At 41.2% G+C, this 144,179-nt stretch overlaps 1 protein-coding gene across 1 annotated transcript; it reads right to left on the bottom strand.

The window, feature by feature from the left end:
- Nucleotides 1-35,861: 35,861 nt before the first annotated feature.
- Nucleotides 35,862-96,185, bottom strand: LOC124554900 (molybdenum cofactor biosynthesis protein 1-like). Its single transcript, XM_047128589.1, has 7 exons — nt 96,057-96,185; nt 94,682-94,902; nt 90,267-90,522; nt 76,384-76,608; nt 67,031-67,176; nt 58,232-58,317; nt 35,862-35,917 (listed from the first exon to the last, which is right to left on the bottom strand). Exons 1-7 carry the CDS (start codon nt 96,183-96,185, stop codon nt 35,862-35,864), a joined length of 1,119 nt encoding a protein of 372 aa, XP_046984545.1.
- Between the last annotated feature and the right edge of the window lie 47,994 nt (nt 96,186-144,179).

Consider the following 144,179-nt stretch of genomic DNA (forward strand, 5'->3'; position numbering starts at 1 on the left):
CAGTATTAAATTCTGATGCACCAGTACAGGTTTACTGTAGCCATTGTATCTTCACATTGATCATGAAACACAGAAATTGCATTGGGATTGAATACGAAAGGGATAATGCCGACTTAAGTACCAGAAGAGCGAATCTTCTAAGAGTTTGTGCTTTGAGCGGCTCCTGGGGAACAAGTATTAGATTCCGATGTACCAGTGCAGGTTTACTGTAACCCTTGGACCTGCACATTGACCATGAAACACAGAAATTTCAACGGGATTGAATACAAAATGGAGAATGCTGACATTAGTACAAGATGAGGGAATTTTCGAAGGGTTTGTGGTTTGAGCTCCTCCTAAGAGACCAGTATTACATTCCGATGAACCAGTGCAGGTTTATTGTATCACTTGGACCTTCACATTGACCATGAAACACAGATATCGCATCGGGATTGAATAAAAACGCACATTGCCAGCTTGAGTACAATAAGAGTGAATGTTCTAAAAGTTTGTGCTTTGAGCGGCACCTGGGAGACCAGTATTAGATTCCGATGCACCAGTACAGGTTCACTGTACCCCTTAGATCTTCTTATTGACCATGAAAAAAAGAAATTGCATGGGGACCAATACAAAAGATACAATGTCGACTTAAGTACAAGAAGAGTGAATCTTATAAGAGTTTGCGCTTTGAGCGGCTCCTGGGAGACCAGTATTAGATTCCGATGCACCAGCGTAGGTTTACTGTATCCGTTCGACGTTCACATTGACCGTGAAACACAAATATTGCATCGAGATTGAATACAAACGGGACAATGCCGACATTAGTACAAGAAGAGTGAATTTTCTGAGAAGTTGTTTGTTGAGGAGCTCCAGGGAGACCAGTATTAGATTCCGATGCACCAGTGCTAGTTTACTATATCCCTTGGAGCTTCACATTGCCCATGAAACACATAATTTGCATCCGGATTGAATACAAAAGGGATAATGCCGATTTATGTACAAGAAGAGTGAATCTTCTAAGAGTTTGAGCTTTGAGCGGCTCCTGGGTGTCCAGTATTAGTTTCCGATGCACCTGTGCTGGTTTACTGTATCCCTTGGATCTTCACATTGACCATGAAACACAGAAATTGCTCGGGATTGAATACAAGAGGGACAACGCCGACTTAAGAACAAGAAGAGTGAATCTTCGAATGGTTTGTGCTTTCAGCCGCTCCTGGGAGACCAGTATTGGATTCCGATGCACCAGTGAGGGTTTACTGTATCCCTTGGACCTACACATTGACCATGAAACACAAAAATTGCATCAGTATTCAATACAAAAGGGACTGCCGTCTTAAGTACATGAAGAGGTAATCATCTAAGAGATTGTGCTTTGAGCGCCTCCTCGCAGACCAGTATTAGATTCCGATGCACCAGTGCAGTTTTACTGTATCCCTTCGACCTTCACATTGACCATGAAACACATAATTTGCATCCGGATTGAATACAAAAGGGATAATGCCGATTTATGTACAAGAAGAGTGAATCTTCTAAGAGTTTGAGCTTTGAGCGGCTCCTGGGTGTCCAGTATTAGTTTCCGATGCACCTGTGCTGGTTTACTGTATCCCTTGGACCTTCACATTGACCATGAAACACAGAAATTGCATCGGGAGTGAATACAAAAGTGTCAATTACGACATACGTACAAGAAGAGTGAATTTTCTAAGGGTTTGTGCTTTGAGCGGCTCCTGGGAGACCAGTATTAGATTCCGATGTACCAGTGCAGGTTTACTGTATCCCCTGGACCTTCAATTTGACCATGAAACACAGAAATTGCATCGGGATTGAATACAAAATATACAATGCAACTGAAGTACAGGAAGAGTGAATTTTCTAAGAGTTTGTGCTTTGAGCGGCTCCTCAGGGACCAGTGTTCGATTCCGATGCACCAGTGCGCGTTTACTGTATCCCCTGGACCATCAATTTGACCATGAAACACAGAAATTGCATCGGTATTGAATACAAAATACACTATGCCAACTTAAATACAAGATGAGTGAATTTTCTAAGAGTTTGTGCTTTGAGCGGCTCCTCAGAGACCTGTGTTGGTTTCCGATGCACCAGTGCAGGTTTACTGTATCCCTTGGACCTTCACATTCACCATCAAACACAGAAATTGCATCATGATTTAATACATAACGGACAATACCGTCTGAAGTACAAGAAGAGTGAATCTTTCAGGATGGCTGAGCTCTGAGCGGCTCCTGGGTGTCCAGTATTAGATTCCGATGCACCTGTGCAGGAGTTACTGTATCCCTTGGACTTTCACTTTACCTTGAAACACAGTAATTCCTCGCGATTGAATTCAAGAGGGACAATGCCGACGTAAGAACAAGAAGAGTGAATCTTCGACGGGGTGTTGCTTTGAGCGGCTCCTGGGAGACCAGTATTAGATTCCGATGCCCCAGTGCAGGTTTACTGTATCCCTTGGACCTTCACATTGACCATGAAACACAGAAATTGCATCGGGATGAATACAATAGGGACTGCCGACTTAAGTACAAGAAGAGTGAATTTTCTAAGGGTTTGTGGGTTGAGCAGCTCCTGGGAGACCAGTATTAGATTCCGGTGCACCAATGCAGATTTACTGAATCCCTTGGACCTTCAACTTGACCATGAGACACAGAAATTCCATCGGGATATAATACAAACTACACAATGCCCACTTAAGTACAAAGAAAGTGAATTTTCTAAGAGTTTGTGCTTTGAGCGGCTCCGCATGGACCTGTGTTCGATTCCGATGCACCAGTGCAGGTTTACTGTATCCCTTGGACTTTCACATTCACCATGAAACACAGAAATTGCATCATGATTTAATACATAAGGGACAATACCGTCTGAAGTACAATAAGAGTAAATCTTTCAGGATGTTTGAGCTTTGAGCGGCTCCTGGGTGTCCAGTAATAGATTCCGATGCACCTGTGCAGGAGTTACTGTATCCCTTGGACTTTCACGTTGACCATGAAACACAGTAATTCCTCGCGATTGAATTCAAGAGGGGCAATGCCGACGTAAGAACAAGAAGAGTGAATCTTCGACGGGGTTGTGCTTTGAGCGGCTCCTGGGAGACCAGTATTAGATTCCGATGCCCCAGTGCAGGTTTACTGTTTCCCTTGGACCTTCACATTGACCATGAAACACAGAAATTATTCGGGATTGAATACAAGACGGACAATGCTGACCTAAATACAAGAAGAGTGAATCTTCGACAAGTTTGTGCTTTGAGCGGTTCCTGGGAGACCAGTTTAAGATTCCGATGCACCAGTGCAGGTTTACTGTATCCCTTGGACCTTCCCATTGACCATGAAACTCAGAAATTGCATCGGGATTGAATACAAAAGGGACTGCCGACTTTAGTACAAGAAGAGTTAATCTTCTATGAGTTTGTGCTTTGAGCGGCTCCTGGGAGACCTGAATTAGATTCCGATGCACCAGTGCAGGTTTACTGTATCCCTTCGAAGTTCACATTGACCAGGAAACACAGAAATTGCATCGGGATGGAATACATAAGAGACAATGCCGACTGAAGTACAAGAAGAGTGAAACTTTCAAGAGTTTGAGAATTGAGCGGCTCCTGGGAGTCCAGTATTAGATTCCGATGCACCTGTGCAGGTTTACTGTATCCCTTGGACCTTCACATTGACCATGAAACACAGAAATTACTCGGGATTGAATACAAGTCGGACAATGCTGACTTAAGTACAAGAAGAGTGAATCTTCGACGGGTTTGTGCTTTGAGCGGTTCCTGGTAGACCACTTTAAGATTCCGATGCACCAGTGCATGTTTACTGTATCCCTTGGACCTTCCCATTGACCATGAAAATCAGAAATTGCATCGGGATTGAATACAAGAGGGACTGAAGACTTTAGTACAAGAGGAGTGAATCTTCTAAGAGTTTGTGCTTTGAGTGGCTCCTGGGAGACCGGTATTAGATTCCGATGCACCAGTACAGGTTTACTGTATCCCTTGGACCTTCACATTGACAATTTAACACAGAAATTGCATGGGGACCAATACGAAAGATACAATGTCGACTTAAGTACAAGAAGAGTGAATCTTCCCTGAGTTAGTGTTTTGAGCGGCTCCTGGGAGACCAGTATTAAATTCTGATGCACCAGTACAGGTTTACTGTAGCCATTGTATCTTCACATTGATCATGAAACACAGAAATTGCATTGGGATTGAATACGAAAGGGATAATGCCGACTTAAGTACCAGAAGAGCGAATCTTCTAAGAGTTTGTGCTTTGAGCGGCTCCTGGGGAACAAGTATTAGATTCCGATGTACCAGTGCAGGTTTACTGTAACCCTTGGACCTGCACATTGACCATGAAACACAGAAATTTCAACGGGATTGAATACAAAATGGAGAATGCTGACATTAGTACAAGATGAGGGAATTTTCGAAGGGTTTGTGGTTTGAGCTCCTCCTAAGAGACCAGTATTACATTCCGATGAACCAGTGCAGGTTTATTGTATCACTTGGACCTTCACATTGACCATGAAACACAGATATCGCATCGGGATTGAATAAAAACGCACATTGCCAGCTTGAGTACAATAAGAGTGAATGTTCTAAAAGTTTGTGCTTTGAGCGGCACCTGGGAGACCAGTATTAGATTCCGATGCACCAGTACAGGTTCACTGTACCCCTTAGATCTTCTTATTGACCATGAAACACAGAAATTGAATGGGGACCAATACAAAAGATACAATGTCGACTTAAGTACAAGAAGAGTGAATCTTATAAGAGTTTGTGATTTGAGCGGCTCCTGGGAGACCAGTATTAGATTCCGATGCACCAGCGTAGGTTTACTGTATCCGTTCGACGTTCACATTGACCGTGAAACACAGAAATTGCATCGAGATTGAATACAAACGGGACAATGCCGACTTTAGTACAAGAAGAGTGAATTTTCTGAGAAGTTGTTTGTTGAGGAGCTCCAGGGAGACCAGTATTAGATTTCGATGCAACAGTGCAGGTTTACTGTATCCACTGGACCTTCAATTTGACCAAGAAACACAGAAATTGCATCGGGATTGAATACAAAATATACAATGCCAACTTAAGTACTGGAAGAATGAATTTTCTAAGAGTTTGTGCTTTGAGCGGCTCCTCAGAGACCAGTGTTCGATTCCGATGCACCAGTGCAGATTTACTGTATCCCTTGGACCTTCACATTGACCTTGAAACACAGAAATTGCATCGGGATGGAATACATAAGGGACAATGCCGACTGAAGTACAGGAAGACTGTATCATTCAAGAGATTGAGCTTTGAGCAGCTCCTGGGTGTCCAGTAACAGATTCTGATGCACCTGCGCAGGTTTACTGTATCCCTTGGACCTTAACATTGACCATGAAACACAGAAATTGCTCGGGATTGAATACAAGAGGGACAATGACGACTTAAGTAGAAGAAGAGTGAATCTTCGACGGGTTTGTGTTTGAGCGGCTCCTGGGAGACCAGTATTAGATTTCGATGGACCAGTGCAGGTTTACTGTATCCCTTGGATCTTCACATTGACCATGAAACTCAGAAATTGCATTGGGATTGAAGACAAAAGGGACTGCCGACTTAAGTACAAGAAGAGTTAATCTTTCAAGAGTTTGTGCTTTGAGCGGCTATTGGGAGATTAGTATTAGATTCCGATGAACCAGTACAGGTTTAATGTACCCCTTCGACCTTCACATTGACCATGAAACACAGATATTGCATCGGGATTGAATACAAATGGGACAATGCCGCCTAAAGTACAAGAAGAGTTAATCTTCTAAGGATTTGTGCTTTGAGCGGCTCCTTGGAGACCAGTATTAGATTCTGATGCACCAGTGCAGGTTTACTGTATCCCTTGGACCATCACATTGACGATGAAACACAGAAAATTCATCGGGATTAAATACAAAATGGAGAATGCTGACATAAGTACAAGATGAGAGAATTTTCTAAGAGTCTGTGGTTTGAGCTGCTCCTGGGAGACCAGTATTAGATCCCGATGAACCAGTGCTGGTTTATTGTATCTCTTGGACATTCACAATGACCATAAAACACAGAAATCGCATCGGGATTGAATACTAAAGGCGCAATGCAGACTTGAGTGCAAGAAGAGTGAATCTTCTAAGGTTTTGTGCTTTGAGCGGCTCCAGGGAGACCAGTATTAGATTCCGATGCACCAGTGCAGTTTTACTGTATCCCTTGGACCTTCACATTGACCAAGACACACAGATATCGCATCGGGATTGAATACAAAATGGAAAATGCCGACTTAATAACAAGAAGTGTGAGTCTCCTAAGAGTTTGTGCGTTGAGCGGCACATGGGAGACCAGTATAAGATTCCGATGCACCAGTGCAGGTTTACTGTATCCCTTGGACCTTCACATTGACCATGAAACACAGACATTGAATGGGGACCAATACAAAAGATACAATGCCGACTTAAGTACAAGAAGAGTGAATCATCTACAAGTTTGTGTTTGAGCGGTTCCTGGGAAACCGGTATTAGATTCCGATGCACTAGTGCAGGTTTACTGTATCTTTTGGACCTTCACGTTGACCATGAAACACAGAAATTGCATCGGGATTGAATATAAAGGCACAATGCCAAACTAAGTACAAGAAGAGTGAACCTTATAGAGTTTCTGGTTTGAGCGGCTCCTGGGAGACCAGTATTACATTCCGATGCAACAGTGCAGGTTTACTGTATCCCTTGGACATTCACATAGACCATGAAACACAGATATTGCATGGGGATCAATACAAAAGATACAATGTCGACTTAAGTACAAGAAGAGTGAATCTTCTAATAGTTTGTGATTTGAGCGGCTCCTCGGAGACCAGTATTAAATTCCAATTCACCAGTGCAGGTTCACTGTATCCCTTGGACTGACACATTCACCATGAAATTAAGAAATCGAATCGGGATAGAACACAAAGGGAACAATGCCGTCTTAAGTACAAGAATAGTGAATCTTCTAAGAGTTTGTGCTTTGAGCGGCTCCTGGGAGACCAGTATAAGATTCCGATGCACCAGTGCAGGTTTACTGTATCCCTCGGACCTTCACATTGACCATGAAACACAGAAATTGCATCGGGATTGAATACAAAAGGGACTGCCGACTTAAGTACAAGAAGAGTTAGTCTTCTAAGAGATTGTGTTTTGAGTTGCCCCTGGGAGACCAGTATTAGATTCCGATGCACCAGAGCATGTTTACTGCATCCCTTGGCCCTTCACATTGACCATGAAACGCAGAAATTGCATTGGGATTAAATACAAAATAAACAATGCCGATTTAAGTACCAGAAGAGCGAATCTTCTAAGAGTTTGTGCTTTGAGCGGCTCCTCAGAGACCTGTGTTCGATTCCGATGCACCAGTGCAGGTTTACTGTATCCCTTGGACCTTCACATTCACCATGAAACACAGAAATTGCATCATGATTTAATACATAAAGGACAATACCGTCTGAAGTACAAGAAGAGTGAATCTTTCAGGATGTTTGAGCTTTGAGCGGCTCCTGGGTGTCCAGTATTAGATTCTGATGCACCTGTCCAGGAGATACTGTATCCCTTGGACTTTCACGTTGACCATGAAACACAGTAATTGCTCGCGATTGAATTCAAGAGGGACAATGCCGACGTAAGTACAAAAAAAGTGAATTTTCTAAGAGTTTGTGCTTTGAGCGGCTCCTCGTAGACCTGTGTTCGATTCCGATGCACCAGTGCAGGTTTACTGTATCCCTTCTTCACATTGACCAGGAAACACAGAATTTGCATTGGGATGGAATACATAAGGGACAATGCCGACTGAAGTACAAGAAGAGTGAATATTTCAAGAGTTTGAGCATTGAGCGGCTCCTGGGAGTCCAGTATTAGATTCCGATGCACCTGTGCAGGTTCACTGTATCCCTTGGACCTTCACATTGGCCATGAAACACAGAAATTGCTGGGGATTGAATACAAGACGGACAATGCTGACTTAAGTACAAGAAGAGTGAATCTTCGACGGGTTTGTGCTTTGAGCGGTTCCTGGGAGATAAGTTTAAGATTCCGATGCACCAATGCAGGTTTACTGTATCCCTTGGACCTTCCCATTGACCATGAAAATCAGAAACTGCATCGGGATTGAATACAAAAGCGACTGCCGACTTTAGTACAAGAGGAGTGAATCTTCTAAGAGTTTGTGCTTTGAACGGCTCCTGGGAGACCAGTATTAGATTCCGATGCACCAGTACAGGTTTACTGTATCCCTTGGACCTTCACATTGACAATGAAACACAGAAATTGCATGGGGACCAATACGAAAGATACAATGTCGACTTAAGTACAAGAAGAGTGAATCTTCCCTGAGTTAGTGTTTTGAGCGGCTCCTGGGAGACCAGTATTGAATTCTGAGGCACCAGTGCTGGTTTACTGTAGCCATTGTATTTTCACATTGATCATGAAACACTGAAATTGAATTGGAATTGAATACGAAAGGGACAATGCCGACGTAAGTACAAGAAAAGTGAATCTTCTAAGAGTTTGTGCTTTTAGCGGCTCCTGGGAGACCAGTAATAGACTCCGATGCACCAGTGCAGGTTTACAGTATCCCTTGGACCTTCACATTGACCATGAAACACAGAAATTGCATCGGGATTGAATACAAAATGGACAATGCCGACATAAGTACAAGATGAGAGAATTTTTTAAAAGTTTGTGGATTGAGCTGCTCCTGCGAGACCAGTATCAGATTCCGATGAACCAGTGCAGGTTTATTGTATTCCTTGTACTTTCCCATTCACCATGAAACACAGAAATCGCATCGTGTTTGAATACTAAAGGCACAATGCCGACTTGAGTACAAGAGTAGTGAATCTTCTAAGGGTTTGTGTTTTGAGCGGCTCCTGGGGGACAAGTATTGGATTCCGATGCACCAGTGCAGGTTTACTGTATCCCTTGGACCTGCACATTGACCATGAAACACAGAAATTTCATCGGGATTGAATACAAAATGGAGAATGCTGACATTAGTACAAGACGAGGGAATTTTCGAAGGGTTTGTGGTTTGAGCTGCTCCTAAGAGACCAGTAATACATTCCGGTGAACCAGTGCAGGTTTATTGTATCACTTGGACCTTCACATTGACCATGAAACACAGAAATTGCATGGGGACCAATACAAAAGATACAATGTCGACTTAAGTACAAGAGGAGTGAATCTTATAAGAGTTTGTGCTTTGAGCGGCTCCTGGGAGACCAGTATTACATTCCGATGCACCAGCGTAGGTTTACTGTATCCGTTCGGCGTTCACATTGACCGTGAAACACAGAAATTGCATCGAGATTGAATACAAACGGGACAATGCCGACTTTAGTATAAGAACTGGGAATTTTCTGAGAAGTTGTTTGTTGAGGAGCTCCAGGGAGACCAGTATTGGATTCCGATGCACCAGTGCTAGTTTACTATATCCCTTGGAGCTTCACATTGCCCATGAAACACAGAAATTGCATCGGGATTGTATACAAGAGGGACAATGCCGACTTAAGTGCCAGAAGAACGAATCTTCTAAGAGTTTGTGCTTTGAGCGGCTCTTCAGAGACCAGTGTTCGATTCTGATGCACCAGTGCGGGTTTACTGTATCCCTTGCACCTTCACATTGACCATGAAGCACAGAAATTGCTCGGGATTGAATACAAGAGGGACTGCCGTCTTAAGTACAAGAAGAGGTAATCATCTAAGAGATTGTGCTTTGAGCGCCTCCTCGCAGACCAGTATTAGATTCCGATGCACCAGTGCAGGTTTACTGTATCCCTTCGACCTTCACATTGACCATGAAACACATAATTTGCATCCGGATTGAATACAAACGGGATAATGCCGATTTATGTACAAGAAGAGTGAATCTTCTAAGAGTTTGAGGTTTGAGCGGCTCCTGGGTGTCCAGTATTAGTTTCCGAACCACCTGTGCTGGTTTACTGTATCCCTTGGACCTTCACATTCACCATGAAACACAGAAATTGCATCATGATTTATTACATAAGGGACAATACCGTCTGAAGTACAAGAAGAGTGAATCTTTCAGGATGTTTGAGCTTTGAGCGGCTCCTGGGTGTCCAGTATTAGATTCCGATGCACCTGTGCAGGAGTTACTGTACCCCTTGGAATTTCACGTTGACCATGAAACACAGTAATTGCTCGCGATTGAATTCAAGATGGACAATGCCGACGTAAGTACAAGAAGAGTGAATCATCGACGGGGTTGTGCTTTGAGCGGCTCCTGGGAGACCAGTATTAGATTCCGATGCCCCAGTGCAGGTTTACTGTATCCCTTGGACCTTCACATTGACCAGGAAACACAGTAATTGCATCGGGATGGAATACATAAGGGACAATGCCGACTGAAGTACAAGAAGAGTGAATCTTTCAAGAGTTTGAGCATTAATTGGCTCCTGGGTGTCAGTATTAGATTCCGATGCACCTGTGCAGGTTTACTGTATCCCTTGGACCTTCACATTGACCATGAAACACAGATATTACTCGGGATTGAATACAAGACGGACAATGCTGACTTAAGTACAAGAAGAATGAATCTTCGACGGGTTTGTGCTTTGAGCGGTTACTGGGAGACCAGTTTAAGATTCCGATGCACCAGTGCAGGTTTACTGTATCCCTTGGACCTTCCCATTGACCATGAAAATCAGAAATTGCATCGGGATTGAATACAACAGGGACTTCCGACTTTAGTACAAGAGGAGTGAATCTTCTAAGAGTTTGTGCTTTGAGCGGCTCCTGGGAGACCAGTATTAGATTACGATGCACCAGTGCAGGTTTACTGTATCCCTCGGACCTTCACATTGACCATGAAACACAGAAATTGCATCGGGATTGAATACAAAAGGGACTGCCGACTTAAGTACAAGAAGAGTTAATCTTCTAAGAGATTGTGTTTTGAGTTGCCCCTGGGAGACCAGTATTATATTCCGATGCACCAGAGCAGGTTTACTGCATCCCTTGGCCCTTCACATTGACCATGAAACGCAGAAATTGCATTGGGATTAAATACAAAATGCACAATGCCGATTTAAGTACCAGAAGAGCGAATCTTCTAAGAGTTTGTGCTTTGAGCGGCTCCTCAGAGACCTGTGTTCGATTCCGATGCACCAGTGCAGGTTTACTGTATCCCTTGGACCTTCACATTCACCATGAAACACAGAAATTGCATCATGATTTAATACATAAAGGACAATACCGTCTGAAGTACAAGAAGAGTGAATCTTTCAGGATGTTTGAGCTTTGAGCGGCTCCTGGGTGTCCAGTATTAGATTCTGATGCACCTGTGCAGGAGTTACTGTATCCCTTGGACTTTCACGTTGACCATGAAACACAGTAATTGCTCGCGATTGAATTCAAGAGGGACAATGCCGACGTAAGTACAAGAAGAGTGAATTTTCTAAGGGTTTGTGGGTTGAGCAGCTCCTGGGAGACCAGTATTAGATTCCGATGCACCATTGCAGGTTTACTGAATCCCTTGGAACTTCAATTTGACCATGAGACACAGAAATTCCATCGGGATATAATACAAATTACACAATGCCCACTTAAGTACAAAAAAAGTGAATTTTCTAAGAGTTTGTGCTTTGAGCGGCTCCTCGTAGAACTGTGTTCGATTCCGATGCACCAGTGCAGGTTTACTGTATCCCTTCTTCACATTGACCAGGAAACACAGAAATTGCATTGGGATGGAATACATAAGGGACAATGCCGACTGAAGTACAAGAAGAGTGAATATTTCAAGAGTTTGAGCATTGAGCGGCTCCTGGGAGTCCAGTATTAGATTCCGATGCACCTGTGCAGGTTCACTGTATCCCTTGGACTTTCACATTGACAATGAAACACAGAAATTGCATGGGGACCAATACGAAAGATACAATGTCGACTTAAGTACGAGAAGAGTGAATCTTCCCTGAGTTAGTGTTTTGAGCGGCTCCTGGGATACCGGTATTAAATTCTGATGCACCAGTGCAGGTTTACTGTAGCCATTGTATCTTCACATTGATCATGAAACACAGAAATTGCATTGGGATTGAATACGAAAGGGACAATGCCGACGTAAGTACAAGAAAAGTGAATCTTCTAAGAGTTTGTGCTTTTAGCGGCTCCTGGGAGACCAGTATTAGATTCCGATGCACCAGTACAGGTTCACTGTACCCCTTAGATCTTCGTATTGAGCATGAAACACAGAAATTGCATGGGGACCAATACAAAAGATACAATGTTGACTTAAGTACAAGAAGAGTGAATCTTATAAGAGTTTGTGCTTTGAGCGGCTCCTGGGAGACCAGTGTTAGATTCCGATGCACCAGCGTAGGTTTACTGTATCCGTTCGACGTTCACATTGACCGTGAAACACAGAAATTGCATCGAGAATGAATACAAACGGGACAATGCCGACTTTAGTACAAGAAGAGTGAATTTTCTGAGAAGTTGAATGTTGAGGAGCTCCAGGGAGACCAGTATTAGATTCCGATGCACCAGTGCTAGTTTACTATATCCCTTGGAGCTTCACATTGCCCATGACACACAGAAATTGCATCGGGATTGAATACAAGAGGGACAATGCCGACTTAAGTACCAGAAGAGCGAATCTTCTAAGAGTTTGTGCTTTGAGCGGCTCTTCGGAGACCAGTGTTCGATTCCGATGCACCAGTGCGGGTTTACTATATCCCTTGGACCTTCACATTGACCATGAAGCACAGAAATTGCTCGGGATTGAATACAAGAGGGACAACGCCGACTTAAGAACAAGAAGAGTGAATCTTCGAATGGTTTGTGCTATGAGCGCCTCCTCGCAGACCATTAGTAGATTCCGATGCACCAGTGCAGGTTTACTGTATCCCTTGGACCTTCACATTGACCATTAAACTCAGAAATTGCATCGGGATTGAATACAAAAGGGACTGCCGACTTTAGTACAAGAAGAGTTTATCTTCTATGAGTTTGTTCTTTGAGCGGCTCCTGGGAGACCTGAATTAGATTCCGATGCACCAGTGCAGGTTTACTGTATCCCTTCGACCATCACATTGACCAGGAAACACAGAAATTGCATCGGGATGGAATACATAAGGGACAATGCCGACTGAAGTACAAGAAGAGTGAATCTTTCAAGAGTTTGAGCATTGAGCGGCTCCTGGGAGTCCAGTATTAGATTCCGATGCACCTGTGCAGGTTTACTGTATCCCTTGGACCTTCACATTGACCATGAAACACAGAAATTGCTCGGGATTGAATACAAGACGGACAATGCTGACTTAAGTACAAGAAGAGTGAATCTTCGACGGGTTTGTGCTTTGAGCGGCTCCTGGTAGACCACTTTAAGATTCCGATGCACCAGTGCAGGTTTACTGTATCCCTTGGACCTTCCCATTGACCATGAAAATCAGAAATTGCATTGGGATTGAATACGAAGGGTACAATGCCGACGTAAGTACAAGAAAAGTGAATCTTCTAAGAGTTTGTGCTTTTAGCGGCTCCTGGGAGACCAGTAATAGACTCCGATGCACCAGTGCAGGTTTACAGTATCCCTTGGACCTTCACATTGACCATGAAACACAGAAATTGCATCGGGATTCAATACAACATGGACAATGCCGACATAAGTACAAGATGAGAGAATTTTTTAAAGGTTTGTGGAGTGAGCTGCTCCTGCGAGACCAGTATCAGATTCCGATGAACCAGTGCAGGTTTATTGTATCCCTTGGACTTTCCCATTGACCATGAAACACAGAAATCGCATCGTGATTGAATACTGAAGGCACAATGCCGACTTGAGTACAAGAGTAGTGAATCGTCTAAGGGTTTGTGTTTTGAGCGGTTCCTGGGGGACAAGTATTAGATTCCGATGCACCAGTGCAGGTTTACTGTATTCCTTGGACCTGCACATTGACCATGAAACACAGATTTTTCTTCGGGATTCAATACAAAATGGAGAATTCTGACATTAGTACAAGATGATTGAATTTTCGGAGGGTTTGTGGTTTGAGCTGCTCCTAAGAGACCAGTATTACATTCCGGTTTACCAGTGGAGGTTTACTGTATCCCCTGGACCTTCAATTTGACCATGAAACACAGACATTGCATCGGGAGTGAATACAAAAGTGTCGATAACGACATACGTACAAGAAGAGTGAATTTTCGAAGGGTTTGTGCTTTGAGCGGCTCCTGGGAGACCAGTATTAGATTCCGGTTCACCAGTGGAGGTTTACTGTATCCCCTGGACCTTCAATTTGACCATGAAACACAGAAATTGCATCGGGATTGAATACAAAATATGCAATGCCAACTTAAGTACAGGAAGAGTGAATTTTCTACGAGTTTGTGCTTTGAGCGGCTCCTCAGAGACCAGTGTTCGATTCCGATGCACCAGTGCAGGTTTACTGAATCCCTTGGACCTTCACATTGACCATGAAACACAGAAATTGCATCGGGATGGAATACATAAGGGACAATGCCGACTGAAGTACAGGAAGAGTGTATCTTTCAAGAGTTTCAGCTTTGAGCGGCTCCTGGGTGTCCAGTAACAGATTCCGATGCACCTGCGCAGGTTTACTGTATCCCTTGGACCTTAACATTGACCATGAAACACAGAAATTGCATCGGGATTGAATGCAAAATGGACAATGCCGACATAAGTACATGATGAGGGAATTTTCTAAGAGTTTGTGGTTTGAGCTGCTCCTGGGAGACCAGTATTAGATTCCGATGCACCAGTGCAGGTTACTGTATCCCTTGGAACTTCACATTGATCATGAAACACAGATATTGCATCGGGATTGAATACAAAAGGCTCAATGCCTACGTAAGTACAAGAAGAGTGAATCTTCAAAGAGGTTGTGCTTTGAGTGGCTCCTGGGAGACCAGTATTAGATTCCGATGAACCAGTGCTGGATTACTGTATCCCTTGAACCTTCACATTACCCATGAAATACAGAAATTTCATCAGGATTGAATACAAAAGTGACAATGCCGACTTAAGTACAAGAAGGGTGAATCTTCTAACAGTTTGTGCTTTGAGCGGCTCCTGGGAGACCAGTATTAGATTCCGATACACCAGTGCAGGTTTACTGTATCCCTTGGACTTTCACATTGACCATGAAATACAGGAATTGCATCGGGATTGAATACAAGAGGGTCAATGCCGACCTAAGTACAGTGAAGAGTTAATCATCTAAGAATTTGTGCTTTGAGCGGCTCCTGGGAGAGCAGTATTAGATTCCGATGCTCCAGTGCAATTTTACTGTATCCCTTGGCCCTTCACATTCACCATGAAACTACAGAAATTGCATCGGGATTGAATACAAAAGGGACTGCCGAGTTAAGTACAAGAAGAGTTAATTATCTAAGAGTTCGTGTTTTGAGTGGCCCCTGAGAGACCAGTATTACATTCCGATGCTCCAGTGCAGGTTCACTGTATCCCTTGGACCTTCACATTGACCGCGAAAAGCAGAAATTGCAACGGGATTGATTACAAAATGCACAATGCCGACTTACGTACAAGAAGAGTAAAACTTCTAAGAGTTTGAGATTTGAGCGGCTCATGGGAGACCAGTATTAGATTCCGATGCACCAGTGCAGGTTTACTGTATCCCTTGGTCCTTCACATTGACCATGAAACACAGATATTGCATCGGGATTGAATTCAAAGAGAACAATGCCGACTTAAGTACAAGATTAGTGAATCACTTCAGAGTTTGTGCTGTGAGCGGCTCCTGGGATACCAGTATTAGATTCTGATACACCTGTGCAGGTTTACTGTATCCCTTGGACCTTCACAATGACCATGAATCACAGAAATTGCATCGGGATTGAATACAAAAGGCACAATGCCGTCTTAAGTACAAGAAGAGTGAATCTTCTTCGTGATTGTGCTTTGAGCGGTTCCTGGGAGACCAGCATTAGATACCGATGCACCAGTGCAGGTTTACTCTATACCTTGGACCCTCAAATTGACCATGAAACACAGAAACCGCATCGGGATTGAATACAAAAGGACAATGGAGACTTAGGTGTAAGAGGAGTTAATCATCTAAGAGTTTGTGCTTTGAGCGGGTCCTGGGAGACCAGTATTAGATTCCGATGCTCCAGTACAGGTTTACTGTATCCCTTGGACCTTCACATTGACCATGAAACACAGAAATTGCATCGGGATTCAATTCAAAAGGGACTGCCGACTTAAGTACAAGTAGAGTTAATCATCTAAGAGGCTGTGTTTTGAGTGGCCCCTGGGAGACCAGTATTAGATTCCGATGCTCCAGTGCAGATTTACTGTATCCCTTGGGCATTCACATTGACAATGAAACACAGATATTGCATTGGGATTGAATACAAAAGGCACAATGCCGACGTAAGTACAAGAAGAGTGAATCTTCTAAGAGTTTGTGCTTTGAGCGGCTCCTGGGAGACCAGTATTAAATTCCGATGCACCAGTGCACGTTTACTGTATCCCTTGGACCTTCAATTTGACTATGATAAACAGAAATTGCATCGGGATTGGATACAAAACACACAATGCCAACTTAAATACAAGATGAGTGAATCTTCGAAGAGTTTGTGCTTTGAGCGTCTCGTGGGAGACCTGTATTAGATTCCGAAGCACCAGTGCACGATTACTGTATCCCTTTGACCTAAACATTGACAATGAAACACAGAAATTGCATCAGGATTGAATACAAAAGGGACAATGCCGACTTAAGTACAAGAAGTTGAATTTTCTAAGTGTTTGTGGTTTGCGCGGGTGCTGGGAGACCAGTATTAGATTCCGATGCACCAATGCAGGTTTACTATATCCCTTGGACCATCACATTGACCATGAAACACAGAAATCGCATCGGGATTGAATAGAAGAGGCACAATGCCGACTTAAGTACAAGAGTGAATCTTCTAAGAGTTTGTGGTTTGAGCGGCTCAAGGCAGGCTAGTATTCGATTCCGACGAACCAGTGCAGGTTTTCTGTATGCCTTGGACATTCTCATTGACCATGCAACATAGAGTTTGCTTCGGGATTGATTACAAAACGCACAATACCGACTTAAGTTCAAGAAGAGTGAATCTTCTAAGAATTTGTGCTTTGAGCGGCTCCTGGGAGACCAGTATTAGATTCCGATGCACCAGTGCTGACTGACTGTATCATTTGGACCTTCGCATTGACCACGAAACACAGAAATTGCATCGGGATTGAATACAAAAGGGACAATGCTGACTTAAGTACAAGAAGAATGATTCTTCTAGGAGTTTGTGCTTTCAGCGGCTCCTGGGAGACCAGTATTAGATTCCGATCCACCAGTGCAGGTTTACTGTATCCCTTGGACCTTAACATTGACCATGAATCACAGATATTGCATGGGGACCAATACAAAAGATACAATGTCGACTTAAGTACAAGAAGAGTGAATCTTCTAGTAGTTTGTGATTTCAGCGGCTCCTGGGAGACCACTATTAAATTCCAATGCACCATTGCAGGTTTACTGTATCCCATGGACCGCCACATTCACCATGAAATTCAGAAATCGAATCGGGATTGAATACAAAAGGAACAATGCCGTCTTAAGTACAAGAATAGTGAATCTTCTAAGACTTTGTGCTTTGAGCGGCTCCTGGGAGACCAGTATTAGATTCTGATGCACCAGTGAAGGTTTACTGTGAACCTCGGACCTTCACATTGACCATGAAACACAGATATTGCATCGGGATTGAATACAAAAGGCACAATGCCATCATAAGTACAAGAAGAGCTAATCTTCTAACAGTTTGTGTTTTGAGCGGCGCCTGGGAGACCAGTATTAGATTCCGATGCTCCAGTGCACGTTTACTGTATCCCTTGGACCTTCACATTGACAATGAAACACAGAAATTGCATCGGGATTGAATTCAAAAGGGATTGCCGACTTAAGTACATGAAGAGTTAATCATCTAAGAGGTTGTGTTTTGAGTGGCCCCTGGGAGACCAGTATTAGATTCCGATGCTCCAGTGGAGGCTTACTGTATCCCTTGGACCTTCACATTGACCTTGAAACGCAGAAATTGCATCGGGATTGAATACAAAAGGGACTGCCGACGTAAGTACAAGAACAGTTAATCATCTAAGAGTTTAGGATTTGGGTGGCACCTGGGAGACCAGTATTAGATTCCGATGCACCAGTGCAGGTTTACTGCATCCCTTGGCCCTTCACATTGACCATGAAACGCAGAAATTGCATCGGCATTAAATACAAAATGCACAATGCCGACTTAAGTACAAGAACAGTGAATCTTCTAAGAGTTTGTGCTTTGAGCTGCTCCTGGGAGACCAGTATTAGGGTCCGATGCACCAGTACAGGTTTACTGTATCCCGTGGTCCTTCACATTGGCCATGAAACACAGATATTGCGTCGAGATTGAATACAAAAGAGACAATGCCAACTTAAGTACAAGAAGTGTGAATCTCTTCAGAGTTTGTGCTTTGAGCGGCTCCTGGGAGACCAGTATTAGATTCCGATGCTCCAGTGCAGGTGTACTGTATCCCTTTGACCTTCGCATTGACCATGAAACGCAGAAATTGCATCGGGATTGAATACAAAATGCACAATGCCGACTTACGTACAAGAAGAGTAAATCTTGTAAGAGTTTGTGCTTTGAGCGGCTCATGGGAGACCAGTATTTGATTCCGATGCACCAGAGCAGGTTTACTGCATCCCTTCAACCTTCACATTGACCATAAAACACAGAAATTGCATCGGGATTGAATTCAAAAGGGACAATAACTACATAAGTACAAGAAGAGTGAATCTTCTAAGGGTTTGTGCATTGAGCGGCTCCTGGGAGACCAGTATTACATTCCGATGTACCAGTGCAGGTGTACTGTATCCCTTGGACCTTCACAATGACCATGAAACACATTAATTGTAACGGCATTGAATACAAAAGGGACTACCGACTTAAGTACAAGAAGAGTTAATCATCTAAGAGTTTGTGCTCTGAGCGGCTCCTGAGAGACCAGGACTTGATTCCGATGCAACAGTGCAGGTTTACTCTATCCCTTGGACCTTCACATTGACCATGAAACACAGAAATTTCGTCGGAATTGCATACAAAATGGACAATGCCGACATAAGTACAAGATGAGAGAATTTTCTAAGAGTTTGTGGTTTGAGCTGCTCCTGGGAGACCAGTATTAGATTCCGATGAACCAGTGCAGGTTTATTGTATCCCTTGGACCTTCACATTGACCATGAAACACAGAAACTGCATCGGGATTGAATACAAAAGGGACAATGCCGACCTAAGTACAATAAGAGTGTTTTTCTAAGAGTTTGTGGTTAGAGCGGCTCGTGGGGGGCCAGTGGTAGATTCCACGGCACCAGTGCAGGTTTACTGTATCCCTTGGACCTTCACATTGACCAAGAAAAACAGAAATTGCATCGGGATTGAATACAAAAGGGACAATGCCGACTTAAGTACAAGAAGAGTGAATCTTCTAATAGTTTGCGATTTGAGCGGCTCCTGGGAGACTAGTATTAAATTCCAATGCACCAGTGAAGGTTTACTGTATCCCTTGGACCGCCACATTCACCATGAAATTCAGAATTCGAATCAGGAATGAATACAAGGGGAACAATGTCGTCTTAAGTTTTAGAAGAGTAAATCTTCTAAGAGTTTGTGATTTGAGCGGCTCCTGGGAGACCAGTATTAGATTCTGATGCACCAGTGCAGGTTTACATTATCCCTTGGCCCCCAACATTGACCATGAAACACAGAAATTGCATCGGGATTATTTCATAAGGCACAATGCCGACTTAAGTACAAGAAGAGTGAATCTTCTAAGTGTTTCTGCTCTGAGCGGCTCCTGGGAGACCAGTATTCGATTCCGTTGCACCAGTGCAGGTTTGCTCTATCGCTTGGACCTTCACATTGACCATGAAACACAGAAATTGCATCGGGATTGGATACAAAAGGGACAATCCCGACTTAAGTACAAGAAGGGTGAATCTTATAAGCGATTGTGCTTTGAGCGGTACCTGGGAGACCAGTATTAGGTTCCGATGCACCAGTGCAGGTTTACTGTACCCCTTGGTCCTTCACATTGACCATGAAACACAGATATTGCATCGGGATTGAATACAAAAAGGACAATGCCGACTTAAGTACAAGAATAGTGAATCACTTCAGAGTTTGTGCATTGAGCGGCTCATGGGATACCAGTATTAGATTCCGATGCACCTGTGCAGAATTACTGTATCCCTTGGACCTTCTCATTGACCATGAAACACAGTAATTGCATCGGGATTGAATACAAAACGGACTACCGACTCAAGTACAAGAAGAGTTAATCATCTAAGAGTTTGTCCTTTGTACGGCTCCTGAGAGACCAGTATTAGATCCGATGCTCCAGTGCAGGTGTACTGTATCCCTTGGACCTTCACATTGGCCATGAAACGCTGAAATCGCATCGGGATTAAATACAAAATGCACAATGCCAACTTACGTACGAGACGAGAAAATCTTCTAAGAGTCTGTGCTTTGAGCGGCTCATGGGAGACCAGTATTAGATTCCGATGCACAAGTGCAGGTTTACTGTATTCCTTGGAATTTCACATTGATCATGAAACACAGAAATTGCATCGGGATTGAATACAAAAGGCACAATGCCTACGTAAGTACAAGAAGAGTGAATCTTTTAAGAGTTTGTGATTTGAGCGGCTCCTGGAAGACCAGTATTAGATTCCGATGCACCAGCGCAGGTTTACTGTTTCCCTTGGACCTTCACATTGACCATGAAACACAGAAATTTCATCGGGATTGAGTACAAAATGGACAATGCCGACATAAGTACAGGATGAGAGAATTTTCCTAGCGTTTGTGGTTTGAGCTGCTCCTGGGAGACCAGTAGTAGATTCCGTTGAACCAGTGCAGGTTTATTGTATCCCTTGACCTTCACATTGACCATGAAACACAGAAATCACATCGGGATTGAATAAAAAACGCACAATGCCGACTTGAGTACAAAAAGAGTGAATCTTCTAAGAGTTGTGCTTTCAGCGGCTCCTGGGAGACCAGTATTAGATTCGGATGCACCAGTACAGGTTTACTGTATCCCTTGGACCTTCACATTGACCATGAAACACACAAATTGCATTCGGACCAATACAAAAGATACAATGTCGACTTAAGTACAAGAAGAGTGAATCTTCTAGTAACTTGTGAATTGAGCGGCTCCTGGGAGACCAGTATTGAAGTCCGATGCACCAGTGCAGGTTTACTGTATTCGTTGGACATCCACATTGACCATGAAACACAGAAATCGAATCGGGATTGAATACAAAGGGAACAATGCTGACTTAAGTAAAAAGAGTGAATCTTCTAAGAATTTGTCCTTTGAGTGGCTCCTGGGAGACCAGTATTAGATTCCGATGCACCAGTGCTGGTTTACTGTATCCCTTGGACCTTTACATTGCCCATGAAACACAGAAATTTCATCAGGATTGAATACAAAAGGGACAATGCCCACTTAAGTACAAGAAGAGTGAATCTTCTAACAGTTTGTGCTTTGAGCGGCTCCTGGGAGACCAGTATTAGATTCCGATACACCAGTGCAGGTTTGCTGTATCCCTTGGACTTTCATATTGACCATGAAATACAGAAATTGCATCGGGATTGAATACAAGAGGGTCATTGCCGACTTAAGTACAAGAAGAGTTAATCATCTAAGTGTTTGTGTTTTGAGTGGCCCCTGGCACACCAGTATTAGATTCCGATGCTCCAGTGCAGGTGTACTGTATCCCTTGGACCTTCACATTGACCATGTCACACAGAAATTGCATTGGGATTGAATACAAAAGGCACAATGCCGACGTAAGTACAAGAAGAGTGAATCTTCTAAGAGTTTGTGCCTTGAGCGTCTCCTGGGAGACCTGTATGAGATTCCGATGCACCAATGCGCGTTTACTGTATCCCTTTGACCTTCACATTGACCACGAAACACAGAAATTGCATCAGGATTGAATACAAAAGGGACAATGTCGACCTAAGTACAAGAAGAGTGATTCATCTAAGAGTTTGTGCTTTGAACGGCACCTGGGGGCCAGTGTGAGATTCCGATGCCCCAGTGTAGGTTTACTGTATCCCTTGGACCTTCACATTGACCATGAAACACAGAAATTGCATCGGGATTGAATACAAACGGCACAATGCCAAATTAAGTACAAGAAGAGTGAATTTTCTAAGAGGTTGTGGGTTGAGCAGCTCCAGGGAGACCAGTATCTGATTCCGATGCACCAGTGCTGGTTTACTGAATCCCTTGGACCTTCACATTGACCATGAAACACAGAAATTGCATCGGGATTGAATACAAGTGGGACAATGCCGACTTAAGTACAAGAAGAGTGAATCTTCTAAGAGTTAGTGCTTTGAGTAGCTCCTGGGAGACAAGTATTAGATTCCAATGCACCAGTGTGGGTTTACTGTATCCCTTGGACCTTAACATTGACCATGAAACATAGAAATTGCATCGGGATTGAATACAAAGGGACAATCCGATCTTAAGTACAAGAAGAGATAATCTTCTAACAGTTTGTGCTCTGAGCGGCTCCTGGGAGTCTAGTGTTAGATTCCGATGCACTAGTGCAGGATTACTGTATCCCTTGGACTTCCACATTGACCATGAAAGACAGATATCGCATCGGGATTGAATACAATAGGCACAATGCCGACTTAAGTACCAGAAGAGCGAATCTTCTAAGATTTTGTGCTTTGAGCAACTCCTGGGATAACAGTATTAGATTCCGATGCACCAGTGCAGGTTTACTGTATCCCTTGGACCTTCACATTGACCCGGAAACACAGAAATTGCATAGACATTGTATCGTCGTCGTCGTCGTCGTCGGCTGATACTCGTATACGAGTTTTCATTTCTCTCCTGAGATTTCCTTTGTCACGGTTCAGGCGTGGAAGTGTCGTTGATGGCTTAGCAATCCAATCCTAGCGTGGAACAGGCGGCCACAGACATTACAGCTGATGGAAGGTGGAGGACGTGGCTGAGCCTGGAGGAGTTTACGTCTCTGGCGTTTGTCATTCTCCATTCTTCGACGTTCCAGCTCAAAGTTTTGAAGAGCATTTGAGGTAACTGAACGCCAGCGACTTCGGTCTTCTGCTATTGTGGACCAGTTACTCGGATCGATGTTCAAGTTTTTCAGATTTTTCTTGTACTGATCCTTATAACGTTTGAGAGGGGCACCTCCTGGCCTTTTACCTGTGCTCACTTCGCTGTACAGCATTTGGCGTGGAAGTCTGTCATTTTTCATCCGCTGGACATGTCCGACCCATCTGAGTTGATGCCCAATGATAAGAGCTTCCATGCTATGCATTTTTGCTCTCTCTAGAACAGCCGTGTTGGATATGAAGTCATCCCATTTTAGGTTCTTGATATATCTTAGCTTCTGTTGGTTGAAGCGTTCTAGTTTCTTCAGATCGCAGCGATACAACGTCCAGGTTTCGCAACCATATAGCAGGGTGGAAATGACTACAGCTTTGTACACCACCAGTTTGGTGTACAGTGTTAGGTCTTTATTCAGGAAGACACGCTTTGTAAGACGACCAAATGCTACATGTGCAGCACGTATTCTATTCTCCACTTCTTTTCCAGATGAGCAGTTGGATGACAGTATGCTTCCCAGGTAGAGGAAATGGTCCACTTGTTCCAGGAGTGTATCATAGATGGATATGCTGAAGTCAGGAACGGAGGAGCCAGGAGTTGGCTGCGCCATCACCTTTGTCTTTGAAATATTGATGGAGAGACCAAATCGTTCGTACGCCCTGCTGAAGGAATCAACTGACAGCTGCAACTCTGCAGGTGAATGAGCTGGAGAGGCATTGTCATCAGCATACTGCAGCTCTGTCACACGAGTGGTATTGGTGAACCTTTTTGAATGGAGTCTGGACTGGTTGAATAATCCTCCATCAAACCTGTACTTTAGTTCTATTCCTGCATTGTTTACGGTTGTCTCATAAAGCATAGCTGCCAGATACAATGCAAATAATGTGGGTGCAAGAACGCATCCTTGTTTAAGCCCACTTGTTATTGGGAATTCACCAGTCATTTCATTCTGGCAGAGGACCTGTCCAGTCATATCAACGTGGAGAGCTTCAATCAGGTCAACAAAATGTTCAGGGCAGCCGAAGCGTTTTAAGACCATCCACATGGCTTCTCTGGGAACTGTATCAAAGGCCTTTTCTAGATCGTAGAAAACAAGTAGTAAAGGCTTTTGCTGTTCTCTGCACTTCTCCTGTAGTTGTCGTGCACAGAAGATCATGTCAATTGTCCCTCTTGAAGGTCGAAACCCGTATTGAGACTCAGGTAGTATAGTCTCTGAAAGTGTCTGGAGGCGATTTAAAAGGATTCTTGCAAAAATTTTTCCAGTGACAGAGAGTAGAGATATTCCCCGGTAGTTACCACAGACGCTTTTGTCGCCCTTTTTGAAGATGGTGACAATTGTGGAGTTCTTCAAGTCAGCTGGTACCTTGCGGGTTTCCCACATTAATATAATAAGTGAGAAGAGTCTAGTTTTTAGAGGCAAGCCGCCACCCTCAATAAGCTCCATCGGGATGCTGTCAGGTCCAGGAGCCTTCCCAGGTTTCACACTCTTGAGTGCCTTGCAAAATTCTTGAAAAGTTGGAGGATCAGCCAGACAGGGTTTTGGAGGGTGCTGTGGGACATTTTTGAGAAAATCTCCAGCGGCAGTAGAAGGGCTGTTTAACAGTGAGCTGAAGTGCTCTTTCCAACGATTTAAGATGTCCTGACTTTCAGTAAGAATGGTGGAGTTGTCAGCAGCTTTAAGTGCTCCTGATGATGAGCGGATAGGTCCATACAGCTCTTTAATACCAGCATAAAAGCCACGCAGGTTCCTTGCATCAGAAAGATTTTGGAGTTCTGTGGCTTTCTGTTGCCACCATTTGTTCTTGATTACTCGTATTTCACTTTGACATTTCTGCTTGAGTTCTAGAAAGTGTGCTTTCTTTTCTGCGCAGGATGGATCTTGAGCAAGGGATAGGTAAGCATCCCGCTTTGCATTGATGATGGCTTGGATTTCTCCGTGGTTGTCATCAAACCAGTCACTTCTTTTCCGTGCACTACAACCAACAACATTCTCAGCAGTTTCTTTGATGATGTTCTTTAATGTGGTCCATTCTTGTTCGACGTCATCTGTGGTTGCTGGAGCTTTGTTAAGTTGTTCGGACAGTATGTCTTGGAAGTGTGAGCGAACATTTTTGTTGTTCAGGTTGCTTATGTTGAATTTTCTGCGTGGTGGGTTTGAAAAGTGGGATCGTGGCTTGCGATACTTTGGTACTCTCAAACGGCTGACTAAAAGTCTATGGTCCGTCCAGCACTCATCGATGTTTAGTGCTGCTTTTGTGATGAGAATGTCTTTCTTGTCACGCTGTCGCGTAATAACGTAGTCTATAAGATGCCAATGTTTGGAGCGTGGGTGCATCCATGTGGTCTTATAGCGGTTACGCAAACGGAATTGGGTATTGGAGATGAAAAGCTCGTGCTCAGCACACAGACCAAGAAGTAGCAACCCATTTGCATTGCAGTTTCCCACCCCTTGTTTACCCATGACATCTCTCCAAAAACGGTTGCCCCTTCCCACTCTGGCATTGAAATCACCAAGTAAAATTAATTTATCTTGAATGGGTATTTTAGAGAGAGTACTGTTCAGTTGGTGGTAGAACTGATTCTTTGTGTCTTCATCACTGTCTAAAGTAGGAGCATATGCAGAGACGAAGGTGATGAATCTGTCTGAACCAATGGGTACTCTAAGAGTCATCAGTCTTTCATTAATTGAGACAGGTGTAAGTCGAAGATCTTTCACTATTTTCGTTTTTACGGCAAATCCTGCACCATGGATGCGTGGTTCTCCTGCATCCTTTCCCTTCCAGAAGATGGTGTACCCTGAACGTACCTCACTAATGTGTCCCTCACCTGAGAGTCTTGTCTCACTCAAGGCAGCAATGTCTATATCTAGACGGGCTAGTTCTTGGGTGATAAGAGCAGTTCTTCTCTCTGGTCTGTAATTGTTCACGTCCAGGAGGGTCCTGACATTCCATGTCCCTATTGTCATAATCATTTCATTCTTCTTTTGTTTACGTCCGCAGTATAAGGAGTGACCTACTGGGTGCGGATTCCCAGCCCGGTTCAAGTGTGACTTCCGATGTTTAGCCCACATTTTCTAGGGCCTTCCCCATTCAGGGTGGGCAGCGGTCATCCTAAATAGGCCTGCCCAGTCGCAGGTGCAGGACCGGATTCCCGAGTAGTCACACGGGTTCTCAGGAAGGCGACCATCACACACCTGCCGCCAGTGTGCAGGTCCAGACTAGTAGCTTCCAGCTTCACTCGGAGCCTGCTACCATCGTCCTTATCCCATCGCCATGGTCTTTAGAGAAAATGACAGGAGAAATTGCCATTTGCGTGAATTTGTTTAAGGTGGATTACAGCTTGCGAGGAAGTGACCCACACACTATGATTCTGGAACAATTCATCACGGCACATATGTATGTGACATGTGACTTCCGGTACCAGAACTGCAACGAACTGCCGCGAGCTCAATGATGGCTGAGCGGCGCCTTTACAGCCAGTTCGTCTGGCATGACCTCTTCCGCCTCCACGATCTTTGAGAACCTGGGATATAAGATTCCTCTTCCGCTCGCTTCGCCGTTGGGTCGGAGGGTAGATAATAGATACTAGAGAGGAAAGTGAAAGACACCCTTGGGCCTCGGAAACCTAATACCGTTGGGGTCGAAGAAACCAAGAGTTGGCCGAGGGGGGCCGGATAGGAAAGGAAACAGGAGAAGCCTGACACAAGTAAGTGGAAGTAATGCCAGGCTTAGCTAAGGGCCCGTGTGGATGCCACCCACATACTCCCAAGACGGGAGCCCCCTGCGGACCGACATTGTATACAAAAAGGACATTTCCGACTAAAGTACAAGAACAGTGAGTTTTCTAAGAGATTGTGGTTTGAGCGGCACCTGCGAGACAAGTATTAGAATCCGATGCACCAGTGCAGGTTTACTGTATCCCTTGGACCTTCACATTGACCATGAAACGCAGAAATCGCATCGGGATTGCATACAAACGGGACAATGCCGACTTAAGTATAAGAAGAGTGAGTTTTCTAAGAGATTGTGGTTTGAGCGGCTCCTGCGAGACCAGTATTAGATTCCGATGCACCAGTGCAGGTTTACTGTATCCCTTCGACCTTCACATTGACCATGAAACACAGAAATCGCATCGGGATTGAATACTAAATGCACAATGCCGACTTAAGTACAAGAAGAGTGAATCTTCTAAGAGTTTGTGGTTTGAGCGGCTCATGGGAGACCAGTATTAGATTCCCATGAACCAGTGCCGGTTTACTGTATCCCTTGGACGATCATATTGACCATGAAACACAGAAATTTCATCGGGATTGAATACAAAATGGACAATGCCGACTGAAGTACAAGATGAGAGAATTTTCTAAGAGTTTGCGGTTTGAGCTGCTCCTGGGAGACCAGTATTAGATTCCGATGCACCAGTGCAGGTTTACTGTATTCCTTGGACCTTCACATTGACCATGAACCACAGAAATTGCATCGGGGTGAATACAAAACTCACAATGCCATCTTAAGTACAAGAAGAGTGGATCTTCGAAGAGTTTGTGATTTGAGCGTCTCCTGGGAGACCAGTATTAGATTCCGATGCACCAGTGCACGTTTACTGCATCCCTTTTGACCTTCACACTGACCATGAAACACAGATATTGCATGGGGATTGAATACAAAAGGGACAATTCCGACTTAAGTATAAGAAGAGTGAGTTTTCTAAGAGATTGTGGTTTGAGCGGCTCCTGCGAGACGAGTATTAGATTCCGATGCACCAGTGCAGGTTTACTGTACCCCTTGGACCTACACATTGACCATGAAACACAGAAATCGCATCGGGATTGAATACTAAAAGCACAATGCCGACGTAAGTACAAGAAGAGTGAATCTTCTAAGAGTTTGTGGTTTGAGCGGCTCATGGGAGACCAGTATTAGATTCCGATGAACCAGTGCAGGTTTACTGTATCCCTTGGAACTTCTCAATGACCATGAAACACAGAAATTGCATCGGCATTGAATACAAATGCACAATGCCAACTTAAGTACAAGAAGAGCGAATCTTCTAAGAGTATGTGCTTTGAGCGGCTCCTGGGACACCAGTATTAGATTCCAATTCACCAGTGCAGGTTGACTGTATCATTTGGACCTTCACATTGACCATGAAACACAGAAATTGCATCGGGATTGAATACAAATAGGACAATGACGACTTAAGTACGAGAAGAATAAATCCCCTAGGAGTTTGGGGTTTCAGCGGCTCCTGGGAGACCAGTATTAGATTCCGGTGCACCAGCGTAGGTTTACTGTATCCCTTGGACCTTCTCATTAACCATGAATCACAGAAATTGCAGCGGCATTGGATACAAAAGGCACAATGACGACTTAAGTACAGGAAGAGTGATCGTCTAAGAGTTTGTGTTTTGAACGGCACCTGGGGGCCAGTATGCGATTCCGATGCACCAGTGCAGGTATACTGTATCCCTTGGACCTTCACATTGACCATGAAACACAGAAATTTCATCGGGATTGAGTACAAAAGGCACAAAGCCAAATTAAGTACAAGAAGAGTGAATCTTATAGAGTTTGTGATATGAGCGGCTCCTAGGAGACCAGTATTAGATTCTGATGACCCAATGCGGGGTTACTGTATCCGTCGGACCTTCACATGGACCATCAAACACAGAAATTGCATCGGGATTGAAAACAAAAACCACAATGCCGACTTAAGTACAAGAAGAGTGAATCTTGTAAGAGTTTGTGCTTTGAGCGATTCCTGGGAGACCAGTATTAGATTCCAATGCACCAGTGAAGGTTTACTGTATCCCTTGGACATTCACATTGACCATGAAACACAGAAATTGCATCGGGATTGAATAGAAAAGGGACTACCAACTTAAGTACAAGAAGAGTTAATCATTTAAGAAATTGATTTGAGCGGCTCCTTGGAGACCAGTATTGGATTCTGATGCTCCAGTGCAGGTGTACTGTATCCCTTGGACCTTCACATTGACCATGAAACGCAGAAAATGGATCGGGATTGAATACCAAATGCACAATGCCGACTTACGTACAAGAAGAGTAAATCTTCTAAGAGTTTGTTATTTGAGCGGCTCATGGGAGACCAGTATTAGATTCCAATGCACCAGTGCAGGTTTACTGTATCCCTTGGAGCTTCACATTGATCATGAAACACCGAAATTGCATCGGGATTGAATACAAAAGGCACAATGCCTACATAAGAACAAGGAGAGTGATTCTTCTAAGAGTTTGTGCTTAGAGCGGCTCCTGGGAGACCAGTAATAGTTTCCGATGCACCAGCGCAGGTTCACTGTATCCCTTCGACCTTCACATTGAAGATGAAACACAGAAATTGCATCGAGATTGAATAGAAACGGGACAAAGCCGACTTAAGTACAAGAAGAGTGAATTTTCTAAGAGGTTGTGGGTTGAGCAGCTCCAGGGAGACCAGTATTACATTCTGATGCACCAGTACTGGTTTACTGTATCCCTTGGACCTTTACATTGCCCATGAAACACAGAAATTGCATCGGGATTGAATACAAATAGGACAATGACGACTTAAGTACGAGAAGAATAAATCCCCTAGGAGTTTGGGGTTTCAGCGGCTCATGGGAGACCAGTAATAGTTTCCGATGCACCAGCGCAGGTTCACTGTATCCCTTCGACCTTCACATTGAAGATGAAACACAGAAATTGCATCGAGATTGAATAGAAACGGGACAAAGCCGACTTAAGTACAAGAAGAGTGAATTTTCTAAGAGTTTGCGGTTTGAGCTGCTCCTGGGAGACCAGTATTAGATTCCGATGCACCAGTGCAGGTTTACTGTATTCCTTGGACCTTCACATTGACCATGAACCACAGAAATTGCATCGGGGTGAATACAAAACTCACAATGCCATCTTAAGTACAAGAAGAGTGGATCTTCGGAGAGTTTGTGATTTGAGCGTCTCCTGGGAGACCAGTATTAGATTCCGATGCACCAGTGCACGTTTACTGCATCCCTTTTGACCTTCACACTGACCATGAAACACAGATATTGCATGGGGATTGAATACAAAAGGGACAATTCCGACTTAAGTATAAGAAGAGTGAGTTTTCTAAGAGATTGTGGTTTGAGCGGCTCCTGCGAGACGAGTATTAGATTCCGATGCACCAGTGCAGGTTTACTGTACCCCTTGGACCTACACATTGACCATGAAACACAGAAATCGCATCGGGATTGAATACTAAATGCACAATGCCGACGTAAGTACAAGAAGAGTGAATCTTCTAAGAGTTTGTGGTTTGAGCGGCTCATGGGAGACCAGTATTAGATTCCGATGAACCAGTGCAGGTTTACTGTATCCCTTGGAACTTCTCAATGACCATGAAACACAGAAATTGCATCGGCATTGAATACAAATGCACAATGCCAACTTAAGTACAAGAAGAGCGAATCTTCTAAGAGTATGTGCTTTGAGCGGCTCCTGGGACACCAGTATTAGATTCCAATTCACCAGTGCAGGTTGACTGTATCATTTGGACCTTCACATTGACCATGAAACACAGAAATTGCATCGGGATTGAATACAAATAGGACAATGACGACTTAAGTACGAGAAGAATAAATCCCCTAGGAGTTTGGGGTTTCAGCGGCTCCTGGGAGACCAGTATTAGATTCCGGTGCACCAGCGCAGGTTTACTGTATCCCTTGGACCTTCTCATTAACCATGAATCACAGAAATTGCAGCGGCATTGGATACAAAAGGCACAATGACGACTTAAGTACAGGAAGAGTGATCGTCTAAGAGTTTGTGTTTTGAACGGCACCTGGGGGCCAGTATGCGATTCCGATGCACCAGTGCAGGTATACTGTATCCCTTGGACCTTCACATTGACCATGAAACACAGAAATTTCATCGGGATTGAGTACAAAAGGCACAAAGCCAAATTAAGTACAAGAAGAGTGAATCTTATAGAGTTTGTGATATGAGCGGCTCCTAGGAGACCAGTATTAGATTCCGATGACCCAATGCAGGTTTACTGTATCCGTCGGACCTTCACATGGACCATCAAACACAGAAATTGCATCGGGATTGAAAACAAAAACCACAATGCCGACTTAAGTACAAGAAGAGTGAATCTTGTAAGAGTTTGTGCTTTGAGCGATTCCTGGGAGACCAGTATTAGATTCCAATGCACCAGTGCAGGTTTACTGTATCCCTTGGACATTCACATTGACCATGAAACACAGAAATTGCATCGGGATTGAATAGAAAAGGGACTACCAACTTAAGTACAAGAAGAGTTAATCATTTAAGAAATTGATTTGAGCGGCTCCTTGGAGGCCAGTATTGGATTCTGATGCTCCAGTGCAGGTGTACTGTATCCCTTGGACCTTCACATTGACCATGAAACGCAGAAAATGGATCGGGATTGAATACCAAATGCACAATGCCGACTTACGTACAAGAAGAGTAAATCTTCTAAGAGTTTGTTATTTGAGCGGCTCATGGGAGACCAGTATTAGATTCCAATGCACCAGTGCAGGTTTACTGTATCCCTTGGAGCTTCACATTGATCATGAAACACCGAAATTGCATCGGGATTGAATACAAAAGGCACAATGCCTACATAAGAACAAGGAGAGTGATTCTTCTAAGAGTTTGTGCTTAGAGCGGCTCCTGGGAGACCAGTAATAGTTTCCGATGCACCAGCGCAGGTTCACTGTATCCCTTCGACCTTCACATTGAAGATGAAACACAGAAATTGCATCGAGATTGAATAGAAACGGGACAAAGCCGACTTAAGTACAAGAAGAGTGAATTTTCTAAGAGGTTGTGGGTTGAGCAGCTCCAGGGAGACCAGTATTACATTCTGATGCACCAGTACTGGTTTACTGTATCCCTTGGACCTTTACATTGCCCATGAAACACAGAAATTTCATCGGGATTGAATACAAAAGGGACAATGCCGACTTAAGTACAAGAATAGTGAATCTTCTAACTGTTTGTGCTTTGAGCGGCTCCTGGGAGACCAGTATTAGATTCTGATTCACCAGTGCAGGTTTACTGTATCCCTTGGACCTTCACATTGACCATGAAACACAGAAATTGCATCGGGATTGAATACAAGAGGGACAATGCCGACTTAAGTACAAGAAGAGTGAATCTTCTAAGAGTTAGTGCTTTGAGCCGCTCTTGGGAGACCAGTATCAAATTCCAATGCAGCAGTGCGGGTTTACTGTATCCCTTGGATCTTCACATTACCATGAAACACAAAAATTGCACCGGGATTGAATACAAAAGGGACTGCCGACTTAAGTACAAGAAGACTTAATCATCTAAGAGTTTGTGTTCTGGGTGGCCCCTGGGAGACCAGTATTAGATTCCGATGCTCCAGTGCAGGTTTACTGCATCTCTTGGACCTTCACATTGACCATGAAACACAGAAATTGCATCGGGATTGAAATCAAATGCACAATGCCAACTTAAGTACAAGAAGAGTGAATCTTCTAAGAGTTTGTGCTTTGAGCGGCTCCTGGGAAACCAGTATTACATTCCCATTCACCAGTGCAGGTTGACTCTATCATTTGGACCTTCACATTGACCATGAAATACAGATATTGCATCGGGATTGAATACAAATAGGACAATGATGACTTAAGTACAAGAAGAATGTATCCTCTAGGAGTTTGTGCTTTCAGCGGCTCCTGGGAGACCAGTATTGGATTCGGATGCACCAGCGCAGGTTTACTGTATCCCTTGGACCTTCTCATTGACCATGAATCACAGAAATCGCAACGGGATTAAATACAAAAGGCACAATGACGACTTAAGTACATGAAGAGTGATCGTCTGAGAGTTTGTGCTTTGAGCGGCTCCTGGGAGGCCGGTATTACATTCCGATGCACCAGTGCCGGTTCACTGTATCATTTGGATCTTCACATTGACCTTGAAACACAGTAATTGCATCGAGATTGAATACAAAATGGACAATGCCAATTTAAGTACAAGAAGAATGAATCTTCTAGGAATTTGTGCTTTCAGCGGCTCCTGGGAGAATAGTATTAGATTCCGATGCACCAGTGCAAGTTTACTGTATCCCTTGGATCCTCACATTGACCATGAAACACAGAAATTGCATCGGGATTGTGTACAAAAGGCACAATGCCAACTTAAGTACAAGGAGAGTGAATCTTCTAAGCGTTTGTGGTTTGAGCGGCTCCTGGGAGACCAGTATTAGATTCCGATGCACCAGTGCACGTTAAATGTATCCCTTTGACCTTCACATTGACCATGAAACACAGAAATCGCATCGGGATTGAATACTTAATGCACAATGCTGACTTACGTACAAGAAGATTGAATCTTCTAAGAGTTTGTGCTTTGAGCGGCTCCTGGGAGACCAGTATTAGATTCCGATGCACCAGTGCTGGTTTACTGTATTACTTGGATCTTCACATTGACCATGAAACACAGTAATTGCATCGGGATTGAATACAAATGAGACAATGCCGCCTTAAGTACAAGAAGAGTGAATCTTCTTATAGTTTGTGCTTTCAGTGGCTCCTGGGAGACCAGTATTGGATTCTGATGCACCAGTGCAGGTTTTCTGTATCCCTTGGACCTTCACATTGACTATGAAACACAGAAATTGCATTGGGGTTGAATACAAAAGTGACAATGCTGACGTAAGTACAAGAAGAGTGAATCTTCTAAGAGTTTGTGGTTTGAGAGGCTCCTGGGAGCTAACTCGTTACAATACACCCAGGAAGTGCAGAGGATCCCGCACTGGACACCTCAAAAGGCAGAACATTGGGAATAATTGTAGATGTAGCTAAATGGAATATCTGAAGGGAAGTAACAAAATAATGTGTACTAGGATATGATAAACCTGCCCAAGTCCTCTTCAAAGGATACCACGGGTCTAACTAATTTTTTGATAACATTTTGTATTTAAAAATATTTGTGTGTATAAATTGTTCATGTTGATGTAAATTTGACAATTTAAGAAATGATCATGCTTAGGAACAATATAAGAAATAGGCGTTATGTAAAAGCCAGTCTGCTTTTGTTTGAAACGAAAATGGCTATGGAGAGTGGAAAAGGTTCGAAAGGCGAATTGGCGTGCTACCTTGAGCAAGTGCGGGAAGTAAGTCACACAGTCTGTAGGCAGCAGTGATTGAGGTAACTCCTTTGTGGAGCAGAAGCTTTGCCTGCAAATTTTCATAAAAATGCCTCGGTTGAAGACTGCAAACAGCTTGCAGCATAGCTGCGAGTTGTTGAGCTACTGTATGTAAAACTGATTGAAGCCAAGTAGAGAAATTGAGCCCATACAGCAAGTAACTTGCAGGCTGTAGTGTGGGTAGTTTAGCCGCCATAACTGTTCGCCACACCCAAGCCTACAGCCCACAGATAAGATTTTTTTCTATTTTTACCTTTGTAGGGCATGAACCAATAATTTAAACTGTGTTTTAATAATCATTCTTGAACTTTACGGAAACTGGCTCACCCTGTTATTTCATCCTAATCATACATCTGTATAGGGTTCCTTCCTGGTGTTTGATTAATCCGAGTGTCCTGTTTTACAGACTTATGAAGTTCCAAGTTAATGTAAAGAGGCACCATTTAAATAGCTTTAGTGTAAATAATAAAAATGTTTTCTTAACTATTGCAAAGTGTTGTAGTTTGGTTACATAAAATTCAATCAGAGTGAAGCCAAGTTACTAAAACCTGTTAGATGGCTATACAGAATTAGTTCAAAAAATAATAGCTTTCGAAAGTTAATTCCACCAAGAAAGAGGTTTTCTTTAAGTGAAATGTTCAGTTAAAAAGTGTGTGCTTTAGTGTCTAAGTATTTAAGTTCCTTGATTATGGAAAGTGCTTTTCTAAAGGTTGTCCCCCCCACCCCGGCTAATTTTTTTTACCTTCCTCGAAGTTATCTACTGGGCTTTTTCTTTTTTACAAACATAATGCATAAAGATGTAGCCCAAAATTGTTTAAGTGGGGTAATTTATTTGAAGAGCCAAACTAAACAGTAGCAAGAAAGTAGGCAAAATTCACATTTCTGCTTCTCCAATACTTCACTATTTCATTGCCAGGATAGGTTGGTGACCATTAAGTACATGTTTCATACCACTAAATGAACTTGGAAATGAGTTGTCCTAGCTTCAGTATATTATTATTCATACTGTGTTTCTATCTAGCCACTGGGTAAGATCTTAGGAAAAGAAGTGAATAGTCAAATTTTCTTATCCATTAGATGCAACACATGGTAAATGCTGTAAGAAGGATAACTCTATTGATTATCTTTTCCTATAAACAGGACTATCCTTCCATAGTGTATTTTATTTGGAAACTAAATTAAATTTTAGTAAGAGGGTTATACGTGGCAACATAGAGACAGGGTTTCTGTTATTTACGTAAAAGCATACTAATATCATAATGGTAGTGTTATAAGGTCCTATTAATGTGTGGTCATGACATTTGTTAAATGTCTCACCACATTCCTATTGAAACTATTTACTCTTCTTGTAAATAACACCTATGACAATTTTATACAAATGTCCACTAAGACTTTGCTCGTCAACTTTCATTTAGGTAACAGCGATCTTTAGATGTATTTAAATCAGTACTGTTAAGAAATACTGACTAGCTTTATTTTCAAGAATCTCAAGTTTAAGTTATACATACTGTTATCCTCCAATATGAATCATTGGCCGATTCTTCATCTTTGACAGGTTCAGCATGCCTGCAATGCAAAACATTATCTTTTGTATTAACAGATGAAATCCAACTTTTTGAATTTAATAAATGCTTATACAAACATAAAGTTTCTTCAAAAAATGTATTTCTGACAACTTCCTGTCACAGATAATTTTCACTGAATGTTGCAACCCAGTTATATTGCTGATGAGAAGCAAATGTTGATCTTTTCCCTCTCTTCCTTCACCATCTCCTGTTTTCAGAATGAGATTTTCACTCTGCAGCGGAAACGAGGTACTGGCAGAAGTAAAGCTGTGAGTAACGGACGTGAGTCGTGCTTTGGTAGAGCACTTGCCTGCGAAAGGCAAAGGTCCCGAGTTCGAGTCTCGGTCGGGCACACAGTTTTAATCTGCCAGGAAGTTTCATCTCCTGTTTTGTTCACCTTGACATATTTCTATCAAAAAGACTACCCCAATGGATCCACCGCTTATATTTAACACACAGTAAATTCAGTTCAAATATTTCCTTAACAGAGGATGTGCATTGACGAGCTTGAATTAATCAGAAAAATATAAACAGATACTAACCATTCCACAGCTCTTACAAAATACTTGCATTAAGTAATCATCAAAGCTACTTTTTGTACAGCAAGAGGACTAACAGTCAAAATGGTGCTACATGCTACAGGCAGTGCAATACAATTTATTTTACTCATTGCTACAGCAATAAATGTACTTATAAAAATATTCAGACTTAGACTATAATCAAATACAGAGAGAGAAAATATTCTAACTAAAGAGATATAGCAGCCATAAGCAGAAACAAATAAAAAAACTGATACTAATCTTAGCTTTGAGGACCAAAAGTTTCTTCATCTGGAAAATGTAAAAAGAGAAATGAGACTGTTCAAGAATTAAGGATGAAAATTCAGGATCTTGAGTCAAGGAAGATGGATGGTTAAATGAATGAAAAAACTAGACTGGACATGATGAAATTGAGTTGCGAAAGAGCAGCAGATGATGTAATTTTAAATGCTGAGAAATAAGATCTCTTCAAGAGGAGCCACCAAAAGGTCAAATAAGTGAAAAACAAGGTAAAAATACCGTTAAATGGGCTAAAATGGCGGCAAATAGATAAACGAAACAGAAAGATAGTGCTGAAGAACAGGCAACCAAACAACCACAACAACAACAACAATAATAATAACAGCACATTGTAGCAATATATAATAGCAGTCCCACAACATCTGGAGGAAGATTTTCCACTAACAGAACAATAAATTCATGAAGCCATCAAATCATTCCAACACTTCAAAGCAACAAATGAAGACTCCACTACAGCAAAATTATTGAAATAGTCAGAACACACAAATGATCTACAACTGCTGTTTGAGAACATTTGGAAAGCTGAAGAGATTATGGAAAGCATTAATCCACAGCTATGAAAAAAAGGGGACACACAAAATGTCAACAATTGCAGAGATGCCTCACTTCTGCCAGTGGTATACAAAATATTTTCAAAAATTCTCTGGACAGAGTTGTAGAAACTTTAGACAAATAACTGGGAGAATCTCGAGGAGCTCTATAAAGGGAATACCCTGCACAGAACAGATGTTTATTAGAAAATCGATAATTCTCCACATACTGTTAATCACCAAACCTATAATAGTATCATGTATTGGTTTCAAGAAAACATTTGATTTGGTAGGCAGAGAAATTATAGGTAAAATCATCAAAGAATTTTGTGTTAAAGCAAACATAATCCTCAAAACACTAGCAAATAGGATGGCAGAAGCTAAATTTATGGGAGAAGTATCTCAACCATTTGAAATAAAAACTGATGTTAGACAAGGGGACAGTTTATCACCTTTACTGTACACTGCATTCTAGAAAAAATAGAAAGTATCTGGAATTTGGAGAAAAAAAAATCACAAAATTGAACCAATAATTTTAGGATGAAAAACAAATGGAATTAAGGTAAACTGCCTGGCTTCTGCAGATGATTCTGATATACTTTCAAAAAATCTGGCAGACAGTTATTGAAAGAAATCTTTTGGAAGAAATAGCAAAGGAAGCTGGTCCCAAAATTTCAGCCGAAAAAACAACATTGATGACAATTTCAAACAATGCATCAACACTCTTAGAAAAACAAAAATGTAAAATAGCATTAGGAAGTAAATTTAAATATATTGGACAAACTGTACAACAAAATGGACTAGAAGAATTAACAGTAGATGCAAGAGTCAGCAAACTGGAGAGAGCAAATCGTTTGACAAAGGATATTTACAACAAGAAATGTACAACTAAAAAAACAAAACTAAGACACTATCCCACAGTGGTATGACCAGGATGTTTATATGGATGAGGATGCCTAATGATGAACTATAAGCTGGACAGAACAGAGGTTCCTCAAAGGACCATTATTAGAAAATAATGGTTGCAATACAAGCTACAGACGGCTGGAAAATGAGAAGTAATGAGGAGATCTACAAAAATTTTGAGAAAATATCAGAAGTAATGGCTAAAAGAAGATTAATCTTTTTTAGAGACCTCTACTGAATGAGTAGTTCTGGAAGAAGGAATCAATGATAGCATGGATTACAGAAATAAGAAAGAAACAACATCAAACAATCAGAAATAATAGAAAGAAACCTTTTTACAGATAAAATACTGAATTTAAAAGGATCATCACCTCTCCAAGATCAAAATTAATTTCATCCCTCTCAATAAGACCGTGAAAACCGGAAATAAAATTCATAAATATGATATTGCGAAGCTCAAAATCAATCAAAACATATTGGAACAATGCCACCAGTAACTGACAGTTGAATCCCATAAATGGGCAGACATTGACTCCATGATCCAACAAGCAGCTAATACTACAATCCTGACAGCTAAAAAGAGGAATCATACATGGTGGAATGAGGTTTGTGGTGAGGTGGTGGCCCAAACAGCAAGTGCATGGAAAAAGTGGAACTCTACCAGGAGACCTGATGATTTTGATGTATTCCATGAAGTTCGAAAATATGCAGCCAGAACTCTACGAAGGGCTAAGCAGTTGCATGAGAAACAGCAGTTATAACAGATCGATCAGCATTTCCAGATAAACAATGTCAGAGACTTCTATCAGACGTTCAAATCGAATTTGAAAGGATACCAAGCCCCTAGTTTTTGTTTTAGAGACTAAAATGGAAAGCTCAGTGTTGTGTACATAGTTCCGCGTATTCAGCGCGTACACAAATTTCCCACTAGAGTGAGCCCCGCTAAGCACAACAGCGCAGGCGCAGCACTCGTCCATCTCCGCACTACGAGATGGCGCTGCCATAGAGACGGACCAAATTCTGCTTCCGCCGATCCGCGTATTAATATGTAACACAGCCAATGAGATTGCTGCTAAGATAGAACACTTTCTCCTCGCGCATCACACTCGCGCAGTGATACATGAACGAGCGAGGTATTATAACGAGTGTAAAGACCTTCGACCAGTCAGTCTGCATTTGTCTGCACCAGTCTGCATTAGTCTGTACCAGTCTGCATAGTCTGTACCAGTCTGTACGAGTTCTACAATTGTCTGTACCAGTCCATAGTCAAGATTCAGTCTGCGCCTAATAAGATTACCATATTCCTGTACATTACCATGAAGATAAATGTATAGACACTTTCGTCAAGTACCCGAGATATATGTGAGAATAAGATTAATGTATCAATACCAAAGGAACTTCAGATTGTCAATTGTAAATAGCATCCAGAACCAAGTTAAGTAATTTTTATATTTGTTATTATTTTAATAAATGTATGTGAAAATTAATCAAGTTCTGTTTAAAGTTGGTCACCGTCAATCTGCTACTCTCAGCGTGCAAGTGGCATTTCTATCGTCTGACCTAATGGCAGAAGATAAATACGCCATGATAAGACCACGAGACATATTGCTGACACTCGCTTACTTTGTTAGAGCAACAAGTCAAATAATCTGATGGTGTGTGCACTGAAGGTCTTACAGTACGCACACCACACTCGGCCTGACCAACAAAAAAACTGCAAGATAATGTCTCGTTACTTTGAAAACCTACTTAATTGTGATGAACCGAAAGAAAGATTCCCTGTATGTGCCCCAATCCACAAACTACCCCTCATCTCCATCTAGTAAAGAGGAGACCAAAGAGATCATCAACAACTTTAAGAATAATAAGGCAGCTGGAGAGGATTCAATAGTGGTGGAACTACTGAAGCTGGCAAATAATGAAACTCTAGATATACTAGTCCAACTTTTTGAGGAGATCTGGAGAGCTAGGATGATACCAACTGAATGGCAGTCAGCTTTAATCCATCGTCTACACAAAAAAGGTGATAAATAGAATGTCAATAACTATAGGGGTACCTCATTAGTATCTGTTCCATATAAGATTCTCTCGAAAGTGATACAGAATAGAATAGAAGATCATTGTAACCAACTGATTGGGGACTATCAAGCTGGTTTCCAAAAGGGTGATTCTTGCGCAGAACAGATCTTTAACCTGAAGAACATCATGAGGTACAAAAAAAAATTGGAAGAAATAACTATGTGGTCATGCGTGTTGATTTTCAGAAAGTATATGACTCCATCGACTGACATGCATTAATGAATATTTTGGAAAAGTTTGGGGTGGATAATACATCAAGAAAGCTGATCAAACAAACTCTTGCTAACACAGTGTCGAAAATTAAACTTATGGGTGAGGTATCTGAACCCTTTACAATCAGAACGGACATAAGACGAGGAGATAGACTATCCCTCTCCTTTTCAATTGTGTCTTGGAAAAGGTCATTCGAGAGTGGAGAAAGTTATTAGCCCAAGAAGAAACAAATGAAGAGTGGTTCAGACTTGGTCCTAAGAACAAAGGGGTGTGCATTGACTGCTTAGATTTTGAGGCTGACCTGGCCATTTTTGCTAACAACATAGAGTCAGCAATCAACAAGATAAATAGGCTGTCAGAAATTGATGAAAAAAGTTAGACTCCAGATCTCTATTCAAAAGACAAAATATATGACGAACATCTGTGACGGACCTGAATGGAAGATAACCAACCTGGGAAAAAATCGGATGAGTTAAGAATTTCAGGTATCTCGGTGAAGTCATCCACCAGGAGAATGGATTAAAAGAAGAAGCAATTGTCGGGATGAGGAAGTTAGACCAAGCATACCAACTGACAAAGAATACTTATAACAACAAGTCTATGAGTATATGGGCCAAATTCCAACATTATAATACAGTTGTACAACCTGAGGGCTTATAAGCATCCAAAACTTTGACCACGAATAGACAAGGTCAAGCTGAGTGGCTGGAAAAGCGTGAGTGTAGGATATTAAGGAAAATCCTAAGGTAATAGATGGGTCGATGGACAATGACGAATGAGAGCAAATGAGGACACGTGCAGTGAGACAGAACCTATCACAGCATCCATTACAAAGAAATGATTGTTATTTTATGGTCATCTCATGAAAATGGACGGTGATTGACTAACAAAAAGAATACGGAGTTTCATCCTATCTAAGAAAACGAGGCCGAGATGGTTCAAAGAATGTGAAAAAGATCTTAAGCAGATTGGTATCTCAGAGAGAAATTCCTGAAAGGAACAAATTTAGAAGACTGGTGACCAACTACCAAGGTTTTAACATGGCATCAACATCCGAAAGACAGTGAGGACCATTATCTGAAGAGCATAAAAAGGCACTTCTTGGAGGGGCTCAGAAGATACTGGCAGGAAGTCAAAGCTGGAGCAAGAACAAGACCTGGACACTAGAGTGAATTCGGTTGTTACCTCGCAGTCCATAGAGACTCACCTCAATAAAAGAATAAGTAAATAAAAATAAAAGGCTTTCAATGCAGAAGAAATAGGGGATTGAGAACAACACGAATAGAATAAAGGGGGAAAAACATGAGGAGGAGATGGACGAGTACTGGAAAAACAGGAGACGACAAGGGAAGAAGAAGAAGTGAAGTTATTACATGACGAGAGATGGTGATTGGATTTGATTTGATTCAGTTTTTGTTACATACACCGAAAAAATGAGATGATTCTCGAGGGTGTGGAACATGTCAGAATGTATAACACAAAACATTTTAATATAATGAATACTTCCCTGATCATTTGTCACGAGATTGTCAAAATAGGTGAATACAATACAGTAAACTGGAAAAGCTAATATTTACAGAATTAATACGCTGTCAGAATGAAACATTGTTATGCACTATTAATAAATTTATCATACACAAAATACTTAATATTGACTGTTGCAACCAAGTGCTGTCAAAACTTAAATCTAACATATTTTTACTTAAGCTGGCCTTTCAGTCTCTGTTACGATATTCATCTATAGAGTAGAAGGCATTGCCTATCAAAAAGTCATTCAAACTCTGTTTAAACTGTGCTTTATCTGAAACCAAGTTTTTAATGGGTGCTGGTAATTTATTGAAAATGTGTGTTCCTGAATAATGGACACCCTTTTGGACCAACATAAGTGATTTTAGGTCTTTATGTAGATTGTTCTTATTCCTAGTATTGATAATATGTATTGAGCTATTTGTTGGAAATATAGATATGTAACTTGCAACAAATTTCATTAAGGAGTAAGTATACTGAGAAGCAATGGTCGGAATTCAAAGTTCCTCGAATAGGTTCTACACAATGTTCTTCAAAGACTGGTCCCAGATACTCCATTGCACCATTCACCGTACCTGATAACCCCGAGCCATCAGTAACAAAAATTAAGTCTTGCTTAAGAGATTTACAACACTACATGCACTTGTTACCAAAGCCTCATTTACTTTTAGAGCTATCTGTTCCACTTCCTTTTTGGCCCCACTTCTCTCTGTCTTCACTATATCCCATACAGTTCTTATTTTGTTGATACAATTATCTTTTTCTCTTAATAAAGCTACTTCAATTTCTGGATTACTTGATTCAATATTTTGCAGTATTCTTTGTAATGCATTACAATGCTAATATCAGAAATGTTCCTAGATAGTAGATACAGTCTCCTTTTTGCCCCACATGATATCTTTATTCCTTGTGTAATCCATGGTTTATCTTTTGACTTCTGTGTGATCTGAGTTACCTTTAGGGGAAAACAATTTCCAAAAGAGGAGGTAACTTTATTAATAAATGCTTTGTATTTTCCATTTGAGTCAGGTAAACATCTCTCCAGTTCATGTCTTTGAGCAATTTCCTGAATTCCTCAATTTCTGGCTTATTTATTATCCTCCTGTACTCAGATTTAATATTTTTTTTATCCTGACAAGTTTCAACATTTAACACAGGATGCTGCACGTTGTGATCAGATAGTCTATTTACTATTGGTTTTGTGATATGACTTTTTTCCCCTAGATTTGTTCATAAAGATATTATCAATAGCAGTCTCAGAGCATTTACATATCCTAGCTGCAAAGTTCACAATAGGAACTAAATTGAATGATAGTGTTAAAAACACCAGCAACCACTATTTCCTCTTCTTCTTCTTCTTCTTCTTCTTCTTCTTCTTTTTTTTTTTTTTTTTTTTTTTTTTTTTTTTTTTTTTTTTTTTCCTTACACACAAGCCATTCCTTTCGCTTTGTGAAATGAAGCACTGCCTAGTTCCAAAACACAGGACTACTATGACAAGGTGAAATGTTCTCAGAGTGCTACATGTATGATAGTAAATGTAGTCAGCACTATAGTTGTTTTCTGAGTAGTTATGCTGTGTGTGTTTCATTCAATCAGATGAAATGGAATAAAATCATCTATTTATTTATTTGGGCTCTTTATCACCAAGATACATTCAATGTTGGTTGAGGTTTATCTTTTGAATTCACTCCAGTGTAGACTGTCAAAATTTTATCAGTTGTCAAAGTACTTGTAACACAGTTTTCGAATTTACTGCCATCCAGGAAAGTCTCGCACTCAAATTATTCTCAGAGACTGAGAGCTGGCTGAAACCCAGAGTAGAAAGCTCTGACATATTTACTGATTAATGGAATATATATCGGAAAGGCAGGTTAGACACTGTACGAGAGGGAGTGTCCATTGTCTCTATTGAGGTCAAAGCTGATTGTGACAGTGAAGTTATCTGGTTGCATATAACAAGTCTATGTGAAATCACGTTAATTAATGAATGTTTTAATCAGCCACCCGGTTCTGCTATGACAGTTTTGGAGCCATTCACAGAAAGTCTACAGACAGTAGCACGTCAATACCTAGATCATGCAATACTAGTTGGAGGTTAATTTAGCCTACTGAGTACAGATGGTAGCCTATGGCTTCATTGCAGGGGGTGCAGTCAATCTTGTGAAGCACTTTTGAATGTGGTTTTCAAAAATTGTCTTGAGCACCTAGTTTGGCATGCCACATGCAATGGAAATATCTTAGACCTTGTAGTTACAAACAGGCCAGATATCATCAATGACTTCAGCATAGAGATGGGGATTAATAATCATGATAACATCATAATAACTAAGGTTACAAAAATTAATAAATCAGTCAAGAAGGCTAGGAAAACGTTCATGCCAGAAAGAGCAGATAAGCAGATGTTAGCATCTCACTTAGACAGAACTGACATCACTTAGTTCCATTAAGATGGACGTAGAGAGATTATGGTCAAAGCTTAAGCAGATCGTGAATTGCACTCTCAACAAGTCTGTACCTAGTAAACGAATTAAGGATGCAAAAGAGCCACTGTGGTTTAACAATGAAATTCGGAAAATACTGAGGAAGGAAAAGCTACTGCACTCTTGGTTCAAAAGAGAATGCCAAATGGCAACAAGGAAAGGTTACTACCACTGTCATACCTCAGCAAAAGATCTGGCTGAGAAGCAGGGGAAATTATTGTCCTATGTAAAATCACTAAGTGAGTCAAAGGTTTCCATCATGTCACTTGACCAGTCTGGTGTGGCAGTAGGAGATAAATGTTTTAAATTTTACATTTAAGAAATAATTCATGCAAGAGAATCATATAAACACACCGTCATTTGACAATAGCACAAAGACACCTAACAACAATCACCTGTAAACATGTGCCATGTCAGTGCTCTTGGAAGAGAGCTGTGGCAGTGACACGGCTCTGTTGTTGTTCCTGTGTAGTGATCTGCAAAGACGGGGCGGGGGGGGGGGGGGGGGGGGGGGGGACGGGTAGAGATTCAAGCAGTGATGAAGTACTTCATAAAGATAGGTATGAAAGCAAAGGACATTCATGCCGATTTCCAGAATACACCAGGGGCTCTGCTCCTTTGTCTTCAACTGTTGCCAAGTGGATAAATGAATTTAAATTTGGTCAGGAGAGCTTAGATGATGATCATCCATGAATAGGTCAGCCAAGATGCGTCACTACTCTAGAAATCATTGCAAAAGTGCACATAATGATCAAGGAGGATCACCAATTTAGAGTGCATGAAATTGCTCACGCTTGCCAGATGTCATCTGAAAGGTATTCACAAGATGGGTGCCGCGACTCTTGATGCTGGGTCAAAAACACATGAGAATGGACATATCACAACAATGTTTGGCCTGTTTTAGGAGAAACAAACAAGAACTTTTGTGCTGGTTTGTGACCACGAGGAAACTTTGGTTTACTACTATACCGCAGAGACAAAGCAACAATCAAAGCATTGGAAACATGCTGAATCTCCGCCGCCAAACTCCTTCAGCGGGGAAGGACATGGCGTCAGTGTTCTGGGATGCGCCACCAAATTCCTTCAGCGGGGAAGATCATGGCATCAGTGTTCTGGGATGGGAAGGGGATTCTGTTTGTACTTTATCTCCCCACTGGGCAAACAATTACTGGAGAATACTATGCTAACCTTCTGGACAAATTGCAACAAAAGATATGAGAAAAAGGCCAGGTTTAATAAGGAAGAAAGTCATCTAGCATCAAGCCAATGCACGCTCACACGCATGTGCCATCGCCATGGTAAAATTACACAAACTAAGGTATGAATTGTTGCCACACGTGCCTCTTCCCTAAACTGAAAATTTTTCTTTGTGGATGAAGATTCACTTAAATTAAGAATTGATAGCCTGAGTTGACAACTATTTTGTAGGCCTGGAGGAAAATCATTGTCGAGATGGGATCAAGGTATTGGAACACTGTTGGACCAAGTGAATTAATCTACAAGCAGGGTACATTGAAAAACAAAAAAGTTTCAGTGACATAAGTACTTTTTTTCTATTCTGTTTCAAGAACTTTTCAAACCACCCTCGTAAGCATCCCTGACACCTGAAATAATTAAAAACAAATAAGTCACCAGTTGCAGATGGAATTTCAATTTGGTTTTACAAAGAGTGCTATATGGCACTGGACCCTTACTTAGCTTGTATTTATTGTGAATCTCTCACCCAGCAGAAAGACCTAAGCAACTGGGGAAAAAATACAGAGGCGTCTCCTGTATATATGAAGGGCGAAAGAACAGACCCGCGAAATTACAGACCAATACCCGTAACATCAGTTTGCTGCAGAATTCTTGAACATATTCTGGGTTTGAATCTAATCAGTTTCATAGAGAGCAATAAGTTTATGTCCACAAATCAGTACAAAGCATCACTCATGGGCAACTCAGCATGCCCTTTTGTCATACAATGTCTGTTCAAAAAATTCCAGAACTTTGTCCACAAAATTTTCTATGCTTATCTTTTAGTTACTCTACTCCAAAATTGATACACTGCTCCCAATATCATTTCCACTTCCAGGAGCAGTCTTGACACACATCTTGCTGGGTCACATAAAGTGCCGTCTGCGAATTTTCTTCTATCTCATCTACCATTGCAAAACTTCATCCTTTTCACCTTTGGAAATAAAAAGAAGTCTGCAGGGGTCATACTATTCTCACAAGGAACATCTCAGTCTCATTTGTAAGATCCAAAAAGTTTTTTTGGTCTTGACTCATGAGCGTGGAATGAACTTGACGGCAACACAATGCATTCCAAGATGCTGTGTCATTTCATAACATGATCCAATTGAAATGTTACATTCTTCTACAATCTCTCGGACAGTGAATCTTCGACTGGCACACACAATTTCGTTGACGTTCCTGACACAAGCATCATCAGTGGACATCTAAGAGCGTCCTGAACAAGGATCATGTTTGACTTTTGTAAAGCCATTTTTAAAACGTGTGAATAATATGTAACACCGAGTATGGCTTAAGTACTCATCGCTATAGGCTCCCAGCATCATTTGGTGTGTCTCTGTAAAGGTTTTCTTGAGTTTCACACAAAATTTAATGCAGATGCATTGCTCCTCTAACTTTGCCATCACAAAATTCACAAACCCAGATTCCATATTTCTTGATTTCCGAGAAGCATTTGACATAATGCCTCACTGCAGACTTTTAACAAAGGTACAAGCACATGGAATACATTCCCAGACATGTGAGTGGCTCAAAGACTTCTGAAGTAATAGAACCCACTACATTATCCCGACGGTGAGTGTCCATCAGTGACTGGGGTATCATTAGGATCGTTCCAGGGATGTGTGATAGGAGCACTATTACTCATATTTTCTATGTGCATAACTGATTTGATGGACAAAGTGGACAGTAATCTGTGGTTGTTTGCTGATGATGTTGTGGTGTATGGAAGGTGTCATCGTTGAGTGATTTAGGAGGATAAAAGATGACCTGGACAAAGTTCCCAGTTGGTGTGATAAATGACAGCTAACCCTAAATGTAGAAAAATATAAGTTACTGCAGATGAGTTGGAAAAACAAATCCATAATGCCATAATCCAGCATTAGTAGTGTCATGAATGAAGAAGTCACATTGTTTCAATATCTGGACGTAACATTGCAATGTGATATGAAATGGAACAAACGTGTGAGGGTCATGGTAGGGAAGGCGAATAATCATCTTTTGTTTGTTGGGTGGATTTTACTACAGTGTGGCTCAGCTGTGATGGACATCACATATAGGATGCTAGTGTGATCTCTTCTTGAGTACAGTTTGAGTGTCTGGTATCCGCAAGGGGTCGAATGAAAGCAGACATTGAGGTAATTCAGAGGCAGGATACTAGATTTGTTAACAGTAGGTTGAAACAACAACATACAAGTATTATGGAGATGTTTCTGGAACTCAAATGGGAATCCCTGGAGGGATTTTGAGGAACACTGTGCTGACTGCAGAACAATTCTGCTTGCACCAACATACATTATGCGTAAGGACCACAAAGATAAGAGACAACAAATTAGGACTCATAGAGAGGCATATAGACATTCACTTTTTCCTCACTCAATTGGCAGATGGAACGGGAAAGGAACTGACTACAGTTGAAATAAAATTACTTGATAGTTGGCACTTCAAACGCCAGTAAGAGTAGTCAGCGTCACACTTGAACTGTCTGCTGTTGCCAAACTCCACCAAAATTGGCCAGTCACTTCCAATTCCTGGTTCAGCATTCTTTCTTGATGTATTTGTATCCCAAATTACGAGCCCGACACTTTTATTATGTATTTCATGACACGCGATAGCTACACCAAAAACAACACACATTAACAGTGCTAATGAAAGACACACATTTCATTCATAGCACTAACCAAACACTACTGAATAACTCAGCACAAGGTGTAATTCAGTATCATACATATAGTTATCATATTCACAGAGATCATCTTACATTAGATAAGCTTTTCACTACACTGCGTGAAACTGAAATTTTTAAGGTTGCAATTCATAGTTGCAACTGGGTCACTACATTCACATATATAAATACTTCATGCAGTGCTGTGGCATAGCACAATGGTTGGCAGATTAATCTAATATGTAGCATGTTGTAGGTTTGAATCTCATCAATGTAGCAAAATTTTTATTTTTAAATCTAACCAAAAGAGTGTGATTATTATTTTCATTCAATTAATTGGTTTAAATATATTTTTTTTTTTATTTTTAATAATTTGCTGCATCATTTTTCATCATTGTTTTGACTGTTCTATTTGGTCTTATTTTTCTTCCTGTCATTATTTCTTCATTTGGAATCTGCCTCAGTCATCTATAATCCACGACCAAGTGCCCACATGGACTGTTCACTGGTTTCTAACATGGCAGCATGTGCAGCTAGTGTAAGGATAGTTACAGGTAACAAATGACATGGAGAAATTTCAATTTGCTTTCAGCCCTGAAATTGAGTTTTTGTTGTCGTGAGTTTACCCTTAAGGGTTAGCTTTAATTGCCATGAACAAAGCGATCATGATATTAGTACTGCTGCAGACTGTTGACCACAATTTTCTCGGCTGGGTTAGGACACAAGTTTACAGTCAGGGATACAAAACGGGTCGTCTGCCCCAGTTCAGTCACTGGTCACTTTAAATCAATAGTCGACAGAGTATCCAACATTTCTGACATACCTTGCACCAGCCACTAGAAAAATTGCTCTGTGTTAAACACTTAACATAATTTGTGAAGTGAGCTGCTTGTTTGTTGTCACCTGTAACCAAACGGTAGCTGGTAGCCAATGTGGCAACATTGTTGCAGCAAGTGATTGATGTCAACTATCAAATAATTTTATTCAGACTATTGTAGTGAGACAGGGTACCTTCTGCCATGCACCATATGGTGGCTAGTGGAGTATGTATGTAGATGTGGAATCACATCCCATCTGGAAAGTCAGCACTTGATCTGCAGTTCTGGGTAACTTTCTCAAAATCTACCCTTTTTCCTAGACCTATCCTTCACCCCTCTTCCTTCCACTTCAACCCTTCTGCCTGAAGAATGAGCTACTAGCTCTGAAGCTCGCCTAATTATAATCTTCTTTTATGTGTGTGTTCTGCCGCCACTTAGCAAGTAGGTTGTTTATCTATCCAATTCAATTATCATGTAATCAAAAGCTGCATTTAACACACCAAGTCTCTTTTACCAATCACTTTTAATATGTCCTACAGAATGTACTGTCTATCCTGTCCTTTTTTGAGATTACTGTTTTGTTGTACTTTTCTACAGGCATCATCTTACTTATTAGGAGTCAGTTCCTTCATGTTGTTGTTGTTGTTGTGGTCTTCAGTCCTGAGACTGGTTTGATGCAGCTCTCCATGCTACTCTATCCTGTGCAAGCTTCTTCATCTCCCAGTACCTACTGCAACCTACATCCTTCTGAATCTGCTTAGTGTATTCATCTCTTGGTCTCCCTCTACGATTTTTACCCTCCACGCTGCCCTCCAATGCTAAATTTGTGATCCCTTGATGCCTCAAAACATGTCCTACCAACCGATCTCTTCTTCTAGTCAAGTTGAAGAGCTGCATGTCCTCGGGAAAAATTATGGCTGCAGTTTCCCCTTGCTTTCAGCCGTGCACAGTACCAGCACAGCAAGGTGTTTTGGTTAATGTTACATGGCCAGATCAGTCAATCATCCAGACTGTTGCCCCTGCAACTACTGAAAAGGCTGCTGCCCCTCTTCAGGAACCACATGTTTATCTGGCCTCTCAACAGAAACCCCTCCGTTGTGGTTGCACCTACGGTACGGCCATCTGTATCGCTGAGGCACGCAAGCCTCCCCACCAACGGTAAGGTCCATGGTTCATGGGGGGAGTTCCTTCATAGTCAACAGTTAAGGAATGGGTGGCTGAATTCATATGTGGCATATGTCTCTGTAAGATGACTCATGAACTACTTCCTAGAATTACAATCAAATATGAAAATGCTGAGAAAGAACACAGTGTGATATTGCAAGATCAGTAATTAAAAAGATGTGCAAAACAGTTGATGCCGTGGCCATACCAGAAAATGAGTGGCATGTCTGTTGAAGCCTGACTACAACCTAATGTGAAAAACAATTTGGGACAATCTGACACACAACTGATTCTATGCACCAATCTGTTCCCGTGGATGAAATGAAACAGCAGTTGCACAAAAATAGCCAAGGTGACTTAATCGGAGAGAAAGAGTGGTCATTGTTTTCTAGGATGCAAAAGGGATTGTATTTTAGATTAGCTTGCAAGACTGAAACAATACCTCACAAATACTATGCAAGTATTCTGACTCAACTGGATTAAAAAATATGGAGCCAAGACCCAGGGGGAAAAAAAAAGTTTATCATCAGTGAAATGCATATGGTCACAAAGGCACTTTCACAATAGGAAAACTGGGAGTTTCAAGTGTGAAGTCTTCAAATATCTATTCCATTCTCCAATTTTTTCACATTCTGACTTTAGCTTCCTCTTCTTTTCTTTTTGTATGAATGATTCACTTAAGACTACATGCGTCACAGCTCAAAACCGTTTTGTGAGTCAACAACTGGATATGTTTTCACTGCTCTGTCTCTTGTAACTCCGTTGGACATGGAGGTAGCAAATGAGGATGTAGGATGTCCATGACATACTGCTGTGCTGTCAGAGTGACCTGAAGTCATATCCGATGCTGCCCCAAACGCCCTCTCCCTATGTCGTTGTCATACTCACTGACAACTGTCATCGCGGGTCTTGCAGAATGTGACTCACTGCTGATCACATGACAGGTGCAGGTGTGAAAGGGTTACAATGTGCTCGGCGTACTTGCAGCAATTCTCCCATGGGCTCGTCAGACACGGTCAACCGGAAGCTTGCTGAAAAGCAAGCCGCCCTTACGTACCCAAGCAGTCCAACATGGGGACACTACCACATCTGAATGTCTCACAAATCTGCATACTGCATAATTCAATCAGCCTGGCAAATGGAGACACACAATTAGGCCCCTTCAAATTTTGTTACGTGCTGATAATGCTGACTCACAGAAGTACAGGGCATCTGTGTCCTTAACAGGGATCACTCAACATCTTACGCTCTTCACATCTCTTATAGCTCCTACCATTCACGGTAACAATCCGAGACACAAACAAAGCTAATGCAATCTGGTGACCTTTTTATCCATTTCAGAGAGTTGCGACTCTCATAATTTACCACTGGTATGCACACTCGTGAAACTACGTTGCTTCAGGGAGCTTCCCTTTTTTTTCTTCAAGCAGTTTAGTTCTTTGAATCCATTTTTCTTGTAGCTCAGAATAATTATTTTATTGTGTAGCAAACTTACAGGCTAGCATTCAGGCCTGAGCTGTCTGAGTTGGTGGTCATGTGTGTGTGTGGTGTGCTTGCTTGTGTGAATGAATGGTGTGTATTTCTATTTCTTTTTCTGATGAAGGTTGTGGCCAAAAGCTTATGTGTAAGTGTCTTAACTGTGCCTGTCTGCATTTTAACGTGCCATCTTTATGGTAATTAGCACTCTATCTTTTCCTACACTGCTGATATTCCAACCTGTAGCTTCCATTGTTTGAACTTACGGTCTACTGTTTTATGTTGCAGTGCACTTCTACAAGTGTAATACACAAATGTTGCCTTCGGAAAGTGTCACAATAACATCCATGTCTACCGTTTGCTATTTTTTACGAAATAGCACGTCACACTCGAAATTTAACTTAGCCAATGAAATAAGTTTGAAGATTTATTGTGTGTAAGAGACACGAGGGCCCACTGTGTGGGAAATGTGGGAAGTTCTGTGCAGAGACGGAGTTATCCACAGACGTGGTAAGTCTTGGGAGCTATACGGGTGTTTAAACATCGCCACCTGCTGGGATGAGGGGCCACTTACTCTGAGGTGGCGCTGTGCCAGCAACGAGCTCGACCCATTGATTAGCACCACAGATGACAATGAGCAACCAGCTGCTTCTCTGTGCAGAGATATAAAATTTATCGATTTTGGACATCGGGTGACAATCTGTCACATGGAGAACAATGATTACTCTGGCAATTTTAACACTAATCTAGTGTTCTGCAACATATTAATGTGAAATGTTGTCTATGATGTTGAAGAGTTTAAGTTAAACTGATATCTGAGAATTTGTTGTTTTTGTGGCACTATCCGGAAAATGGCCTCTCTTGCAGCTCCAAGCATAAATGTACAGTGAAGAAGAATAATTAGCACAGCACACTGGAACTGAGTAGGGATCCGGTTTACTGCTCGGCCACTAAATTAGCATATTGTGAGTACACCAGAAGAGACGCTGTACACACTTGCATATACTACATACACAAGTACAAGCATTGATCAAGCTACTGTGAAACTGCACTCTGTGTGACTCATCACTACATCAGAATACTGTAAATGTGGTGATTCCAATTTCGTAAGGTCTCTTCCTGTTTGTTTTCATCAGTTGGATCTTATTTTTCAAGTATGTGGGAATCCAATGAGCTGCCTGTTTGGATACATTCTTTCTGTATGTCCCACAAGTTGGATTCTTTGGAGACACATTGTAACAAGAGTTTTTAGGAATTTGCCTGGAGATTTCACACTGGGTTCTGTGTGATGTATTCCATCTTTTATTCTTGGACCTAAGATTTTTACTACAATTTTACATTCTTCTAATTCAGTTTGCTGTTTTCATGTCTTGTGTTGGACAAAGAGTCTCTCTCATGCATAAAGAAATTCTAATTTGATCACTGTTGTGCAATGTTAGATTTTAGAGTTCCAGGAAAAATACTTTTAGTTAACTGAGAGACAGTTTGTATTTTCTGAAGTCTGGATTCTATGCCTTCTTTTCATTATGATGTTCAGTGGTCTTTTTCACCTAATTATTTAAACTCTTTATCACCGAATACTATGTTGTTGCCTATATAAGTTCACCCAGTGCCATTTTGGTATCGTCCATTAATTTTTTATCCAGGTGAAATTATTAGTCCAATTTTCCTAGATTGCTCCCTTAATATTTCAAATTGCTTTAGCACATCAGTGATGTTTTTGTCAATAAGTATTACATCATCGGTATAGGTTACACAATATAATTCCATCTTTAAGTTTACGTTCTAGTCAGTGTAATAGTGCACCTGCTCTTCTCCATTATCTTACAATTTTCTTAGGGGCATAGTTGAATAGCAATGTGTTATGCCATCCCATTTTCATATACTTATGTCTGTCTTAAATTACACTGCTTGAAAAAAAGTGAGACACTCAGAAGGTGGGGAGAAAACAAATTGAAACATAGCTAATTTAGAGGGTATGTGATGTTATTTCAGTGATAACAAAACAGAGTCAAATTTACACAGAACTTATCAGTTTGAGCACACTTATCAATACAGCAATGCACCCTGTCTGGCCTGGACAGTGCGGGAGGATGTCGTAAAGCTGCTGCATACCCTCCTGAGAAAGGTGATCCACAACTGTTGTAACTGGACATTGCAATCATGGATTCAGGCAGTGGGATGGAGTTGACGTCCATGTTGGTCCCATAATGTTCTATCGGGGACAGATATGGGGATTTTGCTGGCCACAGGAGTATATCAACATCACGCAGACAACTTAAAGAGACACACACTACATGTGGACAAGCACTGGCCTGTTGAAAAATAGCACCACAATACTATTACACACTGCTGTACCATCAGAGTTCCCTCGGCCATTACAAGCCATGACCTGAAGTCATACCCAATGGCTCCCCACACCATGGGACTGCTTTGTGACGCCCCCCCCCCCAAAATATGGAAGAATGGGACCTCTCCCCATCTCCCCGGGTCACTGTCAAACTTCTCCACGATAGTCATTTGGAGCAGTGCAGGACTGGGACTCATTAGTGAACATAATGTGACACCATTCATTAGCAGTCCGTACTTCTCGATCATGGCACCACTTCACATGCAGTCATTTGCTTGGGTGTTAATGGCAGCCTATGTGCAGGACGGCAATTCCATAGTCTGGCTGCTCCTAGCTGTATGACACAGCATGTTGCAAGGAGTCTATTACAGTGAACTCCTGTTTATCCTAAATGATCGGGACGGTGGCCGGTTCCGATAACAAAAATTTCAGATAAATCAAAGTCCCCCTGTTTTCACATGTGAACACTCCAAATTGCATCAATATTGCGAAATACGATCGTAAAATGTGCGTAGGGTATGTAAAACGTTACTGATATGGTTGCAAATAACCCTGCACTTTTTTACTGAAAAAATTGTGTTGACATGTTAAAAAGGCACCAAACTATGATTGAAAACTCAAAGTTTTTAAGTGCTGTATAACAAAGCTCGTTTATTTTGCATTCTTACAGAAAAAATCTCCCTTATTTGGCAGCAGGAAATAACAGGAGTTTTAATTTTATTACCTACTCTTTTGAGTAAAAAATAAACTACTGAACAAAATTATGAAACAAATCTAGAGATTACTCAAAGGAACAAAAAGTCTGTCTAGAGGAACTTTCAAGAAAATTAAAAAAAAAAAAACTTTTTAAGTTATGGACATAGAAGTTCTAGGATGCTTCATTAGAGTTTATTTTTTGGTAACGAAGTCACAAACGTCTTTTTTTTTTTTTTTTTGTTTTTTTGCTTGAAAAACTATTGCTGCAACAATACATCTCCAACGTTGAAATCAAACTATTTCACGATAAATCGTCTCCGCCTGTTGGCTGATGTACTCCAGGGCAGTTTGGATCACTTCGTAACAGAATGTGTGAGGAATATTTTTCTCTGATTCATCATCAGAAACATAGTCTTCTGACACTTTATGATCGGTCACAATTTGGACGATTTCATCCTCAGTCACATGAAAAAATGCCATTTTCTATCCACTCTTCAATGTCTTCGAAGTGTGTGTCTTTACAACCAGCTTCTCCAGTAAATTCACCAAAATTACGTCAGCTTGAGTTTCGGTGTTGCCTCCTCCTTCCCACCACTTAGGTTGCCTTACGATCTAAGAGTTTTTTCCAAGACCTAACAAGAGGAACTGGAGGAATTAGATTCCAAGCTTCAGCAGTCAATGAATGACACTTAAAACATCGATTTTTTTAAGAGCTTCCACAAAATCATCTGCAGCATCAATCACACCTATTAATTATTCCAGCATCTTGCGTCTGTAATGTTTTTCCATCGCCTCAAGAATACCTTGGTCCATCGGTTGACATAGAGATGTGACATTTTGTGGGAGAAATACAACTTTGATATCCCCATCTTGCAGATCACCTGGGTGAGAAGGAGCATTGTCCACAAGAAGTAGCACTTTTCAAGGAAGTCCTTTTCCTTCCATGTAATTTACTACAGTTGGAACAAACTCTGCCTGGAACCACTCTCTGAAGATGGCACTGTTCATACATGCCTTAAGACTGACTCGTGTACCTCAGTGGCAAACTGGTTGGTTGGTGTCTAAATGCTCTTGGTGTTTTGGATTTGCCAGTTAAAGTAAGACACAGTTTATGATTGCCAGTGGCATTACTGCAAGCAAGGACAGTAAATCTTTCTTTGATTTTTTTGTATCCTGAAGCCATTTCTTCTTCTTTAGAGGCAAGGGTTTTCATTGGCAGCATTTTGTAATTCAACCCAGTTTCATCACATTTGTAAAGTTGATTGCCAGTATAACCTCCTTTGTCAATGATTGTGTGCAGTTTCTTCTTAAAATCAGTGTAGCCGCTTCATCCCCAGATAATGATTTGGCACTGATGGCAATTTCATGAATGCCATGCTGCTTCTTGAAACGATCCTGCTGGCCATTACTTCCGAGCAATTCTTGCTTCTTTCCTTCTATCAGCTCATCAGCTCATTTTGACAAAGTAGAGGACCTGAAACTGACACACCTTTGGCTCTTATTTATTCGTGCCACAAAAATAATGCCTCTTCTAACTGAGGATGTGCACCTTTTCTCATTGTTTTTCAAGATTTCACTGCGCTGCCCAATGCTTGGATGGAACAAAATTTTTCAATTCCTGATCAATTTGTCTTCCGATCAGTAATTGTACTCCTACTCTGCAGCAACTTTTGCGGGTGGCTCACCAGCATCAATTCTCTGCAAAGTGTGAAGCTCTTTTTCCAACAAGATCACATTCATTTTATGTTTCGTGCCTGTAGTCACGTTCAGTGTTCTTTCTACAGACACTCGACTGAGTCCTTTATGGTTTTTGGCCCCTTTTATCTCTGGACACTTTAAGGCACATAGTGGGAGCACAAAACCTCAAATCAGAAACACACAGATGCACAACTTGACAACACTCGAGATGCACTAGACAAACTTTTGACTTTTGAAACCAGGCTGTGGCAGCCATCAAATGAAAGCATTCGATACATCTATGCCATTTCCTCTGTTCTACCCAAGCCCACGTGGCAACACAACAGGGTGTTGTACATTCACTGTTAAACACTCAGCTTTGATGTTCCGACAACAAGTGGAAAGTGTTAGGCGGCGCACTCTAATTGTCGGTTTTGACAGGGCTACGTTGCGCTGCATAGAACAATACTGTATGTACTGTACTACCAAGGAGTTCCAATAGATGGCAGTGGCATGAAACCATGCAATACGAATAAGAAACACACTAGAGCTTCAACCAACACACGCACGAATTGACGATACTTGGACTTTTGACACGCACCAGTGCACTGATTAGCAGTAGATTGCCAAAAAACACCAGCAAACGCTTGGCTCCAGGTGCACGCAAATTGAAACTTGTCAAGTGTCAATCTAGCTAGCCAAAAGTGTAGCTGCACGAGAGTTTACTGTACTTGTTCTCAGATGGCAGTCACAGATGTGAACAGGTTACAATGTACTCAGTACACTACACAGTGATGCTCCCTTGTAGTGGTCTGATGTAGTCAACTGGAACATTGATGATGAGTATGCCCTTACTTTCCAACATCAGGCCACTGTCAGATCCAAATACTCCAAAAATACAGATGTTGCAAGGTTTAACCAGGCGACCAAATGGACATCCACAATGAGGTTTCTTTCAAACTCTCATCAGATAATGCTGTCTCACACCAATATGCAGCACCTTCATATCCTCCAGAGTGATGATTCATCTGACGCTATTCGCATCCCTTATATACCAGATGATGCTTGCTAAACAGCAATAAAAACAAAGAACACTAATGAATAATGAAGGAAAAGACAGACTGTTACTTACCATAAAGAAGATACTTTAGGCTGCAGATGGGCAGAATTAAAAGACACTTACATAAAGCTTTCAGCCACAGCCTTCACCAGTAAGTAGTAATCTGCCTTTTCCAATATTGTTGATATTCCTACTGGTGTTTCCATTGTTTCAAGGACACTGATGCTTTTCTGTGAGTGTTTGCTTTATGATGTTTTCTGCATTTTAGCTTTTTTTTAAAAAAAGAAAAAAAAGAAAGAAAGAAAGAAAAAAAAAAGATTTGTTGCTGGAAAACTTCTGAAGTCCAATAAAGGAGTTACAACAGCCATATACGGTTATCTGATGGACCTTGCAGAACCAAATTCTAGGGCTGAAATATCTTGTTGACCAATGGGCATTAATCAGAATGAATACTAAATAAAAATTAAATCCAAGTTTACACAAAAAACACAGGTTCTATCACTGTTGTTTTTCGTTCTATTTTGCTCTTATGTTTGCTATGACTTGTTAAACAGAAATTTTCTTTCTATCTATAGAGTTACATTTGCTGTAATGTATCTTACCTCGATGTTGTTTCTTCCTTCTTCTCACTGCTGCCCCAATCATGGCAAGCAAGTCATCCTCACTGCATTTGCTTCGTATTGCATCTCTGAAACAACTGTTAAAACACCCGTTAAACAGTACCAGGCAATTACCACACAGTGAAATGTTGGTACACTAAAAAGGAAGAAAAACTTTGCAGAAATCTTCAACAGTAATCTTGTAGTCTGCAGTAGGCAACAGCAGGATAACAAACCCACTGGACAAGAATGGGAAAGTCATGATAGAAGTTACTTTTATTTTTATAAATAAACAGGTATCTTACACAAATGCTCAAGAGTGTACATAGGATCTTGGGCTGAAGAGGTGGAGCAGAAACTGACATTAGTTTTGTTGAAGAGAGAGTACTGGAACACAGCACAATTTCTTGCAAAATGAAGCCAAATTTATTGATAAACTCTTAATTAATTGCCAAGCTCACTAATGTGACCATTTTACGACAGGTACTTACTGCTTGGAGTATATGTGACTTTTCAGGCTTGCCTGATAGATCTGTTGCAAAAACACTTTGGGTTCCCCACCAGATAACATTATGCAAGTCCCTCCCTCAATATTTCAGTGACACAACGTTTTGGCATCTACAGGTGGTGGTGATTTCCACCATCACTGCTGCAAGATGCAACTGGCAATTTCCACATGACAGCTTTGAAATTTATCATGTGGATGACTATGACCATCATATTTAGAATTCAGAGGATTTCATAGAATACCTGAAGATGCTTAAACTAGAACTTTCAGATCTTTTAGTTAGCTCAAATGTTATATCATTACTTACAAAAGTGCCCCTGCAGCCCTCATTAGAGGTTATTAACAGCAAGTTTGAGAAAGAAATTGTGGTGCTGTTTAAACATGTGCATACCTCATCCTATTTCTTATGTAACACCAACTACTTTAATCAAGTGGACAGTGTTCCCATGGGAGATCCTCTATTTCCCTTAGTAAATATCCAACATTCCTCCTTCTGGCAGAATGCTGAAGAGACATTTGTGGTGTGGCCCACATAATACAGACACTACCTATGTCCCTGCAGCATTTGCACTCGCTCCATCTGAATATTCAGTTCACTGTGGAAGTACAAAAAGATAGCAGCTTACCATTCCTGGATGTCACAGTTAGAAGAAAAGCTGACAGAACACTGGGGCATAGTCTCTACTGCAAACTGATACACGCAGAGTTATATTTGCGGTCCAAAAGTTGCCATCACCCTGCACAATGTGGTAGTGTCTTACACTCCCTGGCACATAGAGCACACGTGATCTCAGATACCAACAGTCTGCCTGGTGAACTGTAAAACCTAAGAACAGTGTTGCAGCAGAATGTTTATTCTTGTAAACAGATTTGCAATGTGTTCTGAGCAAAGCAAGTTCAGTGTAGGGATGTAAATGAAGATACTTAGACAAGCACTGCAAATGGCTTTCTTGCCATATTTCAGTGGCATGTTTTCAAAAATAGAAAGAATCGCTAGGAGAAACAGAATCAAGTGTGTTTTTCGTCTACCAGCGAAACTAAGGAAGTGTTTGTGTTCAGTTAAAGACAATCTTGACCCTAGAAAACACAGATCATATATAAAATCTGATGCCATTATGGGAAATCTTATATAGGGCAGACACCTCACATTGTGCAAGAACACTGTGTTCAACAGCACTGACAAAAATGCCACCCAGTAAATTAGTGGTAGCAGAGCACTGCCTGAATACAGGGCACCACACGTTTCCCAAGAGGCCATACGGTGGGCAATCTTACCAACAGGAATATGGAATTTTGACTAAGCACTGCCCAGAATCCAGCACTGACTGCCATGAAATTAAAACAGTAGAAACCAGATCCTCCGATGTATGACCTGATGCAGCACCTTGCAGAGAGTTAATTCAGCTTTTAACCACACGAGTGTCCAGAAGTGTAGTCATTGCCCACAACACATAAGCAGAAGGCTACTATGAATGGCATTTCCATCCAACTGGGAGTGCCTGTCCACACATTCGTACTCCTGCTTCTAGCCTGACAAATTTCAATTCTGCTGTGCGAATATCACCAGTCACATCTTGCAGCAGTGATGACAGGACCCACCACTACCTGAAGATGACGAACAGTTGTGTTGGTGAAATATTGCGAGGCTTGCACAAAGTTATTCAATGGCCAATCTGAGAAGATTTGTATACATTATTTTTCTGTGACGCAGGTATTGTGCAGCAAAATGTGATAACTTTCTGCATTTGCCTTTTTGTAAAGTTCAAAATACCCCAAAAATTGGTGAGAAACACTGAACATATGACGTAACCAGATGACATACCCCACAGCATGTGCAGCAGTCGGGGTTGAGTGTAAAGGAATGATTCAGCAGTGCAATACTTTCATTTGAGAAAACAGAGCAAATTTCGAAAACATTATGTAAATATGATCTGTTGTAAATGTAGATGTTACAAAATTACTGTCCCTGCTGTAATCAAGCAAAAGCAGTTCTGATTTTGTGTTTTTTGCTTCTGTCACTTCTCTTTTTGTTTACAGACATTAGTTAGTAAAGAAAACAAAGGTCATTTAATGGGGATGATGCTATTCTGAAGTTTACACTCATCTACTTGTTATGCAATATGGTAGGTTTTCATTGTACTGTACTTTGCAAGAAATCAAGGAAACTGCAAGACCGGTAAATAAAATAATAAACTTCAATATAAATATATAATTGTTTAACACAATGAAAAAATACTGCCTGCCAGATGCAAGACGCAAATCCTGAACGCCATCACTAAAGTCGCACACATGTATCCGTAGCCACAACGATATGAATACTTGACTTGGGTTGGGATGATCAAGTGTGACAGACCAAGAGGCTCAACCACTGCAAGCATGGCAAGGTACATCATCTGGTGACATTTGTCATTCGCTTTTGACACATTTCCCAACATTTGTATCGTATCCAACATTTGTGATCCCATGTGTCTTGTATTAAATTACTTGTCTCAGGGTCATCTACAGTGCTTTGGAGGTTTTTAAATGTTAATACGCATCACCCTGTGTGTGTGTGCGTGTGTGTGTGTGTGTGTGTGTGTGTGTGTATGTGTGTGTTTATATATATGAAACAAATACTAACAAAGAGATAGAGGGCCTGGCGAGTACTTACCTCAGCTCAGTACAGCCGATAGATACACAAAACAGAACAGAAAATTGACGTATCCTAGCTTTCAGAACCTTGTTCCTTCATCAGGGAGGAGAGAGGGGAAAAAAGGGGAAGAAGGTTAAAGTGGATTCAGTTATTCACAACCCAGGTTATGAAGCAACAGGGGAAAGGTAAACAGGGAGGGTAGCAAAGATGGAGGCATGGATGTCAGAGGGAAGCCAAAGATATTCTACTGTAATTACTGTGCCAGCTTCAAACCAAGGAGGATGAATACAGAAGTAAAGAGGTACATAGTATAAAAATAAACACAACTATGTAGGATAAAAAGATGCGTGAATGGCTAAAGAGGAAAGGGAAAGAGGAGAAGACTAAAGAGTAAATGGGAGTGAGGTTGGTTAACACAGGTTCAGTCCAGGGGGATGGCGGGATGAAAGGATGTGTTGGAGTGCAAGTTCCCATCTCCACAGTTCCGAGGTACTGGTGTTGGGTGGGAGAAGCCAAATGGCACATATGGTGTAGCAGGTTCCTAGGTCCCTAGAATTATGCTGGAGGGCATGCTCCGCTACTGGGTATTGGACATCTCCTAGGTGGACAGTTCATCTGTGCCCATTCATGCGCTCAGCCAGTTCAGTTGTCATCATACCAATGTAAAAGGCTGTGCAGTGCAGGCATGTCAGCTGATAAATGACGTGTTGTCTTACATGTGGCCCTGCCTTGAGTTGTGTATGTTATACCAGTAGCGGGGCTGGAGTAGTTGGTTGTGGGGGGATGCATGGGGCAGGTTTTGCATCGGGGTCGGTTACAGGGGTAGGAACCGCTGGGTAGAGAAGGTGGTCTGGGAATATTGTAGGGTTTGACAAGGATGTTACGGAGGTTAGGGGTTCGGCAAAAGGCAACTCTGGGTGGTGTGGGGAGAATATTGTCAAGGGATGATCTCACTTCAGGGCTTGACTTGAGAAATTCATATCCGTGGCGGAGTAATTAGTTGATGTATTCGAGGCCAGGATAATATTGGGTGACAAGGGGGATGCTTCTGTGTGGTCTGGGGGTAGTAACATTGTTGTTGGGTGGGGAGGAATGTATTGTTTGGGAGATCTGTTTGTGGACAAGGTCTGCAGGATAGTTGTGGGAGAGGAAAGCACTGATATATAATATAATACAGGGAAACATTCCAAATGGGAAAAATATATCTAAAAACAAAGATGATGTAACTTACCAAACGAAAGCGTTGGTATGTTGATAGACACACAAACAAACACACACACAAAATTCAAGCTTTCGCAACACACAGTTGCTTCATCAGGAAAGAGGGAAGGAGAGGGAAAGACGAAAGGATGTGGGTTTTAAGGGAGAGGGTAAGGAGTCATTCCAACCCTGGGAGTGGAAAGACTTACCTTAGGGGGGAAAAAGGACAGGTATACACTCGCACACACTCACACACACACACACATATATCCATCCGCACATATACAGACACAAGCAGGGTATATGTGCGGATGGAGATATGTGTGTGTGTGTGTGTGTGTGTGTGTGTGTGTGTGTGTGTGTGTGTGTGTGTGTGTGTGGCATACTGGTCTGAACTATGCAGCCTTCAAATGGAAGTTTTTTGATCACTCCTTATTTTGCACCCTGCCACCTTGCCAGTATGTACCGCAAATCATCAGACAGACGACCTTCCTGCATGCTTCGAGCATCCCCTGGTGCTGTTCCAAACCAATGCTAATCTTTGTAACTGTGACGAGCAGTGTGCAGATTGCATCTTTGTATCCCACAAAGAGGTGACAGTTCCCAGTGGCATGAATGGTTACTGTTTATTGACTGTCACTGAGTTGGTGAGTCATTTGCTACATTGTGGCCCACCTGTTCGCTGCTAAAGCCATGCTAGTCAGTGGTAACCCCTGTCAATGATATCCTGTTGCCCATAGCAGTTCACTCTGCTGATTGTGGTAGTATTTTCCTTGAATAAATCTGCTCACAGTACACCTTTGACACTGTGGTACAAGAAAGCCCAATGACTACACACCCTTATAGAATAAGTGTCTCGAGCCATGGTTACCCACGATATGGCAGTGATAAAATCACCCTGTGATCAACTGTCACACTGCAGCTGTAAGCTGCACCTCCTTTTTCAGAATACTCAGGTTTATTAATTTGAAGTAAATCAGATCTTTTGCAGGAAGATTTAACAAAAAGAGCACATCCACGAAAGGATGAAACCATGTCTAATTAACTGGAACACAAAATTAATAATTAGTGGTGACAAAGATCCTCTGCAATAAAAAATAATGTCCACTTACTTCATGTATTAGTCTTCAAGTGACAGAATATATGTAACTGTGTCCTTCTTATTTACACTGATTAAACAATGGAAATTCCAGGTAGGAATATCAACAGTGCAGGGAAAGATAGATCACTATTTACCGTAAAGAAAACAAAGTTGCACACAGGCACAACACACAAGCAAGCACTCCACGCGTGCACGCACGCACACACACACAGAGAAAAAAAAACTGCCAAGTCCAGCAGCTAGGGGCAAGCTGCTGGAGTTGTCAGTCATATGTGTGTGACATGTGCTTGCCTGTGTGTATGAATGTGTGTGTTTCTCTGTATCTCTTTTGCTGATGAAGGCTGTGACCGAAAGCTTTGTGTAAGTGCCTTTTTAATTGTGCCTGTCTACAATGTAACATGTCTCCTTTACAGTAAGCAGCAATCTATGTTTTCCTATATTTTTCATTTACACAGATGTAATTAACAAATCAGAGTCTATTTATTCCAGAGAAGTGACAGTTTGTTCATGACAGTTCAGCACAAATCTGATTTTTTATATACAGCAAGGCTACCTATAAATTATTCTGTGTGCCAGTGTTCATGCTGACTATAGGGATTCACACTGATCATGTGTAATTTGACATCTGGTCCTGTAAACTTACTTCTGCTCAACGTGAAAAATTCTCCAATCCACATTTTATAATTAACCTTAACATATCAAATAATGCACCCTTCAATATAACTGCTTATTGTCCACTTCCCATAACTCTATTCCCAATGTCAACCCAGTTGACCTCTTCTTCTAATCCAAAAACCATGTTTGACTCAATGTTTGCTATTGCAAGCTATTGCTATTGCAGCACAAAAGTGCCAGAGGCACCAGTAATGATATATAATCAAAAATACTAGAAAGTAAGGCTCACTGGTCCGTACATGCTAAGACAAACACTACAAGTGTCTAAGACACCGCGCTCTCACACAACAAGTACAAGGTCTGAATACATTCCATTTACGATACACTAAACTGTTTCATTCACGGTGCAATATACATACTCTCTCCCCAATAAACAGAATAGTTATAACTCAATTGTTCACAAGTGTATATTATGACTCTTGCCACAGCTATGCAGTCAGTATGCCACAGGGGTGCCATAGAAAGGGATCAGGTTCAATTCCTTGTAGAGCCGGGAAATTCTGCTCGGTGGACGGACTGGAATAGGGTACACTCTGCTTGTAGTTCCAGCTGAGGAGCTACTCAAGTGAGAAGCAGTGTCTTCAACTTCTGGAAGTTGATAACAGCCTGGAGAGTTGTATACTGACCCCCTAACTCTCCATAGATATATAGTAGAGGACATCTCTCGAAGGGCATTGCGTGGTCTTCTGGGCCCAATGCAGAGTTCCTTTATCAATGTATATTGTATATCACCACTTGTACACACTCATCAGCACAGTACCATATTGTCTCTTCGCGTGGCAAATTTTTATTCCCTTGTTTCCAGATCAAGATTTTTCCACTTCCTCTTCTTCTTCTTCTTCTTCTTCTCTTTTTTTTTTTTACTTGTACCACACATATTCCACACGGTTTATGCTCACTCCTTCAATGATACTTCCTATCCTCCTCTAGTGTCCGAGTTGTCCCTGCTTTCCTGCGTGTTTGTTGGTTTAAACACCCTTGTTTCAAAAGAGAGTGACAGCTTCGATACAGTCTTGTCAACATTTTGTATTTTTATTTAGCAATTATTGTTTGAGCCTTATAGGCGAATGTCACAAGATATTGTCAACCACTGCATTCACTAGATTGGAATGGGGTTCATGGTAACTTATCAATTCATTTTTTAAGTTGCTGTTATCTTTTTCATCCTATCTTGGACTAGCTTTTCCATACTCCCACTCTATTTTACGTAGTCAAACAGTTATCTGCCCTTGCAAACTTGCTCCTTTACTACCAAGTTAACTAATACTGGGCAGCCTAACAGAAGTTCCAATATCCAGTCTTTCACCACAATTCACCTACACACACTTTTCACTCACTGATTTTCTTTTTTCAATGTCATAAATATTTTGCTTTCACAGACTGCTGTGCTATGAACATAAAATTGTAGGAACATCTGCCTCACATGTCACTTTTTTTTTATTTTTTTTTTTATTAAAGAATATGTTCCTTGCTTATTCCTATTTGCTTCTGATACATTTCCATTCTCACTTTTATTTTGTTTTGATCCATTTCTTTTTTCTTTGATAGACAAGTCAAACAACAATGGCAATATGTTGCAGCCCCTTGTGTTTCACCCTACTTACTACGAACTTACTTTTCTTAGCTTCCAATTTTATTAGTCATTTGGTTTTTAAGATACTTAAATTAATTGTTTGACCCTGTATTTTTATATCTTATTTTACCTTCGGTTGATAAAGGATTTCTGGTATGCTCACAAAGAGAGAGCTGATTCTTCCCAACCCTCACCCCCCTTACCTTGTCCTGAAGCAAACTTATCGCCAAGTATCTTGCAGTTTTTTTCCTATTATTAATCTCTTAGTCTAGTCATCAATTTAAAAGTGTCAGTTGTTGGTCCCATTGTCTAATAATTTGTACATTTATACACATGAAGTTCCAATTTTTATTTGGAACATATAGACTCTGATAATCATGAATCACAGTTCAAATGGCTCTGGGCACTATAGGACTTAACATCTGAGCCAAGGCAGGATTCAAACCTGCGACCGTAGCAGTCGCGCAGTTCTGGACTGAAGCGCCTAGAACCGCTCGGCAACAGTGGCTGACGAATCATAGTTACCATCACATGGACAGAAATATTGTGTTAACTTTATTACAACATAGGGACATAACTAAAAATGTCTTTACATAATTTCCAGTTCTGATTACTTTCCTTTAATTTAATCTCACAAATAGGTTAGTGTAACATGATGTTGACAGAGGCAAATTATATATACTCACAAATTATTTAGCTAGAGGTATCTGGTTTGTATGTCTGGGAGGGAGGAGGGTGCAAGCTGAAAACTTCAAGAAAAGATTACTCATTTCATACCTGCTGGATTTAACTGCAGTTTATCTCTTCCATATACCAACCACATACCTAATGTGCATGGCAAACAGTTTGAAAGTATTATTCTATACTCAGCATTTGGAACTATCAGTTCCTTAATGAGAGAGGAAAGAGGGATAAGTTTCTGAAGGTCTCAAAGGTCACTTGGACTCCATGACTAATGTGAGGACAAGAGGAACAAATGTGTCTATAAGAAGTTTTGGAATTTCACCTCCTGGAGGTAAAATACTGATCAGTCTGTCAGTCTTCTAGTAATTTTATGGTTTCCTCACATGAATTTTCACTTGGACACGATTATTCTATGTTTCATCACTCACCTGAGAGATATCTCTGAATTCCCAAAGAGACACACCTTCAAATTGCCATCAGCTGTTATCCGTAAACGGTTGCACGTGCCACAGAAGTGTTCACTCATTGAGGTAATAAATCCCACATGTCCCTTGAAGCCCGGCACATGGTATGCCTGCAAAAAGAAATTGTAAGAAAATAGCTACTGCTGTTGTGAAAATACTATAAATGTGTTGCTCACCAAGTGGAGGAAGGAGAAAATGTGCATTAAGGGGAGTTTGAACGCCATATCCTGACAATGTTACATTTAGTGACTTAACTTCCCCGTATTTCAGGAACAACTGTAGCCATTGACAAGAAACTTTTACAGGACATTAAACTATATGTTCTGAGTCTTACAATAATTGCATTTCAGCCACTGCTTTTGGAAATACAATTTTTTAATTACACAGTTAAAATTTTGTGTACTTTTTTGTATGTTATTCTAAATAATTTTATTTATACATAACATTATGTTCTTCTTTTAGTTCAGAAGGCTCAGGATACATACTGAAAATTTGAATTCGCTATTCGAATTAGTTACTGAGATTTAGGGAAAAATGCAAGACAAAATGTAAATTTTCAGGAAGAGTTTTTAAAGTTTTAATAGACTGTAACTCAATATATGCTTAACATTTTATTTTTAGTCACTCAGAAGCACCCTGCACCATACTGTATATTATCCTCTTGATCTTTTTTAAGTTTTTTCTTGTTTTCTTCTTTCTGGACTCCGTAGTGGCCAACTGTGCTGCATACTCTGCTTTACCAGTGCAAACCTTGTCCATCCATTCAAATTCTCTGATGCAGTTTGCTCCAGAATTAATTCCCATATGTTGTAGCACTTTCACGCTACCAATGTTGCCATCATTAAAAGCAATAACAGCATGACTGACCCCCACTTTAGTGTCTTCATTACAAGAAAAACATTTTTTGGTCTACATCTACATCTACATCCATACTCCTCAAGCCACCTGATGGTGTAGGGTACCTTGAGTACCTCTATTGGTTCTCCCTTCTATTCCAGTCTCGTATTGTTCGTGGAAAGAAGCATTGTCGGTATGCCTATGTGCGGGCTCTAATCTCTCTCATTTTATCCTCATGGTCTCTTTGCAAGATATACGTAGGAGGGAGCAATATACTGCTTGACTCCTCGGTGAAAGTATGTTCCTGAAACTTCAACAAAAGCCTGTACTGAGCTACTGAGCATCCCCCCTGCAGAGTCTTCCACTGGAGTTTATCTAACATCTCTGTAACTCTTTCGCGATTACTAAATGATCCTATAACGAAGCATGCTGCTCTCTGTTGGATCTTCTCTATCTCTTCTATCAACCCTATCTGGTACGGATCCCACACTGCTGAGCAGTATTCAAACAGTGGGCGAACAAGTGTACTGTAACCTAATTCCTTTGTTTTCGGATTGCATTTCCTTAGGATTCTTCCAATGAATCTCAGTCTGGCATCTGATTTACCCACGATCAACTTTATATGATCATTCCATTTTAAATCACTCCTAATGCATACTCCCAGATAATTTATGGAATTAACTGCTTCCAATTGCTGACCTGCTATATTGTAGCTAAATGATATGGGATCTTTCTTTCTATGTATTCGCAGCACATTACACTTGTCTACATTGAGATTCAATTGCCATTCCCTAAACCATGCATCAATTCGCTGCAGATCATCCTGCTTTTCAGTACCATTTTCCATTGTTGCAACCTCTCGATATACCACAGCATCATCCGCAAAAAGCCTCAATGAACTTCCGATGTCATTCACAAGGTCATTTATGTATATTGTGAATAGCAACGGTCCTACGACACTCCCCTGCAGCACACCTGAAATCACTCTTACTTCGGAAGACTTCTCTCCATTGAGAATGACGTGCTACGTTCTGTTATCTAGCAACTCTTCAATCCAATCACATAATTGGTCTGATAGTCCATATGCTCTTATTTTGTTCATTAAACGATTGCGGAGAACTGTATCGAACGCCTTGTGGAAGTCAAGAAACACAGCATCTACCTGGGAACCCGTGTCCATGGCCCTCTGATTCTCGTGGACGAATAGCGCGAGCTGGGTTTCACACGATCGTCTTTTTTGAAACCCATGCTGATTCCTACAGAGTAGATTTCTAGTTTACAGAAAAGTCATAATATTCAAACATAATACATGTTCTAAAATTCTACAACTGATCGATGTTAGAGATATAGGTCTACAGTTCTGCACATCTGTTCGACGTCCCTTCTTGAAAACGGGGATGACCTGTGCCCTTTTCCAATTCTTTGGAACGCTACACTCTTGTAGAGACCTACGGCACATTACTGCAAGAAGGGGGGCAAGTTCCTTCACATACTCTGTGTAAAACTGAACTGGTATCCCATCAGGTCCAGCGGCCTTTCCTCTTTTGAGTGATTTTAATTGTTTCTCTATCCCTCTATTTCAATATCTACCATTTTGTCATCTGTGCGACAATCTAGAGAAGGAACTACAGTGCAGTCTTCCTCTGTGAAACAGCTTTGGAAAAAGACATTTAGTATTTCGGCTTTAGTCCATCATCCTCTGTTTCAGTACCTTTCTGGTCACAGAGTGTCTGGACATTTTGTTTTGATCCACCTACCGCTTTGACATAAGAGCAAAATTTCTTAGGATTTTCTGCCAAGTCAGTACATAGAACTTTACTTTCGAATTCATTTAACGCCTCTCGCATGGCCCTCCTCACATTACATTTCGCTTCGCGTAATTTTTGTTTGTCTGCAAGGTGTTGGCTATGTTTATGTTTGCTGTGAAGTTCCCTTTGCTTCCTCAGCAGTTTTCTAACTCGGTTGTTGTACCACGCTGGCTCTTTTCCATCTCTTATGATCTTGATTGGCACATACTCATCTAACGCATATTGTACGATGGTTTTGAACTTTGTCCACTGATCCTCAACACTATCTGTACTTAAAACAAAACTTTTGTGTTGAGCCATCAGGTACTCTGAAATCAGATTTTCGTCACTTTTGCTAACCAGAAAGATTTTCGTACCTTTTTTAATATTTCTATTTATGGCTGAAATCATCGATGCAGTAACCGCTTTATGATCACTGATTACCTGTTCTGCGTTAACCGTTTCAAATAGTTCGGGTCTGTTTGTCACTAATATGTTATTGCCATGAGTCAGTTCTCTGTTTAACTGCTCAAGGTAGTTTTCAGATAAAGCTCTTAAAAAATTTCACTGGATTCTTTGTCCCTGCCACCCATTATGAAAGTTTGAGTCTCCCAGTCAATATCGGGCAAATTAAAATCTCCACCCAGAACTATAACATGTTGGGCAAATCTAATCGAAATATTTTCCAAATTATCCTTCAGGTGCTCAGTCACAACAGCTGCTGAGCCAGGGGGCCTATAGAGACATCCAATTACCATGTCTGAGCCTGGTTTAACCGTGACCTTCACCTAAATTATTTCACATTTCGGATCTCAGTCAATTTCCTTCGATACTATTGCACTTCTTATCACTTTAAACATGCCTCCCCCTTCACTTTCCAGCCTGTCTCTGCGGTATACATTCCAATCTGAGTTTAGAATTTATTACTGTTTACATCGGGTTTCAGCCAACTTTTTGTCCCTAGTACTATGTGGGCATTGTGACCGTTTATTAATGAGAGCAGTTCTGGGACCTTTCTATAGACGCTCCTGCAGTTTACTATTAGCACATTAATATTGTTATTCCCTGTTGCATTTTGTCTACTCCTACCTTGCCGCATCTCAGGAGGTGTCTTGTCGGGCCTAGGGAGGGAATTCTCTAACCTAAAAAACCCACATGTGCACTCCACACATACTCCGCTACACTTGTAGCCACTTCCTGCATGTAGTGCACGCGTGACCTATTCAGGGGGACCCTACATTTCTCCACCCGATAGCGGATGTCGAGAAATTTGCACCCCAGATCTCCGCAGAATCGTCTGAGCCCCTGGTTTAAGCCTTCCACTCGGCTCCAAACCAGAGGACCACTATCGGTTCTCGGAATGATACTACAAATAGCTAGCTCAGATTCCACCCCGCGAGGCTTTCTGCCTTCACCAACTCCACTAACCGCCTGTATGAACTGAGGATGACCTCTGAACCCAGACGGCAGGAGTCATTGGTGCCGACATGAGCAACAATTTGCAGTCGGGTGCACCCAGTGCTCTCTATCACTGCCGGCACGGCCTCCTCCACATCTCGGATGAGACCCCCGGCAAGCAGACAGAGTGAACACTGTCCTTCTTCCCCGACCTTTCCGCTATTTCCCTAAGGTGCTCCATCACCCGCCTAACGTTGGAGCTCCCAATAACTAATAAACCCCTCCCCCCATGTGCCTGCTCAGAACTTGCTGAAGGAGTGGCCACATGTCCACTCACAGGCAGAACGGGCGATGCCACACAGCCAGCCTCCACACTGACCCTCCGCCTCGTGCGCCGCGAATGCTGCTGAACCCGCCACTCCCCTTGGGAAGAGGGTGGCCCAACCGCGCCCGGTACCCGCAAAGATGTGTCGACAGAAGGGTCAGTGGGTGAAGCATGTATCACCTGGGGTGTACCATGCAAAGCACCAGACTCCCCACTGCCGCTACACTCCAAGGCAGCAGCCTGAAGACGGGTAACCGCAGCCATCAACACGTTCAGCTGTTCGCGAACAGTGGCCAGCTCCACCTGTGTCCATACACAGCAGTCACACATCCTATCCATCCTAAGAAATCAATTTACTGTAGAGAGTTAATCAACTTATAACTAGACTGCTAATTCACTAAAGGTGGCTGATAGTTGACTAAACTGTGGTTACTAGACACTTCCTGTAGAAAACAATGAAAATAGCCCTACCTGTCTCTGGACTGTATTGAAAACAAACACTAGCACTACTGGCACTATGGCTTACTAAACGGACTCTCTCTGACTGTATTCAAAACAAACACAAAATCTATGGAACACTATTACTAGCACTCGACAATAAAAAGCTTCCTAAAAGCAAAAACACATGGAAGAAGAAGTGACAAGTAAGAAAAATAGAGTCAATACTTAAATTAGCGTAGCTCGCTGCACAGCAGACATGACGCAGACGGCAGTTATGACAACACTGACACTATAAGATTATTGAACGACTCATTGGGATTTTGAGTCTGACAATGCAGACACTTCTTCAATAATTCAAGATTGCCAGGTCTCTGTAAACAGGTTTTATGATATCCACAACTGCTGCTGGGATAGAATGTTTATGGCTGTATGACCTGTTTGAGTACTGGGCATTGCGGTAATTGCACCATGAACCAGATCCAGGAGGGCAAAGATGGTGTACTGGTTTATCATCAGCTGACAGTCTCTGGAAGAAGGTAGCCCATACTGCCTGCTTCAATTTCAACAAATCCTCAGTATTATTTCTAATGGCAATCTCATAATACTGTTGTAGTTGATCAATCATTTTGTCTGTCAGCCTGCTTCTTATGGTCTTACCACCTGAAAGTTTCTTGTCTCTCAAACTTTGTTTCAACTTCCTCAATCTGGTACCCATCCTCTTCTGGACATGACCAACACATTCCAGTTCTGTGATAAGCTTCTCACCATAAGGCTGAGTGGCTACTACACTGTTATATGCATTTGAGTCTGCATAACCTAAGAACTTAGTGTAACACACTCGCCTTTAGTTTACAGATCGATTATAAATTTCAACAGCTGCACAGGCCTCCATACGACTAGTTGTCCTTCATAATTTCTGTCACAGATATGCCCTTCTTCATGCCCTGATTTATACTTATAACAATGTTTGGTTAAAATCTGGAAATCTATTAGCTTTCCAGTATCCACACTGGTCACTGTAGCAACAGAATTCTTAGAAATGCAGCTGCGCTTCTACCAAGTGCCCCAAAAGCTACGGATATGTCAATCATACCATCGTTTATTTCAGCAGCTTCATTTGCAGCACCCTTAATTGACTCACATGCAGCAGATTTCACAGCAGCTCCAATAAATCCTGCATACTTGTCCATTTTACAAAGTGGGCGTGGCATATACATCATGACACACATTGTTTCTGCTGCAGTGTAACCTTTGCCAATAGCTCTCAATCCATAAAACCACCTAACATTTATTTCAAAATAATTATCTTTACACTTATCAGAATTCCAAAATGAATGAGTATATTTACAACTGGCAGAATTAATGATACGTTTCCTGGCTAGTCCATTTGATACCTCAATGTCTTCATGTAAACTAACTGGCCCTCCACATACATACAGCACACACATTCACATAACACCCCTGTTAGGTTGTGTAAATGTATCAGAATATAACCTAACCTACCGTTTACATGAGTTTTGTTTTGAGATAACTGTGTTATCACTATGTTTCATTTTAATCTTCGAAGCACTAATGGGTGTTTCGCTAGATACTCATGAGTTTGCCAGTATTTCGTTGTCTGTAACTTCACACACCACATGCTGAACGCAAAGTTTCTCTTTATACAAAAATTTATTACCATGAAACCCACATTTCTTAAGAACACTTCATTTTGGAGTCATACTTTTTGAGAGATTTACCAGTCTATTCGTCACTATTCCTCGGAAAAATGTTAGCACTTCGATATACAAAGCATGTTTATGCTAAGAAAAGATACGATACTATTTTTGACAGTGCTACCAATACAAACACATAATTTAACATTTATAACACAGTAATCCACAGCTTTCTACAGGGTGGTCCATTGATAGTGACCGGGCCAAATATCTCACGAAATAAGCATCAAATGAAAAAACTACAAAGAATGAAATTCGTCTAGCTTGAAGGGAGAAACCAGATAGCGCTATGGTTGGCCTGCTAGATGGCACTGCCATGGGTCAAACTCATATCAACTGCATTTTTTAAAAATAGGAACCCCCATTTTTTATTACATATTCATGTAGTACGTAAAGAAATATGAATGTTTTAGCTGGACCACTTTTTTCGCTTTGTGATAAATGGGGCTGTAATAGTCAAAAATGGTTCAAATGGCTCTGAGCACTATGGGACTTAACTTCTGAGGTCATCAGTCCCCTAGAACTTAGAACTACTTAAACCTAACTAACCTAAGGACATCACACACATCCATGCCCGAGGCAGGATTCGAACCTGCGAACGTAGCGGTCGCACGTTTCCAGACTGTAGCGCCTAGCACCGCTCGGCAACTCCGGCCAGCTGCTGTAATAGTCACAAACATATAAGTATGTGGTATCACATAACATTCCGCCAGTGCGGACGGTATTTGCTTCATGATACATTACCCGTTTTAAAATGGACCGTTTACCAATTGCGGAAAATGTCGTTATCATGTTGATGTTGATGTATGGCTATTGTGATCAAAATGCCCAAGGGGCGTGTGCTATGTATGCTGCTCGGTATCCTGGATGACATCATCGAAGTGTCCGAACCATTCGCCGGACAGTTACATTATTTAAGGAAACAGGAAGTGTCCAGCCACATGTGGAACACCAACCACAACCTGCAACAAATGATGATGCCCTAGTAGATGTCTTAGCTGCTGGGGCAGCTAATCCTCACATCAGTAGCAGACAAATTGCGCGAGAATTGGGAATCTCAAAAACGTCGGTGTTGAGAATGCTACATCAACATCGATTGCACCCGTACCATATTTCTATGCACTATGAATTGCATGACGATGACTTTGAACGTCATGTACAGTTCTGCCACAGGGCACAAGAGAAATTACGGGACGATGAAAGATTTTTTGCATGCGTTCTATTTAGCGATGAAGCATCATTCACCAACAGCGGTAACCTAAACCGCCATAATATGCACTATTGGGCAACGGAAAATCTACGATGCCAGCGACAAGTGGAACAGCAGCGACCTTGGCAGGTTAATGTATGGTGTGGCATTAAGAGAGGAAGGATAATTGGCCCCCATTTTATCGATGGCAATCTAAATGGTGCAATGTATGCTGATTTTCTGCGTAATGTTCTACCAATGTTACTACAAGATGTTTCACTGCTTGACAGAATGGCGATGTACTTCCAACATGATGGATGTCCGGCACATAGTTTGCGTGCGGTTGAAGCAGTATTGAATAGCATATTTCATGAAAGGTGGATTGGTCGTCAAAGCACCATACCATGGCCCGCACATTCACTGGATCTGACGTCCCCGGATTTCTTTCTGTGGGGAAAGTTGAAGGATATTTGATATCGTGATCCACCGACAATGCCTGACAACATGCGTCAGTGCATTGTCAATGCATGTGCGAACATTACGGAAGGCGAGCTACTCACTGTTGAGAGGAATGTCATTACACGTATTGCCAAAGGCATTGAGGTTGACAGAAATCATTTTGAGCATTTATTGCATTAATGTATTCACAGGTAATCACGCCATAACAGCATGCGTTCTCAGAAATGATAAGTTCACAAAGGTACATGTATCACATTGGAACAACCAAAATAAAATGTTCAAATGTACCTACATTCTGTATTTTAATTTAAAAAACCTACCTGTTACCAACTGTTCGTCTAAAATTATGAAACATATGTTTGTGACTATTACAGCGACATCTATCACAAAGCGAAGAAAGTGGTCCAACTAAAACATTCATATTTCTTTACGTATTACACGAATATGTAATAAAAAATGGGGTTCCTATTTTAAAAAAACACAGATGATATCAGTTTGAGCTATGGCAGCGCCTTATAGCAGGCCAACCATTGCGCCAGCTGGTTTCCCCCTTCGAGCTAGACAAATTTCTTTCTTTGTAGTTTTTTCATTTGACACTTATTTCGTGAGATATTTGGCCCGGTCACAATCAATGGACTACCCTGTATATAAGAAATTACCGATTTTATTAGGTCTTGACGTAATGCATGTAAAAATTTTAACATTTTCAACTGGTGTAGATTATAGTTTAGAAAATAAAATAAAATACTTCCCACACAAGTTTATAAGTAATATACATATCATTTTAGTTGGAGAATTGCAAATTTTATAATCAGATAAAAACCCAAAAAAGTGAAAAAGAATGTTTTCCCCTTCTAACTCCCCTTAAAGTTATGGAAATGTGCAAGCTTTTGGAGTCAGTGGCTTCTTCTTCTGGCAGAAACAATGAAGGGGAAGGAAAAGGGAAGAAATAAAAGGATTGTCAAGGTTTAGGAAATGGGGAGAGTTGCGGAGAAGCTGCAGAGAAACCCAGGCCAGGACAGACTTACTGAATGGGATGAGAAATATGTAACTAAACCAGTCCATCTCTCATACCACCAGCAGATGTGAAGTATTCTTGTGATCGGTAGTAAGTCATAGACATTAAATTATTTTCAATGTATGTTCATATGTAATACTGCACGTACCTTTGAGGTATCATTGGGCCCATTGGAAAGAGGATCAAAATCAGGCCACTGCTTTCTAATTATTTGGAGCATTTCACTAAAGGAGACCATCTTCCCATCATTCCATTTGTTGCCGCTGAAAGGCATGTACTCGATAAATCTTACATCAACATTTTTCTCTTTTGTTAACTCCACAAAACTGCACACTTCATCTTCATTAAAACCTCGCATTACAACACAAATTATCTGTGGAAGAAAGACACCATTAAAAACTTGGTATCAGATAAAGCATGGTTTAAACAGAGTTTGAAAGACTTTTTGATAGGCAACTCATCCTACTCTATACATGAATATCTTAACAGTGGCTGTTAGGCCAGCTTAAATAAGAATGTCTGTTAGATTTCAGTTCTGAGAGCACTTTGTCATAACAGTCAAGATTATGTACTTTTTGTTTGATAAATTTATGAATAGTGCATAACAATGTTTCAGTCTGACAGCGTATCAATTCTGAAAATATTAGCTGTTACAGTTTGTATTGTATTCACCTAGTTTGACCATCTCCTGACAAATGATCAGGGTATTCAAATGTTTTATATTTTTTATGTTATACTTTCTGGCATGTTACTCACCCATGAGAATCATCTCATGTTTTGGGTCTTGGAACAAAAGCTGAATCTAATCTAATCTAACCTACAAAATAATGGTTCTACAAGTCTGTTGTTATATTTGTATACCTCACTGATTCTGTTAAATTAATCTTTTTCTCTCTTTTTAGAGAATGTGGGAATTTATCTTAGCATGCCAAACTGTTAACCTTCTTAACAATTTAAGAAAATTAAACTACATACATCTCCAATCCTTTTTCCCACTCCAACGCACACATCTTTTGCTGAAGGTATTATTTTAACTATTACATTAAATTATGAAGCTTTCTTGAAACTGTGCTGCCATTTGTGAAACAAAGTTAAAAGTGTTCTCAAGATAAAAGGTCTTCACAAAAGGAGCATTTAGTATCTGTGCAGGTAGTAACACTGACAGCCTTCATATAAACAAGCCCATATGGTAGAACATCCTGCTTTACACATACACGCAATGGCAGAAAAAAGAAAAAGAGCACACCTTTCATTCAAGCATTGAATATATAAACTGATGAGACAAAACACTATGACCTCCTGTTTGATAATGTGTTTGTCCACTGTTGGAACACAATACAGCAGTGATTTTGTGTGGGACAAGTTCAATAAATTTCAGGTATGTTCCCAGCATTATGTGAGGTAGGTTCCCAGCATTATGCAGCACCGCATGTCTAAGCACAGGTCATGTAATTCCCATAAATTGGAGATCAGTGGTTTCTGGGTGCAGAACTGATATCGGATAGCATCGCAGATGTATTCCATCAGATTCAGAAGGGGTGAATTTGATTCTGGCCTCGTGACACTGAAAGTCATATTGTTGAAACATGTCACCTTCATTAGGGACAGGGTGCGGACAGTGCACAACAATGTTCACACAGAACAAAGCTGTTATGGAGCCTTCAGTTACTACCACAGGACCCATAGAAGACCAGGTGAATGTCCTCCATAGCATAATATTGCTCCCACTGGCCTAAGTCTGTAGCAAAGTGCACCTTTCAAGCACCAATTCACTCTGTTGACAGTGTATGTGCACAAAACCGTCAAGCAGGTGTAATGCGAAACACGAATGATTCAACCAGATGACACATTTCTAATGATTCACTGCCCAATCTCAATGCTCCTGAGCCACAGAAATTGTAATTCAACAGTGTTGTCAACATGGGAACATACAGGGGTTGTCTACAGCAGAGCCCTATGTTTAACAATGTGCAATGAATGGTGTGCTCTGAAATACTCGTGCTTCCACCAGCACTGTGTCATCAGACCTGCCACAGAAATTAGCTTCCTCAACCGAATGTCATCTTTTTCAAAGGAACCATCCCAGCATTTGCCTTAAATCAATTAGGGAAATCAAGGGAAACCCAAATTTTGGTGGCCCGATGGGTCTCGGGTCCGTTGTCCTCTCGAAGGCAAGTCCACTGTCTGACCACTGTGGTGGCATGACCTAGTCTTAATTAAGCCAGAAAATCTTGGGAAATGCTGACAGATTTAAGATATAACAATTTAAAGCAATCCTTTCATGAATTTCACTACAATTTTCTGCTCTTTTGAAAAAAAATTTCTTTTGACTGTTTTGATGTTGTTTAGTATGTTTAAATAATGATGGCAGTCTCTATAAAAGGGCAGTTTGACTTTTAAGTTTAGTTATACTGTTTTAAACTACATCCTTCATCTATTTGTCCACCCAGAAGTGCTATAGGTTATAACTTGAAGACTATGGTGAGGTGGTGGGGGACAGTCATGTGTTGAGAAGGAGGTGCTGCCAGAAATGAAGTGTGTGAGGTGACGTTATTGACACTGCATACAGGGAGAATAAAAATACTCTATTCCATATTCATTTACAATCTACGTCTGGCCCCCATATGGTTTTACTTTTCTCCAATAAGAAAAAAAGAAATTGTCAGTAACTGTCTTTATAAGGTCTTAAAAGGAAGCAAACAATAGAAAATCTAGGCTGGAATAATGACCATATTATAAAAAAGATACATTGCTATTCACTGTATACAGGAAATGTTAGGTCACAGACAAGCACAACAAAAAGACTACTAAACAAGTAAGCTTTCGATCAGAAAGTCTTCTTCCAAAGTGGACAAAACACACACACACACGCACACACACACACACACACACACACACACACACACACACACACACACCCATGACCGTTGTTTCTCCCATTATGCGCAGTTGCTCCCAGTCTGGCCCTAGCAGCCAGAGACAGTGGTCATGTATGTGTGATCTGCATTTGCGCGCGTGTGTGTGTGTGTGTGTGTGTGTGTGTGTGTGTGTGTGTGGGAATTGGGGGGGGGGGTTTGCACCAAAAGCTTATGTGTTTAATAGGTGGTGTTTCCCCCCCCCCCCCCCCCCTGCCAGCAACACAACATCTACACTATACAGTGAGTGCCAATCTATCCTTTTCATAATACTGTCGTTACCACCTTGCCAAGAGGCATATTGTGGAGTAATCCGAAGGGCTCTACTAATTTGTACAAGAGGAAGGAGAGCACAATCTCAATGTAAGTTTTTAGAAAACTGGTATGTGCATTACTTCTCCAAACCTTTCAGAAAAGACACGGTATGCTCTTCATTCAGCAAGATGTGTAATAAACAATATTAGCAATACTGCATCAAACTTGTTCACTTTCATCTTTGGATTAAACATTCGATTTCAGAGAGTGCAGAATTTGGCAGAATCAAATTTTGGGGATATGTGGAACTGGGACAATGGCATATTTTTTACCCATTCAACAAACTAAGCACTGCTGATTGCTACTTTTATTGTGTCTGCTGCTGCAATGCATATATGAAACTGTAAGTGCAGCATCTATGATGGAATAAAATGTTATACAAATGAAACAAACAGGCACAGTGAAATAGAGGTATGGCTCATCATTTCGGTCTCACAGATTAGCAGGTGTTGACTTGAAAGATAATACTTAAGAAGTATTTACTCAAATCCAAGCCGCACTTTTTTTCCGGTTTTTGTAATCCAAAAAACCGCCTGCGGCTTAGAATCGAGTGCAAAGCAAGTGGAAGTTCTGAAAAATGTCAGTAGGTGCTGAAACAACTAACTTCTGCCATCGAATATATGTAGCGCTACACAGGCATGCTTCATAGGCACAAAGATAAATACTGGCGCCAAAACCTCTGCGTCAGTAAATAAATTAAAAAAAAAAAGGTGGAAGACAATTTTCATACATTATCCAAAGAAGTAAATACAAATTCCGTATTGTTCATCTTCGAATGTAGCAGAACTTCAATGTATTACGAAAATCCGACTGGCAAGACTGTTTGGGATGTTTGTCAATATGGCCAACTCTACGTTCTGAATGTTTTCCTACCTGTGAGAAGAGATGGTTGCTAATAGGAACCTGATGAAATGTGAATCACATGCAGTATTCTCTTCATCATAAGAGTAATACGAATATAAACATTTTGCCACATATTCTTTCGTGTTTGCTGCTATCTTATTTAAATCCTGTCTGCCTAATAAACTACGAAACTAGAGTGAGACAACAGCAAATGCGGAAGAATATACGTATCGTGTCATGTTTATATTCGTATTATTCTTATGCCTAATAGTGATACAGTCAGAAATGAAGCATGGCAACTGACTAGATTTTTATATCTAAGATGACTCTAATTTCTGTGCAGAATTTGATGTACTAAAGAAGCGGCCGCAAAGATTTTCAAATGGAGAAAAATTTTCGCCTAACTCTCGTTCAGAACATGTTCTATCATACGCTGTCTATTATTTGGTTCTTGTTGATCATTATCAAAGAAAGCAGCAGTGTAAGTAACAAGAAATAGTAGTCTCTTGCCATTGTTCCGCTAATGAGACAATTTCTCTCTCTCTCTCTCTCTCTCTTTTTTTTTTTTTTTTTTTTTTAATTGTAAGCGGCGGTAGCGTGCACAAAAGCAAGCCATGCCGCGAGTGACGAAAGGCTGCAAACACGCACTATCAGAATGCGACAAACAATGCATGACACAGTACAGTAATGCATTTTCAGCTTAGAGTGACATAAACGCCTATAACAAGGAAAATGGCACTTATCAGATCAAAGCAAAATAAGCAATCGATTCCAACCAGATGAAGCACGTGAAAAAGGAAGGGTACCAGTATAAATACGGACGGAGCGCCTGACGCATAGCAATGGCTACCTGGTAAAGCTTAAGTGCTACGCTTACGACTCGAACCAAACTACTGTAGCTGTATCGTCATTCACTCGAACTAAATTGTGTCTCATATTACAATGGACTGACTTTGTTTTGATTTGGAGGTGCGGCCTAAAACTTTTCTCTCCTCTTGAACTTCGAGTCTCAAATTTCAGGTGCGGCTTCGATTTGGGAATTTTTTTTTTTCCTTCCTTTATTTCGAGTCTCATTTTTCAGGTTTGAGTGCGGCTTAGATTTGAGTAAATACGATAGGTGGTATTTCAACTAATTCTGACTATGAAATAAAACAAAGTACAGCAGGGAGCTCTGATGAATCAAAGAGCAGCGATGAAGATTCTGATGAATAGTAAAGTATGAGTTAAGAAATAAGATGCTACTGAGATCATAAATTTTTCTTGTGTTGATGAATCTGTTAACAAACATATTCAAAAGTGCACTGAAACATTGGCACATGTAGTGTTGGGAGGTGATAAACTGTCATTACTGTTAGAGGAGCTACGTATTTCTTGCTGTTCTACTCCTACATGACACTGTATCTGAAGGTATAGAATGAATCTTCACTGGCTAGAGAAATGGGTAACACAATTTTACAAGTCTCTGCTGTCATGTAATCTCTTCAGGGAAATCATGACTGTACTAAGATTCGGTTTGTGGTTGACAAGGTCAGAGTCATTAAGAAATGCAAGGCAGCTACCATGTCAGTCCTAGAAGAAAGAGACGTAGCAAACTGTCAAAGCATGTACATCCCCGGTCCTTATGTTTGTGGTGATGTACTAACCAAGTAATACTGAAGTGTGATCCAAGTCGCACAAATATGGCTTTAATAATAACCTCCGAACAATATGCCTCTAAGGACTCAACAAGACACAGAACGCTGATGTGCACATTACAAACTAGAATCACACAGAGAGTCAGTCAGCACTGTTCCACACTTACATATGTGCAAGTCGCCAGCAGATGGCATGGCAGGGACCGCACGGCACGCTTGGCTCCCAGAGACGGCCTCCAGCAGCCAGCCTGCAATGATCAGTCGGTGACCAATTTAAAGACGCAAGTACGGCAACACCACTCTCGGTGCACTCACACAGACACGTACTAGTAGCACGATACAGCAGTGATGAGTAGTAGTACCCCTCCTGTCTTGCGCGCCTTTTATCTGGCCCTACAATTTAATTTCCTAGACCCACACAAATGCCTGATCCTCCTAATTCAATTTGCTCTGCAGACTATTTAAAATACATAAAGAAAAAGGAGCCACAATTGCACTTTGTGTGCCAGTTACTTTCCAATACATTGGCACCAGCTGATCTTATTTAAGAATACTCAACTTTCATAGCCATACTTACAGCACATCCTTTGCTTCCTGGTCTAAATCCAAGTTAACTCCCAGCCCCCTCCCCCCCCCCCACACACCCCTCCCCACCCACTCCCCCCCCCCCCCTCCCAATCAGCTAGTTGTGTGCTGTTATCTCACGTCACACCCTAGTCTATGAGTACCCAGCTGTCTGTCACCTGACCCCTCTACCTGCACCCCTAGCTAGCCCACAGATGGCTCCCCACTCTCCCACGAGCCACTAAATGCTTCCCTCCAAACCCCTCCCATCTCTCTCCATCCCTCACATTGCCTCAACCCACCCCATCCTACCCCACTCTAAAGCCCCACCTCACTCCAGAACACTCACCGTGGGCCAGTAAAGAGCTGGCAGTTGAGCGACCACAAAATAAGGAGACGTGCATGCGCATGTGAGTGTGTGTGTGTGAGTGTGTGTGTGTGTGTGTGTGTGTGCGCGTGCGCATGTTTTCCCTACAGCTAGAAAAAGAAAGTGCATTCTGGAAGCTCACCAAGCAACGTACCTTTTAGTTTGGAATGTAGAAGACGAGGTACTGGTGGAAGTAAAGCTGTGAGTACGGGTCGTGAGTCGTGCATGGATAGCTCAGATGGTAGAGCACTTGCCCATGAAAGGCAAAGGTCCCAAGTTCGACTCTTGGTCCGGCACACAGTTTTAATCTGCCAGGAAATTTTCATATCAGTGCACACTCCACTGCACAGTGAAAATCTCATTCTACATACCTTTTGTTCATGTGCCTATCGATGAGACAGTGCTTCTGCCTTTTGGTGAGCCATCTACTTTATTCCTAAATAATTCGTAATTTTCAACAGAAACTTTCCGTACGTTATTATTGCATCCTACATTACAATATGCAATTTCCACAATATGCGGTCCTCTGTGAATATAATGGGGGTAACAACTGTAGGAGACCAAAAACTGACTGCAGTAAGCAAGTTCAAGTTATTGTACGCTGCAGTAGTTATGCAGAGGTGAAGAGGGTCACACAGGATAGGCTAGCATGGTCAACTCCATGAAACCAATCTTCAGATGGAAGATCACAACACATTTGATTCAGCATACACCAGACTCCAAACAGCGTACACAACCTGTATGCTCAGAAACACAGAAAATCATATTGGTTCCATCAGCAGGAAACTTCAGCCCGTAATTGTTATGGAACACTGCGGCGATTTTGTTCATTAATAAAACCCAAAACTGGGGAGTAATAAGAGAGTATTGTTGTAACTTCTTATCAACCTGGTTACCAAAATACATATTAAGAACACTGGTAAAGTGTTATTTTAAAGGGGTCACTCCAAAGCGCCACGAAAGTATTTGAGCAATGTATAAAATTAGAGAATCAGTGCACAATATTGAAAGCCTATCTACATAATCTATATCTGCATGACTAGTCTGTAATTCACAATTAAATGCTGGCAGAGGGTTCAGAGAACCACCCTCAACCTCTTTATCTACCATTCCACTCCCCTACAGCATTTGAGGAAAAACAAACACTTCAATATTTCCGTACAAGCTCTGATTTCTCTATTTTATTACAATGATCATTTCTCCCTATGTAAGAGGGCTCTAACAAAATATTTTCACATTCGGAGGAGAAAGTTGATGATTGAAATTTTAAGAACCTGCTCCAGCAAAATGCTTTTGCTTTAATGACTGCTACCCCAATTCACATGCGATATCTGTGGCATGCACTTTCCTGTTTGCCAATAATACAAAATGAGCTGCCCTTCTTTGAACTTTTAAATGATGTCCTCTGTCAGTCCTATCTGGTAAGGATCCCACACCATGCAGAATACTCCAAAAGAGGACAGACAAGTATAGTTGTAGATAGTCTCTTTAGTAATCCTAATCTTCTAAATGTTTTACTATTAAATCACAGTCTTTTGTTTGCTTTCCCACCGCATTATCTATGTGAGCATTCCAATTTAAGTTATTTGTAAATGTAATTCCTAAGTATTCAGTAGACTTCACAGCCTTTAGATCTGCGTGAATTATCATGTAACCAAAATTTAGTAGATGCCTTTTACTACTCATGCGGATGACATAACAATTTTTATTATTTAAGGTCAGTTACCACTTTTTGCATCATATGGATACGTAGCCTAAATCATTTTGCAGTTCATTTTGATCATCTGATCACTTTACAAGACAGTAAATGATTTGCAAGACTGTAAATGATAGCATCATCTAAGACTACTGCTCAGATTCTCTCTTAAATTGTTAATGTAGATCGGCAACAGCAGGTGGTCTATAACACTTCCTTGAGGAATGTCAGATATCACTTCTGTTTTACTTGATGATTTTCCATCAATTACTATGAACTGTGACCTTTCTGACAGGAAACCACACATCCAGTTGCACAACTGAGACAATACGCCATAGGCACACAATATGATTAGAAAATGCTTGTGCGGAACTGTTTCAAAAAGTCTTCCGGAAATCTACAAATATGGAATAAATTTGAGATCCCCAGTCGACAGCACTTATTACTTTGTGTGACTAAAGAGCTAGCTGTGTTTTAAAAGGTCGATATTTCTGAATCTATCTTGGCTATTTATCAATGAATCATTATCTTTGAGATAATTCATAATATTCAAACACAATATATGTTCCAAAATCCTAATGCAAATCAACATTAGTGATATGAGTCTGTTATTTAATAGATTACTCCTCTTTTCTTTCTTGAGCTTTGGTGTGACCTGTGCAACTTTTCAGTCTCTAGGTATGGATCTTTATCAAATGAGCGGCTATATATGATTTCTAATGGAGCTATTGTATCAGCATTCTCTGAAAGAAACATAACTGCTTTATTACACTGAGGAGAGCTACTACTAAGTTACTCACAGTTGCAGTTGTTCTTGATTTGAATACTGCAATATTTACTTTGTTGTCTTTGGTGAAGAAATTTCAGAAATCCGTGTTTAGTAACCCTGCTTTAGTAGCACTGTCATCAGTAACATTACCACAGCTATTGCACAGTGAAGGTATTGGTTGTGTTTTGCCATTGGTGTACTACACATGCAACCAGAACCTCTTTGGATTTTCTTCCAGATTTCAAAATGAAGTTTCACTATGGGAACTATTAAACACATCTTGCACTGAAACCCACCCTAAGTTTCGAGCTTCAGTAAAACATCGCTAATCTTGGAGATTTTGCATTCTTTTAAATTTTGACATGCTTTTTTTCATTGCTTCTGCAGCTGAGTTTTGACATATTTTGTGCACCACCCTTTTAATTTATTTGGTATCCTTTCAATTGCACAAACAGAATGTGCAAAGTAAGTGGAAATTACTCGTCTCTTCCCTGATTACAGTGCAATGGAAGATACTACAAGATGTTGATAGATTGCCATATCTCGGTAGCTTTATACGTAATAATGAGGTCACAGATGCAGAAATCACCAGCAGAACTGGAAAATCAGTCCATATGGTAATTAGGTCTGTAATATGTCAACAAAGCTTTGACTGTACTCCTTTATCATTTATATGTGTGAGACTTGGAAAATATCAGTAAAATCAGCACACAGTCTCCATATTTTTCACCAACAATGCTAGAGATAAATTCTGAAGATGTTAACCCAACCAAGTTACAAACGATGAAGTGCTGAGAATACGAGGTCTACACAGCCTGCACGTAATTATTGTTGAAAGAAGACTGAAGATTGCAGGTTATGTTCTACGCATGTAAGGTGGAAGAATCCCAAAATCAACACTGTTGTGGAAATCAATGGACAGATACAGATGTACAGGAAGACCTTTTAACACCTGGAACTTTTGCAATGAATCTTCAATGCATGGACACAAACTTGGAGGAAGGTGAGAACTTGGCAGCTGATCGAGTGAACTCTGTGAAACCAGTTCCTTGTATGGTACACAGCAAATCTGAGTAAGTTAGTAAGTAAGTAAGTAAGTAAAGTAAGTACAACTGGGGATTTTGCAAAACTGCTGGATGATCGATATTATTGTCTAGATTTGACACTGTTGGACTTCTACCTTTTCCTTGATGTGTATTCTTCAAATTGTGAGTTTTATGAGAAAGCTGATAGGTACTTACCAATCAACCTTCCCTCTCATGAACTGACATTGTCTCTTTATAAATTCTACTGTGCTAACAATTATCTACTGAGAATCCTCGACTAGGTCTCCGCAGCTCAAATGAGCCAGTTTCTTTTAAATTTCTGTCTTTGGCTATAATTGTCTTCCAAGTATGGTGACACAACATCCTGTCATGAAACTTTTGCCTTTACACTTGTTTTTTTTTTTCTGGACACTGCCTTTTTCTGCACTGTGCACTAAATACACTATGTGAGTAACGCCCAATCTCCAACAACCAATCATGAACTGTAAACAGTTGTGAACTCTACCAGGGCACATAACAAACAATTAACATTTGCGTTTTAGTGTTCTAAGCTGTGAAGTCATCAGCGGACAAATAATTTAGTACCTATTCCTGGACAGCTGGAGTGGCCGTGTGGTTCTAGGCGCTACAGTCTGGAACTGAGTGACCGCTACGTTCGCAGGTTCGAATCCTGCCTCGGGCATGGATGTGTGTGATGTCCTTAGGTTAGTTAGGTTTAATTAGTTCTAAGTTCTAGGTGACTGATGACCTCAGAAGTTAAGTCGCATAGTGCTCAGAGCCATTTTAACCTATTCCTGACATGCTGTTGTTTGGAACAACAACTGACATGATCCAAAATATTACTTTTATTTTGTCTAATGATTACTAATTTCAGTACCAAATTCCATCATCAAGCCACTATATGATTGGAAAGCATAGTGTATCGTTAAAATATTGTTTATTAAACAGATTACCATTATATCATCATTCCTTAAAGTAATGTCCAAAGTGGAAGGACAGATGATTAATTTTGAGTATATACTAAAGTCAGAGTACTGAACCGGATATGAAAGAAGGAAAACCAGAAGGGCAGTGAGAGACGGGTGCCTTCTATCACCTTACTTCCTTAATATTTTCATCAAGGAAGTAATAACAACAACAAAGAAAAGATGACAAGAATCAAAAGGTAATTTCTGGAATACTCCAAGGAAATGTGATAGGACCATTACATTTACAATGAATATAAATAATCCAGTAGAAAGTGTCAGAGGCTCCTTAATATTGTTCACAGGTACTCTCACTTGTCCATCAGAAAGTAGCAAAAACAGAAGGCAGTATCAATTTGCACAATGACCTGCAGAGGATTGGTGAATGATGCAGGCTCTGGCAGTTGACCCTGCACATAAATAAATGTAACATATCACTCACACACACACACACACACACACACACACACACACACACACACACACACACAGGAAAAGAAATCCAATACTGTACAACTACACTATTAATGACAAATTGCTGGAAACAGAATCTACCACAAAATATCTAGAAGTAACTATCCAGAGCAACCTTAAAGTGGAATGACCACATAAAACTGCAATAGAAAAGCAGATGCCAGACTAACATCCACAGGAAGAATCTTAAGTGAATGTAAATTACCCCTGTGTCCTTACCCAGTAGGACTGACAGAAGAGAGAAAGAAGATCCAACGAAGTGCGGAGTGTTTTGTCACAGGATCATTTAGTCACTGTGAGATCATTACAGAGATGCTCAGCAACTCCAGTGGTAGATGCCATAAGAGAGCAGTTGTGCATCACGGAAAGATTTACTACCCAAATTTCGAGAGAGTAGTTTCCGAGAAGAGTCTGACAACATAATAGTTTCTCTCATGTACAATTCACGAAATGATCACGTGAAGAAAATTTGAGAAGTTAGAGATAATACAGAAGTGTACTGACAGTCATTCTTCTCAAGCACTGTTCACAAGTGGAACAAGGCAGAGGGGATCAGTTGGTGGCATGAGACGTACCCCCTGCCACACACAGTTAGGTGGCTTTTGGAGCATGATGTCGATATGGAAACTTAATTGCATGCATATACACTGCAGATTGATGACATCACAATAGTAAATCAAAGTAGGAACTAAATAAAATGTTTCAGGCCTTAAATCTAGAAATGGTAAAACTAAAGCTAAAAATGAATACAAAGAAGACAAAAGTTATGGCTACAGACAAGAAAGGAGGTGGAGCTAGGACTGACACAAGAACAGGCAATGAGCAACTCAAGAAAGCAACTGAAATTCAATATCTCAGTAGCTTTTTGCAAGAAAACAATCAATATTTCAAGGCATTCCAGAAAAGAATAGCACATGTGAAGAGTTCCTTCCAAAATAAGAAGAAGCTGCAACTGAATAAACATATCAACTTCCACATTAACAAAATATTTGTAAAGACCTTTGTGTGGAGTGTTCTGACACACAGATGCAAAATCTGTACATTAGAAAAGCCAAAGGAAGCTCGCCTCAAACCTGCTGAAATGTGGTTCTGGAGGAGAAGTACAAGAACTAGCTGCATTGACAGAAAAATTAAAGGAAATAGGAGAGAAGAAAAAACCACTGAAAGTTATAGGCCAGGGCAAAGCAAAATACACTGGACACTTAACTGGAGACGATAATCTTTTAAAAAACATTTCTGAAGGCAAGATCGTAGGTAAGAAAACAAGGGGATGACTGGGAACATCCTACGTAAACAATGTGATCAATGAATGGGATTTTCTTCACACATGGAGATGAAGACAACTGCTGAAGAGAGGAAGCTGTGGCTGCAGAGACAAGGTTTAACCTTTTGGAAGAGTAAGGACAAACAAATACAAAATATGAGTCTACATGGTAGCTACATATGGAATAAATGACAACTTCTTGTGTGCAGTCATCAAGTCACTTACCCCAGTAGGTGTCTTATCTACTAAAAGTAAAGGACACTGTTGTGCTTTCAATAGATGTGAACTGCACCCTGAAAATGGTATGTCTAGTTTGCAGTTGTACAGAAGCTTTTTATTTTGCAAAATGGTTAAAATGGCTCTAAGCACTATGGGACTTAACATCTGAGGTCATCAGTCCCCCAAACTTAGAACTACTTAAACCTAACTAACCTAAGGACATCCCTGCCTGAGGCAGGATTCGAACCTGCGACCGTAGCAGCAGCACGGTTCCGGACTGAAGTGCCTAGAACCGCTTGGCCACAGTGGTCAGCTTTTATTTTGCAAAGAAATTTTTGATAATAAGATGAACTGATGCTGGTACTTGCTACTGAAACCAGTAGTACTTAGATACAACAAAAGTGTGACTATAGAATTAAGAATAATTTTTCCAAACAATCGAGTATTTTTTTCAAAATGGCACCACAATAGAGGATACTTATTTTAAACTAAAGACACAAAAGACAAAAAGAGAAACTGTAAAGATCTTGAGTTTCATAATGCTCTCTTGGGAGGAAAATATAAGATACCAATTACAAATTATTTGTTTCAGTTCCTTTAGAATAATTTCCTGTTTCACAGGTGCCTTGAAGAAAATAAAAGATCTCAAAAGTGTCTTAATGACAACCGATGGCCTCATGTTGACAATAATTGGTAAACTTGCAAGCCATACTTTTTTATGTTGTATAAACTACAAAACTGTTAGCATCGTCAGCTAAAATTTACTTCTTCTGTCTTAATATACCTTCCTTCACTTACAGCTGCAGTGTGGAGACAGCGGTGAGGGTGGGAGCGGGGATGGGGGTGAAGGTGAGGGCGTACTGCTTTAAAATGGTGATTCTTGTATTGATATTCTTAACAAAAGATTTATATCTTTTGTTTATGAAAGTCTGCATGCGATGACAGCTGCACTAGTAATACCTTCACAGGTTTGTATTCAAGTTGCAAGGCTAGATCTATGCCAGCCATGACACGCTCCCAGCCTTTCCTCCCCATGATCTGGTTGTAGCGTTGGGACTGCAGGGTGTCTAAGCTGATGTTCAGACCGTCAAGCCCTGCCCTCTGCAAGGCAACCAGCTGTCTTGTCAACATGAGGCCATCGGTTGTCATTAAGACATTTTCGAGATCTTTTATTTTCTTCAAGGCACCTGTGAAACACCAAATTATTCTAAAGAAACTGAAACAAATAATTTGTAACATTGTTGCTGCATATGAAACAAAACTCCAGTTGATAAATTGAAAATACAAATTCCTTAAAAGTTAACTGTACATTTGCCCTAATACAAAGAGATAAGAAGGGTTAATAAACTGAATTGGAGAAAGCAAGTTAAGATAGCAATGAAAAAATAATTAGAGGCATAAGATCACCTACAACAACAGGGAAATGGGAATTAATATGAACCATTACCCAGCTACTGTCAACTGATTCCATGTCTCCATGCACACTGTATAAACCACTGTGGGTTTGTCCGACAAAGTACATTGTTGTACCACACATTATGGTTTATCCCCATTCAATGCTCATGTGGAGTGTGGGAAGAATGATTCTTTAAATGGTTCTGTGCATGCTGTAATTAATCTTGCCTTCATGGTCCCTATAGGAGTGATACATATGTAGTTATTGTATAATCCCTAAATACCTCGCTTAATACAGGTTCCTGAAATTTCATAAGTTGGGTTTTGTCATATATTTAGCGTCTATCTTCACTTGTCTGGCATTTCCAACTTTTAGTAGCTTCTTGATGCTCTCCCATGCATCAAATAAATCTATGATCAATCATGCTACACTATTTTGTATACATTCAATGTCTGCCATTAGCCTTATTTGTTATGGGTCGTACTTAAGCAATATTCTAGAATGGGCCACACAAGTATTTTGTAAGCAATGTCCTCTATAGACTGATTGCATTTTCCAGTATCTTACCAATGAATTGAAGTCTGCATTCTGCTTTGCCTACAAGTGAGTCTATGTCACCATTTCATTTCATCCAGATATTTGTATGAGTTGACCAATTAAAACTGTGATTATTTGATAATGTAGTCATACAATACTGTCTTTTATTTGTTTTGTGATGTGCTCCAATTTACATTTCTGAAAACTTAAACTCAGTTGCCTATCTTTGGAGCAATTTGAAATGTTATGATCTGACTCAAATTTGTGCAGATTTTTTTCAGGCAATAATTCATTATAGACAACTCTATCATCCAGGAAAAGTATGACATTCCTTATAATATCATCTTCCAGAACATTAAGGTACAACATTAATGTAATAGTATAAATTACTATAACTGTATAAATAAGTTTATAAGTGTGTAAAATACATTGAACTATTTGTTACAACAAAACATTGTACTGGTATACTCAGCAAGATGTTAAATCAGCAGATAGCTACATTTTATGTTCAACATTTTGTGTACAGCATATATGCTGGAAAGGATTTATACCCAAATTAAATAAATCTGAAGAAATGGTAGTGTGTCTCTGGAAAAATAATCCATAAAAACTCATACAGTCCAATTTGCTATTATGTCACTGTTGCTGAAATATAATACAAAGTAACTGAATTCGATGAACATTCTCAGAGTGCAATATGCCTCAGAGTGAAATGCACAGTAATGTCAACATTATTTTTCAAGGCTATGTTTGTGAAAATGGATGACAGCAAACCACACATTTTGTTCTCAATCTGCGGAAGCATTATGCACTGTAAAACACTGTACTGCTGTTCTACATAAAAGCTGTCTCATTGCCAACATCTTTCCCCTGCTGGCTGTTCTACACTTCTCATCATTGATTCAACACGTTGTAAGATATTTTATGCTGTATGACACCACAGTCCAATCTGGTAAGGATAGCATAAAAATAATATATGAATTTCAGTATTGAAACTGGAACAGCAGAACAGCTCTCATCACACTGGATATCAAATCGAGGTTGGATTACAGCCATGGGTACATCATTTCATGCTACTCAACTGTATGTCATATGTCAGAGTTCTTCAACTGTAGTGGCTGGCGACTGGTGGCTGGCGACTGGTGACATACCCATCTCCTGGCATCCTGTGGACAGACGTTCTCCACAGGTGACAGATTTGAAGAAAATGCTGGATACGGCAACAGTGGAACACTCTCTGTATCGAGGTAGCTCAGTACAGCTCAGGTGATGTAAAGTCTTGCATTATCCTGATAAAAGATAACATCACGGAGCCCTTGAAAATAGGGTACAGCGATAGGCCTTAACAAAACACAAATGCAATGGCTGCTGTCCAAATTACTGGCTATGTGAACCAGAGGTTGTGACATGTATCCAGTTGCACCCCATACCATCACATCACATGCTGGACCTGCATGTGAATGACAGGTACAATCTGGCCAGGTCTGTTGGCATCAGAGCCTCCACACACAAGTACATCAATTGTGACGATGTTGCAGAACCGAGACTCATCTGATACAATGACACAGTGCCATTCCTGTGTCTGGCATTGTTGTCTGTTGCACCGCTGTCAGTTCAACTCTCTCTAGAGCTGCATTAATGGCTTGACAGTCTGTGCTGCTCCAGATGCCATCACATTGTATGTGTGGATACTTGTCTCACTGTATACAAGCCCACTTCCTGACTAAATGTACACAACTTCACTGCAGGATCATGTACGCATGAGCGAACACTTGTCTGCCCTCTCAGGTGCTAGTTGGATGGCACTACGGAGGCCCTGCAAGGCATTTAGCATGGCCCTCCTGAACCTACCAATTCTATGTTCGCACAAAATGAGATTCTGAGCAATGCAAGCAGCAATATAGTGAAACAATAAACCAGAGTCTCACCAGACCATGAGCCTGCCACTGCCAAATCTGGAATGCTGATAAACATTTCTCCTTCTTCCATTATGCTTAACACGGTCTTTGTGTACACAACCAACACTGAAATAGAATTTCTGAATGAGAAACCTGCTTTCTTGCATACAGAATATGCATGGGAGTGCTGAAAAGTAATGCCTCTGAATTTTTTATTCTGTTCTCAATATCGGTCAAGGTATGACGTGTCACGCATATTACTTGGTCAACTGTCCCACTTCACTGACTCGTAGCACATCCCCCTCCCGCTAACAGATGGAGTCGCAATAGGCAGCCCACTCTGACCAGAGATTGTGAATATGTTTACGGTGCACTTCGAAGAAGAGGCCCTGATGTCATCCAAATGGAAATCCATCTTCTTCTTCTTCTTCTGTTATGTGGATAACACACTTGTCATCTGGCCTCATGGAAGAGACAAACTTCTTGACTTCTTTGTACATCTGAACTCCACACGCCACAAAATCAAATTCACTATGGAGACCAAAGAAGAAGGAAGACTACCATTCCTGGACATCATAGTCAGGAGAATAACGGACAGCACCCTGTGCCACAGTGTGTATCTGACTCTATAAAACACATAAACTCAGTTCTCCCTATGGCACTGTGAATAATTTCAATAACAAAAACTGAGATGAATGTTGCAGCGTACATTTAATTTCCACTTTGGCTTTGCATTCAAGATCAGTCTTACCTGAGAGTGCAACATTACATCTTTGTTTAATTTAATTATATGTTCATTAGATTTTGGTTATAAGGCACGTTTTGCTTCCTAATGTTTCATCTCCAAATGCTGGAAACAATCCATGGAGGAAGAGGAGTATGTAAGACATTGGTGGACCAGGTTGGAAGTATCTGTGAATTTCAATACTCTGTAGAAAAGCTCAATCATTTGAAAATAACTTTCAGACCTTGTGGCTATTCTAACAGATATACATAGGGCACTACATTCTAAAATATTTGCATCTTTCAGTGACAAAACAAGCAACTAGAGGAAAAGTTCTCTTGCCACTTGTAAAAACAGTCGCAGATCGCGACCTCTGAGTGCTATAAAGAGAAGGTATTGATGCAGTGCTTAAACCAAACAGAAGACCACAACTGCAGCCATACTCAAGCAAATTGCTATGCAGTAGTTTCAGTGAATTTGACAATGATGTGGCTGCTTTCATAGTGGCCCAGTCATATTGTGGGGTACGGAATGCCAGTGACAGGGCTGGAATTGTAGGTGACAGATGGGTTTTTGGCAAAGCCTTGTATCAATACCTCCTTAATTATTGAGCTGAAAAACTGTAAAATACATCATACAGTAAAATCACACAAAAAAAAAATCCTATTTCTGCAGGTATTGTGCCTTCTGTTTCTTTTTCATTACAAAAACATATTGATTCAAGTTTATAAAGTCACAACTATGTCACTGTGATTTGTGTAACACACATTCTGGAACATGTTCCAGGAATGCCATGAAACAGACAGCTTTAAATACTTACTCTAGCTCATCTTTCAAGACTTGCATGCCAACAACAACACCATCTATCCAATCTGTTTTTATTTCACTTTCATGTAAAGCTTTCTCCACAAAGGATATCATCTGCCATGTAGGCAGTGCAAGAGGAAATTCCACACTCACATTTGGGTAACCAAGTGGATTCTGTGTCTTGTCAGAACCAAGTACAATCAACCCAATATCATCTTTACCACTGGTAAATATCTGGAAACATATTAAATGGTAAAAATAAGTTTTGTTTATAACAAGTTGTATACCAATAAAAACATCACACACAGGTACTCTTTATAAAATCATTTAATTCGATAGATAAAAAATCTACTCACCAAGCAATGGCAGAACACACACATAAAACACTGTTGTGATAGGCAAGAGTTTGGAGCCAGTGACTCCTTCTTCAGGCTGAAGGGTTGCAGGGGAAGCAAGAAGGGTGAAGGAAAAGGACTGGAGAGGTCTAAAAAAAGGGGTAGATTTTGGTAAAGTTACCCAGAAACATGGGTCATGGGTGACTTACCGTACAGGATGAGAAGGAAAGACTAATTGTTGGGGACTGCATCGGGCAAGATTCGGAAACCTGAGAGCTTAAAGGTGGAAGACAGGGTAATATGCAAGACAGAGATTACTACTAAAACTGTACATGAGTTAATAAGAGTGAGAAGCTAAGTGTATTGTATGCAACAGCTGTGGGAGGGGGCAGTGAAAACAGACGGGAAAGACAATGAAAGATGTAGAAAGCTAAAACGGAGTGAAGCAAAGAGTAATTACAGTGAAGAATAGCTGAGACAGGAGAAATTAACGTAAATTAAGGCGAGGTGGGTGGTGAGAACCGAGGACATGTTTTAGTGCTAGTTCCCACCTGCGGAGTTCTGAGAAACTGGTGTCTGGCGGAAGAATACAGGTGGCATGTGTGGTGAAACAAGTGCCGAGGTCACGTATGCCATGTTGAAGAGCATGCTCTGCAACAGGATATTGCAAGTTCCCAGTATATACACTACGCCTATGCCCATTTATCCTAACTGATAATTTGGTGGTAGTCATGCAGATGTAGAAAGCTTAAAAGTGGTTACATAATAGCTGGTATATGACATGTGTCGTATCTATTTCTCGCCTGATCCGCAGTTCTGTGTGACTTTCCCAAAATCTACACCTTTTCCTGGAACTCTCCCGGCCTTTTCCTTTACCCTTCTTCCTTCCCCTTCAATGCTTCTGTCTGGAAGAGCCACTGTCTTTTATGTGTATGTTCTGCTGCCGCTTGGTGAGTAGATTTTTTATCTATTCAATTAAATAAATTTATCAATAATTTATTGTTTTTGTTGTTATAGTTACTCTTTATAACCTACTTAAAATACATCACGTACCCTCCTCTCCACAATTCTTCGAACACATAGTTTTGCCTTTTGTAAAAAATCACTGCGTTTCTGTATAACATACTTGGAGTCAAAGTGTCCAACATCTATTACAATTATAAACAGATGAAAGAAAGTCATTGTATTTATTGGCAGTATTACGCAATCAAATATTTTGAAAGAATTCCAGTGGTATAAATTTACATCTTACAAATAAATATATACGTTTATTCTTTAAATCAATTCTTAGCAATAACATAATAGTATAAATTGCAGAATCAATATAGCCAATTTTAATGTAATGACTGCAATACCAATACAAAATAACAGCGGTAAGTTATTACAAATGAGAGGGAGAGAGAGAGAGAGAGAGAGAGAGAGAGAGAGAGAGAGAGAGAGAGAGAGAGAGAGAGAGAGGCAGGCATTTAGACAATGTTTCATTACAGTGTGAAACTTATTAGAATTAAAATGAAGCCATAGTGAATTAAGTTTTAAAAGTCGCGAATCTTTAAACAACAACTTGAAAATGGATATATCAGTATTTTGTATACATTCTAGCATTGCTAGATTTACTTTTAAATTTTAAAGTATATGAGCAGACTGAGCGACTTTCCATCCAGAAAATTTGCTGTTGGCAAGACCTCACTACAAAGAAAAATGGTCTTTCCGGAGTCAAATGCTAAAAAATTCATAAATTCCAGCATTGTAAGTTATGCAAACAGGTATTAAGCAATGGGCATAAATATCGTTCTGCTTGATTTGAAAAAAAGTAGGTAGATGAAAGAGTAAATTGGGTGCAAGGATTGAACATAAACTCACCCAAATTGCAAAGGTTTAAAAAAAAAAAAAAAAAAAAAAAAAAAAAAGACCAAGAGGGTCACTGCTCAAGAATTGAGAACTGCCCCCCCCCTTTCTTTTACAGGCTTGCTTTCACTTTTCAGATGAGACCATGTCCCCCATATGTGAAGAAAATAGCCAATACGTAAAGAGAATTACAGATAAAGCGTTTTCTAGAATGAGATTTTCACTCTGCAGCATAGTGTGCACTGATATGAAACTTCCTGGCAGATTAAAACTGTGTGCTGGACCAAGACTCTAACTTGGTGATCTTAACCCCAGATCTGTGTTGCCGATTTGGGAGGTAGATCTCGTATCTGGAAAGAGGAGATGACAGTTAGGATACTATGGGTGACAAGCTGCCATCAATTTTTGATGGTGCAGAACCCACAATAGTGGAACTGCTGCCTAGTCCAAAGGCACCTGTTACCAGTCTTACCCCACAATAGTGTATCGAATCCAGACGTAATGTCGAAGCTGATGAAAAGTCATATGAGAGATTCCTGTAATCTAGGTGTGACTTCACCAATGCTGCATACAGCCATATCAAAGTAGAGTGGACCACACCGTGGTCAGTGTCGCTGAGGCATAGAAGAGCATTCAGGTGCGACCTACATGTCTGCTTTAGTTGACAAAGACGGGGAACCCATGTCAACTAGGCATCTAAGACCGGTCCTAAAAAACACAATGACAGAAATGCATAACATAGGTCATGGCAGCCAAAAAATGGATGCTATGAGTGAAAGCCCAGGATTGTGCTTGGTGTATTGCTCCCTGCATTCTGCCTCCAGCAATAGCCGTCGTGGATGAACAGAAAAGATGGGGACACCATATGCCATGCAGCTGCCGCCAGATCATTGATAGCCACAAAAAGGAGAGTGGCACTCAAAACAGAACCTTGTGCAAGCCCCTTCTCCTGCAGGGGGGGATGCTACAGGAGGCACCAACCTGTACCCAAAAAGTGTGACATGGAAGAAAGTTCTGGATAAAAATCAGGAGTGGGCCATGGAGGCCCCACTCCTTTAAGGTGGCAAGGGCGTTATGGCACCATGTGGTATCATAAGATATACACGCAGATCAATGAAAACCGCAACAAGGAACTGATGCTGAGCAAAAGCTGTTCAGATAGCACACTTCAAGTGGACTAAATTATCTTCAGTAGAGCGCCCTTGGCGAAAAGCACCCTGGATCGAAGCCAAAAGATCCGGGGATTCAAGGACACAATACAGCCTTCGACTAACCATATGTTCAAGTAACTTGCAGGACACTGAGTAAACAATCTGGACGACAGCTGTCCGTTTGAAGAGGCAATGTATCTGATTTAAAAACTGGAAAAACGGCATTTTCTCGCTACTGGGAAGAGAATTCTGCATTGCACCAGGGACGGTTAAAGAAAGGCCAGGTACACTGACGGAAAAATTTGCAACACCCAAAAATAATTAATGTAGAGTAATGAAATACCAGGAATATATTTGTTGAGACAATGTATGTAAAGTGATTAACGTTGCAGGATCAGAGATCAATGTGAGTGTGAGATAAGCCACTGGAAATGTAAATGTAAATGCTGATACGCTGTTGTACATGTGTCATGTGTGTGTGTTTGTGGGATGTAGTTCCATGCCTGTTGCACTTGGTTGGTCAATATAAGGACAGTTAATGATGTTTGTGGATGGGTTGAAGCTGTCATCATATGACGTCCAATATGTGCTCGATTGGAGGTAGAGCTGGTTATCGAGCAAGCCAAGGCAATATGTTGAGACACTATAGCATGTTGGCTTACAATAGCAGTATGTGAGCAAGTGTTATCCTGTAGGAAAACACCTCCTGGAATGCTGTTTGTGAATGGCAGCACAACAGGTCAAATAACCAGACGGACATACAAATTTGCAGTCAGCGTTCGTGGGATTCATACAGACAGTTTTGTCACTGGAAAAGCGAAAGCCATTGTTGATGCTCCAGGAGTAAAGACAATCAAGAGATTGCTGAAGGTGCCACTAAGTGAAACAGGTTCATAGAGAACTGCAATAGAAGGCAAAATCGTCAAAAAAAAGGGAGCTGGAGATGCCCAGTGGGAGACATGCCATTATAGGGTTAATGGTGATAGCAAAGAGAATGACACTCAGAATGGAACCCTGAGACACACCATTTTCCTGGATAAAGGTGTCCGACAAGGCAGACCTTTCATGAACCTCGAAAACTCGGTCTTTTAAAAATGTCTGAAGGAAACAGGGTAGGTGGCCATGGAAGCCCCACATGTGAAGAGTATGGAGGGTACTAGCTCTCTAGCAGGTGTCATAGGCCTTCTCACAAATCGAAAAACACAGCGACAATATGGGATTTCTGCAGAAAACCATTCATGACATGGATGGGCAAAATAATGAGACGGTCCACTGCAGAATGCCGTGTTGAAAGCCACACTGTGCATTCATCAAAAATTGTGAGACTCGAGCCACCATATCATCCGGGCATGAATCATATGTCCCATCACCTTGCGAAGACACTGGTAAGAGAGATGGAGTGGTAGCTAGAAGGAAGTGTGTGTGTGTGTGTGTGTGTGTGTGTGTGTGTGTGTGTGTGTGTGTGTCAGAGAGAGAGAGAGAGAGAGAGAGAGAGAGAGAGTGAGAGAGAGAGTCAGAGAGCTAATTTCGGCAAGAGCTGGATTTCAATCAATCAACTGAGTTGAAGTCTGCTGTTGTGGTCTTCATCCAGCTACTGGTTTGGTGCATCTCACCAGCCTATTCCAGCCTTTGTAAGCCTCTTCATCTGCATAGTATTTCAACCTAAATCCACTTAGAATGGTGAACCACCATTCAGATAATAACTTTTTAACAACACAGTTTGACTTCTCTAAAGGCTTCTATACTGAGAATCCAACATAATATCTCACAAATTCAATTCCAGTAGAATTAAATAGTGGAAATTAACCCCTCTGTCATCTTGCCAAAGCCTTTGACTGTTTAGATTAAAAAATTCTGTGAGGGGAAGCTAAAATAGTATGGCATTGAAAGTCTTCCCCTTGCATGGATTGAGTTGTATTTTAACTACAGAAAATGGAAGGTCACATTAACAAATGATAAGACAGGAATAAGATTAAACTCAAAAAGGGAGAACATAAAATATGGTGTGGCACACAGTGTTTGCTGCCAAGTCCACAAAAATGATTTACTTGGAGCACTGGAGGGCTTTGGAAAAACTCTAATGTTTTGCAGTGTCACAAACCTATTGATGCAAGATCTAAACCCATCCATACCAGAAACATTCAGGAGAATAACAGAACAGGCGTTTACTGATCCACAGGTACCAGCTTAATGCCTAAAAACTTGTATTGTGCAGTTCTAAAGAAATAAAAGTGACTTACAGATAAGAATATCAAAAGTAAGGATAAATGGGCAATTAGGCCCCTGTGTTCTAAGTGCCTGGGTATGCAGATACTACTCACGTGTGAGACCAGCATGTGGGTCAGTAAACCGAGAAGCTCAGTTCTGCCAAATTTGTGCTTAGAAATCTCTTACTGAATGAAACTGGACAAAGGATTGCTAACACACTTTCACTCAGTTTACTCATATGGCATAATCTTCTGAGGTACTTCAGCTAAGTGGAAAAAAATATTTATTCTACATCTTGAAAAAGCTTCTTCAGGGACCCATGGATTCTCACACTTACATGCCTGTAGAAGTTATATTCCCTAATGGTATTTGTGATTAATAACAAGATTTAGTTTAAGATGAACTCAGCAATTCAAAACTGCAATACTAGAAGCAAAAATAATTTCCATATATAAAAACCTAAAATCAGGGTTGCCACAAGTTTCTCCAAGTGAAATTCCCTGACATTTCTCTGATTCCACAGACACATTTTAGAATTTTTCCCCGACAAATTCTGAGGTCTCAAGGGGAGGTAAAGACATAAGTTGACAAAAGAATGTAAGGGCTTTGTATTTCTCCCCCATTTTGTTTTAGGGTGCAAAAACAACTAGGGTCATATGTGTCCATGCCAAAACTGTGAAACACAAAGGTGAGGAGAGGAGTTAAAAATGATTACATGTCAACGTTTAATGACAGGAGAGAGGACAGCTACAATCAGGGATGTGGAGAAAGGTCTATGAAGTACGCAATAGGTAAATGGAGGCCCAGAACTAAAAGTTAAATGGCCTTCGCCATATTGCTACAACTGATAAAAAGTAAAACAAGGTCGACAGCCCACGCATTGTTCACTAAAACGGCCAATAACTCAGATGGCAAACCCAAACGGGAACGTAAACGGTAAAAAAAAAGGGCACCCTCTCAGGAAACAGCAGACAGTTAAAAGTTGGGTGCAATGTACAAAAAGTAGTGGGGGATCACCACTTAACAAATGGTGATGGCTAAAAAGGCAGTGCCCAATATGCAACCTAGTTAAAATGACCTCCTCGCCGCAGGACGACTGAGAGGAGGTTGTCCAAGCCACTGGAAGAGGCTTAATAACCCAGAGCTTATTCCTATGAATGGAGGACCAGTGGCGATGCCAAAGTGGCACCACCTCCTGACAGAAAGCAACAAGAGATCATCAGAGGGAATGCAAGAATTATTGGGCTGAAGTACGAGGAATGCAGCTTTGGCAGCAGTGTCAGCAACCTCTTGGACCGATATGACCTGGAACCGACGTAAACATCACAGTGGCTCCATAAAAAGTGAGCAAGTGGAAGCTTTCCTGGAACCGGTGCACTAGGGGATGGACAGTCTACAGTGCACAGAGGCTTTGAAGGGTGCTGAGAGAGTCTGAGCAGTGACACAGTTGAAAAGAGTATGTCACCAGATGTACTCCATGATCTGATACAGGGTGAAGAGCTCTGCTGTAAATACTGAGCAATGTGCCGGAAGTCAGTACCAAAAAATGTTGGTTGACGTTGAAGGCACACCTGACACCATGGTCAGTCCAAGAGCCATCAGTGTACACAAAGATACTGTTGCAAAAATCCATGAATTGGTCATGAAACTGAAGGCAATTGAGTGAGCCTGGTGCAGTGTCTTTAGAAAGTGAATGAAGGTCAAGGTGAAGATGGGCTGCCGCATGAAGCCAAGATGGTGAAGGGTTCACACCCATCGAAAAAGCTGCAGGTAGCATGAAGTGGGAGGACCAAGATAGTTTTGTATAAAGCAGGAGCCTCAGGAATTTTGTAGTTTCAATGAATGGAAGAGCAACAGGCCTAAGACGTCCGGTGGCTGCACGAAAAGCATTATTCGACACAGTGGCATTGCTGTCAGGCTTCCTCAGAGCCATAATCCGTTGGTAGCAGGCACCCACTGCAGTAGTAGCCCTCGGGTGGCCTGAGCAAGGTATGTCACTGATAGTTCCTGTCCCTCTCTATCTCTTCCATGTCTGAACAACATTGCCACGGTTCACTCCACGATGTCTGGACACTACCCTTGCTGAGAGCCCTTCTTGGCAAAGTGTAATAATGCAGATGCAATCGAACTGCAGTAAGGATCATCTAGGCATTGTTGAACTACAGACAACATGCCCTGGATTCCTCATGTCGACAGCAGAAGAAAGCCGACACTTCTGTAGGACCTCATGGAGCAGGATCCTCTTGCCTCTGTGCCCTGTAGCAGTGAGTTTTCGCAGACTGACACTTGGCAGCTGCCGAGGTGACACCCCTTCCTATTGTCCTCATCGTGACTGTCCTCCAATGGAACTTTTGCAGACTTTGATCCAACAAAGAGGATTTATGACTGCTTTTAGAATCGCAGCTTCTACTTGTACTCTGCCTTCAGGAAACAAAATTGCATCCTCACGACTGCTTTGAGCTTTTGTATTTCTTCCTGGTCTGTTTTGACCTTCCGCTCGAGGTTGGCATTCTGTCTCATGAAGGAGTCATGCTGCTCATATGGGATGACATTCATAGTCAACCCATCCATCTCCCTGACTACCTGTCATCAAGCTGTTGCAGTCTGTCTTTTCCTTCCTCACTTGAACTTTTCCTTTTCTACCATTTACATCCCTCAATCATTTGATGTCACCAGGTTCGACTTCCTCCAGCTTATTGGACAGCTTCCTCGCCGATTTCTGCTGCTTGGGGACTTTAATGCACACCATCCCATTTGGGGCTCTTCCAGAACCTATCCGAGAGGTGCCCTCTTCGCTGCCATTCTTAATCAACTTAACCTTTTCATCTTTAACACAGAAGCACCCATGTTGCTTTCAGACTCGTCGCACTCCTATTCCCATTTGGACCTTTCCTTCTTCACTGCCCGTCCTGCACATGATCTTGAACGGTCCGTTCTTTCTGACACCCACTCGAGTGACCATTTCCTTTGTGCTATCCATTTGCTGACTCCTACCCCACCTCCGTGCACATCGAAATGGCAGCACACTAAAGCTGACTGGAGACTTTACCCCGCCCTGGCGACCTTCAACGAACATGATTTCCACAGTTGTCACAGGTGGAATTTCTTACAAACATTATCCTTACCGTCGCAGAACATTCCATTCCTCACACTTCCTCTTTACCATGCTGTGTCCCAATCCTTTGGTGGACTGAAGCCTGCTGCGATGGAATTCGCATTCTTCAGGGTAACCAAAAAGGTAGCTGAACTTCATTCACTAGTTCTTTTAACAGTTTCACCCCCCTCTTACATCGTGTGCACCAACTTCCGATGGTTCTCTGGGAGCAAGATCCATTCCCCAATTTTCATCCTGACAGTAGCAGACAGTATCATCGTGTACCATATTGCTATCTCCAACACCTTGGGTCGCCATTTTGCAGAAATTTTGAGCTCCTCCCACTATCATCCTGCCTACCTCTATTGGAAATGGGCAGAGAAGACTCAGGCAATACCCTTCTCTTCTCAGAATCGTGTGTGTTACTGTGCTGCCTTTACTATGAGGAAGCTAGCTCACGTTCTCACTTCATCTCAATCCTCTGCCCTGGACCAGACACTGTTAATTTTCAAATGTTGCAGCACCTTTCTCTTGTGGGCAAGCACTTTTTGCTTAATACGTACAACCGGACCTGGGCAGAGGGCATGTTATTAAGCCACTGTTGTGAAGCCACTGTTATACCCACACCTAAGCCCGGTAAGGACAAACAACTTCCTTCTGGCTATCACCCACTTTGTTTACCCATGTCATGAATGGTTTTCTGTGGAAATCCCACACTGGCTGTGTTTTTCAATTTGGAGAAAGCCTACGACATTTGTTGGGGACTAGTATCGTTTGTACTCTCTACACATGGCGCCCACTGCCCCATCTCCTTGAGGAATTTTTAAAAGACAAGTTTTCGAAGTACGTATGGGGTCTGCCTCCTCGGACACCTTTATCCAGGAAAATGGTGTACCTCAGGGTTCTGTCCTGAGTGTCGTCGTCTTTGCTGTCACCATTAACCCTACAATGGCCTGTCTCCTGCCAGGCATTTCTGGCTCTCTTTTTGTTGATAATTTTGCTGTCTACTGCTGCTCTTCATGAACCTGTCTCGTTGAGTGGTGTCTTCAGCAATGTCTCGATCGTCTTTACTCACGGAGCATCGACAGTGGCTTTCGTTTTTCTACTGACAAAAACATTTGTATGAATTTCTGGCAGCACAGCTGGTTTCTCCCACCATTTTTACATCTTGGGCCTGTTGCTCTTCCATTCATTGAAACTACAAAATTCCTGAGGCTCCTGCTTTATACAAAACTATCTTGGTCCCTGTAGCTTTTTCGATGGGTGTGAACCCTTCACCATCTTGGCTTCGTGCGGCAGCCCATCTTCACCTTGACCTTCATTCACTTTCTAAAGACACTGGACCAGGCTTGCTCTATTGCCTTCAGTTTCACGACCTATGCATGGAATTTCGCAACAGTATCTTTGTGTACACTGATGGCTCTTGGACCGACCATGGTGTCAGGTGTGGCTTCAACGTCAACCAACATTTTTTGGTACTGACTTCCGGCACATTGCTCAGTATTTACAGCAGAGCTCTTCACCCTGTATCAGATCATGGAGTACATCTGGTGACATACTCTTTTCAACTGTGTCACTGCTCAGACTCTCTCGGCATCCTTCAAAGCCTCTGTGCACTGTAGACTGTCCATCCCTTAGTGCACCGGTTCCAGGAAAGCTTCCACTTGCTCACTTTTTATGGAGCCACTGTGATGTTTACGTCGGTTCCAGGTCATATCGGTCCAAGAGGTTGCTGACACTGCTGCCAAAGCTGCATTCCTCGTACTTCAGCCCAATAATTCTTGCATTCCCTCTGATGATCTCTTGTTGCTTTCTGTCAGGAGGTGGTGTCACTGTGGCATCGCCACTGGTCCTCCATTCATAGGAATAAGCTCTGGGTTATTAAGCCTCTTCCAGTGGCTTGGACAACCTCCACTCAGTCCTCCTGCGGCGATGAGGTCATTTTAACTAGGTAGCATATTGGGCACTGCCTTTTTAGCCATCACCATTTGTTAAGTGGTGATCCCCCACTACTTTGTGGACATTGCACACAACTTTTAAATGTCTGCTGTTTCCTGAGGGGATGCCCTTTTTTTTACGGTTTACGTTCCCGTTTGGGTTTGCCATCTGAGTTATTGGCCGTTTTAGTGAACAATGCGTGGGCTGTCGACCTTGTTTTACTTTTTATCAGTTGTAGCAATATGGTGAAGGCCATTTAATTTTTAGTTCTGGGCCTCCATTTCCCTATTGCGTACTTCATAGACCTTTCTCCATGTCCCCTGTTTGTAGCTGTCCTCTATTCTGTCATTAAACGTTTACATGTAATCATTTTTAACTCCTATCTTCATCTTTGTGTTTCACAGTTTTGGCATGGACACATATGACCCTAGTTGTTTTTGCACCCTGAAACAAAATTGGGGGAAATACAAAGCCCTTACATTCTTTTGTCGACTTATGTCTTTACCTCCCCTTGAGACCTCAAAATTTGTCGGGGAAAAATTCTAAAATGTGTCTGTGGAATCAGAGATATCAAGGAATTTCACTTGGAGAAACTTGTGGCAACCCTGATTTTAGGTTTATATATATGGAAATTATTTTTGCTTCTAGTATTGCAGTTCTGAATTGCTGAGTTCATCCTAAACTCACACGTGAGTGGTATCTGCATACCCAAGACCTTAGAACACGGGAGCCTAATTGCCCATTTATCCCTACTTTTGATATTCGTATCTGTAAGTCACTTTTATTTCTTTAGAACTGCACAATACAAGTTTTTAGGCATTAAGCTGGTACCTGTGGATCAGTACACGCATGTTCTGTTATTCTCCTGGATGTTTCTGGTATGGATGAGTTTAGATCTTGCATCAATAAGTTTGTGGCACTGCAAAACATTAGAGTTTTTCCTAAGCCCTCCAATGCCGCAAGTAAATCATTTTTGTGGACTTGGCAGCAAACACTGTGTGCCACACCATATTTTATGTTCTCCCTTTTTGAGTTTAATCTTATTCCTGTCTTATCATTTGTTAATGTGACCTTCCATTTTCTGTAGTTAAAGTACAACTCAATCCATGCAAGGGGAAGACTTTTAATGCCATGCTATTTTAGCTTCCCCTCACAGAATTTTTTAATCTAAACAGTCAAAGGCTTTGGCAAGATTACAGAGGGGATAATTTCCACTATTTAATTCTACTGGAATTGAATTTGTGAGATATTATGTTTGATTCTCAGTATAGAAGCCTTTACAGAAGTCAAACTGTGTTGTTAAAAAGTTATTCTCTGAATGGTGGTTCACCATTCTAAGTGGATTTAGGTTGAAATACTATGCAGAGATGAAGAGGCTTACAAAGGGTGGAATAGGCTGGTGAGATGCACCAAACCAGTAGTTGGATGAAGACCACAACAGCAGACTTCAACTCAATTTATTGATGGAAATCCAGCTCTTGCCGAAATTAGCTCTCTGTCTCCCTCTCTCCCTCTCTCTCTCTCTCTCTCTCTCTCTCTCTCTCTCTGACACACACACACACACACACACACACACACACACACACACACTCTTCCTTCTAGCTACCACTCCATCTCTCTTACCAGTGTGTTCGCAAGGTGATGGGACATATGATTCATGCCCGGATGATATGGTGGCTCGAGTCTCACAATTTTTGATGAATGCACAGTGTGGCTTTCAACACGGCATTCTGCAGTGGACCGTCTCATTATTTTGCCCACCCAAGTCATGAATGGATTTCTGCAGAAATCCCAGATTGTCGCCGTGTTTCTCGATTTGGAGAAGGCCTATGACACCTGCTAGAGAGCTAGTACCCTCCATACTCTTCACATGTGGGGCTTCCATGGCCACCTACCCTGTTTCCTTCAGACATTTTTAAAAGACTGAGTTTTCGAGGTGCATGAAGGGTCTGCCTTGTCGGACACCTTTATCCAAGAAAATGGTGTGTCTCAGGGTTCCATTCTGAGTGTCATTCTCTTTGCTATCGCCATTAACCCTATAATGGCTTGTCTCCCACTGGGCATCTCCGGCTCCCTTTTTTTTTTGACGATTTTGCCTTCTATTGCAGTTCTCTATGAACCTGTCTCACTTAGTGGCACCTTCAGCAATGTCTTGATTGTCTTTACTCCTGGAGCATCAACAATGGCTTTCGCTTTTCCACTGACAAAACTGTCTGTATGAATCCCACGAACGCTGACTGCAAATTTGTATATCCGTCTGGTTATTTGACCTGTTGTGCTGCCATTCACAAACAGCATTCCAGGAGGTATTTTCCTACAGGATAACACTTGCTCACATACTGCTGTTGTAAGCCAACATGCTATAGTGTGTCAACATATTGCCTTGGCTTGCTCGATAACCAGCTCTACCTCCAATCGAGCACATATTGGACATCATCTGATGACAGCTTCAACCCATCCACAAACATCATTAACTGTCCTTATATTGGCCAACCAAGTGCAACAGGCATGGAACTCCATCCCACAAACTGACACATGACAGTGTACAACAGCGTACCAGCATTTGCATTTACATTTGCAGTGGCTTATCTCACACTCACATTGATCTCTGATCCTGCAACGTTAATCACTTTACATACGTTGACTCAACAAATATATTCTGTTGTGTGTAGACAAGACAGCCTAGACACAATGAGAGGAAGCCGAAAGGCATGCGCTACGCTCACGCAGATGGGCGTGAGGTCTGAAACAGGATACGTAATGAATGCTATACAGAAAAGTACGTAGCTTCTGTAATACTTAACTTTAATCCATCCTTTTGGTACATCTGGAGAATGTGGTGATACAAGTGAGACTCTTTAGATACATGCAATGTTACTAATGGCGCCTTGCTAGGTCATAGCCATTGACTTAGCTGAAGGCTATTCTAACTATCGGCTCGACAAAGGAGCGAGGCTTCATCAGTATAGTCGCTAGCTATGTCGTCCGTACAACTGGGGCGAGTGCTAGTCCGTATCTCGATACCTGCCTTGTGGTGGTGCTCGGTCTGCAATCCCTGACAGTGGCAACACGCGGGTCCGATATGTACTAATGGACCGCGGCCGATTTAAAGCTACCACCTAGCGAGTGTGGTGTCTGGCGGTGACACCACATTCCTCCCCCACAAATTGGCGAACGGTCGTGTTATAAGGCTTCCGCCCGCCGTGGGGAGGACCCCATGTTGACGTATGCGATGAGGTGGGGAAACTAACAACAGGCGAGGCTGTGCCACCCACACCCAGCCATTCGGTGCGAGGGGATCTAGGAAACGCCTGAAAACCTAGTCCAGGGTGCACGTCAACATGCGGTGTATGCGCCCGTAAAGAGACAGGAGGGGCCGAAGGGTCGACCGCGAAGACGCCATGTGGTCCGGAGCGGGCAAGAGTTCCATGGTGGAGGACAGCTGGTCACGGGAAGCAATCGGCGGCGCGTGACCCAGGGAGGCGCTTGGCGGCTGCAGCGAAGCGTCCACTGTGGGCGGCGCCGGCTGGAGGACAGGCGGCGGCGGCGGAGGCGGCAGCGGCGCGTCGCCATGGGGCAAAATGGAAGGCATCGTCGGTAACACCTGGGGATGAGGCGAGCCAGTAGATGGGTCCCCAGGGCGCTGACCGGACGGCACCGTCGCTGAAAGCAGACGGGGAGCGGCAGAACCCGTGCGACGACAGAGGCGCAGCTGATTGAGATGCCGACGCACCTCACCAGAGGCCCCCAAAACCAAATACATCGTGCGGCCGAGGCAGCGAAGAATGCGCCCTGCGAGCCAACGCCGTGAACCTCGATAGTTGCGATAAAATACAACGTCGCCTGGAGCAAAAGCAGAAGTCTGCCGCTGCACAGGAACCTGATGCGGCGGGTGAAGCAAAGACATCAAGGTTCGATGAGGACGACCGTGGAGCAACTCAGCCGGCGAGCGACCATCTCGGGGCTGAGAGCAATACGAAGACAAAAAGAGCAACAACGCGTCCTCCCGAGAATGCGACTCTTTCAACTTCAACATCTGTGACTTGAAAGTCCGGACCAATCGTTCAGCGTCACCGTTTGACTGAGGCGAAAACGGCGCTGATGTCAGATGTTGAATACCATTGGCCTGGCAGAATGACTGAAATTCTGCGGACATGAATTGTGGGCCATTGTCAGAAACAATAGTCTGCGGAAGACCTTCAATGCAAAAGATAGCAGACAACGCTTGGACGGTGGCAGTTGAGTCATGGAAGACATCCGGACAACAAAAGGAAAATTACTGAAGGCATCTACCAGAATAAACCACCGAGCATTCCAGAATGGACCAGCAAAATCGATGTGCAAGTGTTGCCAAGGGGAAGTGGCTTTTGGCCATGCAAATATTTTCCGCGGCGGTGCTGATTGTTGTTCGGCACACGCCATGCAAGAAGAACACATATTCGTAATCGCAGCATCGATGCCGAACCAAGTACAGTGCTGACGAGCAAGTTGTTTCGTTCGCACTATACCCCAATGTCCTTGGTGAAGAAGCCGTAAAACAGAGGACTGTAACGAACGTGGGACCACGACTCTGGACTGATCATTATCAGAACGCAACAACAAAACAGCACGTCGAACAAAAAGTCTCTCCTTGTGAGCAAAAAATCGGCGAACCAACGGATCCTCGATCCGAGACTTTGACAAAGGCCATTGCGTAGCAACAAAACGCAAAACGGTAGCAAGGACCGGGTCAGCAGCTGTGGCTGTAGCTACACGACGAAAATCAATCGGAAACGATTTGACCACGTCATCGGTTTCCGAATCAATGAGCATACAAGCAAGTTCGGAAGAGTCGAATGCTCTATCCTCAGCAACAGGCAAACGGGACAACGCATCGGCGTTTCCGTGCTTAGCAGTGGACCGATAAAAGATATCGTAGCGGTAATCCGAGAGGAAAATAGACCAGCGAATGAATTTCTGTGCTGTACACGGAGGTACAGGCTGGTTCACTGATAGGTCCTGATTTACTATAGACATGTTAAACAACTGAAATAAATCTAAACCAAACAAGTTCACTGCAGTAGAAGAACGAAGAACGTAAAATGACACAAGTTTTGTTTGTCCCTTGTATGTTGCAAGAAGGGTGCACTGTCCTAACACAGGGATATTCTGACCTGAATAACTATTTAACTTAACATTTGCGGCACGCAACAGAGGTTTGCCCAGTTGTTTGTACGTGTCATGATTGAGCAATGAAACTGCAGCTCCGGTATCGAGCTGGAATGGTATGACCTTGCCATTTAAGTCCAAATCTACAAAAAGTTTATTGTCCTGGTGACGACAAGAGCGACTGTCTCGTGCAATTTGAACTGACACTGGTACAGAAGCACTTGCGACTTGACGCGAGTTCCGGCAACGTCGACGCACAGCATTTGTGGGACGAACACAGTCACTGTTAGAGACAGTGGCACTGGACGAAGTGGAATTAACTACATGAATGTCCATGGGCGAAGGTGCACGAGCCTGAGTATTCTTGGTTCGATTCCGGCGCGAAGCAAAGGGGTTGGAATGATTAAGAGTGTCTGATCTGAGCTTTTTCTGGCAAACACTTTGAACATGTCCTTTCTTATTACACTAAAAACAAATAGCTTGGCGTGACGGGCAATTTTCACGCAAATGTCTAGTAGCACACCGCGGGCATGATTTCACTGCAGTTGTATGCTGTCACGGCACACCTGGTTTAGAGCGAGGCGGCAGCTGCGCGGACGCGTGCGAGGGCAGTTTACTGGGCCGTGCAGTGCGCCCGGAGGATGGGGTAAATACTTTTCGAAGTTGGACCTAGCAGATGCGTACTTGCAAATCCCAGTGGACGCCGAATCCTAGCGCGTCTTGGTGGTTAACACGCATCTTGGCTTGTACCGATTCAAAAGACTGCCATTTGGGTGTGCATCCGCCCCTGCATTGTTTCAGCAATATTTACAAACTGTTTGTGCGTCGGTGATGATGGTAAAGTGACGACCATACAAGAAATCATGGAACTTAGTAACACCAAACACGAGAGCCAAAGCTTCTTTATGTGGTATCACCGCCAGACACCACACTTGCTAGTCCTAGCTACGTCGTCCGTACAACTGGGGCGAGTGCTAGTCCGCATCTCGAGACCTGCCTTGTGGTGGCGCTCGGTCTGCGATCCCTGACAGTGGCAACACGCGGGTCCGACATGTACTAATGGACCGCGGCCGATTTAAAGCTACCACCTAGCAAGTGTGGTGTCTGGCGGTGACACCACATATTCCTGGTATTTCATTACTCTACATAAATTATTATTTGGTGTTGCAAATTTTTCCATCAGTGTACCTGGCCTTTCTTTAACCATCCCTGGTGCAATGCAGAATTCTCTTCCCAGTAGCGAGAAAATGCCGATATTCCAATTTTGAAATCAGATAAATTCCCTCTTCAAACGGACAGCTGTCGTCCAGATTGTTTACTCAGTGTCCTGCAAGTTACTTGAACATATGGTTAGTCGAAGGCTGTATTGTGTCCTTGAATCCCCGGATCTTTTGGCTTCGATCCAGGGTGCTTTTCGCCAAGGGCGCTCTACTGAAGATAATTTAGTCCACTTGAAGTGTGCTATCTGAACAGCTTTTGCTCAGCATCAGTTCCTTGTTGCAGTTTTCATTGATCTGCATATATATTTTATGATACAACATGGTGCCATAACATCCTTGCCACCTTAAAGGAGTGGGGCCTCCATGGCCCACTCCTGATTTTTATCCAGAACTTACTTCCATGTCACACTTTTTGGGTACAGGTTGGTGCCTCCTGTAGCATCCCCCCCCCCCCCCCCCCCCTGCAGGAGAAGGGGCTTGCACAAGGTTCTGTTTTGAGTGTCACTCTCCTTTTTGTGGCTATCAATGATCTGGCGGCAGCTGCATGACATATGGTGTCCCCATCTTTTCTGTTCGTCTGCGACGGCTATTGCTGGAGGCAGAATGCAGCTAGCAATACACCAAGCACAATCCTGGGCTTTCACTCATAGCATCCATTTTTTGGCTGCCATGACCTACGTTATGCATTTCTGTCATTGTGTTTTTTAGGACCGGTCTTTGATGCCTAGGTGACATGGCTTCCCCGTCTTTGTCAACTAAAGCAGACATGTATGTCACACCTGAATGCTCTTCTATGCCTCAGCGACACCGACCACGGTGTGGTCCACTCCACTTTGATATGGCTGTATGCAGCACTGGTGCAGTCACACCTAGATTACAGGAATCTCTCATATGACTTTTTATCAGCTTCGACATTACATCTGGATTCGATACACTATTGTGGGGTAAGACTGGTAAAAGGTGCCTTTGGACTAGGCAGCAGTTCCACTATTGTGGGTTCTGCACCATCAAAAATTGATGGCAGCTTGTCACCCATAGTACCCTAACTGTCATCTCCTCTTTCCAGATACGAGATCTACCTCCCAAAACGGCAACACAGGTCTGTGTTTACGATCACCATGTTTGAGTCTTGGTCCAGCACACAGTTTTAATCTGCCAGGAAGTTTCAAATCAGTGCACACTATGCTGCAGAGTGAAAATCTCATTCTAGAAAACGCTTTATCTGTAATTCTCTTTACATATTGGCTATTTTCTTCACATATGGGGGACATGGTCTCATCTGAAAAGTGAAAGCAAGCCTGTAAAAGAAAAGGGGGGGGGGGGGGGGGGGGGCAGTTCTCAATTCTTGAGCAGTGACCCTCTTGTTTTTTTTTTTTTTTAACCTTTGCAATTTGGGTGAGTTTATGTTCAATCCTTGCACCCTATTTACTCTTTCATCTACATACTTTTTTTCTCGCCAAGCAGAACAATATTTATGCCCAGTGCTTAATACCTGTTTGTATCACTTACAATGCTGGTATTTATGAATTTTTTAGCATTTGACTCCGGAAAGACCATTTTTCTTTGTAGTGAGGTCTTGCCAACAGCAGTTTTCTGGATGGAAAGTCGCTCAATCTGCTCATATACTTTAAAATTTAAAAGTAAATCTAGCAATGCTAGAATGTATACAAAATACTGATATACCCATTTTCAAGTTGTTGTTTAAAGATTCGTGACTTTTAAAACTTACGTAGATTATCTTTTTGATGATAGAACTTTACATAAGAAGTTATTAAGAACATTGCGAATATCACATGATGAACAATTGAATGACTAAAGCAATGTTATCAACCCTCATTCATTGACACATGTAATAAATTCATCGAAACAGTGAAGTTCAGAGCTGTTGTAAAAATTTCTGATATTAAAAGTATACATTGCCTAATGAATGTGTTATTTTGGGGTGAAAGAACACAATAATTATTATTTTTGGAATGTAATAATTCACTATGGCTTCATTTTAATTCTAATAAGTTTCACACTGTAATGAAACATTGTCTAAATGCCTCTCTCTCTCTCTCTCTCTCTCTCTCTCTCTCTCTCTCTCTCTCATTTGTTATAACTTACCGCTGTTATTTTGTATTTGTATTGCAGTCATTACATTAAAATTGGCTATATTGATTCTGCAATTTATACTATTATATTATTGCTAAGAATTGATATAAAGAATAAACGTATATATTTAATTGTAAGATATTGTAAATTTATACCACTGGAACTCTTTCAAAATATTTGAATGCGTAATACTGCCAATAAATACAATGACTTTCTTTCATCTGTTTATAATTGTAATAGATGTTGGACACTTTGACCCCAAGTATGTTATACAGAAGCGCAGTGATTTTTTACAAAAGGCAAAACTATGTGTTCGAAGAATTGTGGAGAGGAGGGTACATGATGTATTTTAAGTAGGTTATAAAGAGTAACTATAACAACAAAAACAATAAATTATTGATAAATTTATTTAATTGAATAGATAAAAAATCTACTCACCAAGCGGCAGCAGAACATACACATAAAAGACAGTGGCTCTTCCAGACAGAAGCATTGAAGGGGAAGGAAGAAGGGTAAAGGAAAAGGCCGGGAGAGTTCCAGGAAAAGGTGTAGATTTTGGGAAAGTCACACAGAACTGCGGATCAGGCGAGAAATAGATACGACACATGTCATATACCAGCTATTATGTAACCACTTTTAAGCTTTCTACATCTGCATGACTACCACCAAATTATCAGTTAGGATAAATGGGCATAGGCGTAGTGTATATACTGGGAACTTGCAATATCCTGTTGCAGAGCATGCTCTTCAACATGGCATACGTGACCTCGGCACTTGTTTCACCACACATGCCACCTGTATTCTTCCGCCAGACACCAGTTTCTCAGAACTCCGCAGGTGGGAACTAGCACTAAAACATGTCCTTGGTTCTCACCACCCACCTCGCCTTAATTTACGTTAATTTCTCCTGTCTCAGCTATTCTTCACTGTAATTACTCTTTGCTTCACTCCGTTTTAGCTTTCTACATCTTTCATTGTCTTTTCCGTCTATTTTCACTGCCCCCTCCCACAACTGTTGCATACAATACACTTAGCATCTCACTCTTATTAACTCATGTACAGTTTTAGTAGTAATCTCTGTCTTGCATATTACCCTGTCTTCCACCTTTAAGCTCTCAGGTTTCCGAATCTTGCCCGATGCAGTCCCCAACAATTAGTCTTTCCTTCTCATCCTGTACGGTAAGTCACCCATGAGCCATGGTTCTGGGTAACTTTCCCAAAATCTAACCCTTTTCTTAGACCTCTCCAGTCCTTTTCCTTCACCCTTCTTGTTCCCCTGCAACCATTCAGCCTGAAGAAGGAGTCACTGGTTCCAAACGCTTGACTATCACAACAGTCTTTTATGTGTGTGTTCTGCCACTGCTTGGTGAGTAGATTCTTTATCTATCCAATTAAGTAATTTTATAAAGAGTATCTGTGTGTGATGTTTCTATTGGTATACAACTTGTTATAAACAAAACTTATTTTTACCATTTAATATGTTTCCAGATATTTACCAGTGGTAAAGATGATATTGGGTTGACTGTACTTGGTTCTGCCAAGACACAGAATCCACTTGATTACCCAAATGTGAGTGTGGAATTTCCTCTTGCACTGCCTACATGGCAGATGACATCCTTTGTGGAGAAATCTTAACTTGAAAGTGAAATAAAAACAGATTGGATAGATGGTGTTGTTGTTGGCATGCACGTCTTGAAAGATGAGCAAGAGTAAGTATTTAAAGCTGTTTGTTTCATGACATTCCTGGAACATGTTCCAGAATGTGTGTTACACAAATCACAGTGACATAGTTGTGACTCTATAAACTTGAATCAATATGTTTTTGTAATGAAAAAGAAACAGAAGGCACAATACCTGCGGAAATAGGAAATTTTTTTGTGCGATTTTACTGTATGAATGTTTTTTACAGTTTTTCAGCTCAATAATTAAGGAGGTATTGATACAAGGCTTTGCCAAAAATCCATCTGTCACCTACAAATCCAGCCCAGTCACTGGCATTCCCTACCCCACAATATGACTGGGCCACAATGAAAGCAGCCACATCATTGTCAAATTCACTGAAACTACTGCATAGCAATTTACTTGAGTATGGCTGCTGTTGTGGTCTTCAGTTTGGTTTAAGCACTGCGTCAATACCTTCTCTTCATAGCACACGGAGGTCGTTATCTGCGACAGTTTTTACAAATGGCAACAGAACTTTTCCTCTAGTTGCTTGTTTCTCACTGAAAGATGCTTTTTTTTTAGAATGTAGTGCCCTATGTATATCTGTTAGAATAGCCACAAGGTCTGAAAGTTATTTTCAAATGATTGAGCTCTTCTACAGAGTATTGAAATTCACAGATTCTTCCAACCTTGTCCACCAATGTCTTACATACTCCTCTTCCTCCATGGATTGTTTCCAGCATTTGGAGATGAAACATTAGGCAGCAAAACGTGCCTTATAACCAAAATCTAATGAACATATAATTAAATTAACCAAAGATGTAATGTTGCACTCTCAGGTAAGACTGATCTTGAATGCAAAGCCAAAGTGGAAATTAAATGTATGCTGCAACATTCATCTCACTTTTTGTTATTGAAATTATTCACAGTGCCATAGGGAGAACTGAGTTTATGTGTTGTATAGAGTCAGATACAAGCTGTGGCACAAGGTGCTATCCGTTATTCTCCTGACTATGATGTGCAGGAATGGTAGTCTTGCTTCTTCTTTGGTCTCCATTGTGAATTTGATTTTGTGGCGTGTGGAGTTCAGATGTACAAAGAAGTCAAGAAGTTTGTCTCTTCCATGAGGCCAGATGACAAATGTGTTATCCACATAACAGAAGAAGAAGAAGAAGATGGATTTCCATTTGGATGACATCAGAGCCTCTTCTTCGAAGCGCACCGTAAACATATTCACAATCTCTGGTCAGAGTGGGCTGCCTATTGCGACACCATCTGTTTGCGGGAGGGAGGTGTGCCACAAGTCAGTGAAGTGGGAAAGTTGACCAAGTAATATGCGTGATGTGTCATACCTCGACCGATATTGAGAACAGAATAAAAAATTCAGAGGCATTACTTTTCAGCACTCCCATGCATATTCTGTATGCAAGAAAAGCTTATGCAGCAGGTTTCTCATTCAGAAATTCTATTTCAGTGTTGGTTGTTTACACGATGACCGTGTTAAGCATAATGGAAGAAGGAGAAATGTTTATCAGCATTCCAGATTTGGCAGTTGCAGGCTCATGGTCGGCTGAGACTCTGGTTTATTGTTTCACTATATTGCTGCTTGCATTGCTCAGAATCTCAATTTGTGTGAACATAGAATTGGTAGGTTCAGGAGGGCCATGCTAAATGCCTTGCAGGGCCTCCGTAGTGCCATCCAACTAGCACCTGAGAGGGCAGACAAGTGTTCGCTCATGCGTACATGATCCTGCAGTGAAGTTGTGTACATTTAGTCAGGAAGTGGGCTTGTATACAGTGAGACAAGTATCCACACATACAATGTGATGGCATCTGGAGCAGCACAGACTGTCAAGCCATTAATGCAGCTCTAGAGAGAGTTGAACTGACAGCGGTGCAACTGACAACAATGCCTGACACAGGAATGGCACTGTGTCATCGTATCAGATGAGTCTCGGTTCTGCAACATCGTCACAATTGATGTCCTTGTGTGTGGAGGCTCTGATGCTAACAGACCTGGCCAGATTGTACCTGTCATTCTCATGCGGGTCCAGCATGTGATGTGATGGTATGGGGTGCAACTGGATACATGTCACAACCTCTGGTTCACATAGCCAGTAATTTGGACAGCAGCCATTGCATTTGTGTTTTGTTAAGGCCTATCGCTGTGCCCTATTTTCAAGGGCTCCGTGATGTTATCTTTTAACAAGATAATGCAAGACTACACATCACCTGAGCTGTACTGAGCTACCTCGATACAGAGAGTGTTCCACTGTTGCCGTATCCAGCATTTTCTTCAAATCTGTCACCTGTGGAGAACGTCTGTTCACAGGATGCCAAGAGATGGGTATGCCACCAGTCGCCAGCCACCAGTTGCCAGCCACTACAGTTGAAGAACTCTGACATATGACATACAGTTGAGTAGCATGAAATGATGTACCCATGGCTGTAATCCAACCTCGATTTGATATCCAGTGTGATGAGAACTGTTCTGCTGTTCCAGTTTCAATATTGAAATTCATATATTATTTTTATGCTGTCCTAACCAGACTGGACTGTGGTGTCATACAGCATAAAATATCTTACAACGTGTTGAATCAGTGATGAGAAGTGTAGAACAGCCAGCAGGGGAAAGATGTTGGCAATGAGACAGCTTTTATGTAGAACAGCAGTACAGTGTTTCACAGTGCATAATGCTTCCGCAGATTGAGAACAAAATGTGTGGTTTGCTTTCATCCAATTTCACAAACATAGCCTTGAAAAATAATGTTGACATTACTGTGCATTTTACTCTGAGGCATATTGCACTCTGAGAATGTCCATCAAATTCAGTTACTTTGTATTATATTTCAGTAACAGTGACATAATAGCAAATTGGACTGTATGAGTTTTTACGGATTTTTTTTCCAGACACACACTACCATTTCTTCAGATTTATTTAATTTGGGTATAAATCCTTTCCAGCATATATGCTGTACACAAAATGTTGAACATAAAATGTAGCTATCTGCTGATTTAACATCTTGCTGAGTATACCAGTACAATGTTTTGTTGTAACAAATAGTTCAATGTATTTTACACACTTATAAACTTATTTATACAGTTATAGTAATTTATACCATTACATTTATGTTGTACCTTAATGTTCTGGAAGATGATATTATAAGGAATGTCATACTTTTCCTGGATGATAGAGTTGTCTATAATGAATTATTGCCTGAAAAAAATCTGCACAAATTTGAGTCAGATCATAACATTTCAATTTGGTCCAAAGATAGGCAACTGAGTTTAAGTTTTCAGAAATGTAAATTGGAGCACATCACAAAACAAAAAAAAGACAGTATTGTATGACTACATTATCAAATAATCACAGTTTTAATTGGTCAACTCATACAAATATCTGGATGAAATGAAATGGTGACATAGACTCACTTGTAGGCAAAGCAGAATGCAGACTTCAATTCATTGGTAAGATACTGGAAAATGCAATCAGTCTATAGAGGACATTGCTTACAAAATACTTGTGTGGCCCATTCTAGAATATTGCTTAAGTATGACCCATAACAAATAAGGCTAATGGCAGACATTGAATGTATACAAAATAGTGTAGCATGATTGATCATAGATTTATTTGATGCATGGGAGAGCATCAAGAAGCTACTAAAAATTGGAAATGCCAGACAAGTGAAGATAGACGCCAAATATATGACAAAACCTAACTTATGAAATTTCAGGAACATGTATTAAGTGAGGTATTTAGGGATTATACAATAACTGCATATGTATCACTCCTATAGGGACCATGAAGGCAAGATTAATTACAGCATGCACAGAACCATTTAAAGAATCATTCTTCCCACACTCCATATGAGCATTGAATTGGGAAAAACCGTAATGTGTGGTACAACAATGTACTTTGTCGTACAACCCACAGTGGTTTATACAGTGTGCATGGAGACATGGAATGAGTTGACAGTAGATGGGTAATGGTTCATATTGATTCCCATTTCCCTGTTGCAGTAGGTGATCTTATGCCTCTAATTATTTTTTCATTGCTATCTTAACTTGCATTCTTCACTTCAGTTTATTTACCCTTCATATCTCTCGGTATTAGGGCAAATGTACAGTTAACTTTTAAGGAATTTGTATTTTCAATTTATCAACTGGAGTTTTGTTTCATATGCAGCAGCAATGTTACAAAATATTTGTTTCAGTTTCTTTAGAATAATTTGCTGTTTCACAGGTGCCTTGAAGGAAATGAAAGATCTCAAAAGTGTCTTAATGACAACCGATGGCCTCATGTTGACAAGACAGCTGGTTGCCTTGCAGAGGGCAGGGCTTGACGGTCTGAACATCAGCTTAGACACCCTGCAGACCCGACACTACAACCAGATCATGAGGAGGAAAGGCTGGGAGCGTGTCATGGCTGGCATAGATCTAGCCTTGCAACTTGAATACGACCCTGTGAAGGTATTACTAGTGCAGCTGTCATCGCATGCAGACTTTCACAAGCAAAAGATATAAATCTGTTGTTAAGAATATCAATACAATAATCACCATTTTAAAGCAGTACGCCCTCACCCTCACCCCCATCCCTGCTCCCACCCTCACCCCTGTCTCCACACTGCAGCTGTAAGTGAAGGAAGGTATATTAAGACAGAAGAAGTAAATTTTAGCTGACGATGCTAACAGTTTCATAGTTTATACAACATAAAAAAGTATGCCTTGCAAGTTTACCAATTAAATATCTTATATTTTCCTCCCAAGAGAGTCTTATGAGACTCAAGATCTTTACAGTTTCTCTTTTTTTCTTTTGTGTCTTTAGTTTAAAATAAGTTTCCTCTATTGTGGTGTTGATTTGAAAAAAATACTCCATAGTTTGGAAAAATTATTCTTAATTCTGTAGTCACATTTTTGTTGTGTCTAAGTACTACTGGTTTCAGTAGCGAGTACCAGCATCAGTTCATCTTATCATCAAAAATTTCTTTGCAAAATAAAAGCTGACCACTGTGGCCGAGCGGTTCTAGGCACTTCAGTCCGGAACCGTGCTGCTGCTATGGTCGCGGGTTCGAATCCTGCCTCAGGCAGGGATGTCCTTAGGTTAGTTAGGTTTAAGTAGTTCTACGTCTGGGGGACTGATGACCTCAGATGTTAAGTCCCATAGTGCTTAGAGCCATTTGAACCATTTTGCAAAATAAAAAGCTTCTCTACAACTGCAAACTAGACATACCATTTTCAGGGTGCAGTTCACATCTATTGAAAGCACAACAGTGACCTTTACTTTTAGTAGATAAGACACCTACTGGGGTAAGAGACTAGATGACTGCACACAAGAAGTTGTCATTTATTCCATATGTAGCTACCATGCAGACTCATATTTTGTATTAGTTTGTCCTTACTCTTCCAAAAGGTTAAACCTTGTCTCTGCAGCCACAGCTTCCTCTCTCCAGCAGTTGTCTTCATCTCCATGCGTGAAGAAAATCCCATTCATTGATCATATTGTTTAAGTAGGATGTTCTCAGTCATCCCCTTGTTTTCTTACCTACGATCTAGCTTTCAGAAATGTTTTTTAAAAGATTATCATCTCCAGTTAAGTGTCCAGTGTATTTTGCTTTGCCCTGGATTATAACTTTCAGTGGTTCTTTCTTCTCTCCTATTTCCTTTAATTTTTCTGTCAATGCAGCTAGTTCTTGTATTTCTCCTCCAGAACCACATTTCAGCAGGTTTGAGGCGAGCTTCCTTTGGCTTTTCTAATGTACAGATTTTGCATCTGTGTGTCAGAACACTCCACACAAAGGTCTTTACAAATATTTTCTTAATGTGGAAGCTGATATGTTTATTCAGTTGCAGCTTCTTCTTATTTTGGAAGGAAATCTTCACCTGTGCTATTCTTTTCTTGAATGCTTTGAAATATTGATTGTTTTCTTGCAAAATGCTACTGAGATACTGAATTTCAGTTCCTTTCTTGAGTTGCTCATTGCCTGTTCTTGTGTCAGTTCTACCTCCACCTCCTTTCTTGTCCGTAGCCATAACTTTTGTCTTCTTTGTATTCATTTTTAGCTTTAGTTTTACCACTTCTTGATTTAAGGCCTGAAACATTTTATTTAGTTCCTACTTTGATTTACTATTGTGATGTCATCAATCTGCAGTGTATATGCATGCAATTAAATTTCCATATCGACATCATGCTCCAAAAGCCACCTAACTGTGTGTGGCAGGGGGTACGTCTCATGCCACCAACTGATCCCCTCTGCCTTGTTCCACTTGTGAACAGTGCTTGGGAAGAATGACTGTCAGTACGCTTCTGTATTATCTCTAACTTCTCAAATTTTCTTCTCGTGATCATTTCGTGAATTGTATATGAGAGAAACTATTATGTTGTCAGACTCTTCTCGGAAACTACTCTCTCAAAATTTGGGTAGTAAATCTTTCCGTGATGCACAACTGCTCTCTTATGGCATCTACCACTGGAGTTGCTGAGCATCTCTGTAATGATCTCACAGTGACTAAATGATCCTGTGACAAAACACTCCGCACTTCATTGGATCTTCTTTCTCTCTTCTGTCAGTCCTACTGGGTAAGGACACGGGGGTAATTTACATTCACTTAAGATTCTTCCTGAGAATCTTAGTCTGGCATCTGCTTTTCTATTGCTGTTTTATGTCGTCATTCCACTTTAAGGTTGCTCTGGATAGTTACTTCTAGATATTTTATGGTAGATTCTGTTTCCAGCAATTTGTCATTAATAGTGTAGTTGTACAGTATTGGATTTCTTTTCCTGTGTGTGTGTGTGTGTGTGTGTGTGTGTGTGTGTGTGTGTGTGTGTGTGTGTGTGTGATATGTTACATTTATTTATGTGCAGGGTCAACTGCCAGAGCCTGCATCATTCACCAATCCTCTGCAGGTCATTGTGCAAATTGATACTGCCATCTGTTGTTGCTACTTTCTGATGGACAAGTGTAGTACCTGTGAACAATATTAAGGAGCCTCTGACACTTTCTACTGGATCATTTATATACATTGTAAATGTAATGATCCTATCACATTTCCTTGGCGTATTCCAGAAATTACCTTTTGATTCTTGTCATCTTTTCTTTGTTGTTGTTATTACTTCCTTGATGAACATATTAAGGAAGTAAGGTGATAGAAGGCACCCGTCTCTCACTGCCCTTCTGGTTTTCCTTCTTTCATATCCGGTTCAGTACTCTGACTTTTGTATATACTCAAACTTAATCATCTGTCCTTCCACTTTGGACATTATTTTAAGGAATGATGATATAATGGTAATCTGTTTATTAAACAATATTTTAACGATACACTATGCTTTCTGATCATATAGTGGCTTGATGATGGAATTTGATACTGAAATTAGTAATCATTAGACAAAATAAAAGTGAAGCTATAATAAAAGAAAGTAATATTTTGGATCATGTCAGTTGTTGTTCCAAACAACAGCACGTCAGGAATAGGTTCGAATGGCTCTGAGCACTATGCGACTTCTGAGGTAATCAGTCGCCTAGAACTTAGAACTAATTAAACCTAACTAACCTAAGGACATCACACACATCCATGCCCGAGGCAGGATTCAAACCTGCGAACGTAGCGGTCACTCGGTTCCAGACTGTAGCGCCTAGAACCGCACGGCCACTCTGGCTGTCCAGGAATAAGTACTAAATTATTTGTCCACTGATGACCTCACAGCTTAGAACACTAAAACACAAATGTTAATTGTTTGTTATGTGCCCTGGTAGAGTTTACAACTGTTTACAGTTCACGATTGGTTGTTGGAGATTGGGCGTTACTCACATAGTGTATTTAGTGCACAGTGCAGAAAAAGGCAGTGTCCAGAAAAGTAAACAAGTGTAAAGCCAAAAGTTTCATGACAGGATGTTGTGTCACCATACTTGGAAGACAATTATAGCCAAAGACAGAAATTTAAAAGAAACTGGCTCATTTGAGCTGCGGAGACCTAGTCGAGGATTCTCAGTGGATGATTGTTAGCACAGTAGAATTTATAAAGAGACAATGTCAGTTCATGTGAGGGAAGGTTGGTTGGTAAGTACCTATCAGCTTTCTCATAAAACTCACAATTTGAAGAATACACATCAAGGAAAAGGTAGAAGTCCAACAGTGTCAAATCTAGACAATAATATCGATCATCCAACAGTTTTGCAAAATCCCCAGTTGTACTTACTTTACTTACTTACTTACTTACTTACTAACTTACTCAGATTTGCTGTGTACCATACAAGGAACTGGTTTCACAGAGTTCACTCGATCAGCTGCCAAGTTCTCACCTTCCTCCAAGTTTGTGTCCATGCATTGAAGATTCATTGCAAAAGTTCCAGGTGTTAAAAGGTCTTCCTGTACATCTGTATCTGTCCATTGATTTCCACAACAGTGTTGATTTTGGGATTCTTCCACCTTACATGCGTAGAACATAACCTGCAATCTTCAGTCTTCTTTCAACATTAATTTTGTGTAGGCTGTGTAGACCCCGTATTCTCAGCACTTCATCGTATGTAACTTGGTTGGGTTAACATCTTCAGAATTCATCTATAGCATTGTTGGTGAAAAATATGGAGACTGTGTGCTGATTTTACTGACATTTTCCAAGTCTCACACATATAAACAATAAAGGAGTACAGTCAAAGCTTTGTTGACATATTACAGACCTAATTGCCATATGGACCGATTTTCCAGTTCTGCTGGTGATTTCTGCATCTGTGACCTCATTATTACATATAAAGCTACCGAGATATGGCAATCTGTCAACATCTTGTAATATCTTCTATTGCACTGTAATCGGGGAAGAGACGAGTAATTTCCACTTACTTTGCACATTCTGTTTGCCTTATCTCTATTAATTTCCAGCCCTACACAATAAGGCATTTAATGAGAAAGCAGATAAAAATTAACTTGATGCCTTCCAAGAAGACGGTCTCTACTAAGTCTCTACTCCTTCAAGTCTGACTATGTAAGTGTAGACCAGAGATGGTTTAAATTCAGAGAAATAGTATCGACATCAATTAAGAGATATATACCAAATAAATTGAAAGGATACCAAATAAATTAAAAGGGTGGTGCACAAAATATGTCAAAACTCAGCTGCAGAAGCAATGAAAAAAAGCATGTCAAAATTTAAAAGAATGCAAAATCTCCAAGATTAGCAATGTTTTACTGAAGCTCGAAACTTAGGGTGGGTTTCAGTGCAAGATGTGTTTAATAGTTCCCATAGTGAAACTTCGTTTTGAAATCTGGAAGAAAATCCAAAGAGGTTCAGGTTGAATGTGTAGTACACCAATGTCAAGACACAACCAATACCATCACTGTGCAATAGCTGTGGTAATGTTACTGATGACAGTGCTACTAAAGCAGGGTTACTAAACACGGATTTCTGAAATTTCTTCACCAAAGACAACAAAGTAAATATTGCAGTATTCAAATCAAGAACAACTGCAACTGTGAGTAACTTAGTAGTAGCTCTCCTCAGTGTCATAAAGCAATTATGTTTCTTTCAGAGAATGCTGATACAATAGCTCCATTAGAAATCATATATAGCCGCTCATTTGATAAAGATCCATACCTAGAGACTGAAAAGTTGCTCAGGTACACCAATGCTCAAGAAAGAAAAGAGGAGTAATCTACTAAATAACAGACTCATATCACTAATGTTGATTTGCATTAGGATTTTGGAACATATATTGTGTTTGAATATTATGAATTATCTCAAAGATAATGATTCATTGATAAATAGCCAAGATAGATTCAGAAATATCGACCTTTTAAAGCACAGCTAGCTCTTTAGTCACACAAAGTAATAAGTGCTGTCGACTGGGGATCTCAAATTGATTCCATATTTGTAGATTTCCAGAAGACTTTTTGAAACAGTTCCTCACAAGCATTTTCTAATCATATTGTGTGCCTATGGTGTATTGTCTCAGTTGTGCAACTGGATGTGTGGTTTCCTGTCAGAAAGGTCACAGTTCATATTAATTGATGGAAAATCGTCAAGTAAAACAGAAGTGATATCTGACATTCCTCAAGGAAGTGTTATAGACCACCTGCTGTTGCTGATATTCATTAACAATTTAAGAGAGAATCTGAGCAGTCCTCTTAGGTGATGCTATCATTTACAGTCTTGCAAATCATTTACTGTCTTGTAAAGCGATCAGATGATCAAAATGAACTGCAAAATGATTTAGGCTACCTATCCATATGATGCAAAAAGTGGTAACTGACCTTAAATAATAAAAATTGTTATGTCATCCGCATGAGTAGTAAAAGGCATCTACTAAATTTTGGTTACACGATAATTCACGCAGATCTAAAGGCTGTGAAGTCTACTGAATACTTAGGAATTACATTTACAAATAAGTTAAATTGGAATGCTCACATAGATAATGCGGTGGGAAAGCAAACAAAAGACTGTGATTTAATAGTAAAACATTTAGAAGATTAGAATTACTAAAGAGACTATCTACAACTATACTTGTCAGTCCTCTTTTGGAGTATTCTGCATGGTGTGGGATCCTTACCAGATAGGACTGACAGAGGACATCATTTAAAAGTTCAAAGAAGGGCAGCTCATTTTGTATTATTGGCAAACAGGAAAGTGCATGCCACAGATATCGCATGTGAATTAGGGTGGCAGTCAATAAAGCAAAAGCATTTTGCTGGAGCAGGTTCTTAAAATTTCAATCATCAACTTTCTTTGTTTGGCACGGCACTTGGAGGGCGACGGTTCAGTCTTCACCCATCTGTCTCTTTTGTCCCATGTCCTGATTATTTTCTCCTCATGCCTCACTCCTGTCTTTACTTTGAACAGTTCATAGATCTCTCCCATGAACTTCACTTTCGATATTGCATTTTTCATGTTTCTTGTCATATTAACATCAAAGATAATGATAATGTGCAAGAATAATGTAAGGCTAGCATCTTTTTAGTCACATATTTCTGCTGATACAGCTTATATTGTACACCTGGAAATACAATGTCAATTTTGTTCCGATGACAACATATGTCACCTGGGAGTAGTAGATGTACTGGCAATGGTTTCAGTGTCATCCGCCAACAGATAGTGTAATGGCATAGCTATCAGAGTGCTATATGTGTCTACCCTTTAATAGGAAATGCTCACAGCCAGTGTGATGCAGACATGTGAAGCAAGCAGGCAACCATGCCAGGAAGGCACACTCGTGATTCTTATAGCCAACGAGTGAGTTTAAAAAGGGGTAAAATTGTGGGCTTCCGAGTGGCAGGATGGTCCTTTCGGGGGAATTTCCACACAAGTTGGATGTGCTGCATCAGTTATGCAACGCTGCTAGTATCAGTAGTCACGTAAACATTCTCACACACGTAATCGAGGTTCTGGACATCCACACAGCACAGATGCTCACTAGGATTGTTGTACTGAAAGGGCAGCAGTTGCAGATCGTACGGCTACCACAGCACAGATAAAAGGTCTTGTGAGCCCCAGATGTGTCAACACAAACTATTGCGAAGCAGTTATTGCCAGTTGCGTTACGGACATGCACACATCTATCCTGTCTTCCAATCGTGCCTCAGCACTGACATGCATGGTTCGAGTGGTGCCATTAGAGGATCTCTTTGAGGATGGCATGGCACGCCATGGTTGTAAGTGATGAAAGCAGATTCCGCTTACACACAAGTGATGGTCGTATCAGCAAATGACATAAATCTGGTGAGCACTCTCTTGTAGAGTGCATTTGCCCAAGATACAGTGGCCCCACCCCAGGCCTTATGGTCTGGGGTGCGATAAACTACAACTCTCATTCACCTGTGGTGTTTCTGCACTTGGTACATGCAGAATGATGTTACACCCATTATTTTTGCATTCTTGTAACTGGAAGGTAATGTACTGTTCCAACAGTATAGTGAGGACCCACACGCTGCCCATGAAACTCAGTGTTCTCAGAAAGATGAGCAGCATGTTCTACGAGTTTGTCTCCAACCGAGCACATGTGGGAACATGGGATGAGAAGTGACTCGTGCAACTTGTCAACCAACAACTCTTACATAACTATCTGAACAGATTGAGCATGTGTGACATAATTTATCTCAGGACAGTTTTTGCCATCTGTACTATCCACTGAATGCCGTAGTCAGTGCCTGCATTGTCACCAGTGAGGGCTGCACCACGTACTAATGTGTGTGTTTTGGCACGGGTCGATACATGCTAGCTGAGAAGCATTTGGAGTATTGATCTGTAAATGTGATCATTTCATGTACTCCATATGCACTGTTGCAACATTAAATCTAGAGTGAATTTTCTTCTGGCAGTGGGCACAGACTTTTACCTCACAACTTTGATACATTTTACTTTTTCTTTTTCTTAGTCTTTATCCCCTGCTATCACAGTCTCAGCATGTTAATGTGGATTTGGCAGTATTAGTGGTAAATTGTGGCCAGATGCCCTTTCCATGCCACCTCCCCCCCCCCTCCCCCCCCCCCTTCCAACCCACACCAGGGTGAAAGTTATGTACCCTGTATCTGTATGTATCTAATATTATCGTGTGTGAAAGTGTGAGAATGTTTTCAAAATGTTTGAGGATCATGTAACTGATGTGGGGTGTGCATACCAGTCTGCTATTCATCTAGTCGGATGTGGACAACAGCCTAAAAACCATGTCCACACTGGCTCTAGCTGCATGCTAATGTTGGCATCTACCCAGGAGTATTACAATTTCGATAGAGTACAGTAGAGTTTTAATGATTTATACAATACTTTTATGTCATGAATTTTAGAGAATTGATTGAAGATGTCTTTCTGCTGTTGTTTAATTTATGATATAGCCGCAACAGAAAATCCAACAGAATATGTTAATTATTCTGGTCTTGTTCATTTCCGTATTTGTTCTGTGTTAAAGTAATTGTTCAGATGCATACAACATAAAAGTAAAAGTAAGGTCTATGATGACAGGCAGTGACTGGGCTGTTGTCCTGACAGCAGGTAGGGTGCAGCCTTTGTTCACTGTGGCACTAGGAGGGAGAGGGTTAATGGCCTATCACCCCAGCTTCCTTTTACCCCTGGGAAATATCCCCAGGAGTCACCTGATAGCAGGTTGGCGTCACCTGGGGGCCATCCTGCAGTCACTGGAACAAGGAAAAATCCCCACCTTTCATGTTTTATGGGGAATCGAGCCCAGGACCTCCTGATTGGAGTCTAGTGCGCTACCCACTAGACCTCCACAACCACCGTGCTTATGGGATATGAAATGTCTGCATCTATATGACTATTCTGCATTTCACAGCTCAGTGCCTGACAGAGGATTTATCAAACCACTTCCATACTGTTTCTCTACCGTTCCACTCTTGAACAATGTGTGGGGAAAAGTAACACTTAAATTGCTCTGTGTGATCTCTGATTTGTTGTGTTTTATTATAATGATCATTTTTCCCTATGAAGGTGAGTGCTATGAAAATTAAAATGTTTTTGCATTTGGAGGATGAAGTTGGAGACTGGAATTTTGTGAAAAGATCTTGCCACAGCAAAAAAGTATTTCTTTTTGTGATTACCATCTCAACTCGCATATCATGTCTGTGACTCTCTCTCTCCTAATATTTTACAATAATACAGACTGAGCTGCCCTCATTTTGACTTTGATTTCCTCCATCATTCGTATCCCATGGTGTACTTATGCATTGTCATCTTGAAACACAACCAATGATCATCCAAATGTCGACTATATGACAGGACAGTAGGTTCGAGGATCCTATCATCATATTGCACAGCCCTCAAATAGCCTTATTAGAAATGAGATGTGTCAGACATCTGTATACCATACTGGCCCAAAACATGACCAATCCATCTGCCTGCTAAACTTAAAAGACTGGACTGCAGGTCTGAAACACATTTTTCACTGGAGCGGACACAAATGAACAAGAATTATCTATGGCTCTGAACAGTAGCTGAGCACAAGCAGACACCATTCTGTTGCATTTGGTTAGCATTCACAGGTGTTCACTCATGTTCTGCCCATTATCAGTCCTTCGATGAACTGTCAAACGAAGTCTCCATCATCTCTGCATTGGTGAGAGCAGGAGAGAAAGAGCTAAATTCTGGTGTTTCATCAGTGAACTTTTGTCTTCAACTCAAGATCTTTGAGCAGCAGAATGGTCTGAAGAGAATGTAATGTTTCTGATAACAGAATAGATGCTCATGAATTCCAAGATGTCCACGCCATAAATGCCAAATAAAAAGAAATACAATTGACAGAGAGTTTCCGAGGTACTGGGAACATGAGAAAGATGATAATTACATTAGATACTTTCATCAGCCAGGAATGGAGTGAATAAGCAAGAGCTTTGTATTTGTTTTTATTAAAAAAGAACAGCACAACAAAGTTCCTTGAAATTAAACATGTACAAAAATGTATCTATCATGCTGATTAAAATTATGTACATACCCCACACGAGCTTTGTATTTGTTTTTATTAAAAAAGAACAGCACAACAAAGTTCCTTGAAAGTAAACATGTACAAAAATGTATCTATCATGCTGATTAAAATTACGTACATACCCCACAAGCCACCTTAGTAATTTCTTGTCCTGTTCCACTGACAAATAGTGCTAGGAAAAACGATAGTCTATATGCCTCTGTACAAGCCCTAATTTCTCTTATCCTTGTGGCCTTTACATTAATTGTAAATTGGTGGCTGTAGGATCATCCTGCAGTCAACCTCAAGTACGAGGTACCTAAATAGTTAAATAGTGTTTTGTGAAATGAATATCATCTCCCCTCCAGGGGTTCCTATTTGAGTTCATGAAGCATCTCTATAATACTTATGTGCTGGTCAAACTTACTGGTGATAAATCTCTGAATTGGTTCAATGTCTTCCTTTAATCCAATGTCATGCAGATCCCAAACACTCAAGCGATGCTAAAGAATGGGTCACACTAGTGTTGTGTCCTTTACAGATAAGCTACACTTTCCTAAAATTCTTGCAATAAACCTATTTGGCCATTTGCCTTCCCAACAACCAATTTTGCTTGTTTCATGTCTTACTGCTTTGCAACATTATGCCTAGGTATTTAATTGACGTGACTGTCAAGCAGCATACTACTGATGCTGTATTCAAACATCATGGGATTTTTTTTCCTTCTCATCTGCATTAACCTACATTTTTTTAATATTTACAGTAAGCTTCCATTCATCTCACCAATCACAAATTTTGTCTAAGTCATCTTATATCCTCCTATAGTCACTCAATGGCGACATTTGCTCATACACAATAGCGTCATCAGCAAACAGCCTCATAGTGCTGGCCACTGTGGCTGTCAGATCCTTAATGTACACTTATTAGCCAAAACATTATGACCACTGCCCACTGCAAGTTGGATGCTGCCTGGTGGCATTGCGGGCATGTGATGCGGTAACAAAAATATGTAAATAGAGCAGAGGGGGGTGGGGGCTCACTTAGGTAAGATATGGGCTGCAAATGGGGAAATCAGTTGAGATAAGTGATTTTGATAAATGGCAGATTATTATTATGCTAAGCCTGTGACACACATCTCAAAAGCGGCAATGCTGGTCAAATGTTCATGTGCTATCTATCACTAGGTGCTAAATGGTTAGACATCCATGACTCTTCACAGTACTTGGGGTTTGGTGGCATGTCTGGCTGCAATGTAGGATAGACGGTGATTTGTAGCAACTCTGCTGAAAGAGCACAATGCTAGTGCACGCACAAGTGTTCCATAGCACACTGTTCATTGTAAATTCTGGAACACGGATCTCCGCAGCAGACCACTCCTACATGTTCTCATGTCTACCCAACAACATCATCAGTTGTGATTGCAGTGGGCACAGGACCATTTGGATTAAACCATCAATCAATGGAAATGTTGGCTCTTTGGGTGAATCCCATTTTTGCTACACTAGGTTGATAGGTGTCTCCACAACAACCATCATTGAGGTGAATGGCAGCTCCAAATGTGCAGCACACCAAGGATGCTGGCTGGTGGGAGCAGCATTATGCTTGGGAGACATTCTCCTGCACTTGCATGTAGTAATCAAAGACATGCCGACAGCTGTGAATCACCTGTGTCCCTTCATGCTTGATGTCTTCCCCGACAGCGATGTCATCTTTCAGCAGTGTAAATGTCTGTGTCTCAGAGCCAGAATCATGCTACAGAGGTTTGAAAAGCATTATAGTGACGTCACGATGATGTCTTGGTGGCCAAATTTGCCTGATGTAAACCTAAAGAACCCATCTGGATCACTATCGGGCATCATTACCACGTATGCAAATCAGTGGATTACAAGACCTGTGTGTAGACATCTAATGCTTCATACCTCCTCAAACCTAACAACAAGCTGTCTGATCCCTGATACGCAGAATCAGTGATGTATTTTGTCCCAAAGATGGACAAACAAGCTATTAAGCAGGTCATAATGTTTTGGACCACCAGTCTATACAGGATGTTACAAAAAGGTACTGCCAAACTTTCAGGAAACATTCCTCACACACGAAGAAAGAAAATATGTTATGTGGACATGTGTCCGAAAACGCTTACTTTCCATGTTAGAGCTTATTTTATTACTTTTCTTCAAATCACATTAATCATGGAATGGAAACACACAGCAACAGAATGTACCAGCATGACTTCAAACACTTTGTTACAGGAAATATTCAAAATGTCCTCCGTTAGCGAGGATACATGCATCCACCCTTCGTCGCATGGAATCCCTGATGCGCTGTTGCAGCCCTGGAGAATGGCGTATTGCATCACAGCCATCCACAATATGAGCACGAAGAGTCTCTACATTTGGTACCGGGGTTACGTAGACAAGAGCATTCAAATGCCCCCATAAATGAAAGTGAAGAGGGTTGAGGTTAGGAGTGTGTGGAGGCCATGGTATTGGTCAGCCTCTACCAATCCATCAGTCACCGAATCTGTTGTTGAGAAGCGTACGAACACTTCAACTGAAATGTGCAGGAGCTCCATCGTGCATGAACCACATGTTGTGTTGTACTTGTAAAGGCACATGTTCTAGCAGCACAGGTATGAAATCATGATAACATGCTCCATAGAGCGTAGGTGGAAGAACATGGGGCCCAATCAAGACATCACCAACAATGCCTGCCCAAACGTTCACAGAAAATATGTGTCAATGACGTGATTGCACAATTACGTGCAGATTCTCATCAGCCCACTCATGTTGACTGTGAAAATTTACAATTTGATCACGTTGGAATGAAACCTCATCTGTAAAGAGAACATTTGCACTGAAATGAGGATTGACACAATGTTGGAGAACCATTCGCAGAAGTGTGCCTGTGGAGACCAATCAGCTGCTGATAGTGCCTGCACACGCTGTACATGGTACGGAAACTACTGGTTCTCCCGTAGTACTCTCCATACAGTGACGTGGTCAACGTTACCTTGTACAGCAGCAACTTCTCTGACGCTGACATTAGGGTTATCGTCATCTGCACGAAGAATTGCCTCGTCCATTGCAGGTGTCCTCGTCGTTCTAGGTCTTCCCCAGTCGCTTAGTCATAGGCTGGAATGTTCCGTGCTCCATAAGATGCCGATCAATTTCTTCGAACGTCTTCCTGTCGGGACACCTTCGTTCTGGAAATTTGTCTCGATACAAACGTACCGCGCCATGGCTATTGCCCAGTGCTAATCCATACATCAAATGGGCATCTGCCAACTCTGCATTTGTAAACATTGCACTGACTGCAAAACCACGTTCCTGACAAACACTAACCTGTTGATGCTACGTATTGATGTGCTTGATGCTATTACTGTAGAGCAATGAGACGCATGTCAACACAAGCACCGAAGTCAACATTACCTTCCTTCAATTGGGCCAGCTGGCGGTGAATCGAGGAAGTACAGTACATACTGACGAAACTAAAATGAGCTCTAACATGGAAATTAAGCATTTCTGGACACATGTCCACATAACGTATTTTCTTTATTTGTGTGTGAGGAATGTTTCCTGAAAGTTTGGCCGTACCTTTTTGTAACACCCTGTATAGAGAATGAGAGTGGTGCTATCATACTTCCCCGGGGCACTCCTGAGAATAACCCCAATACCCCTGCCTCTGATGAACACTCACCATCAAGGACGACATTCTGGCTTCTGCTACACAAGAAGTCATCTCGAGCCATTTACATATCTTGAAACCTAATCTGTAATTTCAGACCTTCATCAACAGTATGCAGTGGCGCACTGTGGCAAACACTTTCTGGAAACAGCAATGTGGAATCTGCCTGTTCCCTTCATTGCTGATTTGCAGGATATCTTGTGAGAAAGGAGCAAGTCGAGTTTCACACGAACGATGATTTCTAAATCTGTGCTGATTTGTGAACAGAGGCTTTTCTGTCTCGTGGAAATCAAAGTGAAAATACATTCAAGAATTCTGCAGCAAACCAATGTTAAGGATATTGGTTTGTAATGTTTTGGGTCCATTTTTTTACTCTTCTTATATACAGGAATTACCATGCTTTTTTCCAATTGCTTATGACTTTGCATTAAGCAGGAAATTACAATAAATGCATGCTAAGAACAGGACCTATGCCATAGTGGACTATTTGTCGAGAGACCCATTGCTGAAATTTTGACATTTTGTTGGCTAAACAGTAGGTTGGAGGATTCAGTTCTGATACTGCACAGCTCTCAAATTATACTTACTAGTTATTAGAGGCATTTGATATCCATAGGTGACACAAGACCAAAACCAGACTGACTCAACTATGTGCTGAATCTGTGGGTCTTCACACTTGAGACATGCATTGGTACCTGGCCATTTCCGCACCCTTCTACAAGGATCATCAGGTATCAAAGAAATGCTTCACTTATTGTGAAAGGAATACAATACCATTGATCCAAGTTCCGCTGGAGGACACCCTGTATCACCACTAGTAATCTCCTTTCCTGTTGCACCACAAACAGAGTGAGGGCAAAATGACTTGTCTATATGCCTCTGAATGAGCCCTAATCTCTCTAAACTTGTCTTCATGGCCCTTACATGGAATGTACATTAGTCGCAGTAGATTGTTCTGCAGTCAGCGTCAACAGCCATTTCTCTAAATTTTCTCACTAGTGCTCCTTAAAAAGATTGTCGCTTGCCATCCACCGGTTTCCATGTACACCACGATTCTTTGTGCACTACATTCCCTGGGGGTTTGTGCTGTAGTACATAATGGACACCTAGAGACCCCACTGAATGTGTCGAGATGGTTGTGTACCGTGTGAGTCAACACAGCTCTCCCCATTATCTGCAAAAAAGTCACAGTGCAGTTACAGTAAGTTCCTGAGGTACTACCTGTCAGCTATAATTTGAAGTTAGCAGTCGTCAGTTGTTGTTGGCTCTGAGCAATCTCTGTAGCGCCGATTTTTAACATTTTGTTACTGCAAAGGCTGTGGAATGTTCATATGACGTCGCTGTAGCTTTTGCCAATTGTGTGGTAACTTTGCATGCTGACAAACATTCTTACTGTAAAGTAGCAATGCTTGGGCAGTCTTTAAGCATTAACACTTTAATCCCATTGCAAAGTCAAATTTTTTGATGTTATATTTGACATGTGATCAGTTTGTTTATTTATTTATTTTTGTAATTTTATTTTTGTGGTTTAGGACAAAAACTGTAGTGGTAGTGTATTTCTCCTAGAGCCCTTTTGTGGGCTGCTATTTTCCACTGTGAAAATGAGGCAATTTTTTTTTCCAACTACACAAGTGACGATAGTAGTGATCTGACAACAAACAAAAACTGTTTGTTGTAGCAATTTTTATGCATCTGGTACAGTGTACTATCACAAGATACCAGGTACATCAACAGATGGTAATATATATTCCCAAAAGCTTTGTAAAACCACTAAGTGGTTGGCAAGTGTGCTTCCCAAGATTCACAAAAGACATAATTGTGTAATACCGTATTTACTCAAATCTAAGCTGCACTTTTTTCCGGTTTTTGTAATCCAAAACGCCACCTGCAGCTTAGAATCAAGTGCAAAGTAAGCGGAAGTTCTGAAAAATGTTGGTAGGTGCCGCCACAACTAACTTCTGCCGTCGAATATATGTAGCACTACACAGGCATGCTTTGCAGGCACAAAGATAAATACTGGCGCCAAAACCTCTGGGTCAGTAAACAAATTAAAAAAAAAAAACGGTGGAGGGTGGGGGGGGGGGGGTGTGGGGGGGGGGGTGTGGAAGACGAGCTTTTTTCTCTGCCCCGAGTTTTGACCACTGCATTTTCATACTTTATCCAACAAAGTAAATACAAATTCCATATTCTTCATCTCTGAATGTTGCAGCCTTTCAATGTACTATAAAAATCCGACTGGAAGACTGTTTGGGATGTTTGTCAATATGGCCAAGTCTACGTTCTGAATTTTTGTCCTACCTCTGACAAGAGATGGTTGTTAATAGCAACTTTTATGAATTGTGAATCACATGCAGTATTCTCTTCACCATAAGAATAATTCGAATGTAAACATTTTGCCATGTATTCCTACGTGATTCCTGCTATCTCATTTAAATCCTGTCTTCCTAATAAACTACGAAACTAGAGTGAGACAACAGCAAACGCGGAAGAATATATATATCATGTCATGTTTATATTCGTATTATTCCTATGCTGAATAGTGATACAGTCAGAAATGAAGCACGGCAACTGACTAGATTTTTAAACCTAAGATGGCTCTAATTTCTGTGCAGAATGTAATGCACTAAAGAGGCGTCTGCAAAAATTTTCAAACGGAGAAAATTTTTCGCTAAACTTTCGTTTGGAACATCTATCATATGCAGTCTATTATATGGTTCTTGTTGATCATTATCAAAGAAACCAGCAGTGTAAGTAACAACAAATAGCAGTCTCTTGCCATTGTTTCACTGATGAGACGATTCCTCTCTCTTTTTTTTTTTTTTTTAATTGTAAGCGGCAGTAGCGTGCACAAAAGCAAGCCATCCCGCGAGCGGCGACAGGCCGTAAACACGCATAATCAGAATGCGACAAACAATGCATGGCACAGTACTATAATGCATTTTGAGCTTAGAGTGATGGAAACACCTATACATCTACATCTACATCTACATTGATACTCCGCAAGCCACCCAATGGTGTGTGGCAGAGGGCACTTTACGTGCCACTGTCATTACCTCCCTTTCCTGTTCCAGTCGCGTATGTTTCGCGGGAAGAACGACTGTCTGAAAGCCTCCGTGCGCGCTCTAATCTCTCTAATTTTACATTCGTGATCTCCTCGGGGGGTATAAGTAGGGGGAAGCAATATATTCGATACCTCATCCAGAAACACACCCTCTCGAAACCTGGCGAGCAAGCTACACCGCGATGCAGAGCGCCTCTCTTGCAGAGTCTGCCACTTGAGTTTATTAAACATCTCCGTAACGCTATCACGGTTACCAAATAAGCCTGTGACGAAACGCGCCGCTCTTCTTTGGATCTTCTCTATCTCCTCCGTCAGACCGATCTGGTACGGATCCCACACTGATGAGCAATACTCAAGTATAGGTCGAACGAGTGTTTTGTAAGCCACCTCCTTTGTTGATGGACTACATTTTCTAAGCACTCTCCCAATGAATCTCAACCTGGTACCCGCCTTACCAACAATTAATTTTATATGATCATTCCACTTCAAATCGTTCCGCACGCATACTCCCAGATATTTTACAGAAGTAACTGCTACCAGTGTTTGTTCCGCTATCATATAATCATACAATAAAGGATCCTTCTTTCTATATATTCGCAATACATTACATTTGTAATGTAACAAAGAGAATGGCACTTATCAGATCAAAGAAAAATAAGCAATCAATTCAAACCAGACGAAGCACTTGAAAAAGACTCTCTAGTATAAATGCGGACGGAGAGCCTGACGCATAGCAATGACTACGTGGTAAAGCTTAACTGCTAAGTTTACCACACGCACCAAACTACTGTAGCTGTATCGTCATTCATTCGACCTAAATGGACCAACTTTGTTTCGGTTTGGAGATGTGGTCTAAAACGTTTCTCCCCCTTGAATTTCGAGTCACAAATTTCAAGTGGGGCTTAGATTCGGGAAAAATTTTTTTCCTTGATTTCGAGTCTCATTTTTCAGGTGTGGCTTAGATTCCAGTGTGGCTTAGATTCGGGTAAATACAGTAAGTGTACTTCCCAAACCATTTTGAGAAACTATTTTCATGGAAAGCATATTTTCCAAGAGCCATTAAAACACTGTTATTTGGTGGGCTGTATACTTCTCACAGCCCTAAAAGCTATTTTTCATAACAAAAAGAAAGTAAACTGGTGCAGCGGACTATCACTGGATGCCAGGAGCATGCAGAAGTGGTTCAATGTATTCCCATAAATGCAGTAAAGAAACACAGCTACTGCTAAGTATATCTCTCATGACCAGTAAAAGCCTTAAGTGACTCTTTGCAGCAGGTCGACAGACTGTACAGCTCACGTGAGTCACACTGTCCCATTAACGAATGGAGACACAGTGCACTCTGCTAAAGTAAATGAGAGTGCAGGTTCGCTTTCACCTACATTACACAGTCAGTTGTACTTAGTGATTTCTGGTGGACAAAAGAATATTGAGAAAGGAGAAATGAAGGAAGATAAGTGTTTAATGTCCCATAAACACTGAGGTCTTTAGTGTCTGAGCACAAATTCTGATTGTTTCAAGGATGGGAAGGCTATTTATTGTGCCCTTTCAGAGAAACCATCTCGGCATTTGCCTGTACTGATTTAGAGAAAGCTCAGGAATCCCAAGTCTGGGTGGACTAGATGGAGCTGTAGAGAGCAAAAACTGTAGAGGAAAACAGAGATTGGAATACATCCAGCAGATAATTGAGGCTGTAGGTTGAAAGGGCTACTCTGAGATGAACAGGTTGCCACAGGAGAGTAATGTATGGACTTTAACTGTTAGTCGCCCTGAATGTGAGTCCAGTGAGCTCACCACTGTGCCACCTCGCTCGATATATTTTGAGAGAAGTTCCTGATTTTACCATTTCACAGGATGTGGGACGTGTACTTACCATCAACTGTATTTCTTTACTGTATTCCTGAGAACACATCATACGAGCTCTGTATGCACCTGGCACCTGATGTTAGTTTGCTGCACCAGCTGAACTTTCTGTCTGTTATGAAATGTAGCTTTTAATTGTCATTAAATGTCACTTGTTCCTTTCAGAAGCAGTTGCAAATATATGTGCCACCAAATAATGTTGTTTTGAAGGCCACTGGGAAGTATGCTTACTACCAAAGTAATTTTTCCATGATACAAGGGGAATATACTTACCACAAAATTAATTTCTTTTTTGGACTGCAGAAAAGATACTTACCACCAACTGACCATACTTACCACTAATTTAGTTGTTTTACTATGCTCTTGGGAAAATGTTGTACCTCCTCTGGACGTGGTTGACCTTTTGTGATAATATGCTAAACCACTGGTGCCTGTTTGTCATGACATCAGTGCTGTTGTCACTTGTTACAACAGAACACATTGTTTCATTCTGCAATATATGCTATTGTGACTTGCCTCAGCTCGTTTCTTTAAGTAGTGTTAAATGAAGTTTCTAGGATTGTAAAATAGATAGTCAAATAAAAACAGAAAATTCCTTTTTTTCACATGTAGTAGTAACTCATAACAGCTTACTAAAGACAGTGGGAAGTATACTTACTACTATAGTTTTTTGCTCCTAAATCACAAAAATAAAATAATCAAAAATTAAATTTAGTTGAAACTTCTAAAATGATACCAAAACAATTAACTTTACAGGGCTGCTACAAAAAATGTGCCCACAAATGGGTTAAAAACAAAGTTTGCAAACTGTGGGGGCAGTGTGAAACTTTTTTAAGCACTGTATTTGAAAAATATTATTCATTTTGTTCCACTTCTAGAATGTTAGGTTTTGTGGATTTTTGCCTGTACATTAATGGGTGTGGATGCGTTCAGTGGAGGCAAGTGTGTCGTGTATGATTTTTCTCAGTAAATATGTCCTACTGACGTTGCAGTATATCTCCAATGTTCTGGATGCATCAAATGAAGTTTAAAAGACAGCTAAATGCTGTTGCTGGTACGTCTCTTCATGTAAATGTCAGAGTTACTATTATTATTCAATACAGAAAGGAAGATTACCAGCTTAGCAATTTGCTGAAAATGAGTTCAATAAAGGGAATATTACAATTAACATATTGTTAACGACAAATTAATTAGAGATGGGAAGCAGCCCCAGATTGGGGAAGGAAATTGGACGGATAGCTGACTCCATAAAAATTAATACATTTCATACTGTGCTCGAGCACAGGCAATAAAAAACAGTGAGCAAACATGATGCGTGTACTTGTTGCCTCAGGGTCTCCTGCGAAACTGAGGTCCTTGAGTAAGCTACATCACACTGCTTCGTTGTGTGCTTGTTGTCAAGCCAGTTTATGAAGTACACATCCCTCTTCATTTTTATATAACTTTGTTTTGAATGCACTGTACAAGAATATTGAATACCTTGAAAATTATAGAGTTCAGCCATTCATTCACATGTAATATTCCAACAGCTCCATCACCGATGAGAGCCTTCAGGGGTGTAAAACGAGTAAGTGAGAAGTGCCACTGAACTACTAACAACCATTTTCATCTACTACTAATCTGCTCACATTAATCATTATTCAAGGGGATCAGTTCTACATCATTTTATTTTTATAAATATACAGAGAAGCAACTACTTGAAAAAAGCCAATGCTCTGCTACTTAAACTGCTCTGCCACTATTTTGATTTAATACTTCATGCTAAATGGGCATTTAATTTTACACAGGACACTGTCATCTAAACTTATTCTGATAAATTCATATACTTCCTTCTTGTGCAATGCCCTTTATGCTGTCAATGCCACGTTGGGACCGGTACAGTAGTTTCTGTTCCGTGGAGGACCAACCGTACCTGCACATAGGCTATTATTATGATGGAATCACCACTTCAAAAGGCATTCCTGTCTGCTCCTAGAGAATATGTTGCATGGCTAAATATGGTCTTCTGTTAGAAAGTGTTTGTGTGTTGTGTATTTGAGGTGGGACAGGTAGGTAAATTCACATATCCAGGTAAATTATTGGTGTACTGGCTAATAAAACATTTTTTACTTTAATTTTGAATATTTGGGGATTTCCCGACTGCTCCTAATGTCGGCTGGCAGATGTTAAAAGGGTGTTGCACCTGAATATAAAACAGTTTTCTTAACCCTAAGCTTCAATGCATATTCTCTATGGAGATTATTTATATTGTGATTGTTATGGTTGCAAACTTTGCAATTAATGCTAAATTCTCTCTTGTCCATTTCAGCAGCTCAAGGTCAGCGTATCTTGCTGCTATGTGGAGGACCCAGGTCCAATTTGTGGTAATGCCTTTTTTTTTAAGGGGCGAAGCTACTCCACACCCACACTGACATGGTGACCATCACCAAAGTTCTACCATCACCTCCGTTTGCTTCGTTACAATTGAGAAGTGCACAGGATGTGGGGTCATGATGTTGTCCGTAGGATTACCCACTAATACAGGCACTTTGAGGCGATAGAAGTGGTCGAGAAGTGAGCAGAAGGTAGCAGTTTTAAGGGCAGAGGGAGAAAAGAGCCGAGGCAAGCACCAAAGGAAAAGAACTTCTGCAATAGTCTGGACAGATAGTAAGAGCAGTAACAGTTTCTTTCTGTCTGCAAGGGTGAGGTTGTTGTTAGTTTTGGGTATCATGCGATGCTCGATACCATTGTCGCAGCTTAAAACACTCTTTACGAGTGTCAGTCCTATTGGGGAGGGGTACTCCTGGGCTGTGCACCTGAGTGTCTCCTGGGCCACCTGCAGCATCTGTACTTGTAACATGCCAAGGTCGTTATACGAGTGGTCAATTGGCCATAAAGAGGTTTGGTTGGATATGTTTATGTTTAGTGTGCAATACTGCTTTCCCGTATTGCCAGTTGGTCAGCTAGATATTTGCAGCTGGCAATGCCATTTAGTTTTGCTGTAATGCAGGGATTCACCAGTGTTTATTTTGTCTGTGAGCTTGTGCTGTCCACAGGTGATTAATTGTCCCTAGATAGAAGTGTTTTTCAGCAGTTGTGTTTTCACCCGTGGTTGTGGTCGTAGTTTCCCAGGTTAAGAATGAAATAATTGTCAGAGTGTCTCAAGTTCCTTTACAGTCATGTGGTGAGTTTTTTAAATATCTGTGTGTGAGTCTCAAGGCAGTATTCTCTGTGAAGATCGACAGTGTGTGTGGACTGTGGTGCACTTCGTTGTGTATCACCTGTAGGCGGCACAGGCGGTCAGAGCCACATAACCCCAGACTGCAGCTGCATGTATCATCATGGATCTAATCAGTATCATGTACACAGACCTCGATACCCTCCTATTCAGTGTGCTTTACCTGTTGAGCTTAGAGTAACACTGTTTGAGCCTTGCATTTGCTCAGTTGGCCTGTCACTGAAGTATTTGACTTTCACACTGAAACGTATTGGGCGTGTGTGTAGTGTTATTTGTCTTCAGTCTTAATGTGGGGTCCTGCCCACTCGTCTCATATAGGGTGCCTAAAGGATGCTGCATTCTCAAAATGCTATACAACAATTCAAGCAAACAACATTAATAGTTTTTATTACAAATAAGAAGTTTGACAATGACCTGGAATTTACAATGGTGTCGCAAGCAATAGGCGACATGCAGTATAAATCCGAGTCCTTTCCTATATACAATGTTCGTGCAAGTTTGACACACAGTTCGTGGATCACTAATAACTGTTATTGTAGCATTCAGCGCTAGGCCTGTCCGTATACTGTCCTAATCCTGTCCAAATATTGAGTGGCCGAGGCTGGCAGGAGCGGCACTTATATTCTCTTTGTCTAGGGGCCTGCTCCCGTCGTGGTGTGGTCCTTGCCAGTGGGCTATTGGCTGACGGTGTGTTCACTGCCTTCTTAGCTCTTGCAATCTTAATTTTCATTCCAGAGCTTGTGGGTATGCCAGAACACTTAATGTTTGTGCAGTTGTTATGGTTTGTCAGTGAACAGAACTGATTCACACTTGTCAGCATTTGCTTTAACACACTGTCGTTCCAGCTAGGCAGTTTTGTTTGCAGTTGCGAATTATGCCTGATGGTTTCCAGTCTTGCACTAGGATGGTAATGTCATCTGCGTAGATGGTTGCCATTGTGTTTTGTTCAGTTGGAAAGTCATTGACGTAGAGATTAAACAAGAGGGGCCCTTGGATGCTGCCTTGGGGTACTCCCACTTGTATACTGTGTTGTGTTGCCTGTTTGCCCTGAACGTCGGTGTTGAAGCTTCTGTGGGTGAGATATGAGTGTGTAAGATGCATGAACTCGTTGGAGAGACTAGCAGTGCAGAGTTTGCGAATGAGACGATTGTGCCGTAGATGACTGAAGACCAAGAACAGCACTCCTGTAGCTTTGTTGGTGTTGGGGGTGTGTGTAATATGTTCCACTACACCGAGGAGTTGTTGTGTTGTGGAGTGGTGATTGCAGAATCCAAATTGCTCCAGTCTCAGCGAGTGATTGGTGTTGCAGTGCATAGTAAGATGTTTGAGAATCATCTTCTCAACAATCTTATTCAGGGAGCTCAGCAGGCTGATGGCTCCGTAATTTTGTGGTAGGGAGTGGTATTTCCCTGGCTTCCTGAACATCAGGACAGGGAAGTGTTGATGTTGTAGAATGGTATTCGTCATATGTGTGAGATGCTCTATAGCTTTATTTGTGAACTCCTGGGTGACACGGTTTTCAAAGTGATTGGGACCACGAGCTTTTCTAGCTGTTTTGTGCTTAATAACCTGTGTAATTTCATGTGTAGCAGTATGTATTGTTACATTGCACGTGGGCTGGGTTACAAGCCATGTAACCTCCTGGTTCATTTGAAGTAGCAGTGCTGGATTGGAAGGAGCCAGATTCAGTGTGAATGATGTTGCTAGTGTTCTGGTCATCAGCTCATGCTTCTCCTCCATGGAGTATGCTGGTCTGTAAGGCGGTGGTAAGGGCTTTGACAGCTTCAACAAGTTTCCTGCTTTGTGTAATTTTGGGAATTTGTGGGATATGACTTTTCAAGCATTGCCTTGAACAATGCCCAATTCACACGCTTGTAGCTCAGTATCCTGTGAGATTCATCATACTGCTGTGTTTCTTCCAAGTAAAGTATTACAGGTGTTTGGTGAGGCCAAATCATGTATAATTTCAATGTTGATTGTGACTATAATGCCTATCACATCTAATGTCTATCACATTTAGTCTCTGTTCCCTGTTTTAAGTGTCACCTCAGCTGGCACTAGTGTAATGTAGTTTGGGCGCAGTGCATGTTCGCATAGTTTTTTTGCTATTGGTGTTTGATCTTTGTTAGTTCCAAGCAGAGTGTTTAGCATTAAGATCACCAGTGGCTATTAGTCACTATGCTATGTTGAGTATTGTGCTGATATCGCTTGTTATGATATTACCAGATCAACTGTATATCGATATCAATGTAGTGTTCACTCAGTTGACTTGACCCTAACAGCTGTGGCTTCTAGTCTTGCAGGTTCAGGGATCTTAATATTTGTGTATTCTTTGTCTCAATATATGAAGATTGCTGTTCCACCCACAGTTGTGCCTTCAGGTGGTCAGTACAGTAGATGTAATATCTTGGGAAGAGTAGTTGTTTGTGTGACTGGAGTTAAGCTTTGTTGATGAGAGCATTCCAGATTCCCTTCTCCTCCATAAATGCAGCTAGCTCTGCCCTTTTGTTGCCAATCCCATCTGCATTCCAGAATAGCATCTGAGTCAAAGTACTGTTGTTTGTGTTTTGTGGTGTATTATCTATGGAAGAG

The sequence above is a fragment of the Schistocerca americana genome, chromosome X (genome assembly GCF_021461395.2).
Source record: "Schistocerca americana isolate TAMUIC-IGC-003095 chromosome X, iqSchAmer2.1, whole genome shotgun sequence".
In the NCBI taxonomy this organism is placed as follows: Eukaryota; Metazoa; Arthropoda; class Insecta; order Orthoptera; family Acrididae; genus Schistocerca; species Schistocerca americana.

Bases quoted from the DNA above. Each gene is read 5' to 3' on its own strand.
- LOC124554900 (XM_047128589.1), bottom strand. From the start codon at position 96,185: ATGACTTTCTTTCATCTGTTTATAATTGTAATAGATGTTGGACACTTT. The intron at 94,903-96,056 runs GTACGTGATGTA...ATATGTTTCCAG, and splicing joins GAAGAATTGTGGAGAGGAGG to ATATTTACCAGTGGTAAAGA. The intron at 35,918-58,231 runs GTAAGATACATT...TTTGCATTGCAG, and splicing joins AAGGAAGAAACAACATCGAG to GCATGCTGAACCTGTCAAAG.